This window comes from Arachis hypogaea, chromosome 9, assembly GCF_003086295.3.
Source record: "Arachis hypogaea cultivar Tifrunner chromosome 9, arahy.Tifrunner.gnm2.J5K5, whole genome shotgun sequence".
Lineage (NCBI taxonomy): Eukaryota > Viridiplantae > Streptophyta > Magnoliopsida > Fabales > Fabaceae > Arachis > Arachis hypogaea.
In genome coordinates this window covers 5,984,800-6,128,978 of record NC_092044.1, presented here as the reverse complement: position 1 = coordinate 6,128,978, position 144,179 = coordinate 5,984,800, and the positions used below count along the sequence as shown (strand labels likewise).

The 144,179-nt window shown below is 30.5% G+C and overlaps 7 protein-coding genes, 1 long non-coding RNA gene and 1 pseudogene across 27 annotated transcripts in view; 5 read left to right on the top strand and 4 right to left on the bottom strand.

The window, feature by feature from the left end:
• The window catches only part of LOC112710130 (TMV resistance protein N-like), a 15,037-nt gene extending 2,554 nt beyond the window's left edge, over positions 1–12,483 (top strand). The window contains exons 2-6 of one of the 2 annotated variants that reach the window (XM_072202369.1): positions 8,506–9,601; positions 9,753–10,061; positions 10,179–11,797; positions 11,929–12,051; positions 12,346–12,483. In XM_072202369.1, the coding sequence (XP_072058470.1) occupies positions 8,506–9,601; positions 9,753–10,061; positions 10,179–11,797; positions 11,929–12,010 (3,106 nt within the window). In that variant the 3' untranslated portion in view covers positions 12,011–12,051; positions 12,346–12,483. Of the gene's footprint in view, positions 1–8,505; positions 9,602–9,752; positions 10,062–10,178; positions 11,798–11,928; positions 12,308–12,345 lie in introns of those variants that run through there. The other variant, XM_025762242.3, reaches the window with a different exon arrangement.
• A 22,462-nt stretch (positions 12,484–34,945) lies between these two features.
• LOC112708783 (TMV resistance protein N-like) lies at positions 34,946–40,312 on the top strand. Its single transcript, XM_025760713.1, has 4 exons — positions 34,946–35,451; positions 37,053–38,148; positions 38,253–38,561; positions 38,636–40,312. The coding sequence occupies exons 1-4, from the start codon at positions 34,946–34,948 to the stop codon at positions 40,310–40,312; spliced, it is 3,588 nt and encodes a 1,195-aa protein (XP_025616498.1).
• Positions 40,313–57,678: 17,366 nt separating this feature from the next.
• LOC112710123 (disease resistance protein RUN1) lies at positions 57,679–69,762 on the top strand. Of its 17 annotated transcripts, none has more exons than XM_072202364.1 (10): positions 57,689–58,313; positions 60,852–61,603; positions 61,763–61,959; positions 62,076–62,378; positions 64,648–66,059; positions 66,734–66,793; positions 68,120–68,197; positions 68,278–68,382; positions 69,127–69,231; positions 69,431–69,762. In XM_072202364.1, exons 1-5 carry the CDS (start codon positions 57,823–57,825, stop codon positions 64,750–64,752), a joined length of 1,848 nt encoding a protein of 615 aa, XP_072058465.1. In that variant the 5' UTR covers positions 57,689–57,822; the 3' UTR covers positions 64,753–66,059; positions 66,734–66,793; positions 68,120–68,197; positions 68,278–68,382; positions 69,127–69,231; positions 69,431–69,762. The 17 variants fall into 17 exon arrangements, with proteins under 17 accessions (XP_072058461.1, XP_072058467.1, XP_072058465.1 ...); XM_072202356.1 differs by having other exon boundaries at positions 64,578–66,059; XM_072202362.1 differs by having other exon boundaries at positions 66,740–66,793; positions 68,120–68,382; positions 69,127–69,322.
• A 342-nt stretch (positions 69,763–70,104) lies between these two features.
• Positions 70,105–70,789, bottom strand: LOC114924420 (receptor-like protein EIX2). The gene is made up of 2 exons (XM_029288969.1): positions 70,375–70,789; positions 70,105–70,181 (listed from the first exon to the last, which is right to left on the bottom strand). The coding sequence occupies exons 1-2, from the start codon at positions 70,787–70,789 to the stop codon at positions 70,105–70,107; spliced, it is 492 nt and encodes a 163-aa protein (XP_029144802.1).
• Positions 70,790–104,472: 33,683 nt separating this feature from the next.
• On the top strand, positions 104,473–117,942 carry LOC112710125 (disease resistance protein RPV1). 3 transcript variants are annotated; one of them, XM_025762241.3, is made up of 2 exons: positions 104,473–105,094; positions 117,651–117,942. In XM_025762241.3, exons 1-2 carry the CDS (start codon positions 104,592–104,594, stop codon positions 117,925–117,927), a joined length of 780 nt encoding a protein of 259 aa, XP_025618026.1. In that variant the 5' UTR covers positions 104,473–104,591; the 3' UTR covers positions 117,928–117,942. The 3 variants fall into 3 exon arrangements, with proteins under 3 accessions (XP_025618026.1, XP_072058468.1, XP_072058469.1); XM_072202367.1 differs by lacking the exon at positions 117,651–117,942 and adding an exon at positions 116,362–116,681 and having other exon boundaries at positions 104,479–105,094; XM_072202368.1 differs by lacking the exon at positions 117,651–117,942 and adding an exon at positions 114,054–114,190 and having other exon boundaries at positions 104,480–105,094.
• Positions 117,943–118,048: 106 nt separating this feature from the next.
• Positions 118,049–120,004, bottom strand: LOC140175264 (uncharacterized). Its single transcript, XR_011865296.1, has 2 exons — positions 119,867–120,004; positions 118,049–118,334 (listed from the first exon to the last, which is right to left on the bottom strand). It is a non-coding gene; the product is annotated as an uncharacterized lncRNA (long non-coding RNA).
• Positions 120,005–120,134: 130 nt separating this feature from the next.
• Positions 120,135–121,234, bottom strand: LOC112710126 (uncharacterized). The gene is made up of 2 exons (XM_072201929.1): positions 120,772–121,234; positions 120,135–120,145 (listed from the first exon to the last, which is right to left on the bottom strand). Exons 1-2 carry the CDS (start codon positions 121,232–121,234, stop codon positions 120,135–120,137), a joined length of 474 nt encoding a protein of 157 aa, XP_072058030.1.
• A 939-nt stretch (positions 121,235–122,173) lies between these two features.
• LOC112708782 (uncharacterized) lies at positions 122,174–125,185 on the bottom strand (annotated as a pseudogene).
• Positions 125,186–131,926: 6,741 nt separating this feature from the next.
• Positions 131,927–142,612, top strand: LOC112708781 (disease resistance protein RPV1-like). The gene is made up of 5 exons (XM_025760711.1): positions 131,927–131,937; positions 139,518–139,759; positions 139,844–140,619; positions 140,744–141,040; positions 141,278–142,612. Exons 1-5 carry the CDS (start codon positions 131,927–131,929, stop codon positions 142,610–142,612), a joined length of 2,661 nt encoding a protein of 886 aa, XP_025616496.1.
• Positions 142,613–144,179: the final 1,567 nt, after the last annotated feature.

Genomic DNA, 144,179 nt, shown 5'->3' with positions numbered 1-144,179 from the left:
CCAATTTTAAAACCATAATTCCTCTCAAATCCAATCACCATTTTCAATCAATTAGGTTAGGATTTTGAACTTGTTCATATACTTTCAATCTCCCATTTCAACGAGCACATCTATTAATTTTTCAGCTCTCTCCTTTCTAAGATTTTTTTTCTAGTATTTTTCTTAAAATTCAGTCGGATCAACAATGATACTCCTTTTCAGATAACCAACCCTCATACCCTTGTATAACTATATAACAAACACAAATCAAAATATTAGTTTGTCATAAAAACAATGAGTAAATAATTACCATTTTAAGATTTTTATTATCTGAATAATGATTGAAAATAATTTAAGAGTAATTAAAGAAAAAAATAAAAAATAAAATATTTTGGTGTCTTCTTTCACGCACCAATTACCATCATTTTTAACTAATATATCATAAAATTTTATCAGTTTTTTAGCTCTTTTGTTTTTAGGATTTTCTAGCGATCGTATTAGAGATAGCAATTAGATTTGACGATCTTATTCGAACTTTGAAACTCTAGTGGAAAGATAATTTATCAGTAATCACTGTATATGTCACAAAAGGTAATTTACCCTTTATTTTAGAGAGGATATGATAAAATTCACCTAAAAATTAACTATTAAATTAGTTTTATGTATTTCTGAATATATTTATACACATATTTTATATAACTTTTTATTAGAGTAATCAACCATTAGATACACCTTGGAGGAAATTGAAAACAATTTAAAGATTTGTAAGGATTTTTAATTTATTTAAAAATCTTATAACAGATTTAAAATATAACTACTGAATTGTTGTGGAAACCAACAAATACAAATAAAATTTCCATAAATGAGTAAAAAATAAATAATGGAGTATAGATAAAACAGAGTAAAAATAAACGTGGTTAAAGGTAGAAATTTTGAGAGTTTATTTGATTGTTGAAAATTTAAAGGACTGATTTGAGTAATGGGTAAAATTTGAGGGATTATTTAGCTATTTTGATACCGATTTGTACTAAGAATTAGAGAGAAATTAAAAATAATCAGAAAAATAGAAGAGAAATTTTTAGAATTAGAGTCAAAAGAAGAAAAATATAATTTCTCGTTAGATTATGGATATCTTATATTATTACATCATACTTCTATTTATAATATAGTTTTTTAATTGAGTTAGTTAATACTAATTCTATCATTACCCTATCTTTCAAAACAACTTTATCCTCAAGGTTGCAAAAAAAAAAAAAAAATAAATCCTAATGAAAATTGTAAAAACTAATTACAAATAATAAAAAAAATCAGCAATCCTAAAATAATATTGTCTATGTTACTGCTAAAAAAAATTTTAACCATCAAGATTCCATTAAAAAAATTTTTGCCCAAAACTAATAAAATATAATTACTGCAACAATCTGAAAATGAACCAAAAAACTGAAATCCTTAAAATTGAGTTTGAAGTCATTGTACCATTCATCACTTTCTGATTTTGGGTTTCAGAAGTTAAAATAGGAATTGATTGCGCTCATTTTTATCTAATTTATTTTTTATAATAAATTTTAAATATTTAAAAATAAATTATTTTTATTTTTAATTAAATATTAATTTTTAATTTTTTTTATAAATTAGGTATTATTTTTAGTTATTAAAACAATCAATTTGTTATATACTTTTTTTTATTTTTATTTTTCTATTTTTTGTTTTATTATTTCTTCTTTTTTCCCTTAATTTTTCTAGTCTTAAAATAATTTAAGGCTATTATAATATTTTAGTTATCTGAATTAAAATAATCTAACTAAAAAAAGTCCAATTCTAAAAAGAAAAATGAAGTAGAACTAGTCTAAAATATTGGCTTAAATTATAAATTATAGTTCATTTTATTATTTGTACAAAAATCAGTTTATTACTAGTATTTTTATCCGCAATATTATTACGAAAATATAAATCTTTTAAAATTATGTAGGTCCTGGTATTATAGATTATGACACAAAAAATTTATAGCATTAAACTACTTTTATAAAATACTCGTAAGGGACAAAAGTCTTCGTCGGCTAAAAAGACCAAAATCTTAAACAAAATTAAATAATAAATTTTTTATTAGTTATTACTTTCAAATGAAAGAGTTTAATTTTTTTACTTAATTTTAACATTCGTTATCTAAAATTTAAAAGAATTTAACATGTATATTTTTATATTTGATTAGGTATTAAATTTGTTGGACAAATAGAAATAGTTAATTTTTATGCTTGCTATTTAAAAATAATATTTTTTATATATATATAAAAATATAATTAGATATTAACATAAAAAAATTTATATTGATAGTTATAAAATTAACTCATTTTTTTTAAAACAATTGAATCTTGATTCTAACTTTTAATCACAATATTAGTAATTTTTTTAAATTATATGTAATAAATATTTAAAAAAAAGTAAAAATATATTTTAAAAAGATAAGCAGTAAAAATTTAAAATTAAATAAAAAATGTATATAATAATATTTTTTATTTAAATTATATTATGTTATTAATTTTATTTTTTGTAAAACATAAAGGTAGAGAAAAATAGAGAATAAGAGAAAAGAGAGAGAAAGATAAAGAAGAAGAATGAGTGAGAAAATTTGTTAATTTTGGAAGCTAAGAAAATTTTTTATTTTAAATATAATGAAAATATCTGGTGACACATTTTGATTTGTCAAATTACTAATATAAAATATGAATTATAAATTATATATAGAGTAGAAAAGATAGAGAGAAATAGAAAAAAAAGAGAGAGGTAGATAAGAAAATATAAGAAGAATGTTTACTAATTTTAGAGAAAAATATTTGGGTTAAGTTCGATTTTGGTCCCCAACGTAGGGGTCGAAAATTGGAATCGTCCCTAACTTTTTTTTGCTACAAAATGGTCCCCAAGGTTTCAATTTGTTTTAAAATCGTCCTTCGAACGAAAATACCCCTCCCTCCTCCCTCCCTCCCTCCCCTCTTCTTCCCCTTCTTCCCCAAAATTATGTAGAAGCACCAGCAGAAGCACAAGCAGAAACAGAACCAAAAGCAACAACAACAATTAATCAAATAGAAGCAGCAGCAAGACGACAACAACAACAACAATAAATCACCAATGAATCAACAATGGAATCAAGTAGAAATAGAAGAAGAAGGAGCAGAAATAGAACAACAACAACAACAATAACAATGAAACAATATAATCAATCAGAATCAACCAGAAACAACAATAATAAAAAATTAACAAATATAATAGAAGCAGAATGAAAGAAGAAGAAGAAGAATGATGGAAGCAGAAGCAGAATCCGGGAAGCCACCCGAACGACGACAAGCAACGACCATCGAGCAAAAAAGAGCAGCGGTGGCGGCGGCGAAGAACGGCAGCGGCGACGGCGAAGACCCTTCCCCCTCTTCTTCCCGAATCCCCTCCCCCCTTCTCCCTTCACATAACCCCTTCCTCCTTTTCCCTTTACTCTACGCATAAAACCCCTCCCCTCTTCTTCCTCAACACCCCTCCCTCCCCCTTCTTCCCTTTCCTCCCCCCTCCCCCGTTTCTCTTCGCATAACCCCCCATTCTTTCTCTCCCCTGATCCAACAATATTCCAAATTCAAGCCAAATTCAGTAACAACAATATTTCACAAAAAATTCAGAAATTCTACAAAAAAATTCAATTCACAGAAGAAGAAGAAGAAGCAGCAGGCGGTGAGGGCGAGGAGAAAGAACAGTGGAGAAGAAGAAGAAGAAGAAGAAGCGGCCGGTAAGGGTGAGGAGGAGGAGCAGTGGCAGATCACAGGCAGCAAGGCGGCGGTGCAGTGGTCCGGCGGTATGGCGGTGCGGCTTCCCTTCCCTCCCCCCTCCTCTCTCCCCTTTCTCGAGCCCCAACTCCCCCTTTCTTTCTCTGTATCCCTTTCTTTGCTTTTTTTTATTTTTTTATATTTATTTTATTTTATAATTTTTTTAATAATGGGTAATTTGGTAATAAAAAAATAAAATTGGTAAAAATGATGATTTTAAAACAAACTGAAACTTTGAGGACCATTTTGTAGCAAAAAAAAGTTAGGGACGATTCCAATTTTCGACCCCTATGTTGGGGACCAAAATCGAACTTAACCCAAAATATTTTCTCTAAATTTTAATAAGAGAGTGCTATGTGACACATTTTAGTTATTAAATTAGTTAGTAATATATAAATATAATATATAATATAGCTATATTTCAATTTTAGTATTTTAATTTTAATTTAATTTAAATACAATAAGAGAATGTTATGTTGTATATTTTGATTGTCAAATTTATAATTAGTCATTGATAATGATATATAAAAGAGATAGAGTGAGTGAAGGAATGAGAGAGATAGAGAAAGTAAGAGAGAAGAGGGGAGAGTTTTTTAATTTTGGAGAGAAAGATTTGATTTCAATTGCAATGAGGGAGTGACATGTGGCACATTTTGGTCTTAAAATTAGTAATATATAATAGATAGTAGACAATGACTTTTATGAATAATGTGAACAATTAATAGTCTCTAGAATTGACTCAATAAAGTAAAAAAAATACTCAACTCTAAATTACCTCATAAACCTTAACATTAGGATAACCATCGCACACCTAATAAATTGAACATTCAGTTATTGGTAACTGTGCATAAATAAACCGAATCAATAGAAATAACCACCATCCAACTAAGAATCAATATAATCATCTGCATACCTATTGAATTGAACATCTAATATATTCATTATTCTCATTTTTTAGTAGGTGATCACTCAGATAAAGCCGCCTATTTCATCTTTTGCTAAAGATGTTTTTACATTGTGTTTTAATTGGTTTCTGTATAATTTATTCAGTGTTCCTCATCACATATTATTGAATTCCTGAAAAGATTTTCTTTCCAAAAATAAAAAAATATTTAATTTGAAATAAAACTAAAAAGGTAATATATTAACTATTAGATTTTTTTTTAAATTATTTATATAAAAAAATATATCATATTTATCAAAAAACAAATATATATATATATATATATATATATATATATATATATATATATATATATATATATATATATATATATAACAAGCTCAAGCCTCTTAAAATTTTTACAAATAAAAAAATAATTAATTTATATTCGTACAATATATAAAACAATTACTATATTATTACTATATTATATTATAGGTTAAAGTTTACTAATTTAATTTTTTTTCATTTTTAATATAAGCATTAGAAATAAATAAAATTTTTATAATTAAATGTAGTGTAACAAAATATATATAATATTAATTAGTTCTTAAAAAATTTTAAAAAATTAGTTTCTTTCATTTTAGTAAAATAACTATTTATTAAAGTAGACAAATTAATTATTTTCTTCTTATATACAATTTTTTTAAGACATAAAAGTAATTAATTAGAATATTGGTTAAGATAATTAAAGTCACTATTTCATTAAATTTTTAATTTAAAAAGAAATCCTAGTTAATTTTGGTATAGAAATTTTGAATTTGAAAACATTGATAAAAATTATGTTAAATTTTGATTTATTTGATTCTCATTTAAATTAATTACTACATAAGTCAAAGTTTTATTTTGAAGTTATATTCGAGCTTTAATATGATTTTTAAAGTTTCAATTTACTTAGTTTAATTTTTTAACTTAGGTATCCGTGACTCATATTAGAGTTTTAAGTGTTTAGTTGAAAAAAAATTAAAGTAAAAAAAAGTTCCATTGTCACATCATATAGTCGCTAGAACGTATAATGTAGCAGTCGTTAGTCCATCTCAGCATGTCGTTAACGATTTTGTGAGACAGTGACAAAAATAAGATCAGGAACAAATATGAGTCATAACTATTAAGTTGGGAGACTAGATTGAGTAAATCGAAATTTTTGAAATTGGATTGAAATACGAACATAATTTCAGAGACTAATAAGTATTATCTCTTTGTTGACAATTAAGTTGTTTTAATGGTAATTAAGATCTAATAATGGTTTATAATAAAAAAGCATTCTTTTGCAACAATGAACCTATAGTAGTAGTTAGGGGTGTTCATAGATTAGATTATATCCATAAATCTACAGTATTTATCCGTATTTTATCTGTAAGATGATCAAATTGGATTGAATCGGATACACACTCTAATGAGATAGAAGTAAATATGTTTAAAAAAGTAAACAAAAAAATTATTGACTTTTTTTTATAAAAATTAAATTTTTTTAATATTTTTTATTTTATGGATATATTTGATATCTAATCCAAACATAAAAAATGTGAATATCGAATTTGATCTAATGAGTTTAGTGCGGATTGGATCCAAATTTCAGCCATATCCAATCTGTGAACACCCCTAACAATAATAACTAAAAAATTATAATGATTATATTCTTAACTAAGAGGAAGTGCAAAAAAAAAGTACTAAATACAAAAATATTTAATCAAATATTAAAAGAAAATTTTACTTTAAAATAGTTGAACTTTTTTTGCTTATATATATAATGTAATAATAATAATATGATAATTGTTTTATATATCACACAAATATAAACGTTTTTTATGTGAGCCTAAGAAAGGTTTCGTAATAAGTCCTTAACTTTGTTATCGATTTTTGTAGTGTTAGCCCTCGTATTATCAATTTGATTCATATATAATTCGGATGATAAATTATTTGGTGACGTGCTTCCTTTTTTACTGTGACATACTTGTTTATTATTATTATTATTATTATTATTATTATTATTATTATTATTATTATTATTATTATGTACATTAAAAAATAAAGACCAAATTATTGCCATAACATAATAGAAATATGAAAGTTTATCATTCTTCTCTAATGGAGGAAACAAAATTCTTTTCAATAGTTTATTTAACGTTTAGTAGAATAAAAATATTTTTTATTAGAATAAATTTTAGTACGAGTTTAATATTTTTATTCATCATAAAATATTTATAGAATTACTTGTAGATAAATTTTAGAAAAAAGAAAAAAAGCATGATTTTTAATTTATTTTTAAATAAACTTTATTTTTAATTTTAAAATAAATTTTAATTTTATTTTTTAATAATATTAATTTTTTACCATATATAATTATTCAATTATTTTTTAATTATATATAAATAAATTACTCTTAATAAAACTTTTTTGTGTTATTCAATTATCTTTTTTAAAAAATAATTAATTATTAAAATAATTAAACTTTTCACAACAAAAATAATAAAAAAATTATGAACGAAAAAAATTAACCATTATGATAATTTTTTGTATTTTTATTCATATTTTAATTATAAACATAAATATAATTTGATTATATTATTTATGAAATGTGGCTATAGATATAGCTAAAATTTAGTTATATTACTTAAATATAATTTTATTATATTGTATTGCTTATAAAGTTAGATTATAATTATGACAATAGAATTATTCTAGTATTTTTATATGTGTGACTAATTGGTGGTGTTAAAACATTACTCTTAATTATAAATAAGATTTATAATTTAAAAAAATCAAAGACTCAATTAAAAAGATAAAAAAAGATGATGTTAAAATATTCTAACTCTTTAAAATAAAAATATTCGAAATTCAATTAAAATTATTTAAAATTTAAACTCAATAAAAATTTATATTCAATGTGTTTTGTATTAAATATATTTAATAACCTATTATATCATATTGGTTGAAATTAGCTTTTATAATGTTAATTTTCTAATAACACTTTATTAGAAAAAACCATTTTTTCAGAATTTTTTAAAAACTAATTAATATTATATATATTTTGTTACACTGTATCTTGTTATAAAAAATTTATTTATTTCTAATGCTTATATTAAAAATGAAAACAAAATTTAAATTAGTGAATTTTAATCTATAATATAATAATAATATAATAATTGTTTATATATTGTACGAATATAAATTAATTATTTTTTTATTTGTAAAAATTTTAAGAGCTTGTTTTATATATATATATTTTTTGATGAATGTGATATATTTTTTGTATAAATAATTTTTTTAAAATAATCTAATAGTTAATTTATTACTTTTTTGGTTTTAGTCCAAATTAAATATTTTTTATTGTTTTTGGAAAGAAATTTTTTTGAGGATTTTAATAATATGTGATGAAGAACACCGAATAAATTATATAAAAACTAATTAAAATACAACATAAAAATATCTTTAGCAAAAAATAAAATAGACATCTTTATCTAAGTAATCACCTTTTTAATATTCTTATTGTACACCTATATTTTTCCTATATATATATATATATATATATATATTATATATGCATTGATATTGGTTCAATTAATTTATTTAACCCAAATAAATAGGATACGTGTTACCTTGTTAAGCCTCGTCCTCACAAGAAGATACTTTTACCGAACCTTAATTATACATTTATACTATTAGTCTATTACGCTTTCCTATCTTTATTAATTAATTGGTTTTATTGCCATTTGTTCAATCTCCTCTTTTTTGGTGTGTATACATTTTAACTTTTTTGGGTTAAATTACACATGCTAGGACTGAATCTGACCTCATTGAAGGCATAGTCCAAATGATTGTCCGGAAATTGGATCAGAAATACACAAATGAACTCAGGAGCCCTTTTATATATGATCAAAATTATGCATGCATTGAATCTGTATTGTCCCACTCAAAGGAAGTTCGAACCATTGGAATCTGGGGCATGGGCGGCATAGGAAAAACAACTATTGCAGCTGCTATTTTTCAAGAGTTCTCTCCCAAGTATGAAGGTAGTTGTTTCTTGGCCAATGTAAGAGAAGAATCTTCAAGGCATGGCCTCAACTACATTTTCAATAGACTTCTTTCTGAGTTGCTGCATGAACATGTTCATATTACCACTCCAAAGATTGTGTCTTCTGCTATAATCCGCAGATTGAGGCGTAAGAAAGTTTTCATAGTGCTAGATGATGTGAATACTTCTGAGCTTTTAGAAAATTTGCTTGGAGTGGGACAAGATTATCTTGGGCTTGGTAGCAAAGTTATTGTTACCACTAGAGATAAGCATGTTCTTCTGAGTAGATCAGTTGATCACATCCATGAAGTCATGGAAATGAATGAGGAGAACTCTCTCAAACTGTTTAGCTTGAATGCCTTCAACAGAAACCATCCTCCTGAGAACGGGTACTGGGATCTATCAAAAAGGGCACTTGCTTATGCCAGAGGAAATCCTTTAGCATTGAAAGTTTTGGGATCATTTCTTCATTCCAAAACTGAAAAGGAATGGGACAATGCATTGACAAAACTAAAGAGGATTCCTAATGCAGATATTCAGAAGGTGTTGAGGTTGAGCTTCAATGAATTAGATGATACAGAGAAGGATATATTTCTAGATATTGCATGCTTTTTTAAAGGAGAAGAGAAAGAAAAAGTGATAAGAATATTGAATGAGTGTGGCTTCTTTGCAGATATTGGAATAAGAAACCTTTTAGACAAGGCTCTTATATCAATAGCTACCAATAAAAGCATACAAATGCATGACTTGTTACAGGAAATGGGTCACAAAATTGTATGCGAAGAATCTCTCAAGAACCCTGGAAAGCGTAGCAGAGTGTGGCACCCAGATGAAATTTGCGACATATTAAAAAATGATCAAGTAAGTAAATGACATTTTAATAGAACATGTTTTTGAAAAATTAGTTACACTAACATTGATTATTATTATTATTATTATTATTATTATTATTATTATTATTATTATTATTATTATTATTATTATTATTATTATTATTATTATTATTTGTCAGGGGTCTGCTACAATTGAAACCATATATTTGGATATGACTGAGCGGACAGAAATATGTATAAGCTCCGATGCACTTAGAAAGATGCCAAAGCTAAGGTTACTTGCTTTTGCTAACCACAATGGCTATGGACAAAAGAGAGTTGATTATACATTGAGTCTTCCAACAAATCTGGAGTTGCCGAATGACTTGAGATATATCCAATGGGATGGATGTCCATTAAAATCTCTGTCAACCACTTCTTGGCCTAGCAAGCTTGTTGAACTCTCCATGCCATATAGTGATCTTGAAAAGCTTTGGGATGAGCCCCTGGTATTTTCTTTTTCCTTAAGAAAGAGAATAATTAAAACTTATGTGATTATACAAGAATAATTCTATCTATTCAGAGTTTCCTAATTAACTTACTTGATCCATTATATGCTATTGCAGAATTTTCCAAGTTTGGAGCTAATTTATCTGGCTAGCTCAAAACAAATGATAGAGTGTCCAGATTTGTCCGGTGCCCCAAATCTAAAAGAAGTGTGGGTGAATGGTTGTGACAAATTAACTCATCTTCACCCTTCTATTTTATCTCTTCCAAAGCTTTCAGGGTTATGTGTGTTTGGATGCACAGAACTTAAGAGCCTTTCTTGCACCACTTGTTCACCATCTCTTAGAGATGTCGTTGCGTATAATTGCCCAAATCTGCAAGAATTCTCTATCCCAATTTCAAAAGATAATTCTCATATTAATCTGCATTTGAGGTCAACTGCCTTAAAACAACTACCTTCATCAATTGCGCATCTTCAAAATCTTGATAACTTCTCATTTCCAATCAATGATCTCCTCATGGATCTTCCAGAAAAGTTCACCAATCAAATCATTCTTTCAGACCCTGATAATCATGAATGTGACACAGTGGCCACCTTAAGCACAATCCTACCTAGCCCTATGTTCCATTATCTAAAAGAACTGAAATTTGATAGATGTCCAAGTTTAACTGAACTCCCAGACAACATCTCTTTGTTATCATCATTGTTGTTGATAACCATTCATGACACTAATATCATGACCTTTCCAGAAAGCATTAAGAATTTTCCGCGGCTCAAACTTCTTTTTATTTGTCATTGTGAAAGGTTACAACTTGTGCCAGAGCTTCCACCTTCCCTTCAAGCTTTTAAGGCCTGGGACTGCAAATCTTTGAGGACAGTATCAAGTTCGAGAGAACAATTAAAAAGACAGCAGGGTACTACTTTTGCATTCCTGAACTGTGTGAAGTTGGAGGAAGAGTCATGCTTTACCATTTTGAAGGATTCCATTGTTAGGGCTGAAGCACAACAACTATCACCAAGATTAGAAGAAAACAGAAATGAAGAATTCATTGATGATTACGGTGATAGTTTTCTTAGTGAGCATGACGTCAGTGTTGGCAAGGTTTGTTATTTTCTGCCAATTAGAGGAAGTAAACTTGATGACTTGTTCCATCATTGCTCTTCACAAAATTCCATCAGCATTCAATTGCCATTGAGTTCCAATTTCTCTGGTTTCATTTTCTACTTGGTTGTTCCTCCGATACAACCATGTGATAAGGGTGACATTGAAATGAGTTTTGGCTTTGAATGTTACTTGGAAACAAGTTGGGGTCAGAGGATCCATAAAGCAAGTTCGTGCTCACTGAGGTGGAGAAATTGTGTTTACATTGGATTCCAGATGAATCTTTTGTCGGATCATGTGCTATTGTGGTATGATTCGCAATGCTGTAAGCAGATAATGGAAATAATCAGAGGAAGAAAGGCCATTGATGATGATGACCAGAATTCAAATCTGGAAGTTAAGTTCTTTGCTCGGCTACCAAACAAGGAGGAAGTGGTGATAAAAGAATGTGGCATCCGTTGGATATACACAAACATGGAGAAGGATTCAAGAGGGTGCAGGTTCAAGAGAAGCAGGCAAGTTTTCGAGCTAGAAGAAAAGGGCTTGGAATCTGATGATGCAGGGGAAGAACTAGTTCCTCCAGCTAAGAAATTTAAGCATAGCTTAATGGAAGTTGAATCAGTAGAAAACTTGAGGTAATCTTTTCTTTAATTAATTAATTGGTTACTATATATAACTGAGTTGTAAACAAATAAGTTTAATTTATGCATGCTTTAGCTAAGATATGCTAATAATATTTTCCTCTTTAAAACAAAAAAATGAACAGGAAAAAACTTGAACAACTTTTGCACATTCAATTTGATGGAGGCTTTCTTAGCGCGGAGATCAAATTGGGGTACAATGTGTAGTCCATTTACTATTAATTTTTATGAGCAATTTCAGTTTAAAGGTACATATTGTGATTACATTCCTTTTATTAATAACCTACGACTGGATATTCTAGCTAATATTGTATTATGTTAGTATCTTTTTTTTTTCTTTTTTTTTGGGTGTCAGTCCTTCTCAGTTATATTCCTAAAGATACTATTCTCTCTTTCTATTTTACTCCCAATTATACTTCTAAAGATAGTAGCTAGTTTGGATGGATCCTATTAGGGTTTAAATTGCAGCTGCATTTATAAATGTGATCATGGTTATGATTGTCGTAATTGCGGATACTTCACTTTCGTCATATTCATCACAGACTATTCCATACACGCTGCTGCAAAACCGAAAAAAACGCTGCCCTATCTATATGAATAACAATGAAAGAAACAAAAGCTTGAGCTTGCTGTTAATAGCCAGAGGTAGAAGACGCCATGCTGACTAGAGCGGATCGTGAATTGCTATTAGTCCATTTCAATTTGATAGACTAGTGTAGACTCAAAAACAAATATTTCATAGATTAGTGTGCTCCATTATCTTGTTACTTTTGATTTTGACCCCTTTTTTTTCACTTTAACTTTTGGTTATAATTTTATAACCTCTCTATTTTAGAACCAAATATTAATTATTAAAAAAAAGAGAAATGAAAAAGAAAAAGGACAGGAGCTATGCATGCATGGCAAATATTAATTAATTGGCAACTTCTTTGGTATAGATGAAGGGGACAAATGTAGATTTGTGTTGGAAGAGCGTTTAATGGACAAGTGTCCTTTGAAGGAGTCAAGCTATATGACTATTAGATGATAGCTGTATTAGTAGGAGTAGGTGTTAGGTGGAAGCTTTTGCAACTTCTGTGCTTACCAAATACAATACTCGCACGCCAGCAGCCTCAACTTTTTTGTGTCGTTATAAAATTGCTGTTTCTAAATATATTGGACTTCTTTTTTATTTTTCTATAATAAAATGACTTCTTTTTATTTTTTATTTTTATTTTAGTGAAGTCCATCGATTCATTGAACTCTATTGTCACAAATTTAATTAATATTATTAATTCTTGAAAGTTTAAAAGCACTTTTTAGGTCACTAAATTGGTTAAATATTAGATAATTTGACTGAAAAATAATTTTAAGATAATTTATTTACTCAAAATGTATGAGAAAAAATTATTTTAAATGGTATAATTATAAAATAGATGTGGGTGATTATTTATATTATTATTTAATATTTTATGATTAAAATTAAATTGATAAAATTATTATAATAAAAAAATTATATTTTTTATCTCTGAAATCTACTAAAAATTTTTAAAATACCCCACTATTTTAATTTATTTTAATTTTGTTCCAAAAAATTTTTATCTGTATCAAATATATTTTTTACAGTTAAATTTTTAAAAAATTCAGGACTAATCTAACAATAATGCATGATATATAATTATGACTGATTTGTTTGTATTGAAGGTTATTTTTGTAAAATTGTTATTGAATTGGTCTTAATTTTTTTAAAAAATTAGTCATTAGAGATATATTTGATACAAATTAAAAATTTTTAGAATAAAATTAAAATAAAATAAAATTTATGAGTTTTTTTTAAACTTTTAACAAACTTCATAAACAAAAAATTTACATAAAAAATATTTACTTAAAATCATAATAATTAAAATATTATTTTAGCTTATAAGCTTATTTTTAGTTTAAAATTATCAATTTTGATTATAAAATTTTATTTAACAAAAAAAAGTTTTAATTTTGTACTAACTTAAAATACATAGAATTTTCGACATCAAAAATAGGACATGACCACTACTTGACCAGAAAAAAGATCAAAAATAGGAGAAATATTTTTTATTTGTTTCCATTTGATCCAATAATTTACTAGTTTAAAAGGAAACAAATAAATTAAAGAATATTTTTTCTACTTTTCATTTTTTTTCCGGTTCTGCACTATTTTTGATGTTGAAAATTCTATGTATGTTTAAGTTTGTATAAAATTGAGGCTTTTTTTTGTTAAATAAAATTTTATAATCAAAATTGATAATTTTAAGCTATTATGATTGTAAGTAAATGTTCTTTTATGTACATTTTTTTGTCTATGAAGTTTGTTAAAAATTTTAAAAATACTCATAAATTTTATTTTGTTTTAATTTTATTCTAAAAATTTTTAATTTTTCAAAAAAATTAAGACAAATTCAGTAACAATTTTTATAAGAACAACCTTTAATACAAACAAATTAGTTATAATTATATTATACATTATTGTTAGATTAGTCCTAAACTTTTTAAAAAATTTCAAAGAAATAAGGAAAAAGAGAATCCCAAAGAAGAAAAATTTCAAAATATAATCAACATAACAGATTTAAAAGTAAAACCACCATTGAAATTATGAATATTGAAGAAAAATTAGAAGAAGTTACAATGCTTTTTAAACAATTAAAAATGGCTCAAGAAAATAATATTATGGAACATGGATTTCAAATAGAAGAAGAATTAGTAAATTCTGAAAATATAGAAAATGAAGAACACATTCTAGATTATTCAAGTGACGAAGAACCAGAAATTCCAATACAAGTAAAAAATGAAGCTGGAACATCTAAGGATAATCAATTTCAATTTAAATGGGAAACAATTTTTGATAATTATGCTTTTAAAAAAGGGTTTATAAATAAAGATTCAAAATATACAAAAATACCATCAAAATACGTTCCTAAAATCCAGAAAATGGAAGGAGAAAGAATGCTTGACTTAGACTGTAAAAAAAATGAAAAAGAAATTTTCGAAAATTGGTTGAATTCCTTTTTATTAGAAGCCTTTACTAATCTAAAACTTAGTGAATTGTCTGGAAGAGATATTTGGAATTACATAGGGTTTCATACTAAAGGAACTATAAGAGATTATATGACATCAATAGAAAACCAAATAATAGAAGAATTAGCAACAAAAACAATAGCTTATGATAAGATATTATATATAATGATGATTCTATATAAAGAATTTTTTGGAAAAAATATTATAGATCACAGACAAGAAGTCTATAATAAAGAATATCAAGAAGCAAAAAATTATTTAGCTAATATTCAGATATATGATCTATGTAATGTGGAGTCTTATATATGTGAATATAGAATACATTATTACAAATTAAAAGAAGAAGATAAAAATCATTATCTTAGTATATATATAACAAAACTTCCATATCCTGCTAATAAATTTATAATGGGAAGATTTATAAGAGAAATAAACAGAGGGACAACTGAAAATAATTTTGGTGGAGCGACATCTGCAATAAGAGAGGAAATAAAAGAACGTTGTATGCAAGAAGCGACTCAAAAAAGATTTGCAAATATAATTAGAATTTGCTGTCAGGATAATGAAGAAATACCCCAAAAATATGGTCTTAATAAAAATTTTCAAAGAAAAATAAAATATCAATTTAGAAAAAGAAAATACTATCCAAACTGGAGAAAAAAGAGGTATTTTAGAAAAAGAGATAACAATAAAAACAAAAGACGAAAAAATGACTATTGCCCGAATAAAAAAGAAAATTGTAAGTGTTGGTATTGCCAAGAAGAAGGACACTATGCAAATGAATGTCCGAAAAAAAAGGATAAAAAGGATCTTACTAAACAAATAGAAATTGCTAAGTCTTGTTTCACGGAACCATTAGAGGAATCTAATGATAACTTAGACTATATTTTTGAATATGTCTCAGAAACAGACTCAGAGACTGAGTAATAATGTCACATTTATTACTATAAAAATAACAGAAAAGTTTATAAATGCTTTCATAGATTCTGGAGCAACACAATGCTTTGCTAGTTCAAATATAAAACTTGATTGGAAAAAATTAAAGAAACCATTAAGAGTTAGAATAGCTGACAAATCAATACATAAAATTGACCAAAAAGCAGAGATGGCTGAAATTTTTATTCAAAATTATAGGTTCATTGTTCCATCTATATATATGTTAGATTCTGGAATGGATTTTATCATAGAAAATAACTTTTTAAAGCTATATCATCCATTCATTCAAGAATTAACATATATAGTTTTAAAAGCTCCACACGATTCTTCAATAAATCAAAAATCAAAACGTATAAAAATACCAACTACTACTATAGATAAGATCTTAAAATTTAAAATATTTTCTATATTAGAGACATGTTATTTAAATTTATACTTTCAGATAAATATTCCAAAAAATAATCTTGAAATAAAGATAGAAGAACTTTTGGATGAAATTTGTGCTGAAAATCCTTTAGATATTAAAAATACAAATAATGAATTGGTAAGCATTAAATTAAAAGATCCTACAAAAGAGATAAATGTTCCAAATAAAATTCCTTATTCCGCAAGAGATAGAGAAGAGTTCTCATTAGAATGTAAAGATCTTTTGGAAAAAGGAATTATAAGATTAAGTAAAAGTCCTCATGCGGCTCCAGCCTTTTATGTCGAAAACAATAATGAAATTAAAAGGGGAAAGCGAAGAATGGTTATTAACTATAAGAAGATGAATGAAGCAACTATTGGTGATGCTCATAAACTTTCAAGAAAATATTCTATTTTAGAAAAAATCAAAGGAGCAACTTGGTTTTCATCTCTTGATGCAAAATCAGGATATTGGCAACTTCGTTTATACAAAGAAACAAAGAAATTAACTGCTGAATCAACAAGTGTGTTGCTCTATGAATGGAATGTATTACCATTCGAATTAAAACAAGCCCCAGGTATTTATCAAAGATTTATGGAAAAAAATCTAAAAGAGTTAAATGAATTTGTTTTAGTGTACATTGATGATATACTAATTTTTACAAAACAGGATAAAGATGATCATCTTCAAAAATTATTAATAGTTTTAGAAAGATGTAAAGAAAAAGGATTAGTTCTTAGCAAAAAGAAAGCAAGAATAGCAAAACAAGAAATAGAGTTTCTTGGATTAATTCTATCCACTCAACGAAAGCTAAAACTTCAACCAAATATTCTAGAAAAGATAAATTTATTTCCTAATAAAATAGAAGATAGAAAACAATTACAAAGATTTTTAGGGTGTATAAATTATATTTCTGATCAAGAACTTTTAAAGAATATAACAGAATACACTAAAAGCTTATTTCCAAAAATAAGTACTAAAAAAGAATGGAAATGGGATGAAAAAGATAGTATGCAAATTCAAAGAATTAAAGAATTATGTGAAAAACTTCCAGAACTTTATATTCCAGAAGAAAATGACTACTTAATAGTAGAAACAGATGCTTCAGACATAACCTGGTCAGGATGTCTAAAAGCTAAGAAAGCTATAAAAAGTTTGGAACAAGAAAAAGAATCACTAGATTCTAAATATCCCCCAAAGGAATTACTTTGCAGGTATATTTCAGGGACTTTTACTCCAACAGAACAGAGATATACCACTCATGAAAAGGAAACTCTAGCAGCAATAAAATCTCTTAAGAAATGGAAAATTGATTTACTACCCAGAGAATTTACATTAAGGACAGATTCAAGTTACCTAACAGGTTTCATACGATATAATTTAAAAGTTGATTATAATCATGGACGATTGGTAAGATGGCAATTATTTTTGTTACAATATCTAATAAAAATTGAATATATTAAGGGTGACAAAAATGTTATTGTAGATACATTAACGAGAGAATGGAGTTTGTCTACAATGCATTAGATCAAGAAATTCAGAAATATGAGCAAGAACTCGAAAAATGCAAGCATTGTCAGCAAATAAGGATACAGATCCAATCCCTCAAGAAGGCCATTGAAGCAATGAAATCAACACAACAAGCAAAACCATCAGAGTTCAGCCAGCTAAGCATGGTGGACAAATCAGGTGAAGAAAAAATTTCAGAAAATAAAACAATTGCTGAAATCATTAAAAAATTCACCCAAGATAAAAAATATTATGTAATTTATAATGGCCCCATGAAAGGAGTATATGATGCCTGGGAAAAAGCAGCACCATTCACACATCAATCAAGGATAATTCATAAAGGAGGGTTTCTAACACTGGAAGAGGCAAAGGAATCCTTCAGGAAATATGAAGCTCTCCATCCAGAGCAAACCCTAAAAAGAGCAGATAAAGCTCCAATTCAAATCCAGAGAATAGGGATAATAAGAAACATTCCTACAAGGGCTAAAATCAAGGAAAAGAAAAGGGTCTGTAGATCAAATCTCAAAGAAATCCTTAACATAGTCCTGAATTGGACTGAAGAAAAAAGGTCAATTTTGGGATATTATCCTATTGCCAAAGAACAGCTAACAAAGCTGGTTATATTTCCAGATGCTTCCCCATCAGACACCTATCAGTTTTTTCAGTATGGATTAATTGATACAATTTTAATTTTTAATGATCTAAAAATTATTAGTGAGTTTCCTGCAGGATTCGTTGATACAGTAAAGAGATTTAAAAATATGATTGACAATGTAAATGCGAGGGATATATCCCTAAAATTTACAAACAGTCAACCTATTTTTAATAAAGAAGAAGAATGCCTGGTCCCAACACACCAAGTAATATTCATGTCCATCTTCCCAAAAAATTTTCAACCAATTGATCAGATTCAAGACTTAACAATTTACAGTCATGAAGGAAGGCTAGCCAGCACATTAGTAAGCGTCTTTGAAAGAACTCAAAAAATAACGAAGAAATCTCACACAAGGATTAATTATAAAAGTAGAAATACTCTACTTGTGTCCAGTAAAAGAAATGAAATTGAGGAAAGAGAGATGAGACTCTTGGTGGAATTTGAATCAGCATTCTATAACTTATCCGGACTTTTAGAAAAGCTCCCTGAAGGGATAAAGAGGAATCTCTGCTATTTGATAAAAGACAGAGAAGACCACAAGTGCCTGCTATGTGCCTCAGAGTTATCTGAAGAAAGCAATAATGAAACGGAATCAACTCACATGATGAAAGAAGAAGACAATGCATCTGTGGGTCACATAATAAAAGAGGAGGACAGTGCATCTGAAGCATCTCTTAACATTATTGCATAGTGACGTAAGCGCTTAGGTCATAAGGCACCAACAATGTAGCTGGTGCAAGATAATAAACAATGACGTAAGCAATGACGTCATAAGAAGAGTAAGGATGGGAATTGTCCATCAGACCCAACCATTATAAATAGATTGCTTAGGCAATTGTAAGAGACATCAGAAAATGGAAAGCAGGAGGCTAAGAGTACTCATATGCTAGGAGAGCAAGGAGGAAGTTGTCGAGGCGATTCCATAGTCTGAGGAAGAATCCCCTTAGGGAAAAATAATTCTAAACTCCCCTCTGGAGTTAGTATCTACAATCTCCCCTCTGGAGATAAAAATACCTTATGTAAAATATACTTAATAAAAGAAGTTTTTCTCCAGAAAGGTACATCTTCATCCTAGTCTTTCAATTATGAATTATTTAGAAAGTTTAGAATTAACAGAAGAATCTGATTATTATAGATTAACTGCTTTATTAGATAATGAAAAATAGGCTGTTCTAAAAATAGAATTAAATCTCAAATCAAATGAAAATTTTAATAAACAAAATCTTTTAAAAGAAGTTTTTAATAGAAAAAATATAATATACTATGGAAAAATTCAACTTGAAGCCCCTATAAAGATAAAATCCACGAATGGAGAACTTGAAATAGCTTTAATAAATGATGAAGAATTGAGTAAACAGATTGAGAAAATTAAGGATCAACAAAAAAGATCTAAAATTGGATGGATTCATATTAGTACTATACAAGTCTTAATCAAATCTACATATATGAAAGGAATTAATTCACCGGAATTAATTCACCAATAAGCTTAGTAATCTGTGACAAAAGAATTACTGATGACCCAATAGATCAAATAATTGGAATTGTTCATGGAAATTTGGCAAACATAAATGTTAAATTCAATGCCCATCTTGGATATGCTATTACCTTTATCAACTGAAAATCTTGGAAGATCTATAAGTCTGGCTTATAAATTTCACAGAAAAAATCTAATGGAACAAGACGATGAACCATTTTCAATTACATATGCAATAAATTATGCTTTAACAAATAGTCATCATAGTATAATATTTAAAAACAGAGAAAGAATTTATGTTGATGAATTGTTTCAGAAAATTGTAAAAACAGAAATACCAAAATATAAAGCTATTGAAAACCCAGTTCTATTATTAAAAGAACCATCAGGAAAATTAGTTTCATCGAATTTTCAAATAAGAAAATCTAAAATTAATAGCCCTTTAAGTTTATCTAAGTTAAAGATTAAAGAAGAAAATTCTGAAATAAAAGAATTAACAAAAAAGGTCGAAAAATTAAATGAAACCCTAAACACTAATTATGACAATAAATAAAGAAAAAATATATGTAACTTATCAAGACAAGAAACAAGAACTCTTTGAAAGAGAAAATCGGTTGAATTATTTACAGTTTTCTAAAATAAATCAAAGAGCATTTGAAACTCTAAAAATAATTTATGACAAGTTGAAAAAAGAAGTTGAAGAGTTAGAAAGAACGATAGAATCTCTAGAAAATAGTGATGAATCGATGATAGAACTTACAGAAATTCTAAAATAAATAATGAAGCATACAAAGATTGAAAAATCAGAAAATAAAATAAAAAGAAAAAGGGCGAAAAAATTAAAAAGTAAAATAAAAGAGAATATAAGGGAATTAAATAATCTTCAGATTGAAATTAATGACCTTGTAATAAAAAGGATAGAAATAAAAATAAATATAAACAAGTTGGAGCTAAACTTAAAAAATTTATAAATGCCTGAAAAACCATATTATGACTTAAAAGAATTAAAGCTGTTGAAAGAAAAAATGGAGAATGAAGTTGAAAAATTAAAAAGATATTTAGAAACAACAGAAAGTGTAGAAATAAAAGAAGTTTTTGAGGACTTGAGAAATTATATTAAAGAAAAAGACAAACAGATAAAAGATTTTATATACAATAATCTATACAAAAAAGAATATTATAAACTAAATCAAGATTGAAAAACTATAAAAATGAAATCAGAATTATAAATACTAGTAATAGTCAATATTTTTTATTATGAATAAAGCACTACCAATCAAATCTATACAAATTATAAACTTATTCAAAGTAAAATATGAAGAGTTAATAGAAATTTCGAAAAAGAAATTAAAAGAAAAGTCAACAATAAAAAATTGGTATCAGAGTCAAGTTAACGATTAAGGGTAACACTTTTTCTTTAAGCAACACTTTTAGTGACACGCTTTTAAATCAATAAAACAAAAATCTGTAAATCTGTACAGAAATGCATCTTTACAGTAGATAGACCCTATTACTATATATCACTTCTCATATTGATACCAACAGCTTATTTATATCTTAAAATTTAGAAAAAGTCTAGGGGACCAGCATGTAATCAGCAGAGAAAGGTGAGTCATTAGATGAAATCTCACACCAATCTCACACCATTAAATCATCATTGATAACTATTTGATGACTACCAATCACAAAAGTTGCTGGCCCCTAGCATTGCTTTAAAATTTATATATTTTGGTGAGTAAACAATAATTTATTACTTTTATTCTGTAATCCAACTCACACACAATACAACTGCATGTTATTATGTTAACAATCTCGTTACATGACCAATAAGAATTCTACTAACTTTTGTCAATTTTTACTTATAGCTGTATTTAATAGAAGTATTTTTGTAAATGTATCTAATAAAAATATCTTTTTTATGACGGTATCTAATGAAAATATCTTTATAGATGTGTCTCCTGAATATATCTCCTTATATATGTATCTTCTAAAAAAAGTATTTTTAATATTAATTATTATTGACAATAAATTAACAGATAATATATTAGTATTCTATATTTTTTCTTATCTATCTATTCTATTATATAAAAATCGAATTTCTGCACTTAATGATGGAGCTGACGTGGCATGCTTCTGAGAGTATTTTCCGATTTATTACTTTTAACTCATTAAATACAAGTTATTACGATAAACTAACTATATCAACTAATTGATTTGATTAGATATTTAAATATCATATAGTTTATTATAATTTATATCAATTTAATTTAGTAGTATTTTCTAATTTATTTATCTTAATATTCTGTTAGTATTTTTTAATTTATTTCTTTTAATTTATTAAACCAAATTTATTATGTGTACTAATTAATTAATTTGATTAATTTATTAGTCATTAAAATAATAATCCTGTGAATAAAATAGGCAACTCTGATATTTTTAACTAATAATCAAATCAAATCAAATCAAATCATATATATTGAGCTAATTAAATTCAAATCATGTGTATTACGGACTAAATTAAAATAAGATAATTTCTTACTTATTCAAGTTGGGTGTAATAAATACAAATTAATTTTGTTAAATAATCATAGTTGTCTGATCTACTATATATAGAATATAGATGACCACACAAAATTATAAGAATCGTGATTTTTATCGCTCTTGCTATTTCAACTCTTCTTTTCTTCTATTTTTTTATTTATGTATAATTTCTTTTATATATAAATGTATCCAAAATGAGAAAGTACGGATGAGTGTTTTATTGATTGTTTATTTGATGAATATATCTCAATTTAGGCATTCTACTAATATGGATAGAAGTTGACCCATAGCAATTCAAAGTGGCCAATGTATTTTTTATAGTATTAGATAGAATAATATTTATTAAAATGAATATACTCATTGTAATGATTTTTTTTTCAATTGTTATATTTTTATGTCAGTCGTGTAAATTTTTTAAAGACACAAGATAATAAAATAGGTTGACTTTAATATCATTAGAAGCTAAATTTAATGGTTCAAATAAGCACAACTAATTATATTAAAAAAGTAATTTTGTAATAATAATGTGATTTACATATTAATTTTTTTTGTGTAAATTTATTTCAAAATATAAAAATTAGACTCAATTATGCTAAAATAATATAGAATTTGACAATAAAATTAACATTCATTAAGGAAATAAATTTTTTATGGCTATTTTCTAATTATAAATAATAACAAGACTTATGACAAAATATTAATGTCATTATTTTTATTAATTAAATCATAATATTAGGTAGTTGATAGTTTCATAGGTAGAAATTATTAAGTAATTACGTAAAAAAATTAGCAACGAACAAGCAATAAGAATTCAGAAAAAATCTATTATTATGTTACATATTATATTCTCATATATTCTATTTATTATCTATTCTATTATATAAAAATCAGGTTTCTGCACTTAATAATGGAATTGACGTGACATGTTTATAAGAGTATTTAGCAATTTGTTTCTTTTAACTCATTAAATACAATTTATTATGATAAATTAATTATATCAACTAATTAATTTGATTAGATATTTAAATATCACATAATTTATTATAATTTATATCAATTTAATTTGGTAGTATTTTTTAATTTATTTTTTTTAATGTTCTATTAGTATTTTTTAATTTATTTTTTTAATTTATTAAATCAAATTAATTATACTAATTATGTGTATTAATTAATTAGATTAGATTAATTAATTAATTATTAAAATAATAAATCTATGAATAAAATAGGTTCTCGAGATATTTTTCACTAATAATTAAATCAAATCAAATCATATTTATTGAACTAAATTTAAATCATGTGAATTAAGGACTAAACTAAAATAAGATGATTTTTTTAATTATTCAAATTGAATGAAATAGATAAAATTAATTTTGTTAGATAATCATGGTTTTCTGGTCTTCTATATATAGATAACTACACAAAATTATAAAAATCATCATTTTTATCGCTTTTGGTATTTCAACTTTTTTTTATGTATAAATGTACTCAAAATGAGAAGGTATGAATGAGTGTTTTATTAATTGTTTATTTGATAAATAATATAGTCTAAAAATGTCTCAATTTAGGCATTCTACCACTGTCGATGGAAGTTGAACCTCAAATAATTCAAGGTGACCATGATATTTTTTTATAGTATTACATAGAAAAATATTTTTTAAAATGAATATACCCATTCCAATTAATTTTCTTTGTCAATCTGTTATCTTTTACCTAACAAACAATATTCATGTTGTATTATTTTCATCAGCAGTCATACATAATTGATTGATAATTCTTTATATAAAAATACTCATATAGTAACTAAATACTATATTGTTATTTCGCTAAAGTTAATTCTCTTATGATTATGCGAATGTGTAGCACTATCATATGAAAATTGATTGGATTACATTTATTTCCAACGAGGTAGGTGATCTTTTAGGCCTAATCACGGTTAGAGTTGAGGAAGGTTTGAAAAACACTACCAATACAAATATTTTTTATTTTTAATACCCAATAATAAATATATAAATTAAAACTAATATTGTTTCATACAAAATCATAAAATGTATACACAATACTATTAACTGTCATTGTTTATCAATTACGTTATGACAAATCTGGTTATTAAAAAAGATTAAAATTAACCTAAATATACACAATACTATTTCATGCTTTTTATTTTTATTTTATTATCATAAAAAGTCATACATATTATAAGAAAACCTCATCTTTTTACCAACAGTTCTTCCATTCAATGGTTTCTATAAAGAAAAAAGATATAATAATATATTATATTTGACATGAATATATAGGATTTTAAAAGATTGAAGTATAGATTTAGTTTTTAACATATTCGTAGATAAAGTATAGAATAGATAAAAAGACAGCTAATAAAAGAATAAATGGTTAAAATTTCCTCAACACTAACAATCGTAGTGTATGATAGGTGTTCTATAATTTTTTGGATTTGATTATTTTTTTATTATTATATGTTGTTCTGTTTAATTTATGCTAAAAAGGCTTATGATAATCATGTTATCATGGTAGTGTAAAAGTTGTAGGTATTATATTTACTTTGTATGCTCTTAAATCTCATGTTCTTGATGGATATTTGTGACTAAGTAATTATTAAAAGAAATTGGTTTAATATCTATTTTATATTCTATTTAAATTACAATAGTTAATAAATATTTTTTTCAAAATAAATAATGTGATTTTTTCATAAAAACAATGTTTAAATAATTGTGAAATTAGATTATACCACGGATGATGATAAATATTTTGGTATTAGATTTGCTATAAAATAAATTTTTAGGAATAGAATGTTGTATTATATAAGTTAGTTATATTTTTCTTATCTTCAATCTATATTATTTAAATTGGTATATTTTTAAAAAGGGTTATTATTCATTTTTTTAAAATTATTAAATTAAATCAATTACAAACTAATTAATTAGGTTGATTAAATATCTAAATATTTTATAATTTAATATAATTTAATTTAAATAGATACAACATAACTTTTACAGTTTTATTATTTATTACAATAAATTCTAAAAATAATTTTTGCAAGTTATAATTTATTTTTTTAGCTGTATATTCAACTTTTAAGAATAATTTTTTTAATTTTATATTTATAAATAAATTGTTTTATACTTTAATATATAAATTTTTTTATTGCACCATTCACTTTAACAAAAATAAATTAATTTATGAAAATTTAATCTTAAACGCTTGCTAGGGTTAAACTCAAACTTTAATTTATTTTATCATATTATTATATAAATATTCAATTCTTTGATTAAACACTTATTTAATTACGAAATGATATTATATGTTACTTTTATATTGTCAATTAAATTTCAGTTACTATACAAATATTATATTTTAGGTAATTGTATATATTTTTTGTTATTTTAAAATTTATTATATAATTTTAAGATCATTTAATTATGTTTAAATAAGTATTGTCGTTATTTGAGAATAACTAATGTTTGTAATAGTCTAAAATTGAGACATAAAAATACAAAATATTAATATACTGAGTTTTCGAAGTATAAATCTTGAAGTAAATATGTAACAGCCCAGACCACCCGCTAACACAATATTGTCCGCTTTGGCACACAAGGCCTCACGGTTTTGCCTTTGACAATAGGGATGATAGCCGAACCCCCCCACACTCACTCGTCAAAACGCGTCATGCTAGGGAAAGGTATTCACACCCTTATAAGGCATGCTTCGTTCCCCTCTCCAACCGATGTGGGACCTTACAATCCACCCCCTAAAGGAGTCCAACGCCCTCGCTGGCACATCGATCCGAGTTCCGGCTCTGATACCATCTGTAACAGCCCAGACCACCTGCTAGCACGATATTGTCCGCTTTGGCACACAAGGCCTCACGGTTTTGCCTTTGACGATATGGATGATAGCCGAAGCCCCCTCACACTCACGCGTCAAAATGCGTCATGCTAGGGAGAGGTATCCACACCCTTATAAGACATGCTTCGTTCCCCTCCCCAACCGATGTGGGACCTTACAATCCACCCCCCTAAGGGAGTCCAGCGCCCTCGCTGGCACATCGATTTGGGTTCCGGCTCTGATACCATCTGTAACAGCCCATACCACCCGCTAGCACGATATTGTCCGCTTTGACACACAATGCCTCACGGTTTTGCCTTTGACGATAGGGATGATAGCCGAAACCCCCCACATTCACTCGTCAAAACGCATCATGCTAGGGAGAGGTATCCACACCCTTATAAGGCATGCTTCGTTCTCCTCCCCAACTGATGTGGGACCTTACAAAATATATGTGATTATAATTGATGATCATAATTAAAAGTCTTTATTTTATTTCAATTTGTTTCGGACATATTTTTCTTAAATTTTATTTCTTTATTAATTAATATTGTTTTGTACATTTAATTATCATTAATTTATATAAAATAAAATGTATAACTTAAAAAAATAGATACATGTCTAAAAAATAAAAAGTATATTTTTTTTGTTAGTGAAAAATTTATATCACTTTAGCTTTTTTTTTGGCATCATATCTTACATTTTTATTATAATTAAAAATTAAAGGTAAATTATTAAATATAAATTAGTAAAAAACTATAATACTTAATGAATTATTATAATCACATTTAAAAGTATTTAAATTATTTTCATATAATAAAAATGATATGCTTCAAAAAATATTTGTATATAATTTATTAACAAATATATGAGATATTTATCATAATTTTTATTTTTAATAAAAATATCATTGTATTAAAGTGATGCATTTTAAAAATGTATAAATAAGATTTTTATTAAAAAAAATTTACAAGATAGCAAATGTAATTTTATTTTAATTTTGTTCTTAACATTTAGTTTTAATTTTACCTTTAGAGTTTTAATATGTTTCAATTATACCATTAGAGTAAACAACATTAATGATAACTAATCAATTATATTATCTGATTTGACCAAAATTAAATAAATATTAAATTATTTAATAAATAATAAATAAAAAATAAAATAAATGAATTTAATTTGAATTATTCTCTTATTATTTTTTATATGTACTTTTATGTATTTTGATTAATAGTTCTTAAAGGAGTTACTATTTTATTTATTAACATTTTAAATTTTTTTTATAATATTTTCATAAAACTTGATTAATTAATAGGTTCTTTTTCACAATATTTTTCTTGAATTTTTTAACAAAAATATATCTTAATTTTTGTCTTTTATCTTTTATATTCATTGATTATACTATTTTTTTTACAGTGTATTTTTTATCAACTGCATACATTATTTTTCTATCTTTTTTACTTTTTTTAATTATTTTATTATCTTATTTTTAATTATTTATTTTACTTTCACTCCTCATATGTTTATTGTATTTCACTTCATCTTAGTTTCAATTTCATAATTAACTTTCAATTACATAAAATTTAATAATTTTTTTCAAAACATGCTTAAATATATTATCTATTATATACAATCATTAGGATAAACAAACAAATATAAATTAAATATATAATTTAATTTTAATTTAAACTAAAATCTAAATAAATTGTTAGAAAAATAGCAACTAATAATGTTTTCAATTTCTCTATAATTTATTTAAAGGTAAAAATCTCTTTTTAACCACTAATATCGCCGATAACAAAATTATATGTATCATTTTCTTTATTTCCATTCTCTTTTCTTTTATTTTCCATCTTATATCCAAACAATAGCTTAGTATTTATCCATTTATCTTCTATTAATATTGTTATAACAAGGATACATGTGACTTTATAAAAATAATATAACCTAAACTTTGATTATCTCAGAATTTATTGAGTGGATAGAATAGCTCCATGTCGCGAACCAATGAATGCTTGCAATAGGAATGATCACAAAAACAGCGAAAACGAGTATTTGCAGGGATTACTCGAGTTTTGGGGCTAGATGGGGACTCGTGAAATCCTCACGACCTGCCACACAAAAATAGATGGGGATTAAGGGTGGTAAACGAGTCGAAACCCATCAGGCTAGCCCGCATAACCGCCAAAAAGCGGGTTGGACTGGAAATTTTAGACTGCCAAACTTAAAAAGTTTGCCTACCCCGCACCGCCTAATCCATGGGCTTTGGCGGGCTTCGGCGGAGGGGGGGCCAGGTGGGACAAGCTTTTCCGCTGGGCCAAGCTTTTATTTTGTCAGGACCATTTTTTACAAATTTCTATGATGTTATTGATATACAAGAGAATGAAGATGATAATTGAAGATGTTCTAAGTTATATTTTGGATTATATTTTATATTTTGATTGATTATAAACTTAAAGATGTTTAATTATATATTTTGGACAATATTTATTTTACTTTGAACAATGTTGGTGTTATTATTTTGTTTCAATAAATTTGGTTTATAATTATGTTTATTATATATTTATAATTATAAAGATTTTAATGTGTGTGAATTTAAAAATTATATTTTTTTATGTTTTTAAAAATTATAAATTTATTGAAATTGTTGTGAAATTATATATATTGTTTAATATTTAATAGTTTATGAAAAAAAAAAAGAGAACCCACCAACCCGCCAGCGTACCATTAGGCAGGACGGGGGAGAAATTCAGGACCGCCTTACTAAGCGGAGCGGGGCGAGCCTGCCCACCAGATGGCGAGCTTTTGGCAAGATAGGGTAGGCTTTCCCGTTTGTCACCCCTAATGGGGACATGGACATAATTACCCGCCCCATAGAACCTATTAAATATACGCGAATATAAAATTATTAATTTATCCTAATTTATATATACATAAATCCATTTCTTAAATTTAGTAACCCTAATTTCTGCCTTCAATTTAAATTCTTCCTTTTTCTTCTAGACTCATTCTCATCCTCGATCCTCTCTCTTTCTAACTCACTTTCTCTGCCTCTCAAATCTGTCACTATGTTGCTCAGTATCGTCCCAAAAAATTATGTTATGTTATTATGTTGGAATATGTTTTTTATGTTTTCTCCTTTTGAAATGTTATTTTTTATAACGAATATGTTATAAATTGTGTTAAATTATATTGAATTAATTATTTTATAATTATTATATTATGTCTTTTGTGTTAATTTTTTTTCAAAAATTTTAAAGAATATTCGTAGATACCCAAGGAGATCTGCGCTCCCTAAGGGATAATTAAACAGGAACTTGTAATGACAGAGAAGGAACAGGAGTATTTTTTTTTAAATAGGAGTGAGGGATGGGGAAGGAGCTTCTCACACTCCCTTGAGTACTCATTACCATATCTGACTAGCAACGGGATCCAATCCGAGCTGACTTAAGAGGAAACGCGTGGACTTCATCTGCATTGGGCATTTAAGGTAATGAACCTAAGTCGGATTTGGGACCCTAACAATGGATTTTAGTTGATCTTGCTTGCATTGCGGTCTTACTAGACTCAAATATATCTTGAATTAATATTTTGAGTCATTGTTATAGCAAATACTATACTATTTAATATTATAACACTTAATATATGTAAAAGTTGGATATATTTACAAGATATTTTTTAATTCAAATTAAAAAAATTAATTATCTCTTTTTTAGTTTTAAATATTATTTTCTAATGTCACGAAAAAGTGAAAATAACAATAATCACTCACATAATTAAAATAGATAATCTTAATATATACATGACACTATATATATCAAGGATTATTATATATGATACATAATTTTTTTTCTGTAATGACTATTTATATAATTTATTAAATATTTTTTATCTTAATATTTAATAAATTAAACATACAAAAATAAGTAACTTAAGTCATTATCTAGGACAATAAGTATAATAGTGCAAATACTTATTTATTTATTAGTAGTAAAAAAATATGTAAATAGTATAAATTGATATTTTTTAGTATAAAAGCAATAATAAAGGTTATTAATTAAGTTAATTACATAGTTAAAAAATTCTAAAGAATTTCTTAAATAATAATAAAAAATAAGATCATTATTTTCACATGTTACAAAATTTATGAAAAAAATTTGTGTAATAAATCAATTCTCAATAGATTATATATTAATTCTGTAAAAAAAATAATTAATACATTGGATATTATTATTTATGTACTAATATAATATATATATATAATTGATTATTAAGTTTATAATTAATTTTTAATCCAATTTTTGATAATTAAAATTTTATTATTGAAATTATTAAATGCCGAATATTTTGTATCTAACCAATTTATTTTTTTATTGAAATTAAAAACAATAAGTTGTTAATCAATTCTAAATTTAAACTTAAATTTGAGTAAGAAAAAAATATTTTAAATTTTATCTCACTAACCAGAATTAATTTTAAGATAAGAAATTATTTTGTACATCATATATATTATAAAATAGTATGGTCATTTGTTATTTTTTAATGGTAAATATTGTTAAATAAAATAGTGTAAGAAATTATAAGAAAATGTATTTACAAGTTTAGAAAATATTAATTTATTTTTCAATAGAATAAATTATATATTGAATAATAAAAGTTGTTATTGGTTTCTCTTCACACTAACTAATACTCAACAATGCCAATGAGTTATAGCTTAAATGGCATAGTCTCCCTATACTCATCTAAGAGGTTGCGGGTTCGAGTCTCCTATCTTTGGTAAAAAAAAAAAAAACTAATACTCAACAATGGTGTTTCGGTACACTATGTTACCAAGAAATATTAATCGATCTAATAACTTTTGTAATGACATAAGTTTATGAATTTGAAAATTTAGAAATTATTTCATAAAATGTGAAGTTTTAACAAGTAATAATGTTGATCATATTGTTTTCACTTCAAGAATGAATATGATACCAACAAATAAAATTGTCCCTAGTAAATTTCAACAAAGACAAAAGTCCATAAGTATTGCTATTAATGAAAAATTAATCTATTTTAAAGACAAATACAATTTTTTTTATGGATTTCCTAACTCGGCAAGTCGATGACTAATCCACCACATATTGATGCTCTATTTATTAAGGGTCTGTCGCTAACTAATGGATTGTTATACACATAAGGCGAGATTCAAATTCCAAATACTTGCTTAAATAGACAAATAAAATGACCATTCAACAAATCCAAATTAATTAAAATAAATATTAATTAATTTTAATATTTTTAAGTTATAAAATATTTATAATAAAAATTACTATAGATATTTCTTATTTAAATTTTAATAAAAAAATTTTATATAATTTTATGTATTATCCCGTGCAAGACACGGGAACATATACTAGTGTTAATTAATATAAAATATTTTGAAAGTGAGCTGGCTATCGAGGGATAAAAATTAAGCTCAGTTACTTCAATTTTAACTAAAAATTAACAGAATTCTATTAAAATTGGAGTGAGCCCCTTTATTTGCACCTGGTTCTATCAGTCTAATTTAAAAAAATATTTTATCCCTAACAGTCTAACACCATATATATATATGTAGAGGGAGATAAAAGGGCTTATATATATATATATATATATATATATATATATATATATATATATATATATATATATATAATTAAGATTTGATTAATTTTTTATACGTTTTAAACAATTTTTATCTCATGAATTGGTTCTTAAAATTAAATTATGCCCACTTAATTTCTATATGATATTGGAACTAATATTATACACAAATTCAAGCCATCAAAACTCAAGTTTCAAATTCTTGTTAGTTCTAAGAATAAATAAGTTAGGAATTGAACACTTTCTTATACGTCGTAATCCAAATTATTTCAGTTTTATTTGAAAATAATCAAATTATAAATAACTGTATTATAAAACACACGCATACATATGTTTTTGTTCTTAACTTTTTGATACATGATAGTCTTATGGTTTTTTGAATACTTTATTTATTTATTCATTTTATGCGTTACCGTTTTATAATTGTTTAACGGATTGGTCTTTTCCTTTTTTTTTGTTCCCTTCTTCTTTATCATCTGTTAATTGAACTATTTTTATCATAGGGTTAATGTCAAATTTACATTATGTGAACAAGGACCTAAAAAGTAACTTTCCGGAAAACAATTAATAAGCATTTTAACCAGAACGATAGTGACCGGGAAACTGCGAGTAAAGAGCATGAAATGGAAACACAAAAGTGAACAAAAATTGGTGTTTCTAGTTAAACTGGGCCCTTAACTTTACATCTGATTCTGCTGATTGTGAACAAAGAATTATAAAAGATTATTTACCATTTGGACGGGAGAATATTTTGAATGATCGTTATATATATATATATATATATATATATATATATATATATATAATTATTTTGAATCTAATTCCGCTGAAGATGCTAACCTATATATAATTATTTTGTATTAGAGAAAGTATAAAAAAACAACACATATAGTATATAATGCGAATAACAGATTAGAAAAAACGTAAAATTAATTTTAAAATTAAAAAATTCGTCAAACAAAAAAAGTACTACACCAACTAATCCTAATTTTATTTTAGAAAACCTTCTTTTTCTCTTCTCATCTCTCACTAGCTATTGCCGAGTATCTTCCGTAGCGCTGGACGGATTTCTCATTGCATCGCCCCAGGGACGGATCCACTCATGTGGGTGTAGGGACAAGCGTCCCCACTACAATTTGAAATTTTATTAAGTAGTATATAATATAATAATATTTATTTGCCTTCACTAAATTATTAAATTTGACTCCACAATAATTTTTTATTCAACTTTCGATACTTGATAGCCAATTTGAAAACTTTATATTAGATGTCCATTATAATGATCAATTTTCAAATTTAAATAAGATTGGTGTTCTTTCTTAGAGATCGATTCGAAAGAATATTATCTATCCATTTGTGTTTCTTTTTTTAAAATTAGCTTTAGTTTTTTCATAATAAAATGAACTTTTTCAACTATGAATATCATCAAGAGCTAATTTGTATGAAAGTTGAGTTTTAAATGATTATTTAACGACATATACAAAAAAAAAGACATTTTAATTATATTGTCAAGGTTTCAAAATATGAAATATAAAAAATTAAATTTTAAATTATATGTTATTATTTAAATTATTATTTTAGTATTTTAATTTGTAATTAGATATTTTGAAACCTACTCATATTTTACAATAACTAAATATAATTATAACAACAATTATATTACGTATACAAAAAATAATCATTTGTACAGAATAAATCTTAAAATATAAATTTTGAAATACAAAATACATATTAAAAATAAATTAAGTGATATATATATTTATACACAAATTTATAATAAATAATTTGATAACTAATCTTTTACGTAAATATAATATTTTTATTATAAAAATTATTATAATATTATATATATTTTGCCCCCATTATCAAAATTTTCTGGATCTATTACTGCATCGCCCCCACCCCGCCCCGTCGTGCCATCACAACTTTTCTCCTGCGCACTGCAGCAACTATCGACACCATGCAAGCACAGCTGCCATTTATCCTCTTTTCTCCTGCGTTCTTAAATTGTTATTCATTTTGTTAGGTATGTAGATAATTATTTTTATTTTAAAATAGATATTTATTTAATTTAGATTAAATTTAAATAAAAGTACAATAAATTTTAAGTATGTGGAATGATTATTTATATATATATATATATATATATATATATATATATATATATATATATATATATATAAAATAGCCAAACAATAGACACTTAATTAACGGGACTTTCCAAATTAACGTAACAAGTACTAAGCAAGAAACTAACATTAAATGAAAAAAAAAATATATATATATATATATACACAGACATCCCTGAGCCACAAGTATAAATCCTATAGCTAGAAGGCCAAAAAAGAAGAGAGAATCCCAGTTTTATTAATTTATTACCAAGTAAAACGAGATGGGTTTGGTAGATATTGTTTATTTAAATTAAACGTTGGAATATATCTTTTAACAATCGAGGAATGATCATCTTGAATAATATGAACAATCACCAATCAAATAAAAATACACTATATTCTAATTTAATGCTATTAATTAAATTTAAGATTAATTTACTCTTTTAACTTTATTAATTCATATTATTCAAAAATGTTGTTGGTTACTTCTATTTTTCCTTAACAATAATGTCCTTTAATTTGTAAGATAACATCATCCGGTGACGTCATCATAATAAGATCAGGCTAACCGCGGTTCAAATATAAAGGTGTTGTCTCCATTTGCACTCATGAACCCTAATGTGCAACAACAGGATCGGAGAATAATTCTGAATTGATTATTATTGACCAATATTGGGACCTGTAGAAAATTAGCAAACGTGTAAATTAAACCTCTAATTTGATAACGATTTCTCACTAAAAAGCTTTAATTTCGACATGAATAAGTGAATCAATTCAAAATTTAGTTCATAAAATAAAGTATTATAAAATATTACACATAAATAATGCTCCACTTCATTGATTCCCACGGAGAAGAACAGGTTCTTTTTCTTTCATATATATATATATATATATGAACCAGCAGGATCAAAACATATATGATACAAACTATAACAAGCAAGAAACTAAACAAACCTAAAATCGAGCAAAATAGACTTTGAGAGAAACCTAACTTTAATTTACCAAGAACAAACTAAAGATGGTTTTTGTGGATCCTTATTATTCATCCTCGTCTCTAATTTCTGATGATCTCAAGAAATACGATGTGTTCATCAGTTTTAGAGGCGAGGACACCCGCGAAAACTTCACAAGCCATCTCCATGCAGCTTTGCGCCGAAACCAAATCGAAACCTACATAGACAACAGGCTTGAGAAAGGAGAAGAGGTTTGGACATCGCTTGTCCAGGCCATCAAAGACTCCATTGTTCTCCTTATTATCTTCTCAGAAAACTATGCTGCTTCGACGTGGTGCTTGAATGAGATCGTTGAGATCATGGAGTGCAACAACAAGAATGGAGGACAACATGTTATTCCTGTGTTCTATAGAGTGGATCCTTCGCATGTTCGGCGGCAGAAGGGAAGCTATCATGCAGCGTTTGCCATGCACGAGAAGAGTTCTAAGCACTCTCATGAGATGTTGGAAAAGTGGAAGCATGCTCTCTTTCAAGCAGCAAATTTATCTGGCTTTGATTCAAGCACTTACAGGTACGTACTTAGTTTATAATATCAAACTAACCTACTACTTAATGAGTTTTAAATCATAGTGATATTTTTCTTTGGTTTTTGCTAGGGATTTTTTTTTAACTAATAATTAGTAAACAAAATAATGAACAAAGATTAGGTTTTTGTTATGATGAGAAAAAAGAAAATTAAAATAAAAAGAAAAATATTCACAAATTATTAGCTGAAAAAAAAAAAAACAAAGTTAGTTTCTAACTAGCTAACATTTTCTTGAGGACAGATACTGAGAGGAGTTTGATCTATAAATTTTATTTAAATATTTCTTATCTTGACTAACATCATATATTATTATTATTATTATTATTATTATTATTATTATTATTATTATTATTATTATTATTATTATTAAAAATATAGATAAATATGTACATTACTACTTATTAATCTACCATATAAAATATTTTTCCAAAGATAATAATTATTCCTTTAGAAAATTAAACCACAAAAAATTTATCCATCCCAAAAAATTTAGCTACGATAAAATTACTGTTGAAAGATCAAAACAATAAAAAGAATCTTAAAAATATTTTATAAAATAACAAAAATAATTAAATATATATTCTTTGAAAGAATTTTAAAATTAAACTTTAATGTATTTTTTGCAAGCATAATTCAAAAATAATACATTTTATTCATTTTTAGTATTTTAAATTTGGTGATTTTACGATCTTATAATTATAAATGATTAAAAATTTGAAAATATAAAAATCTAAAGATTAAATTGTGTTCTAATTTTTTTTATGTATATTTTAAATAATTATTTAAATATTTTCATGAAAATTTCGATCAAATGCACAGTTATAACTGTGCTAAATATGAAATCTATTTGTCAATTATAAAGAAGTTTTTTTTAATACTGTTTTTAACCCTTTTTAATCATTTTTTTCTTTTCATAGTAAAAAGCATTTTTAATTATCAGCTTTATCTATGGTTATAACAAATAAACAAAATAAAAATGTTTACGTTTTTTATAGGAAAAAAGTATTTTTAATTGGGAGTTGTTCGAATAAAGATACTTAAAACGTCTTTTTTTTAGATATTTTTTAATAATTAAAATTTAATATATATATATAATCGATTAAACTATATTATTTTTATCAAAATTAAAAAAAAGAGAAGGGTTAGGATTTAGAATTTTTAATATATAATAGGAATATTGTAGTTATTTTTTATAAAAAATATTAATTTAGACTGGTTCAAAATTTGGTTTATCGATTTTTTAGTTAAATCGATTTGTCCGGCTTAATTTTAACAAAAATACTATGATTTAATTGATTATATATGTTAAATTTTAATGATTAAAAAATATCTTTAAAAAAAGATGTTTTAAGTATTTTTACGTAAATGACTTCTTTTTTTAATTATCTTCCGGTCTTGGATTTGTATTCATTTAAGAAGAGTGCTAGGAGACAGTAAGTTTTGTAATTTGTAGCCATTAATTAGTCATCGCTAGTGTTTTTAATAGTGTGAGATTTTATTCAATAGTATAAAATTACTCACTTTTCTTTTGATGGTTAAGTGCTAACCAAATTTTAATAATTTTGGGTTACATTTACACATGTTAGGACTGAATCTGATCTTATTGAAGACATAATCCAAATGATTGTCCTGAAATTGGACCACAAATATACAAGTGAACTCAGAAGCCCTTTCATATATGACCAAAACTATGCATGCATTGAATCTGTACTGACTCACTCAAGGGGTATTAAAACCATTGGGATTTGGGGCATGGGCGGCATTGGAAAAACCACTATTGCGGCTGCCATTTTTCAAGAGTTCTCTCCCAAGTACCAAGGTAGTTGTTTCTTGGCCAATGTAAGAGAAGAATCTTCAAGGCATGGCCTCAACTACATTTTCAATAGACTTCTTTCTGAGTTGCTGCAGGAACATGTTCATATTACCACTCCAAAGATTGTGTCTTCTGCTATACTCCGCAGATTGAGGCGTAAGAAAGTTTTCATTGTACTAGATGATGTGAATACTTCTGAGCTTCTAGAAAATTTGCTTGGAGTGGGACAAGATTATCTTGGACTTGGTAGCAAAGTTATTGTTACCACCAGAGACAAGCATGTTCTTCTGAGTAGATCAGTTGATCATATCCATGAAGTCACAGAAATGAATGATGGGAACTCTCTCAAACTCTTTAGCTTGAATGCCTTCAATAGAATCCATCCTCCTGAAAATGAATACTGGGAGCTATCAAAAAGGGCACTTGCTTATGCCAGAGGAAATCCTTTAGCTTTGAAAGTTTTGGGGTCATTTCTTCATTCCAAAAGTGAAAAGGAATGGGACAATGCATTGACAAAACTAAAGAGGATTCCTAATGCAGATATTCAGAAAGTGTTGAGGTTGAGCTTCAATGAATTGGACGATACAGAGAAAGATATATTCCTAGATATTGCATGCTTTTTCAAAGGGCAAGAGAAAGAAAAAGTGGCAATGATATTAAACGAGTGTGGTTTCTACGCAGATATTGGAATAAGAAACCTTTTAGACAAGGCTCTTATATCAATAGCTACGAATCAAAGTATACAAATGCATGACTTGATACAGGAAATGGGTCACAAAATTGTGTGCGAAGAATCTCTCAAGAACCCTGGAAAGCGGAGCAGAGTGTGGCAACCAGATGAAGTTTGTGACATATTAAAAAATGATAAAGTAAGAGAATAACACTTTAACAAAACACATCTTTTTTTATTTAAAATATAGTTTATATAATAAAAATTTACTCTAGTTTTAATTATATTATATTTATTTTTCAGGGATCCACTACTATTGAAACTATATACTTGGATTTGACTCAGCAGACAGAAATATGTATAAGCTCCAATGCATTTAGAAAGATGCCGAACCTAAGGTTACTAGCTTTTGCTAGCAGCAATGGTTATGGACAAAAGAGAGTTGATTATACGTTGAGTCTTCCAACAAATTTGGAGTTGCCTAATAACTTGAGATATATCCAATGGGATGGATGTCCATTAAAATCTCTGTCAACCACTTCTTGGCCTAGCAAGCTTGTTGAACTCTCCATGCCATACAGTGATGTTGAAAAGCTTTGGGATGGGCCACAGGTAATTTTTTTTCCCTTCTAAGTTAAGAAAGGAAATGAATATTAACTTGCTTGATTCATTGTATGTCACTGCAGAATTTTCCAAGTTTGGAGAAAATATATCTGAATGGCTCGAAACAAATGATAGAATGTCCAGATTTCTCAGGTGCCCCAAATCTAAATTCAATATGGCTGAGTGCATGTGAAAGCTTGATTCAAGTTCATCCTTCTATTTTCTCCCTTCCAAAACTTGACTATTTAGCTGTGCACGGATGCAAAAAACTTAAGAGCCTTTCAAGCAACAATTGTTCATCGTCTCTTCGGGCAGTGGTTGCCTACGATTGCCCAAATCTGGAAGAATTCTCAATCCCAATTTCAAAAAATCAGTCCAATATTCATGTCCATTTGAGGTCAACTTCCTTGAAACAACTACCATCATCAATTGTGCATCTTCAAGATCTTACAAACTTCTCTTTTCCAATTAGTGATCTCCTGATGGATCTTCCTGAAAAGTACACCAATCAAATCATGCTTTCAGACCCTATTAGTCATAAATCTGACCCAGTGGCCACCTTACGTACAATCCTACCTAGCCCTAGCTTCCGTTATCTAAAACAACTGAAATTTGATGGATGCCAAAGTTTAACTGAACTCCCAGATAGCATTTCTTTGTTATCATCATTGTTATTCATAATCCTGCATAACACTAACATCATGACCTTTCCAGAAAGCATTAAAACTCTTCCACGGCTCAAAATTGTTGTAATCTGTCATTGTGAAAGGTTACAACTTTTGCCAGCGCTTCCACCTTCCGTTCATGACTTCAAGGCCTGGGACTGCAAATCTTTGAGGACAGTGTCAAGTTCCACAGAACAACTACAGAGACAGCACGGTACTACTTTTATGTTTCTAAACTGCGTGAAGTTGGATGAAGAGTCATACTTTACCATTTTGAAAGATGCCATTATTAGGATAGAAATTAGGGCTAAAGCACAACAACTATCACCAAGATTAGAAGAAAACAGAAATGAAGAATGCACTATTGTTGATGATGGTGATGGTTATATCAGTGAGCATAATCCTAATGTTGGCAAGGTTTGTTATTTCTTGCCAGTTAGCGGCAGGAAACTTGATGACTTGTTCCATCATTGCTCTTCACAAAATTCCATTAGCATTCAACTGCCACTAAATTCCAAGTTCTTTGGTTTCATATTTTACTTGGTTGTTCCTCCAATACAACCATGTAGCATGGGTGAAGTATTTGAAATTAGGTTTGGATTTGAATGTTACTTGGAAACAAGTTGGGGTCAAAGGACCCATATAGCAAGTTCGTCATCAATAGAATGGCACTGTGATTTTAGGCCTGGACTTGAGATGAATGTGTTGTCAGATCATGTGTTACTGTGGTATGATTCACAATGCTGTAAGCAGATAATGGAAATAATAGGAGGAAGAAATGTCATTGATGATGACAAGAATGCAAATCTGGCAGTTACGTTCTTTGCTTGCCTACCAAACAAGGAGGAAGTGGCTATAAAAGCGTGTGGCATCCGTTGGATATACACAAATATGGAGAAGGAATCAAGAGGCTGTAGATTCAAGAGAAGTAGGGAAGTTTTTGAGTCAGAAGCCATTGCATCTCCAAATGAAGGAAATGGCGTGGAATTCAATGATGAAGGGATAGAACTAGTTCTTCCAGCAAAGAAATTTAAGCAGAACGTTTTGGAAGCTTCCTCAATCCTTGAAGTTGAATCAATAGAAAACTTGAGGTAATCTTTCAATCAATAAACTGTTTATTATAATTGAGTATTGAGCAATAATTAAGTTTAATTTATGCATGGTCTAGCCAGATTTGTTAATAATAATAATAATTTTCCTCTTTAAACAACAAAATGAACAGGAAAAAACTCGAACAATTTTTGCACATTCAACTTGATGAAGACTCATGTAATGCGGAGATAAATGAATGATTCAATGGTCTCTCTATCGGTCTATCCTTTTTTCTTTTTACCATGCTGGTGAAATCTAAACCAACGGTTAGATGCAAGAAAATTGTATGTGTTCACTTGCTATACATATTATTATGTGAAAGTAAGTTAAAAAATTATTTTATAAATACAAAAGAGCTACCAAATCAGTTATACTCACCATATATTTAATTTGCTTACATTTATACATGTTGCTTTTTATAATTTTTTTCAACAAAATAATTAAACTTGTATATTGTTACCAAAATAATTAATTTTTTTATGAACACAAAATATGTATTTTTATACTGTGAGGATATGTCTGCTGCTTTTTATATCTATTTGGTATGGGTGATTTTTGTTCTATATCATTTTTTTTAAATTTTAATGGATTTTTTAAGATGTATTACTTTTGATTGGTTTGTGTTGATAATATAGCAAGTAATGAAAATAGATAACTGTTAGTTACAAATTAGTTATAAATAATTTGCATACCCGATCCTTTTCCATTCTCAGTCTCAATTGTATATAAATACCTCTATTATTCTGTAATACACAGCAATGCATGAGTAATAATACAATCACAACTTTACTTTCACTCTCTCTACACAATTTTCTTTTGTTCTCTGTCTTTCTTGCAACACAAGATTCTGAGTTCTCTCTAGTCTCAGACCTCAGAACAACTTCTCTTTCCTTCAATCAAGTTCACAGTTTGTATTGTTAAAATTAATAGGCATTGCCATAGTTAAATCCAATACTGTCTAAGAGAAAGATCCATAATCAAAAGTGTATGTAGTTTCTACATTAAAATCTATTTTGAAGTTGCTTGGAAAGTAGTAGTTGGAAAAGTAAGAATAAATAATGAAATTAGAAAACGCGTATTAGTCCGACTTTGTAATTATTGACCAATTAATTTGCTAATTATCCATGAAATACGATTTGTTGATTCGTCGGAAGTTGTATTAGTGACAGTGGCAACCGCGTTAGTTTTGGATTAACTATAATAAATGGACTAAATGAAAAGTTAGTCGTAATTGCTAATTGTTAAACGGACAAAATCATGTGTCAGATGATTAAGATCAATATTATTAACATAGGTTATGTTAAGTAACTAATGATTTTCTTGAACAACATGAATAATCATCAATCAAATAAAAATATATTACACCTTCAAATTATCCACCTAAATCTTTATATTAAAATAATCATATGTATACCTAGTAAAATAAACATTCCATATATCTATTATTCATATTGTTTAGTATTTTCATTGTCTATCTATACTTTTTCTATTAACATTACCTTGGATTAAAAACAAGAGATAAAACTGGAGAAATGATTTGTCTATTATTGAGTGTGTTCAAGTTGTTTATTAAAGTTGTCTAGAATGATACAATATAAAATGGTATTTATAGGTACTAAGAGAATCGTAATAATGAAGACGTAATTTCCTATAATAAATATTCAGATATGCTAAATAATACTAATTGATACTAATTGATCCTAATTATATTCTAACATCCCCCTCAAACTCAAGTGACAACTTGAGTTTGAAACTTATTTAAAAATTAATACAACGAAATAAAAAAAATGCATAAACAAATAAAATGGGTGTAGATGGAACTGCCAGAAGGAAGCGCAAATGGAACCGCCGCTTGTCTGAAGGAAGCGCAGACGGAACTGCCGCTTGTCGGAAGGAAGCGCAGACGGAACTGCTGCTTGTCGGAAGGAAGCGCAGACGGAACTGCCGCTTGTCGGAAGAAAGTGCAGATGGAACTGCCGCGGGTGCAGACGGAACTGCCGAAAGGAAGCGCAGATGGAACTGCCACTGTTTGAAGGAACTAGGAAGCTAGACGGAACTGCCGCTTGTCGGAAGGAAGCGCAGATGGAACTGCTGCTTGTCGGAAGGAAGCGCAGACGGAACTGCCACTTGTCTGAAAGAAGCGCAGACGGAACTGCCAGAAAAAAACACAGACGGAACTGCCACAAAGAAACACAGACGAAACGCAGACGGAACTATCACGAGAAAACGCAGACAGAACTGCCATGAGAGAACACAAACGGAACTGTTACGAGAGAACGCAGACAAAACTGCCACGAGAGAACGTAGACGAAACTGCCACGAGAGAACACAGACGAAACGCAGACGGAACTGCCACAAGAGAACACAAACGGAACTGTCATGAGAGAACGCGGACGGAACTGCCACAAGAGAACACAGACAGAACTACCGAGAGAGAGCGAAAACTATATGATTTCTTTATGAAAATAGGTAAGCAGCGGTTGACATTGGTGTTTGATCATTCGACTCGAAAAAACACAAGACAGAGTGATGGTTTTCAGTGGCTAAGAGAAGGGGGGTTGAATCTTAACCCCTTTTTTTATTACACTTTCTGGTCTTTGAGGAGACTTTTTGTTTTTGTCTCATCCCTAGCCACGAGACTTTTATTTTTGTCTCGTCACTTGGCACGAGATATTTTTGGTTTTAGCTCCTGTGCTGCAGAAACAGAAATGGAGTAGAAGAGAGAGAAAATTACACCCATATATATCCTGGTTTAGCTGTTAAGTGCAGTGCAGCCTACATCAAGTCTCCATCACAACAATGATGGAATTTCACTATAATCTTCCTGATTACAAACTGTAAAGTGCTAACCCAACTTACAAGGGGATTCCCACAGAATTATGAAACACAACATAGATGAACAAAGGAACTCTATGGACATCTATAGCTTTTTCTTTTAATTTTGCACTCTCTGCCTTTTTTCGCTCTATGGCTTTTTCATAAAAACCTCACTATTTGCCTTTTTTCCATGAGACTCAAGACATGACAAAATTAAACAGAAAAATACAAAATATAATATATTGAAGGAGAAGAAAATCTGTAAGCTTAGGTAGCTCTGAGAATCCTATGCCTTGCACTCTCACTGCTTACTTCTAACTCCTTGTTTCAAACCGTGGCTGTTCATCCTTTTTATATAAGGGAAAAGCCTCCACAGTTGAAACCGACACCCAAGCTTAACTTCTTCTTCTTTCAAAATAAAACCGGTTTGGCCAGAGAGAGAAGAGGTAACCCATGCAAAATCCAACATGCAAATACCTCTAGTTCTTCCTTGGTCATCACTCTTCATCAATTCGAGCACTCCATCCTTTGCTTGCTCTCCAAGATGGATTTCTGGCCCTTGATACTTCATGATGATGATGGCTTCATCTGCTCCAATCTCTGTCTCCTCCATTACTTCGCCACTCTAGCTACTTCCTATGGTGGTTGAGCAGAATCAGAGACAAGCAATCCCTCCAAGAATCTCCTCCATGCTGGCCGAATCTCCTTCTACCATTTTTGGTATGAAGAAGCCAAGATCTTATCACCATATCTTACCATTCATGGTTGAAGATCTTAGCCACTACATTTTTTATGTTTTCTTGTTATCATTGAGATGGTCTTGTAGCTTGCCTTCTCTTCTTTTTGATAGCTTAAAGTCTCCATTGTTTGTTGTGTAAGGACCGAAAAGAGAAGCAAATAGAGAGAGAAGAGAGAAATTTGAAAAGCATTGAATTAGGAAAGAGAATGAGATTAAATGAAATGATTTTTTCCTTACTGAGTAGCGTGTAGCAATAAGTGCTACAATCAAATCAAGTGTCTTTTTCTCTCTCATAGTTTCCATGCAATAAATGACAATTTAATGAAATTTGAAATCCATCACATGGTGAAATGCTTGGATCCGTTGGAAGCAATTTTGCTTTCTTTTCTTTTCATTGGTTTCGGATCATGCATGAGGAACTTTCATCAAATTTAAAATTGGACTTAGTTGCAACAACATTTAATCTGGCCCAATAAATGAATTATTTCATCCATCATTCATATGGCAAATAATAACATTTGCTTTCCTGATGAGTTATTTTTCGGATCATGCATTGGGCAAATAGCAAAGTATGTTTAACTTGGGCTTGCAACCATAATGGATCAATTTGGCCCAAGTAACATAATAATCAATTCAGCCATACTCATCATATATTCTTGCATCAAACCAAAGCTGAATATAATTGAGCTTGCATCAGAATTTTATTTTCGGCCTAATTAAAAACCCGCATCACAAAATTATTAATTAACATATGTTTGATGAAAATCAAATTAATAATTTTGTAATTAATTATTTCAATAATGTTTGTTCATCATCAAAATTAAATTAGAGTTTTCCAAACTCATCAATCTCCCCCTTGATGACAAACATTATTAAAATTGAAATGGAAAGAAATTTAAAGATTGAGTAAAGAATACTCCCTTTGAATTTGAATTTCTCCCCCTTTTTAATTGTCACATAGCTCCCCCTTAATATATGCTGTTTTTACCAAGGGAAGCATTAACCTGTAACAATTTTAAAATCAAGCTTGAAGTAACAATATTATTCAACATATTAATTTTGGAATGTTGAATGCTTGATTTATGAGCAGAGTTAGATGATAATCAAAACTCATTTGTTATCAATAATTTGATTTTCTGCTCAAACAAAGATCAACCAAAAATCTTTTGAAAATAAATTGCTGTTTTAAAAATATTTTTCATTCAAATCAGAACAACATACTTATGGTAAGAAAATATTTTCAATCAAGGCATGATCACAGAAACTTTCAACAATTATTTTCATACCTAATGCTTAAAGGAACTGCCAAAAAACAGAGTATTATCAAGTCTATTTACCAAGATAAAGCAAAACATTCCTATTCCACTAATGACAAGCATATTCATCAAGATAAATCACAAGAAAACAATCAGGCAGCCATATATTCAAATGCATCACATATATAATTAATCAAGCATCAAGTTTATTATTCTAACAAGGGTGATCATGAATTTAAGAGAGAATTTCATCCCCTGTTTTCCAGTTTCAATTTTCAGCACTTTCTCCCCCTTTTGTCATCAGAGGGGCACCTGCAAACAGATGTTGTCATAGGAAACAAAATATGCAAAATATGAGCAAATAAAACAGAGTATCACAGGGTATCTCAGAGTTATAACAGTAACAAAAAAAATTGAGCCTACTTAAGCCAATATCCTAAACTAAACAGAATATTAATCATTAAATAAATGAAGATCGGATTCCTCAGCCTCATCCTCTCTTGCATCTCCTAGATCCTCTTTGAGACTTTCTAACATCAAACTGACCTTGCCCTTGCATCTCATCCAAGCTCTTTCATTTTCATATGCAAGTTTGCGTGCAGTCTTATGAGATTGTACCATGATTTCTGTCATATTTAAAAATTCTGTAAGAATTTCTTTGATGGACTCGGTTGCCTTGGAGGTCTCAGGTCTGCTCTCATACTCACTCTCCGAAGCCATGAATTTCTTGCTCTTGGTTCCTTTACCGACTCCACCTCCTTTGACCATTGACACTTTGTTCTCTACTGCCTCATTCAAAAGGTCAATTTTGAAAAATTTAAAGATACTGGTCAAGAACATACCATAGGGCAGATTTGCCTTTTTGGTGCTCTTGACCGAGTCCCACATATGACAGATCATAACATAACCAAAAGAGATAAGAGTAGATGTAATAAGTGCAAAAAGGATGAGAGAATCAGAGTATGTTACTCTATTGTGAGAACCGCTTTAAGGAGTTAAAATGTGGGTGATAATCCTGTGTAGTAGAGAGTTGATGGAACCGAGAGCTTTATGGGTAGGAGTAGTGTCATGCAAACTAGAGAGATTTTCACAAATGTACTGAAGAACAACATTATAGGTAATGCCGACTTGTGAGTCCCACTTTTCGGCCATGTAAGCTCTTGGCCCTTTGTCTTTGTAACCCAAGGCCGTCCCAATGGTGGCAGTGTCAAGAGTGATGTGAACTCTCTTCACATAAGAGTGGATGGTGCCATCAATCAATCGCATATTGGAGTAGAACTCACGGACTAAGCCTGGGTAAACTGGCTTTTGGATGTGAAGTAGAGGAGTCCATTGAAGCAGTTCAAAGAGAGGAGAGACATTTATTCCCTTGTTGGCGAGAGTGTCAAGGTTGACAAGATAGGTCAGACAGAGATGACGCTTTTCCATGACCTCTTTGTGGAATTCATAAGAAGTGCAAGAGTTGAATCTGGCAGGGTCATAGTGGGAGGGTGTTTTGGCAAATTTATTCTTGAATTCTAAGGATTCCAGGTTTGCCGGTTCTATGGTGTTGTGTAGAACGAATCCTTTTGATTTCTGACCACTCTTTCCAGGTGTGGCTTTCTTCGGTGATGGTGGTGGAGAGGGGATGGGTGAAGTGTGAGATGATTCTTCTTTAACACTTGGCTCCTTGTTTTTGCCTTTGCCTGAGCTTTTGTGGGAAATGACCTTCTTTCTCATGGTGGCCGTGCGTTTGGAGGGTGGTGAGGGAGAGGATGAAGATGTAGAATGGATATGGATATGAGTGTGGATTTGTGGAGTGGGAGTCTTTTGAGAAAGGAGAATGCGTTCACTTTTCCTAGGAGCAGTTTTCTTTTTCATGATGAAGAGAAGAAATGGGGGTGGAAGAAGAAGAGATGGCCGAAGAGTGTGGTGAGTGGAGGGAGGTTAAAGGTGCATTAAATGTTGATTGGAAAGAGATAGTGGTGGGAAGTTAATGACCATCATGGCGCAATTATTAACCAAGGTGGTTTCTAAAATTTGAAAAGGTGGTTTCCTTGAATCAAGGGATTAGTTGAAAAAGAAAGATTTGATTTGACACTATGCTTCTTCCAACAAGATTTGATGAGACAACAAAGAGATTTTGATTTTTCAAAAAATGAGAAACTAACATAACGGTCAGAGTGGGGTCAAGGGAATTTAGTGGGGCCCATGAGAATTAATTTTTGGCTCTGTCTCCCCCTTGATCACAGCCCTTCCATCATGCCTTTATTTTTATCTTGTCCATTCCTACGAGATAAAACTGAACAGAATCAGGATTTCACAAATTTTCAACAGAACTTAAATCAATCATGCCCAAGCTTTTTCTTAATAAACAGAATCTGTCTTCACAGAGGGGTTTTGTAAAAATATCAGCAAGTTGGTCCTCAGATTTTACAAATTAGATATCAATAGTACCCTTTTGCACATGTTCTCTAATGAAATGATATTTTATCTCAATGTGCTTAGTTCTTGAGTGCAAAACAGGATTTTTTGAGATATTTATAGTACTCATGTTATCACAAAATAAGGGTATACTATTGATCTTTAATTTGTAATCTTCCAACTGCGTTTTTAACCAAATTAATTGTGAACAACATGCAGATGCAGAAATATATTCAGCTTCAGCTGTGGATAGAGCCACTGTGGCTTATTTTCTGCTTGACCACATGTTAAGTGAGCTTCCAAAGAAGCAACACATGCCGGAGGTGCTCCTTCTATCCACTCTATCTCCCGCATAATCTACATCATAAAATTCTACTGCACAAAAGTCATCAGATTTAGGATACCATAAGCCATACTCACTAGTTCCTTTAATGTATCTAATGATGCGTTTAACGGCTAAAAGATGGGATTTTTTTGGATGAGATTGAAACCTTGAGCATACACCCACACTTTGAACAATATCCGATCTAGAGGATGTAAGATACAATTAGTGAACCAATTATTCCTCTATACCGTGTTTCATCCACATCTTTGCCATTATCATCTTTTTCAAGTTTAGTGTTTGGATGCATTGGAGTTCTCATTGGTTTGAAATTTTCTAGGCCAAATTTCTTGATTAATTCTTTAGCATACTTTCCTTGGTGAATAAAAGTACCACTAGGAGTTTTTTTAATTTGGAGGCCCAAAAAGAAAGTTAGCTCTCCCACTAAACTCATCTCAAACTCACTAGTCATGAGTTTTCCAAACTCTTCACACAAGGACTCATTGGCCGATCCAAATACAATATCATCCACATAAACTTGAACTAGAAGCATATCATTATTAGATGCTTTAATAAATAAAGTTGTGTCCGTGATACCCTTTTGAAATTAATTTTCTAATAGAAAGGCACTAAGCCTTTCATACCAAGTTCTTGGAGCTTGTCTAAGACCATAAAGAGCCTTAGTTAGTTTGAAAACATGATTTGAAAAATCTTTATGTTCAAAATCGGGGAGTTGTGCCACATATACTTCTCTATCAATAAAGACATTAAGAAAAGCACATTTAACATCCATTTGAAACATTTTGAAACCCTTATGGGCAGCATAGGCAAGAAGCAACCTAATTGCTTCCATTCTATCCACCGGAGCAAAAGACTCATCAAAATCTATACCCTCTTCTTGATCGTAACCTTGGGCCACTAATCTAGCCTTGTTACGAACAACTTGTCCATCCTCACGAAATTTATTTTTAAACACCCACTTAGTACCCGTAACTTTCTTACCATCCGGATGAGGTACTAGTATCCAAACCTCATTCTTGTCGAATTGAGCAAGCTCCTCTTGCATGGCTTTCACCCATGATGGATCTTCAAGAGCTTGTTTGACATTGTTGGACTCCATTTGTGACAAGAGTACAAAGTTGCTTGGTTCGGATTGTCTTTTGGTTGAGGATCTTGTTGTCACTCCTTGGGAGGGATCACCAATGATGAAGTCATGAGGATAACCCCTTATAGACTTCCATTCTATAGGCTTCCTTTGTGGTGTTGAGCTTTGATGAGCTTCTGTTGGTCTCACTGTTTCAGTTTCTCGTGCTGGCTGAGAAGACAAAATGGAAATGTCTCCTCCAATTTGACGAGACAAAACTGGACTGGTAGATTCTTAAATTTGGGCAGACTTGGGATTCTCTTTGCTTGTTCCAGCTCCTTCACAATCTGAATCATTATTTATCACAGTACTGGGAATTAAATTAGAATCACAAAAAGTAACATGTATGGATTCCTCTATGGTCCTCTGTTCTTTAAGGTAAATCCTATAGGCCTTGCTAGTGGTGGAGTATCCAACAAACATTCCTTCATAAGATTTTGGATCAAACTTACCAAGTTTTTCTTTGTTGTTAAGCACAAAACATTTGCATCCAAAAACATGAAAATACTTAAGATTTGGAGGGGTTCCTTTCCATAGTTCATAAGGAGTTCTTTTCAACCCTTTTCTAATTATTGTCCTATTCAAAATATAACATATTGTATTTACAGCTTCAGCCCATAGAAATTTAAGAACACCATTCTCACATAACATAGCCCTAGTAATCTCTTGAAGGTTTCTATTCCTTCTTTCAACAACCCCATTTTGTTGAGGTGTTCTAGGGCATGAAAAATTATGAGTAATTCCAAAGTCATCACAGAATTTTTCAAAGTCTTGGTTTTCAAATTCCTTTCCGTGATCACTTCTCAAATGGGCCACTTTTAAATCTTTTTCATTTTGAATTTTCTTGCAAAGGGTTGAGAAAGCATGAAAAGCATCATTTTTATGAGCAAGAAAAAGTACACAACTAAATCTAGAGTAATCATCCACTACCACTAAACCATAGTGTTTACCTCCTAAACTTTGAGTTCTTGTTGGACTAAAAAGATCAATGTGTAACATCTCTAATGGCATTTTGGTTGAAATTCCATCTTTTGGCTTAAAAGAGGATTTAACTTATTTGCCTAATTGACAAGCATCACAAGTAAGATCTTTATCAAATTTGATTTTGGAAATTCCTCTAACCAAATTTTTCTTTACTAACTTAGAAATTTAGTACATGCTAGCATGACCCAACTTTCTATGCCATAGCCATTTTTCATATTCAAGAGAAGTAAAACATGTTACATTTTGTTCTTTCAAGTCCTCAAGAGTTAATCCATACACATTGTTGCATCTTTTAACTTCAAACAAAATATCCCCAGTTTTTTCACAAACAACCAAACACACAAATTTTCTAAAAATAACTTCAAAACCTAAATCACACAGTTGGCTTACACTAAGTAAATTATGTTTCAAACCATTTACAAGAAGAACATCATTTATACAAGAAGAAAAGCTTTTACCAACTTTACCAACAGCCACTATCTTTCCTTTACCATCATCACCAAAAGGGACAAGTCCTCTATCATACTCATCAAGCTTTATGAAGAAGGTTGTCTTTCCAGTCATGTGCCTAGAACATCTGCTATCCATGTACCACATATTTTCCTTCTTCTTGGATGTTAGACATACCTACAAAATAAGCTTAAGTGACCTTAGGTATCCAAATCTTCTTGGATCCTTTCACGTTAAACCATCTCCTATGTCCCAAACCATTATATTCAAAAATAATTTTGTAAACTTTATCACCAATCATTCTTTCACCAAAAAAACATTGAATGGGAAAATGACCGTTTCGGTTGCATAGCCTACAAAATCTTGGAGTTGTTGTTTTGTTAAAGTAGGTGGGATCTTGAAACCTTGTGTCATTAGAAGATGAAGCTCTATTTTCAAAGGAAGGTTTCTCATCAGATTTGTAAAACCCCAAACCAGCTTTATCAAAGAGTGGTTTTTGACTAGCCAATATTTGATTTAAATTTTCAAAACTTTGAGTGAACTTGGCTAAGTCATTTTCAAGGCTTCTAACCTTTTTTAGCAACTCTTCATTTTCCTTAAAACAGTGTACATATGCAACTACCAAATGATCACTTTCACAACTTCTAAGTTGAGCTTTCAATTGCTTATTTTCTTCTACAATATCACAAGCAGTTTTGGCCTCCCTTACTTTATCTTTAAGAAAACTATTTTCAGCTTTAAGAATGATAATTTGTTGTTCAAGATCTTGGTTATCAAGCAGAAAACATCTTATTTTTTCAGAAAGGTGGTCTATCATAAGATGAAGATCTTCAGTGTTAGGGTTATGAAAGACTACCTGATCTATGTGATCTGCCATGAGACATGGTTGTGACTTGGTTACGGATTTCTCATCATCATCATCTGAGTCATTTTCCAAATCTTCCCATGAAGCCATCAGCCCCTTCTTCTTACCTCTTTTTGGCTTCTCCTCCTTCTTTAACTTGGGACAATCAGATTTGACATGTCCCATTTCCTTGCAATTGTAACAAGTTACTTTGCTAAGGTCTTTCTTTATTTTCCTTGAGCTGCCGCCTTTGCCTTTGAATTTCACCATTTTCCTAAATTTTTTGGCAAACAACATGATGATTGGATTTTTGACGGTTTAGAATTTCTCAAATAAAATCTCGTCGAAGTATAGTTTCTAAACCAAGCAATAATCCTTTCATACAAAAAGTTGTTTGTCACTAAAACAAACCCCTAAATTTATAAACCAAAGTATTCAAACCTCGGGTTGTTCTCCCTAGGAATTACAATAAAGTGCTTTGTTATTGGTTTGAGTTATTTTGGGGTTTTGGATAAGAAGCATGAAAAGTAAATGGCAATGAAAATAAACTAACAACTATAAAAGGCTCTTGGCAAGGTATGAAAATTAGAAGTCCTATCCTAGTTATCCTTCTCAATTGTGATGAGAATTGTTCATTGCTACCACTTAGTTAACCCTTACTAAATAAAGGAAAGTCAAGTGGATGAATTGACTTGAGCCACAAGTCCTAGCCAACTCCCAAGGAAAGACTAGCTTTAGTGCACTCCAAACCAATTAGCAATCTCTCCAATTACCAATCAACAAAGGAATTAGATAACTCAAGTGTCACTAATTACTCTACCTAGGCCAAGAGGAACAAAATCTACACTAAAACTAAAAGAGACATTTCAACAAACACATAAAGTGCAATAGAAGTAAACATTATTAAATGCAAGAATTAAAGGAATCTATAACTACAAAAACAAGAGATCAACAATAGAAAAGCAAAGAAGACACAATTATTATGAATTACCTCTTATTGAATTGGAAGAATGTAGAAGGAACAATACTAGATCTACAACAAAATGTAAGAAACAACATAAAGGAAATTACAACAAAAGAATAGAAGAAGATGAATCTAACAACAAGGAATTGAAAGGTAGAAGTAGAAGAAAGCAAAGATTAAAACCTAGATCTAAGAACTAATCATAATCCTAATCCTAATCCTAATTCTAGAGAGAAGTGAGAGCTTCTCTCTCTAGAAACTACTTCTAAACTAATCCTAATGAGTGTGAATGATTGGAATCCCCCTTTCTCTTCAATCCTTGGCTTTAAATAGCATCTTTGGCGCCAAAGTTGGTTGCAATTGGGTCCCACAACCCTTCAGAATTCGTTGGTTGTGAATTCATTAAAAAATCATATATCAGCACCGACGCGTACGCGCACAGCACGCGTACGCGTCCATGGGGTAATTCGCAGGTGCGCGCAAGCGCCAGGTGCGCGCGCGCGTCCATGGGCGAGTTCAACTTCTTTGACTTTTCATGATTTCTCCACTTTGCATGCTTTCCCTCTTCACTCCTTTGATCCATTCCTAGCCTTTTCAATCTGAAATCACTAACAAACATATCAAGGCATCTAATAGAATCAAGGAGAATTAGATTTAGCTATTTTAAGTCCTAAAAAGCATGTTTTCACATCTAAGCACAAATAAGGAGACAATCACAAAACTATGCTAATTCAATGGATAAATGAGGGTAAAAGGTATTAAAAGCTCTTAAAATCAATGCAAGATAAACCGTCAAAATGGGGTTTATCACAACACAAACTCATTTTCAGAGGAGTTATCACTGGATTCATCATCCAGAGGGTTAGTCACAGATGAAAAAGCAATTCCTTTCCTTTTTGAATCATTTTTTAAATGAGTGTTTTTCAAAAGCAAAAAGATTTCCTCTCAAATTATCACATGTCATGGAATCAAGACTACTGCTCTCAGAAATAATTAAAACTTTTGTTTCTCACTCTTTTGTGAGACATCTCAACACTCTTCTCACTAGCACAAAATCAGGATATGTTATTCCCAGAGCATCTAAGCCAACAATGATGATGTTGAATCTTTCAAACAGTTCATCAATAGACTCTCCTTCCTTCATTGCAAACATTTCATACTCTCTGTTCAACATATTTGTCCGAGTCTTCTTTACAATGGTGGTTCCTTCATGAGTGATTTGCAGTTTGTCCCAGATTTCCTTTGTCGTTGTACATTGTGATACCCGTTGGTACTCCTCGAAGCTGATAGCACAATTAAGAAGATTTACAGCCTTGGCATTTAGCTCCACCTTCTTTCTATCTTCCTCGGTCTAGCTTGCTTCTGGTTTAAGAGTAACTACTCCTTCAGCACTTGTGTTAGTTGGAAATTGAGGACCCTCCAGGATGATCTTCCGAAGTCTGTAGTCTACTGCTTGCACAAAGATCTTCATTCTCTCCTTCCAATAGGTGTAATTTTTCCCATTGAAAAGAGGCGGTTTGTTGCTTGACTGTCCTTCTGTAAGGTTGTAGGACACCAGATTAGAGCCATTGCTTTCTGTCATTTGGATCTTTTCTCCAAGCTGCAAAGCTTGATCTCTTTGAGACCAAGCTCTAATACCAATTGATGGTTTTCAGTGGCTAAGAGAAGGGGGGTTGAATCTTAGCCCCTTTTTTTATTACACTTTCTGGTCTTTGAGGAGACTTTTTGTTTTTGTCTCGTCCCTAGCCACGAGACTTTTATTTTTGTCTCGTCACTTGGCACGAGATATTTTTGGTTTTAGCTCCTGTGCAGCAGAAACAGAAATGGAGTAGAAGAGAGAGAAAATTACACCCAGATATATCCTGGTTCAGCTGCTAAGTGCAGTGCAGCCTACATCCAGTCTCCATCACAACAATGATGGAATTTCACTATAATATTCCTGATTACAAACTGTAAAGTGCTAACCCAACTTACAAGGAGATTCCCACAGAATCATGAAACACAACATAGATGAACAAAGGAACTCTATGGACATCTATGGCTTTTTCTTTTAATTTTGCACTCTCTGTCTTTTTTCGCTCTATGACTTTTTCATACAAACCTCACTGTTTGCCTTTTTTCATGAGACTCAAGACATGACAAAATTAAATAGAAAAATACAAAACAGAATACATTGAAGGAGAAGAAAATCTGTAAGCTTAGGTAGCTCTGAGAATCATGTGCCTTGCACTCTCACTGGTTACTTCTAACTCCTTGCTTTAAACTGTGGCTGTTCACCCTTTTTATAGAAGGGAGAAGCCTCCATAGTTGAAACCAACACCCAAGCTTAACTTCTTCTTCTTTCAAATTAAAACCGCTTCGGCCAGAGAGAGAGAAGAGGTAACCCATGCAAAATCCAACATGCAAATACCTCTAGTTCTTCCTTGGTCATCACTCTTCATCAATCCGAGTGCTCCATCCTTGGCTTGCTCTCCAAGATGGATTTATGTCCCTTGATGCTTCATGATGATGATGGCTTCATCTGCTCCAATTTCTGCCTCCTCCATCACTTCGCCACTCTAGCTACTTCCTGTGGTGGTTGAGCAGAATCAGAGACAAGCAATCCCTCCAAGAATCTCCTCCATGCTGGCCGAATCTCCTTCTACCATTTTTGGTATGAAGAAGCCAAGATCTTATCACCATATCTTACCATTCATGGTTGAAGATCTTAGCCATTACATTTTTTATGTTTTCTTGCCATCATTGAAATGGCCTTGTAGCTTGCCTTATCTTGTTTTTGATAGCTCAAAGTCTCCATTGTTTACTGTGTAATGACCGAAGAAGAGAAGCAAATAGAGAGAGAAGAGAGAAATTTGAAAAGCATTGAATTAGGAAAGAGAATGAGATTAAATGAAATGATTCTTTCCTTGCTGAGTAACGTGTAGCAATAAGTGCTACAATCAAATCAAGTGCCTTTTTCTCTCTCATAGTTTCCATGCAATAAATGACAATTTAATGAAATTTGGAATCTATCACATGGTGAAATGTTTGGATCCGTTGGAAGCAATTTTGCTTTCTTTTCTTTTCATTGGTTTCGGATCATGCATGAGGAACTTTCATCAAATTTAAAATTGGGCTTAGTTGCAACAACATTTAATTTGGCCCAATAAATGAATTATTTCATCCATCATTCATATGGCAAATAATAACATTTGCTTTCTTGATGAGTTATTTTTCGGATCATGCATTGGGCAAATAGCAAAGTATGTTTAACTTGGGCTTGTAACCATAATGGATCAATTTGGCCCAAGTAACATAATAATCAATTCAGCCATACTCATCATATATTCTTGCATCAAACCAAAGCTGAATATAATTGGGCTTGCATCAGAATTTTATTTTCGGCCCAATTAAAAACCTGCATCACAAAATTATTAATTAACATATGTTTGATGAAAATCAAATTAATAATTTTGTAATTAATTATTTAAATAATATTTGTTCATCATCAAAATTAAATTAGAGTTTTCCAAACTCATCACAGAGAAAATAGACTAGTCGGTGAGGTGAAAAAGCATCAAAGGAGTGACAAAAGAGAAAGAAGAATGACATAAAAAAAATACAAAAACTACGGTGATTTCACTGCAAGGAAAACAACCTATTCTCTTCAAGGAGGATATCATGACTCTGATACCATGTTAGAAACAAGAGACTAAATTGGAGAAAAGATTTGTTATTATTGAATGTGTTCAAGTTGTCTATTCAAGTTATCTAGAATAATATAATATAAAAAGATATTTATAAGTACTAAGAAAATCGTAATAATAAAAACGTAATTTCTTATAATAAATATTTAAATATATTAATTAATACTAATTAATTCTAATTATATTCTAACATCTACGAATTAGATTCCACTAAATTAAGCTCAATTTTACTAGGCCAAGTTTGAGCTCAGATTGGCTTATATAGAGCTCAACTAACTCATTATCAATTAACCCTGTTGTTAGGAAAGAAGTAATAGCGACAAAACGAGAATAAATAACTGATTTAGAAGACGTGTATTAGTTGATAATGATGTAAGCAATGCCCAACTAATTTGCATATTATTCATGAAAAAAACAATTTGTTGATTTGTCCCTAGTGTTATAGTCACACGACCGTGTTAGTTTTGGATCAAATATAATAACTGATATCTGAGAACAAATTATGGGATTGAAATGTACAAATACAAGAGTAGGTTAGTTGTAGGGGGTGGAAAAAGGTAACACGGTTTTATAGGAGTTTGTACTTTGGTTTGTATTTAGTTTGGTCTATTATAAAATAGATATAGATTCAAATTTTTATAAAAGTTTTATTATATTAATAAACTAAATTCAGACTCATTAATTAATTTTATTAATCTGTTGTCTGAGTTTATTAATAGATAATTACATATATAAATATTTTTTTTATTATTAATAAAATTATAAAATATTTTAAATTTATTATATTTAATTATAAATAATTTTATATATTTTAAATATTTTAAAATTTAAAAATTTTTATAAATATTAAATATAATATATTATATATATAAATATATTTATTGAAAAATAGTTTTTTAAATAATATTTTTATTTTTATAAATTTTTTTTAAGTCTTTTAACATGTTTAAGTCAAACCAAATTTATTAGTACTTAAAAAAAATCTATAATAGACTGCATGCTAAATTAATTAAATATATAACAAGTCAAATCTATTAAAAATAAAGTCTAGTCTGATTTACTCTGTTTTCACCCCTAGTTAACTTAATGATAACTAATAATTAAAAGGACAAAATCTGCTTTAGATAATTAAAATCAATACTATATATTAATATTCTGTTGATAAAACTCATTTAGATTATTCTAATAGTTAATTCATTAGGTTATTTAAATAAATATTAAAAATTCGAATTTTATCTTCTAAATATAATAATTTATTTGTCCACAATAAATTTTTATACAAAATTCTGATTCATGACTAATTAATTGTTAATCTATTAAAACAACAAAAAAAATGCCTTAATGCTTGTGGTATGTAGCAAATAAACTACAAACTATAATTATCTATATATAGCGTCCATTTATAATTGGTTTGGCAAAATATTTATTTTTAAAATTAATATATCAAAATCAAATTTTAAAAGATAATATTTTAAATATGGTAATATTTATATTTAATAAATAAAATTAAAAATAATTTTTAATAAATATAAGTAATAATAATTATATTTAATAAAATAATTTTAAAATTTAAATAAATTATAATAAATATAAATATATTGATAAAGATTAAATTTAAATATTTATTAATATATAAAATTATATTAAATTTTAAAATTTTGATAAGTATATATTAGCTCTTATTTTAAATATTTTTAAAAATACTTTTTTATAATCTTTTTAATTTATTATAAAGAGCTTTACAGGCAAGACTTGATGAAGAGCTTAGACCAAGAGAGGGAAGCCACTGGGTAACTACTTGATGATGATGAGTGTTTCAAGTATAATTATATATACCTGAATAGAGGACCATTTCTTTCTCTAATTAACTCACTACTTAAATCCCAATTAACTGTGCTGAACATATGGCACTTCCCCTTGCTTCTTCTTCTTCTTTCTCACCTCTTACTACTCGATATGATGTTTTTATCAGTTTCAGAGGCGAGGACACGCGTAACAGTTTTACCAGCCATCTTCATTCTGCTCTTCTCAGAAATCAGATTGAGACCTTCATAGATTATAGAATCCCGAAAGGAGGTGTCGTCTGGAACGAACTTGTTGAAGCCTTCAGAGACTCAAAGTTGTTTGTTATTATCTTCTCTGAAAACTATGCTTCCTCTAGCTGGTGCTTGAGAGAGCTGGTTGAGATCATGGAGTGCAAGAAAAAGAATGAACAAGTTATTGTGATTCCAGTGTTCTATAAGATAGAGCCCACACACGTTCGCAAGCAGAGTGGAAGTTACCGCAGAGCATTTGATGAGCATGAGAGATCCTCCAACCGTAAACATGTGCACCAATGGAGGACGGCACTCACTGAAGCTTCGAATCTCTCTGGCTTCACTTGCGATCACCACAGGTGAAGGGCCTTAACCTTCTTAAGTTTTAAAAATCAATAATATACTGGTGTATGTTATGATGAAAAGGAAATGAAAATTTACTCTTAGATATCTATCTACAAAAATATGTTATTTTTATTGAGAAATATTATTTATACACTAAAATCAGTCATTAAAGTCAGATATTAATGTATTTGTGTATAAATATATGTGTGGTTTAATTTATTTTTATAATATATTTATATTTCAACATATATTTTATATTAGTAGCTGATTTTAGTAGCTAATTTTGATGTACACGTAGTATAATTCTATTTTATTTTTATTAATATTTTAAAATAAATTTATACACTTTTTCTTTCTCTTCTGAAAAAACTATTTCATCAAAAGATTATCTTAATATATTTGGGTTTAATTTAACAAAAATAAAAATATTTAATAACAAAATAAATTAATTAAATATAATAAAAAATTATCCTATTTAATATTTATTAATTATTATAAATTCTAATTATTTTTTGTGTGTTTATCCAATATTACTGTAACAAAAATTTAGAGTAGTCAAATGCTGAATAACATTCTGATAAACCGACATACAATTAATATCATTGATTAATTATAAGGAAAAGTATATGAAACAAAATGATTTATACCCTTTAGACAATTAATTAATTATAGTGATTATTGATTAATTATTATCCATTTGTCTCCCTTCTAACAATATCCAATTTATAATGAATAAGTATTAATTATAATTACTATTCTTGACTATAAATACAATATTATTTAATTATTTTTTCATTTTAATATATTTTATAAATTATATATACAATATTATTTAATTATTCATTTATAAAAAAATTAAGGTGTAAGACTTTCGGTCAAAGTTAAAGTTTTAGGGTTTAAGGCATTTATTTAGTACTTAAATTTGTTTTATTATATTTAACAAATATTGCTTCAATATACCTTAAACAATATAATCTTTTGTAATTATATTCATAATTTTATAGAATCTATCACTTACTTATTAACGATTAACTCATGGCGTGTGTGTGTGTCTATATATATATATATATATATATATATATATATATATATATATATATATATATATATATATTCAGCAACTAACTTTATAGTCTAAATTTACAAATTAATATTAATTTTAATATTTTCGTATATAATATTACTATAAATTTAATTGTTTTATCAGGTAAGTTATTATTATTATTATTATTATTATTATTATTATTATTATTATTATTATTACTTAAAAAATAATTAATATGTTATCACATAAAGCCTAATTTTCACATACGACAGTAACTATTAAGATAGGTTTGTGTGTCATGAATTGATTTGTTGTCAAGTAACTCTTTTTATTAATACAAATATATTAAATATTGTTTTTATCACTTATTTTAATAAATTATTAAAATAGTATCAAAAAGTTTATCACGTACAAAAATAACTATTAAAAATACAAACGACAAATAAATAAGTTATTAAATAATTTAAAAATACGATAAAAATAAATATCAATACATATATATTTTATAAGTATAGCAAAAAAATTTATAATTAACAAATAAATTATTCATTTGATCTGAATTTTTGTGAAAACATTTGAATAATTATTTAAAAAGTGTATATAAAAAAATTTGATCTCTAATTTCTTTTTTCAAAAGAACTTGCTCATTCACAATAAAATGATTTTTAAAAAATTTGCTTGAGATAAATTTAACAAATTTTAAATATGAAAATATTTTATTTTTTTAATATATAATATTACAAAAAATTATTTTAAAATTTGATCTCTAATTTTTTTTAAAAGTGTATTTAAAAACTAGTTATTTTTGTTGATTTTTTTAATTTTTTGAGAGTTTATTTGTCATTCTTATCTTTTGGGATTACTTTTGTCAGCAATAGAAAATTTTCAACTATTATTTTAGTAGTTTATCGAGCTTAATTATATTTGTATTTTATTTTCTACTAAAATTACTTTATAAAAGTTTTAGGATATAATTTATATTAGTCAATAACACTCTAAAATTGTAATATTCGTGAATAATATTAATTACGCAAATTCATTGCTTAAGGAAATTTTTTTCTTCTTACACAATTTTAAGCATTATCAAATTTTATTTGTTATTTTTAATATGGTTGTTTTTATTTTAAAATGAAAAGATTAGTTTTCACAAAAAGAAGCAAATTATTAAATAAATAAAATAATAAATAAATAAATACTAATAAATATCTTCAAATTATTAATTCCAAAATAATTTATAAATATCTTTAATATTATACCCCAGGAAAAGAAAAATCTAGTGAGATTTTGGTCATCTAGAATTTGGTCTAACGTAACAATTCCAACACATAGGCTTGATATCTTGCCTTCTAACCAACATATAATGATTGATTAATTTTGCATTGAAATCAATTATCATTCAAGATACATTTGAGATGCTAATAAGGAAATATATGTACCCATTTTCACCTTTTATCTGGTTATGTGTTTATTGTTTTATTGCTAATGTAATTTTTACTTGTCATGCTAGGCAAGAAGCAAAGTTGATTGATGAAATTGTGGAAGCAATTTTTCCAAATCTGAATAACAATGGTTTTAGAGATGACCTCAAAAGCCCTTTTATTTGTAACAGAAATTATACTTCTGTTAAATCCTTATTGAAATTTAAGTCAGAGAATGTTCTTGTGATTGGAATTTGGGGTATGGCTGGTATTGGCAAGACAACCATTACTACTACTCTTTTTCATGAGTGTTTTTCAGAATACGAAGGTCAATGCTTTTTAACCTTTTCAAAAAAATTAGAAGGAAAAGGTCTTAATCACATCTGTGCTAAACTTCTTTCTCAATTGTTAAATCAAGATCTTCGTATCGATAATATTCGAGTAATACACTCTAGTATTATCCGTAAAATCAAGCATAGAAAGGTCTTTGTTGTACTAGATGATGTGACTAATTCACAAATTGCAGTTGATTTAATTCAACTGTTTTGTAATTGTCTGAGTTCTGATAGTAGAATCATTTTGACAACAAGAGATAGAAATGTGCTTACAAGTGGAGGAGTCGAAGAAATCCATGAAGTGACGGAAATGAATTTTGAGGACTCTCTTAAAGTTTTTAGCCATAATGCCTTTAGTGGTTCTCATCCTAAAGAGGATTGTTATGAGCTATCAACAAGAGTCGTAGCAGATTATGCCAAAGGAACACCATTAGCATTAAAAATTTTGGGATCATTTCTTCGGACCAAAGAAAAAAGTGAATGGGATAGTGCATTGAGAAAATTACGTAAGTATCCCAATCCAGATATTCAGCAAATGTTGAAATTGAGTTATGATGCATTAGATGATGATGAAAAAAACATCCTGTTAGATATTGCGTGCTTTTTTCACGAGCATGAAATGGAGATGGTAACAAGAATATTAAATTCTTGTGGTTTCTTTGCAGACATAGGGATAAAAGGCTTATCGGACAAGTCTCTTGTAAGTATTTATTCAAATGGTGGTTGTAAATACATAAAAATGCATAGCTTAATACAGGAAATGTGTTGGAAAATCATTCATAAAGAATATAGCAAAAATGGTGGTCAACAAATAAGACTGTGGAATACGGAAGAAGTCTGCAATATATTCCAAGATGAAAGGGTAAGGGAATCTTGCTTTAATGGCTTGGTCTTCAAGAAGAATGTATGTATATATCAAAATATTGCTTACAGCAACATAGTACTAACGTTGTATTGCAATGCTGATCAATTTTGCAGGATGTTCATGGAGTTGAAAGCATGATTGTGGATATGAATGAAATTACAATAGATCCACGTATAATCATCATTGCATTAAGAAAGATGCCAAAATTAAGGTTACTTGCTTTAAGAGGAAATATCAACATAGATCTTGAACGGAACAGAGTGCTTCTAGAGGATTTTCAACTTTCTAATGAGTTAAGGTATATTGAGTGGAATAAATGTCCACTTAATTTTGTGCCATCTATTTGTTGGCCTCAAAAACTTGTTCAGCTTTCCATGCAAGGTAGCAATATTGAAGAACTTTGGGATACAGCACAGGTATAGGATCATATTTATATTTCTCTTTATGCTTTTTTGATACTTTTGTTAGATACTAAAATAAAGATTGATATATTACATTATAGAAATTAGTTAGTATAAAAAGCGAAATTTTAAAAGAATAAAGAATATAGTAGTTTTGATATAAGTAATATTAACTATGGCGCGTTTATTTCAAGATTTTATAATTTATAAACTTACTCTATTATGTAAAATTAATTTATTTTTATATATTATAAAATATTCTTGCATGCTAATTATTTCTTAAAAAGTCATATTTTCATCATTTACTCAAGAGAATTTGTTTCTATATAAACTTTTGTGAAAATAAAATATCACATTAAAATATTTTAGAACATTGAGAATAAATTTTTATTACAAAAAAAATAACTATAATATCATAGAATAATTAAATAAGTTTTGATGAGAGAACAAAGAGTATTTTATGAGAAGGAAATAATAATGAAGTACATAACTTACATTCAAATGACATATATATAAAAGAGATAAATATTAGACTACACTCAATAATTATTTATATATATAGCCATTATAATTTTTTAAATTAAAACAAGAACATAATTGGTCCTCAATAGACAATAATTTCTTCACTTTCTTGCCATTTAACATTTTTCTTGTTTTGCGACATCATATTAATTTACTATATGTCATGATGCAATGCTTTCTTCGTCAAAAAGAGAGAATAAAAGTAATAATCAACCACATCAAAGGGTTTTCACCTTCGAAAATTTTTTGCCCCAAACGGATTTTTCACTCTTTATGATTGTATATATAGATGATGTTTAATTTGAATTAACCAACAATATATATACTAAATACTAATCAAATCAAGTTTCATATTCTAACTTTCGAATAGATTATCTATTATTCTAAGGGTACGTCTAAAATGACCATAATAGTTATGTGTTTATTGGATGTGTCACATTTATATAGACCATTAGATTTTATTAGATAAAAATTAAAGACTAATATAAAAAAAGAGTATTGATGGACTCTAATAAATACAGAATATTTTAGTACATAAATAAATACTTTAAATAATAATATTTTAATATACAATACTTTAAATGTCCACAAAATTTTTTATTCTTAAATAATTAAATATAAAATATATAAATATAAAATATATGAGTATTTTTTAATCATTAAGTTAATTATTATGCAAAAATTTTTTATAATATTAAAAAATATAAAATAATTAAAATTTTATTTTATATTACTTGATAAATAATTAAATTATTATATTCAATATTTATTAACTAACTACTGTTGTTAATGATATTATTATATAACATAATTTTTCATTCAAAATAATTTAAAAATATAATTTATTTAAAATATTATATATAATATATGAAAATATTATTTTTTTAATTTTTAATATATTTAAAAAAATAAAATAAATAATATAATACTACATACATGCATATCACATTATATATTTACTTATATTAGTAAAATTTAAACTAATCAAACTTACGTAATTAAAATTTTGAATATAATAATTTAATTATTTGTCAAATAATATAAGATAAAATTTTAATTATTTTATATTTTTATGTTCTTTAAAATATTATTTTAATATAATTTTTTAAGATTATAAAAATTTCTTGTATAATAGTTAATCTTAATGAAAAAAGAATACTCATCATATTTTTTGTATTTATATATTTTATATTTAATTATTTAAGAATAAAAGATTCTATTGTTATTTAAATTATTGTATATTAAAATATTATTATTTAAAATATTTATTTATGTACTAAGATATTTTGTATTTATTAAAATCTATTAATGTTCTTTTTTTTATATTAATCTTTAATTTTCATCTAATAAAATTTAATAATCTATATAAATATGACACATCTAATAAATACATAATTATTGTGCTCATTTTAGATATACTCTAAAAATACTTAATTGTATTGATTAGCTGGAAACACTTTTTTATACAGGTGTAAGAATAAGATCAGAGAAGAAAAAAATTTATTAAAAAATATAGTCAATTATTCTGAAAATATGAAAAACTTAATTGTCATTTAATATTTGATATTAGATGTATAATAATTTATAAAATTAAAATAAGTGAGAGGGTAACACATTAAACAATAAAACAACACTTTTTTCCTCCACTAGTCATGTTCATGTGTTAACATGCATGTTTGTTGGGGTTGACAGAATCTACCAAATTTGAAGATTATTGACCTCTATGGCTGCAAAGGCTTGATAAAATGTCCAAATTTAGCAGGTGCCACGAATCTCAAAGAAATATCACTCTGGGGTTGTGAAAGTTTACAAGATAATGTTGATCCATCTATTTTCTCTCTCCCCAAGATTGAAGAAGTATATGTGAGCTGTTGCACATCGCTAAAGAGGCTTTGCCGTGACTATTGTTCTCTCTCTCTCCGTCGCTTGTGGGCCACTGGTTGCTCCAATTTGGAAGAGTTCTCAATCCCCATTATGAGAGATCATTCCAAAATCAACTTACATTTATCATTAACGGCTTTGAATGAAGTGCCATCGACTATTATGCATCTCAAAAATCTTCAGTGCTTTGCTTTTAACATCAGTTACTCTCTTCAGAAACTTCCTCTAAACCTTGCCCGCTAAATTCTACTCATGGATCCAATAAAACACGAAGACGACACATGCATCGTGTTAAGTAGAATATTGCTCACCCCTGCCTTCTTGTCTCTCAAGGTATTAACTTTCTACAAATGTAAGAGGTTGTCTAAATTCCCAGACAACATTCATGTCTTGCAATCATTACAACTATTAGAACTGCAAAGTTGTCATGTCATTACAAGTTTGCCAAAAAGCATTAAGAATCTTCAACAGCTCAGAAATATTTTCATCATTGATTGTAAAATGCTTCAAGATGTACCTCCACTTCCCCCATCTATTATATGCGTTAAAGCAACAAACTGCAAATCCTTGAAGGAAGTCTCAAGTTTAACAAGTGAACCACCCAAAAAACACCGTGCATGGTTTGGATTCCATAACTGCACAAAGTTGGATGATGATGCATATGAAGCAGTTTTGAAAGATTTGAAATCCAGGATAGAACTTGTGGCAAATAATGATGGATATCCGCATAATGAAGCAAGACTCTTCCACTACTATTTACCAAGTAAAGAGAGCATAATTAATGAGTGGTTCCCTGACTACTGCTCTAGAGAAGCTTCGATCATTGTTGAAGTTGCTCCAGATCACAAGATTTCTTCTTGTCTTATTGGCTGCATCTTGATTTCTCAATACCAATCTTGCAACCTTGCCAAGAAAAAAGCGATATTTGGATGGAAATGCTACTTGGGAAAGGGTTGCAACGAGTGGGAATGGATCACAACTTCTGCCACTAGAACACGCTTCACCGGTTCTTATCCCATCAATCAGATTCCATTGGAAATGGTATCAGATCATAAGATAGTATGGTATGATGGAGAGGGTTCCAACAAGATAACGGAAGCAATCAAAGAGAGAAGAAGAAAAGGCACCACTTGTAATCCTATCCTTAAATTTGAGTTCTATGCAAATACAAAAGATAATGAGGAAGTAGTGATGAAGGGGTGTGGGATCCGTTGGATGCATGTCCATGTCCATCATGATGGAGAGATTAGTCCAGATGCCACTCATGAGGACTATGAATCTCATGACGTTGAGGTAATGCTTCTAAATTCTAATACTAATGTCAGTAGTTTTCACACATTATTGTTGTATTCTCAATTGTTTAGTCTAGAGATCCACAACGAAAACTAAATCATTCTAAATTGATTTTGGAATATATATATATAGAAAATGGTAGTGAACGAAAACACAGAGTTGATTAATTATCTACGTGTTTGAATTTTCTTTTTATTTCTTCTGCACAATCTGGCTAAAATTTTTTATTGTTTCTCTTACACAAAGCTTCTTTACTTCAATTTTATAGATATATATCATGCAAAAGTCACTATAAGATATGCTCTTTACTAATTATAAATGGACATCTTATCATTTGTTGTTGCGCAGCAAGTGTTTCACTTTCTCAATAAATTTAAATCACACAAATGATAATAATGATTTATTACTAACATAAAAAACTCTTTAGACCTCGAAAATATCAAAGCTACCAAACTAATACATCACTTTGCAAAAGTTATGCTATTTATGAATAGACAAAATTTTGATATAAAAAATTTTCGCATATTGATGTTTTTGATCATGATGTGTTGTCAATTTTGTACCACAGTATGTTGTTTGATATCGTCCTTGCATTGTTTGTATGGTTAATTATCCTATCGTACTAATAATGTATCAAATGTGGGGGATCATAAGAAATTATATTCTTGTCGTAGAGTCAGAGAAAAGAGAACCAAAGAAAGAGTGGATTTACGTCGTGGTTCCGAAGATTACTGGTAAGTTGTCCAATTATGTTAGCTAAGCTTTTGATTATACTTGACAAAATTACTATTTCTTGAGCAGCTTACTTTTCGTATTATAATTTAGTTTGTTTTTAGGAGGCCACTTACATAAAGACACAAAAAACGTCTTTTTTTAAAGACGTTTATACGTGTCATAGTATTATTGGACATCTCTATTAAACCGGTTAATAAGCTATTTTTTAATAATTCAGAATAAAATCGGTTTATTAAAAAAAGATAATAAACCTAATTGTCCGTATTATAATTATTAGATTCGGTTTGTTCCGATCAATTTACACAATATAAACCGAATTATATTTGAATTTTTTATAAAAAGACAAATATATCCTTAATTTTTTATTTTACAGACATTTATCTCTAATAATTTAAAAACACAATTAAATCCCTATAAAAAAATAATTCTAACCCTAACCCCTCATCTGTCCAAGCCCAAATTCAAGCTTAACAGTGAAATGGTGAAATAATTTGCTGCGAGTTAAACCCTGTGACCCTGAGAAGCCACGCCCGTCCAACCTTCTTTCTTTCTTCTCTTCTTCTCTGAAACCCAGCCCAGCCCGCAGACCTCCACACCAACCTTCCGTCCGTCCGTCCGTTCCCATCGCCGGCGACCACCGTCGCTAACCCTCCCTCCTCCCTTCTTCCTTTTCTTTCTTCCCTATTTCTCCATTTCTTTCCTCCTGTACGCAACACCCCTGTTCGTGGCGCCACCTCTGTCTGCACCTTCCAGTTCCGGTGAAAACCACCAGCGGCGGCGAAACTCTGTGCCGCTACGACACTACCTCCGCTCCTTACGCTATCTTCTTTTTTCACTCAACGCAGGTTCCATTCCATCCTCTGTGTCTGTTTCTTTTTTTTCTAATTATTTTTTTTTATTTCAGTGCCTTTTGATTCTGCTTTTACTGATCTTGTTAGACTTAGGATAGTTGATTATTTGTGTTTCTGGACTGAATGTGTATTGGCTGGTTGAAATTTTTGGGTTGATTGATGCTTACATTAAACTGAAATTGCTGTTTATGAATCTGGCATACAACCTGTTCGATAAATTGCCTGAAAGTTAAATCTTATGTCTGATCATCATAGGCTTCAAATTTTGTTTTCATTAGGCATTGTAACTCATATTGTGCAGTTTTCTATAAGTTTTTATGATGATTGAGATTGAATTTTGGTTATGCACTTGGTGAATGTTCTTGCTTAACACCAAATTGAACTGAAATTTTAGAATTCATTCCTTGTTTGGTGTTATATGTTAAGTGCATACAGAGTTAGCAAGTGAATTGATGATATTGCGTATCCATGTAGTTGTTGAACATAAATGATCATATACTCTTCCGACACCCTTGAACCGAAGCACAAGCAGTCACCAAGAAACGTGGAATGGTAAGTATTGTATTCCATTCATTACGATTAATCACATGAAACCTTACCAGTTACCAATTATGAACGCGAGTGTGATTCAGAAGAGAGACAAGAGGATGTTTCGGTTGAGTAAGAACAAGGCTTCTTCGAAATCTGCAGCTGATACAAGATTTGAGTTCTGATTCTCTCATTTTAAGGCTCTTCAGGTAATTTAATTTAATTTTTATTTTTCCCTTATTCTTCCATTTACGTTGATAAATGCTAATGCAATAGTTTGTGAAAATTTGTTGTGTTTTTTTTTCACGTTAGCTTAATACGCTTCGTATGTTCGCAATTGTTGATCCGCGGTGATGAACTGATTATGCATTTGGTGCGGAATTTGCAATGCAAGTCTCAGAATCTTAGATCCTATTTCTAATTTAGAAACAGCGAAAACTAGTGCTTTATTTGTTGAATTTTATCAAAGAAGATGAAATTTATTATGTGAAGAAGTTTAGTATTTTGGAAATGGATGATAATTAATTAAGGTGAACTAAAGTGAAGTTGTTCTGTTGAGGTATAATATAGAATCCTTGAGACTTGAATGTTTTATCAAATGCAAGTAGCAGATCGGGTTGTTGGTTTGATATGAATAACAAGTGTTCATACATATTTTTGTTCACATTATTAATAACTTAATACTAAGCAGTGGGACAAATCATAATATTGAATGACTGGAGTGACATGTTAAAAGTAAGCAAAGATGACTTATCTTTAAGTTCTAAAGTAGTTGTAATCAAGGGGGAAAATGTTTAAATCACCAAAATTATACTCTTTTTATCCAAATTTTAATGCTGAAAAAGTTGTATGTTGATTTTAGAATTGTTTTCAATAGTAATTCAGTGTGCAGGGAAATAAAGGAAATAGATGGTTCTGTTAATAATAACAAATACTGATTCTCTTGTTTGTAGGTACCCAAGGGATGGGAAGCTGCTTGTTTCTGTTGTTTCGGTAGAAAGTGGTAAAGCTATTGCAAAGTCAAGCAAGGTGCTGGTGCAAAATGGGAGTTGTCAGTGGTCAGATTCTTTTTCAGAATTTGTATTGTTTCCATGAGATAATTCTTCCAAGGAGATTGATGAATGTCTCCTCAAACTTATTGTTGCCATGGTGCTGATACTATTGCTGTTTGCTGTTCCTATTGTGTATACTCTACTTTTAGTTAAGATGTTTCTTTATCAGTTAGAAGTTTGTTTGAATTATGATGTGGCTTAACAGGGACCATGAAGGTCTAGTATCCTTGGAGAGGTCACTGTTAATATGGCAAGTTATGTGAGTTCAAATGCTGAATCTCCACTTTCACTCAAGCTGGGTAAGTGGCAACCATGGGACAGTTTTACATGTCAGATATACAAATAAAGTTGTCTTATTTTTATTGAGTGCAGAAACCTGGATGGTTGTGTTACTGTGGTTGGTTACGCTCGGATTTAATTGTAGTCAAGTTTGGGAGAAAAGTAACATTGGAAATCTGGAATATATTGCTGAGTATTGAATGTATCTTATTAATTCCAATTACTCTTGTTAATCGACAACTTGTTTTCTTTGGGTAATCTCTGTTCATTCAAGCGGTATTCACTGTGATTTTACTCTCTGATATACAGTGTTGCATAGGATCATATGGAATTATATTTCTGCCCAAAGTTTTATGACTTGTATTCACTTGAAGTCTTAGCCACCAGATTGCCAACAGTTATTGCTGGTTCATACAGTTACATAATACCAATCATTTCAATAGTTCAAGCTAAAAGATATGATTTATATACAGATCCTTATGAGTTTAATGTCATTTTTCTTTCTTTAGATGCTACCCATTGTGCTGATTTTGGTTTAAATGGTTGAGTTCTCTTTTTTACTCTTAAAAAAAACTAAAATATTTTCTATAACTCAGATATTCACTCAGACAAAGAGGGATTCAAAGTGCCTTGATCGTAAGTGCATCTTTCCAGATGGTACTTGGATTTTTCCAAATCTGACTCGCATTAAGTGTTATTATTATAGGGACAACAATACTAACTGGATTACATTTAAACAAGCTAAGCAGGACAAGTGCATATTATTTTTATTTCCACTATTACAAAAAAAGGAATGAAAAGAAAACATTACAAACTCCATGCACACAAAGGAAAAACCAAGCACCAGAAAAACATCATAAAGTCACATACATGATTGAAGTTTGTACCACACATCGTCAAGGAAATGGTAATAGGCATACATCCATGATTTGAATATGAACAGTGGACCCACAAATCCCCAAAATCCCACTATAAATCGAAAAGCCACACTCACAAACAGCCACTTCACTCCATGATTCTTTCTCTCTTTTTCATTGTCATTAGCATCATCATCAAGAACTTCCCCGTCCATGGTACAGTTGAGCAGCAATGGTGGACCACATAGATTGTTGCCGACGAAATCGGATGCTTCAAAGCTTTGCAACTGAGTGCCCGTTGGGATTTTGCCCTCCAAGTGATTGTAGGACAAGTCTAGCTTGTTCAGGAAGTTCAAGTTTGTGATGCTTTGAGGGATCTCCCCTGTGAGTTGGTTGCCAGAGAAATCAATGGATTCCAATGACTCCATATTGCCAATACTTTGTGACCACTTAACTCATTCTTGGACAAGTTCAAATAAATCAGAGCAGATAGGTTTGTGATTTCCATTAGTATTTCCCCCAACAATTTATTAGATGAAAGATCAATGTTTTTTACTAAGCCGAGAATGTTGTTGTACTCAGCATCTTTTCCTTTCACCCATAGGGTCATGCTTATAATATCACTTCCATACATCATGTCTTTTTGGATGGATGAACTTGCACTAGTTTTATCTATCATGGCACTCAAATGGTTCAAACAATTTGGTATAATAGACACATACAATAGGAATAATAGACACATCACTAACGTCGAAACTTAGTTGGGTAATACTGTTTCTTCCATTTTTGTACTTCAACACTTTATTTTTTACCCAATCGCAAATTTTCATATTGCACATTTGCACCTAAACCGATCCTATATGCATCATCAACACACAAATGTTATTTATACAATTCAATTAAACAGAGAATTTGACTCAAGAGTTACCTTCCTCTTTTTCCAAAAGTTATAGCCGTCTGTAGATCTTCCAAGCTTAGTCGAACTTCATTAATAAAACAAAATTTTATCAAGTGTTACTAGCAATATATAGTGGACAATTTTATACGCGATAAATAAAAAAGGGATATAATTATGGCCTCTTTAGTAAAATAAGACCAATACATGAGTAATTCCTAATGATTCAACTCACCAAGTAAAAAATAAACATATGAATGAAATAAACAACATAGTTTAACAAAACAAAAAAGTTAAATAAATCTATCTCTTACTTTTATAAAATTCAATAATTTTGATGTAATTAAATATTTTTGAAACAAAATCATTCTAAACCAAATTTATTAAGAACTTATTTAATTATATACTTTATCTATTAGAACATGTTATTCATTGGAACCTATATAAATTTTGAAATACCATCCTTCTTTTCCAGAACAAAATATAAAACATACTCAAAGTTGTAATATATTTTCATTTTTTTAGTAGATAACATTCTCTCGGTGAAGATTCTTTACTTGCAGAAAACAACAAATTAAATGCACACAAATTGAGGATTCACCCAAAATTCAAGAATCATGAACATAGAAATCCTATAGGTGTTGACAAAACAAAACAAAATCAATGTGGTAATGAATTGTAAGTTGAACAAGCATCAAAATATAGCCAAAAGTGCCTCATCCAAGAACAGTGTGCCTAACATTTTCGCAATTTAATCTTTATAGTAGATACAACACATAAATAAAATGCAAAACATTACATAGGCATTCAACCAAGCATGTGGTGTGCAATGCAGAAATTCAGCATAATCAAGCAGACTTCAGCAGAATTCAATCCATAATGGCCATAATCCAACACTTGCAACTTAACAAAGATCTACTAAACTAATCCTAACCTATCTTAACCGCTTAAATCCACTAACAACATGCAAATTCTAAGTAACTAACTAATTAAAGAAAATAGACTAGAAAGCAGAGCAAAGAGAGAACCTGAGGTGATGACTAGGGTTCTTGAAGCAGAGAAACGGGAAAAGAAAGCAGTGGTACTATGTTATTGCCACCGCTGCAGGTGCGGTGACAATAACGCCAAAGAGGAGGAGCTGGGCGAAAATCAACAAGGCCACATTAACCCAGTCACAGTCACAGTTTCACATTAACCCAGTCACAGTTTCACATTCAAAAATCAACAACAGGACATAAAAGGAAGAGAAGAACCGAAGAAGTGAAGGCAGTGCCGCTAACCTTCGACGGCGACATGGACGGCCCCTGGCGAGACGACAGCGAGTGGTGACACAGCGGCGAGCTGCTCCAAGTTCGAGAGAATCCAGAGAGGACGGCGACAGGGGGAAGGAGGACGCCGAACTACGATAGAGGAAGCAGAGGCGCCGACAACACGGACGGCGGCGGCACCGCGGCAGACCCGTTGCAGGGAGAACTTAAGGTTTTGGTAGGGTGAGTTAGGAAGGTGCTATGGGTTCAGACTTCAGGTGATAGTGATATATGATTCACGTATTGGGGGTGGGGTGGGTGCTAGGGGAAATGGGTGGGTGTAAGGGGGAAGGGGTGGGTTTGGAAAGTGAATTTGACCATTTTTTAAGTCGGTTTTTGATTGAACCGATTAGACCGGTCGGTCTGACCGGATTTTAATATATTGAAATTGGTTTTATTTTGGTTAATTAAAAAATTTATAAAAAATTGGTTCACTAAAAACATCCAATTATATGACGACACGTAGGTGTCTTTATAAAAAAACGTTTTTTCTAACTTTGTGGGAGCATTCCCCTTGTTTTTAATATGGTCTCCTATTATAATTGTAATTGTAGTCACAACAATTAATCAATGTTTTAGTTTTTTTTAATTCTATTTTTTATTTATTTTTTCCTTTTTTTTTAAACTTTATTGATTGATTAATAGTTGGAAGAAAGTTAGTTTTCTAACAAAACCTAATGTTATTGTTAATTTGGTGATTATCATATTGAAACCGTGCTATGTTACTGACAGGCAGCGTTTGGTTTAAGAGACATAGACACTGAGACATAGACACAGTGGTACACGGTGACACATATCTGCTGTTTAGTTTGGTGAGACACAGATTTTCGAAGGACACGGGAGGACACGGATGAACACGGAGACATTAAATTTGTGTACTTCCAATTTGGTGAGACACTAAGACACAATTTGTAAGACACTAATTTTTTACTCTTTTACCCTTATTGAAATTTTAAAATTTGTCCTCTTATCTCCCCAAACCTTTCTTTTTTCTCTTCCTCTTTTAGATTCTATAACTAAATTTATCTTTCTATTTTCTTCCAAAAAAAATTGTACATTTAATTTTTTATTAATTTAAATTTTGATTAATCTTTAATAAATTCTGAGTTTTAGTTTTTTATTTTTTTTCAAAAAAAATATATATATTTAATATTTGAATGATAATTTAAGATGATATTAGAAGAAATAAAAAATATTAAAAGAAATAAAAATTCAATGGTGATGACATGTAATGTTTGGGATAATAGATGTACAGTAATAATAGTAAAACTTGTGGTAGAATGAAGGGTAATTCAGTCTTTTTAAAATATGTGTATCTTGTTCTTTATTTTTACCAAACACAATACATAGACACAAATATTTTATATCCATGTCTTTAATGTCTATGTCTTTGTGTCTATGTCTCATCATATATATCAACCAAACGGAGCCGTATGTAATGGTATATGTACCATATCACTTTATTGGAAATCTGCTATTCCATTATTTGTGGGCGTTCAGATCTATATTAAAATATTGTAATGGACATGATTGATTGTTAGAAATCTGCAATATACTCTGTAAAAAGGGAGTGCAAGAAAAACCTTCAACCTGTGATACCTTTATCCAAAAACACCATGTTGTCAATTACGGAATTACCCTTGTGTTTTCCTAAATGCATCAAACCATTGTCGATAGTGGGAAGTTGGTTGCCTAACTGCCTGGGGAGCCGATTGAAAAATATTGGGTTAAAGATTTTTTTTAATGGTTTCATGGACCTTAGATATGAAAACAAAATACTCTGTAAATTATTGTAATTTGCAACAGTGATGAATGTATTACAATAAAATATTAATATTTTGTTAGATTTATTTTAAATATTCAAATTTAGTCTAACTTAATATAAAAACAACAATTTATATTAGGTCAATTTAATATATATAATTTTGTAAATTTTATATAATAAATTTTTAAAATTTTACTTTTAAAGATTATATTTAATAATTATATAATATTTATATGAAAATTATTTTGAAATAAAAGTAATATTATATATTATAAAAATATCAATTACAATATAAAATTATAATATTTTTTTTTAATTTCACTTTAAAATGAATATTTTATTTATAAATTATGTCTTCATACCAAGTTAAATCTACACTAAGCATGACTCAAATCCAATTCAAAAAGTATATTAGACCATAAATTTATAAAAAAATAATTATATAAACATTTAAGATATCAAAGCATTTGTACAAGAAATAATAAATATAAACACACAAAAAAATAATCTTGAGTCTCAACTAAAATATTGGACTAATATTTTTATTATTTAAATTTTTTAGTTATTAATTTATATTATTTTTAATTATACACTACTCATAAATTGATAAAAATTATTATACTAATCCGTCGTTATAGTACATTAACAAAAAATTTCATAAGTAGACACTACATACTAACACACACTTACATATTAACATATAATTAAACTAATATTACTAACTACTAAAAACTTTTTAAAACTTTTGGGAGTCTATTGCCCACCTTAGGTCCCCAATTCCCGAGTTTTTTAGTACTGAAGTCTATTAAAACGAGTGTGCATCTCTTTTTATTTTTGTCATATCTAAATTGAAATATTTTTTATTTTATTAGAAGTTGAATAAAAGATGAACTAAGTAAAACGTAATAAATTTAATTAATGTTTTGCTATAAAATTTTATAGTCATCTTTTTATGTAAAATTTAATATAAAAATAAATTATAATTGATAGATAAATAATATATATAAGTTATAATTTATTTATATATAAAATTATTGATTATATTTATATTATTATTTAAATCAATTCGCGAGTTTAAGTTCAGATTGTGAATTTAATGACCTGAACTTGAATTTTGGGATTAGTTTGCCTTAACTTATTCTCATCTCTAACCTCAAATGATATATGTAAAGATTGTATAAATGATTGTAAGTGGTTGATTCGGTAAAAATAATTGTATATACTTATTTTTCTACATAAATATACTAAATAATGAGAATCTACTGCATACTATGGTTTAGTAGCTATGTCACTCCTTACTAAATTTTGGTGATTGTTTAGTGTAATTTGTGTTATTAAATTTTAGTACTGTTATGGATCTTTATGATAAATTTAGTACCCAGTTTCTTATCACAATTTATCTATAAAAAAGTTTTGAATAGGATGGATCTAAAGTTTTAATAGAAAAAAAAATAAAAAATTAAAATTTTTTACAATCAAATATAATATTATATATTTAATAATACATATAATCATGATTAGTTTTTTTAATTAAAAAATATTAATAAATTCTTGTCAAATAAAGAAGTTATCTTTATTCTTATAAGATATAAAAATATCTATTTTTTATTTTTTGTTAATTAATTTATTTTATTAAGTATTGGATAAAATATGTAAAATATACTTGTTTAATGAACTTATTTAATATCTAATAAATAATAATTTTAACATCATAAAAATTTTTTAAAGTAGAATATAAAATCATCCAATTATAATATTTATATATTAAAAATATAAAAAATAAAAATTATATAAATCACTACAAGAGAAAAAGCGTTTTTTTTTACGCAAAAAATTGACGGCTATTTCTGCCGTCGATAATTTTCGACGGCTTGCTGTCGATAATACTAAAAAACATTAAAAATAAAATATTAAAATCGACAGCCTAGTCGTCGATATTTTTATAATGCATTAATTTTTTTCTATTATCGTCATATTAATAAAAATGTTTGTTCACAACACAAAATATGAATAGAAATTAAATAAATTTGTGGGTGTGGATAAAGAAATGGTTATGACATTATAATTTACATTTTATTGAATTAATTATCTTTTTTAGTTTTTGCATTTATTCTGCAGAAGCAATTTACATTTACCTGTTTAATACTATACTTCGAAAAGGAATATCGGCTCTAATAATTCTGTCTCCATCTATCAAAACCAAGGTTACGAAAATCGGACCGGTAATTGAACCGGTCAAGTAACTGGTTCAACGGTTCAATGGTTAATCGGGATCGAACCGTAGTTGAACCGGTTTAATTAAAGGGCCAGAAATTTGGTTTCAGAAGACTGATCTTAGCAATAGAGAGTTCAGCGCATACTAGTTGTCTCTCAAATGTTGATACAGAACATCATCAAAACAAGAACAAGTCTTAAGACACAAAATGCAAAAAAAAAAATGTTCTTCTTCTTTCCAAACTTACCTAGGGATGCCCTTGACCTCTAACATTTCCTCCAAAAGCAACCAAATCCAAAATTCAACACTGCAGACTTCAAGAACCACCACAAACACTCATATACAATTTGAATTGCTCTGAAATTACAAAAAACGCATGCTTCTAACGCTTCTTCCAGATCAAGATTCCACAAAAACTCATGCTAACTCAACTCCAAATCATAGGGATTCTAATTTCCACAACAGCAAGAAAGAAAAGATTTCTCAAAATTCAAAAATTGAACTGCATTAAGAAAAAATAAACAGATCTCAGATTGATAGAGTAGTGGGTGAACGAGAAGGAGAGGTAGATCTCAAATCTGGCCGCTGTGATACCGCTGGATCTCAGATCAGGGGAGCTGCAAACTTGCTGGCTACTGCTAGTAGTTAGAAACTCAAATCAGGGAAGAACGACCAGGTTAGAGTCGAAGATTTTATCACCGACGACATTGAAGAAGCATGCAGCGACACTCGAACGCCGCCGACCGCCTCCACTGTTTCTTCCTCTTTTATTCCCCTTTCTTCCTTCTCTTCCTCTCCCTCTCACTGTTTCTTCTCCCAACGTCCGACCCGAACGCCGCCGCGACCACCTCCACTGCCGCCGGCAAACACACCATAACCACCATCAGCTTCCTTCCTCCTCTTTCTTCCTCGCCTCCACAAGATGAGCGACGTGCGACGGTAAAGTGAGCGGCGCAAGCGACGGCGATGTTCCACGATGAGGAGAAGAGGGTGAGAAGCAGCTGTTGGTGGGGGTTGCTCTTGTCTGAGTTCTCTGATAAGGTTTAGGTTGTGTGAATTATGAAAGTGAAGGGAGAGGGAGCCTTCTGTACTGCCCGTATTGTTACGCCGCGTTTAGCCTTTTCTTTTTTTTTTCTCAAGAGACAAAACGACGCCGTTTAACACTTTTACTTTCAAACCAAAAACCGCTAAAAAAGGGGACGGTTCTCCCGGTTCACCGGTTAACTTCCGGTTCGACCGATTTTTTTATCAGTCTTTTGCCAGACAGTTTCTGACCTTACCCGGACCGGTTCCTGGTTATTCTGGTTGAACCGACCGGTCCGGTTTAATTTTCAGAACCATGATCAAAACAACTGAAAATGTCCCAAAAAAATTAAAGTAAGCATACATCTTACAAAAAGTTTACGCTCTTCTTTTTCTCTAAAGCTAGGATGTCCTAACCAACCGACGGCTATTCCATCTCCATTATCCAATGGATGTGAATGAGTCGAATTACTTATCTCTCGGTCTATTAGTGAACTATCTCTCCAGCAATTATGAAAGATGTTCCACTAAAAATATTCTTGTTATTGTTTTAACTCATATTCCCCAAAAAGTGGATCCCACTCTAATAACTCAAAATAAATTAAATACATGTATTAAGATACGAAGACTTCTTATTCTACAACAACGAAAGCACTTTTTCACTCTTTCATATACTAGGAGATTTCACTTGAAAAGGAGAATGTTCCATATTAATGGACTCGGATACATAACCATAATTATGGATTCTAATGTACGAGATCTTGTAGCAATTACCAATGAGACCCTATCGATTAGTATTATACAAAAGTAATCCATTATAGACACTAATATAATTAGATCTGTTCTTCATAGACAAACTTAAAATTTGCAATCCCAGGTAAGATCAGTTCAAGATCATGAGATCCTTTTTTATCAGATAGGAAGAGATATTTCAAAAAATGTATTTCTAAGTAATTGCTCTAACTAAAAAGACCAAATAATTTTTTATTATCTCGATTGAAGTAATGAGCCCCAATATTGGTATATTAAGAGCTCATTACTTCAACTAGCTAGTCTCTGTATTTTTCGAATGGATCTCTTAGTTGTTGAGAGGGTTGCCCAAAAGTAATATATAAAGCATACCTAGTAAAACTTACAAGTAAATCAAATATAAAGAATTACCTTTTTTTATTTTAAGACATTAGTGTAATATTAAAGTGCATTTGAATTGTTTATGTGAATTATCCTAAATATATAAATTTTATTATTTTATTTGTGTAGTATTATTTTAAAAATTTTGCTAATTTGTGTCTTAAGAACATAAATTAAGCATACCATAAAAATTAAAAAAATATATATTTTATAAAAATTATTACAAAAATAATTTATTTTTATATTTTCAATGCATTAAATACATTAAAAGTATTAAAAAAATCTATTGTTATTTTTTTTAAAATGTGTCCTTATTTTTATAACATAAGTTAATTAAATCCTTATTTTAATTATTCCGGATGGTAAAAAGTACTGTATTAATAAATGTGTATTGAATTTTGAAAATTGTTAGAGTGTTAGAGGATAATTGAAAAAGTTTAGGAGGCTAGTACTTTTATTAAAATTTGGTTAGTACTTAACTAACAAAAGAAAAATAAGTAATTCCATACTATTAGATGTAAATTCACATCATTAAAAATATTAATGATAACTAATTAATGATTATAGATCACAAAATCTATTGACTCCCTAACACTCCTAATTAAAATTTATTATTTTTTTATCGTTATTTTGACTATTGATCTAATTATTTTAGTTTAATAATTCAACAATATATTTTATTTTATTAATTAATAATAAAAATAATAAATTTTAATATTTTTTAGTATTTCTTTTAAATTTTATTTGAAGGATAATTATATTGTAAAAAAATTATGATTGGACACAAGTGAGAAAAAAAGGTGAAATTATGGCCAAATAATTTACAATAATTTTTGCAGGATTTGTCCAGCTTAACTTCAAGCCATTAGAATAATAATTTGGCTCAATTCGCTGCGGTCTCAATTCAACGTGGCATGAAAGCTGCTTATTAGATTAGCTTTTTTTTTTGTCATTTTAGGGATTTTTTGGTAATTTCCATGTATAGTAAAAAACAAATGATTAACTTGAAAACGGACCGTACATGAAATAGCAGATTTCCACTAAAGTGGTGTGGTATATGTGAAAGCTTTTCCTATATCATAACTTAAGACATACTATAACAAATAGAGTTGCAATAGGTTACAAATACATTCAAAGAAGAGTGTTAAGGCCATCAACTTTTGTGATTTGTAGCCATTAATTAGTTACTAATGATATTTTTAATGGTGTGAGATTTTATTCAATGGTATGAAATTACTCACTTTTCTTTTGTTGGTTACATATTAGTCAAAATTTAATAAAGTTGCTGGCCCTAAACTTTTCTATATATTCAAATTCAAATTGCAAGAAAAAGAAAATTATACGACATAAACCACAATGCGTATTATTGTAAAAGCTACAATATCTAGAATCACCACAATTAATTTTATGTAATCGAATTTATAACAGTGTTGTACAAGAAGAGATGGCAAAGAAATATCACTCCAAAATAGAATAATATCTTTCTGTCAAATTAAGGTACAGTAACTCTCATTTTTTTTGCAGACTAAGTGTTATGCAATATTTTTCCTTTTTTATGTGTAATTTGTTCCTTTTTTTTCTCTTCAATTGAGTTGGTTTGTGATTATAGAAAATAAAGAAGAGAAAAGAAATTAAAGAAAGTATAGCAGTGGATGCTGGCTCAACTAGTCAACTCATATATATGTGTTACTTTCTTTAACTTATTTTTTCTGCCTTCTACAGAGAAGAACATATCATATGAGAACTCCATCCAACAACGAAAGCTTCTGTGGAGAACATCTGTACTTCCTTCAGTTCATTATTGTTGTAATAGTGGTCTATTTGGTCACTTTATAGCCCACTTTCTCTGAGAACACACCATTACTTATTTTTGCTCATTTCATTGTTGTTTAATTTTCCTGTCAACTCGGCAGTGCAGTTTAATTTGCATATTGTTTTTGCCACTTTCACGCTTTGTTTTATATTCATATTGTTTTATCTATTATTAGAAGACGGGTTTTGATGATAATTGAGTGATGAAGGGAGGCCATATAAAGAAATGTTATATCATTCAAGATGTCGTCATTATTTCAATACAATACTTAGCTTGTTTGGACGTAGGTGTGGTCACCATTATGCATCTCAAAAGTCTTGAATGATTCGGTTTTAACATCAGTTACTCTCTTGAGAAGCTTCCTCAAAACTTTGGCAACACAATTGTACTCAGGGAGCCAATAAAACATGAACACGACATATACACCCCTGCCTTCTTGTCTGCCAAGGAATTAACTTTATTGTAATCTGTGGAGACAGTCTCAAGTTTAACCAGTAAACCACCCAGAAAACACAAGGCATTCATTAGTTTCCATAACTGCCCAAAGTTGGATGATCATGCATATGAAATCATTTTAAAAGACTTGAAATCCAGGATAGAAATTGTTGCAAATAATGATGGATATCCGAATAATGAAGAAAAGAATGATAATATATCCTTCTACCATTTGCCAAGTAAAGAGAGCATACTTAACGATTGATTCCCTCACTATTACTCTACAGAAGCTTCGATCGTTGTTGCAGTTCCTTCAAATCACAAGCTTTCTTCTTGCCTTAGCTTGTTGTCTGCATGCTACTTTCACAATACCAATATAGCAAACTTTGGAATAAGCATATGATATTTGGATGTGAATGCTACATGGAAAAGGGTTGCAACGATAATCCCTTACTAATATCTCGTTATTTTCTTTTTATTTTTTCCTCTTTTTTTTTCCTGCACAACTTTCACATACTTTCCTTTTCCTAAATAGTTCTTCATAGTTTCTTACTCTGTAAAAGTTAACCAAGCTTCTTTTTTTCACTTTTATAGATGTGTCTTGCAAAAGTGTGGCACTTTGTAATATTCATCCTTTTTAATATCAAAATAAGTTAAAGGATTTAATTTTAATGTTATATGATATTAAAGTTCTCCATATTCTTGTCTAATTATATATAAATGAACGTGATGAGTTTGGAAAACTCTAAATTAATATTTGTGATAACTAAACATTATTAATATGATTAATTGTAAAATTAATTTTGGATTTAATGTTGATTAAAATAATTTTGGTGCAGGTTTGATTTTGGGCCGAAAAATAAAAAAACTGGAGCAGGCCCAAATCAAAACATACAATCAGACTTTGCTATATGTTTTCTACATAATGTGGCTGAATTGTTGTAATTAATTGGGCCAGAACTCAAACATTATCATAAGCCCAATTAGTTGGAATGAATCAAAATTTTATTGGGTCAAGTTAAGCTTTATTGCTACAAAGCCCAAACTTCAATTTTGATGAATGATTCCATGCATGATCCGAACCCAAAATACATCAGGAAAGCAAATGTTGCGATTTGCCTAATGCTTCCAACGGATCACTTCTCTCTTCAAGGAAGGAAATTCAAAACTTATTAAGAAGAGTTGATACTTGCATTGGAAACATGAGAGAGATTATACAATTGATTTGATGGCTCATCAATGCTACACGCCACCAAGAAAGAAAGGGGAGTAGGAATTAATTCACCTAGTTTCACTTTATTCAAAACTACTACATGCTTTTTAATTCCACTTTATCTTCTCTCTCATCTCTTTCCTTCTCTCTTCGGTTATTACACAGGAATCAATGGCTGCCATGAAAGCAAAGTGGAGCTACCGAAGTAAAGGAAGAACAAGCTACAAGTCCATCACAATGATGGCAAGAAAACATAAAAAATAAAAAATGAGCTGTGGCTGAGATTTTCACCAAGAATGGTAAGATTTGGTGAGGTAATCTCGAGTTCTTCATGCTCAAAAAGGGAAGAAGAAGATTCGGCCAGCAAGGTGAGATTCTTGGAGGCATGGTTTGTCTTTGATTCTGCTCAACCACCACAGGAAGTAGCTAGAGTGGCGAAGTGATGGAAGAGGCGGAGATTGAAGCAGATGAAGCCATCATCATCATGAAGCATCAAGGGCCAGAAATCCATCTTGGAGATCAAGCCAAGGATGGAGAGCTCGAATTGATGAAGAGTGATGATCAAGAAAGGACTAGAGGTAATTGCATGTTGGGTTTTGCATGGTTATCTCCTCTCTTTCTATGTGGCCGAACCGGTTATGTTTCTTGGAGAAGAAGTTAAGCTTGGTTTAATTTTTTGGTTTCAACTATGGAGGCTTCACTCCTCTATAAAAGGTGTGAACAACCATGGTATGAAGCAAGGAGTTAGAAGTAAGCATTGAGAGTGCAAGGCACAGAAGTCTCAGAGCTACCTAAGCTTACAGATTTTCTTCTCCTTCAATGTATTCTGTTTAGTATTTTTCTGTTTAATTTTGTCATGTCTTGAGTCTCATGGAAAAAGGCAAACAGTGAGGTTTGTATGAAAAAGCCATAGAGCGGAAAAAGGCAGAGAGTACAAAATTAAAAGAAAAAGCCATAGATGTCTTAGAGTTCCTTTGTACGTCTATGTTGTGTTTCATGATTCTGTGGGAATCCCCTTGTAAGTTGGGTTAGCACTTTACAATTTGTAATCTGGGAGATTATAGTAAAATTTCAACATTGTTGTGATGGAGACTGGATGTAGGCTGCACTGCACTTAGCAGCTGAACCAGGATATATCTGGGTGTAATTTTCTTTCTCTCCTACTCCATTTCTGTTTTCTACTGTACAGGAGCAAAAACTAAAAATGTCTCGTGTCAAGTGACGAGATAAAATGAAAAAGTCTCATGGCTAGGGACAAGCTAAAAACAGAAAAGTCTCCTCTAAGTCCAGCAAGTATAATCAAGCAAAAAAGGGGGCTAAGATTCAACCCCCCCTTTTCTTAGCCACTGAAACCATCAATTGGTATCAGAGCTTGGTCTCAAAGAGATCAAGCTTTGCAGCTTGGAGAAAAGATCCAGATGGCAGAGAATAGTGGCACAAACCTGGTCTCCTACAACCTTACAGAAGGTCAGTCAAGCAACAGACCACCTCTCTTCAATGGGAAAAATTATACCTATTAGAAGGAGAGAATGAAGATCTTTATGCAAGCAGTTGACTACAGACTATGGAAAATCATCCTAGAAGGCCCTCAATTTCCAACTGACACAAGTGCAAATGGAGTACTCACTCTGAAACCAGAAGCAAGATGGACTGAAGAAGATAGAAAGAAAGTGGAGTTAAATGCCAAAGCTTTCAATTTTCTCAACTGTGCTATCAGCTTCGAGGAATACCGACGGGTATCACGTTGCACAACAGCAAAGGAAATCTGGGACAAACTGCAAATCACCCATGAAGGAACCACCATTGTAAAGAAGACTCGAACAGACATGTTGAACAGAGAATACGAAATGTTTGCAATGAGGGGAGGAGAATCCATTAATAAGTTGTTTGAAAGATTCAACATCATTGTTGTTGGCTTAGATGCTCTGGGAATAATATATTCTGATTCTGTGCTAGTGAGAAGAGTGTTGAGATGTCTTACAAAAGAGTGGGAAACAAAAGCACTAATTATTTCTGAGAGCAGCAACCTTGATTCCATGACACTTGATGATTTGAGAGGAAACCTTCTTGCTTTTGAAAATACTTATTTGAAAAGAGAGTCAAAAAAGAAAGGAATTGCTTTTTCTTCTGTGACTAACCCTCTGGATGATGAATCCAGTGATAATTCATCTGAAAATGAGTTTGTTTTGTTTGCCAAAAAATTCAGGAAAATGATGAAGTTCAAAGGCAAAGGCAGCAGTTCAAGAAAAATGAAGAAGGACCTCAGCAAAGTAACTTGCTACAATTGCAAAGAGGTTGGCCATTTCAAATCTGATTGTCCCAAGCTAAAGAAGGAGGAAAAATCAAAGAAAATAAAGAAGAAAGGTCTGATGGCATCATGGGAAGATCTAGAAAATAATTCTGATGATGATGATGAGGAAACCGAGACCAAATCACAACCATGTCTCATGGCAGATCACATAGATCAGGTAACCTTTCATAACTCTAACACTGAGGATCTTCATCTTATGATAGATCACCTTTCTGAAAAAGTAAGATGTTTCCTGCTTGAAAATCAAGAACTTGAACAACAAATCATCATTCTTAAAGCTGAAAATAGTTTTCTTAAAGATAAAGTAAGGGAGGCCGAAACTGCTTGTGATCTTGTAGAAGAAAATAAGCAGTTGCGAGCTCAACTTAGAAGTTGTGAAAATGATCATTCGGTAATTGCATATGTACAATGTTTTAAGGATAATGAAGAGTTGCTAAAAAAAGTTAGAAGTCTTGAAAATGACTTAGCCAAGTTCACTCAAAGTTCTGAAAATTTGAATCAAATATTGGCTAGTCAAAAACCACTTTTTGATAAAGCAGGATTGGGATTTTATAAATCTGGTGAGAAATCTTTTGAAAATAAAGCTTCATCTTCCAATGACACAAGGTTTCAAGATCCCACCTATTTTGACAAAAAGGCAACTCCAAGGTTCTGTAGGTTATGCAACCGAAAAGGTCATTTTCCTATTCAATGTTTCTTTGGTGAAAGAATGATTGGTGATAAAGTTTACAAAGTTATTTTTGATTACAATGATTTGGGACATAGGAGATGGTTTAACGTGAAAGGATCCAAAAAGATTTGGGTACCTAAGGTTACTTAAGCTCATGTTTGTAGGTATGCCTAGCATCCAAGAGGAAGGAAAATATGTGGTACATGGACAGCGGATGCTCTAGGCACATGACCGGAAAGACAACCTTCTTCATAAAGCTTGATGAATATGATGGAGGATTTGTCACTTTTGGAGATGATGATAAAGGAAAGATAGTGGCTGTTGGTAAAGTTGGTAAAAGTTTCTCTTCTTGTATAAATGATGTGCTTCTTGTAAATGGTTTAAAATATAATTTACTTAGTGTTAGTCAATTATGTGATTTAGGTTTTGAAGTCATTTTTAGAAAATTTGTATGTTTAGTTGTGTGTGAGAAAACTGGAGAAATTTTGTTTGAAGCCAAGAGATGCAATAATGTGTATGGATTAACTCTTGAGGACTTAAAGGAACAAAATGTAACATGCTTTACTTCTTTTGAATCTGAAAAATGGCTATGGCATAGAAAGTTGGGTCATGCTAGCATGTACCAAATTTCTAAGCTAGTAAAGAAAAACTTGGTTAGAGGAATTCCCAAGATCAAATTTGACAGGGACCTTACTTGTGATGCTTGTCAATTAGGCAAACAAGTCAAGTCCTCTTTTAAACCAAAAGATGGAATCTCAACCAAAAGGCCATTGAAAATGTTACATATTGATCTTTTTGGACCAACAAGAACTCAAAGTTTAGGAGGTAAACACTATGGTTTAGTGGTGGTGGATGATTACTCTAGATTTGGTTGGGTACTTTTTCTTGCTCACAAAAATGATGCTTTTCATGCCTTCTCAACTCTTTGTAAGAAAATTCAAAATGAAAAGGATTTAAAAGTTGCTCATTTGAGAAGTGATCACGGAAAAGAATTTAAAACAAAGATTTTGAAAAATTCTATGATGATTTTAGAATTACTCATAATTTTTCATGTCCTAGAACACCTCAACAAAATGGGGTTGTTGAAAGAAGGAATAGAAGCCTTCAAGAAATGACTAGAGCTATGTTATGTGAGAATGAGGTTCCTAAATTTTTATGGGCTGAGGCTGTAAATACAGCATGCTACATTTTGAATAGAACAATAATTAGAAAATGGTTGAAAAGAACACCTTATGAACTATGGAAAGGAACCCCTCCAAATCTTAAGTACTTTCATGTTTTTGGATGCAAATGTTTTGTACTTAATAACAAAGAAAATCTTGGCAAGTTTGATCCAAAATCTTATGAAGGAATGTTTGTTGGATATTCCACCATTAGTAAGGCCTATAGGATTTATCTCAAAGAACATAGGACAATAGAGGAATCCATACATGTTACCTTTTGTGACTCTAATTTAATTCCCAGTACTGTGATAGAAAATGATTCAGATTGTGAAGAAGCTGGACCAAGCAAAGAAAATCCCAAGTCTGCCCAAGTTGAAGAATCTGCCAGTCAGGATTTGTCTCGTCAAATTGGAGGAGACAATTCCATTTTATCTCCTGAGACAGAACGAGAAACTGAAATAGTGAGACCAACAGAAGCTCATCAAAGCTCAACATCACAAAGAAAGCCCAGAGAATGGAAGTCTATGAGGGGTTATCCTCGTGACTTCATCATTGGTGATCCCTCACAAGGAGTGACAACTAGATCCTCAAACAAAAGACAATCCGAACCAAGCAACCTTGCACTCCTGTCACAATTGGAGCCCAACAATGTCAAACAAGCCCTTGAAGATCCATCATGGGTCAAAGCCATGCAAGAGGAGCTTGCCCAATTTGACAAGAATGAGGTTTGGACCTTAGTACCTCATCCGGATGGTAAGAAAGTTACGGGTACTAAGTGGGTGTTTAAAAATAAACTTGGTGAGGATGGACAAGTTGTTCGTAACAAGGCTAGATTAGTGGCCCAAGGTTACGATCAAGAAGAGGGAATTGATTTTGATGAGTCTTTTGCTCCGGTAGCTAGAATGGAAGCAATTAGGTTGCTTCTTGTCTATGCCGCCCATAAAGGTTTCAAAATGTTTCAAATGGATGTAAAATGTGCTTTCCTTAATGACTTTATTGATAGAGAAGTGTATGTGGCTCAACCCCCGGTTTTGAACATAAAGATTTTCCTAATCATGTTTTTAAGCTTTCAAAGGCTCTTTATGGCCTTAGACAAGCTCCAAGAGCTTGGTATGAAAGGCTTAGTGCCTTCCTTTTAGAAAATCATTTTCAAAGGGGAACCACCGACACTACTTTGTTTATTAAAGTTTCTAATGATGACATCCTTCTTGTTCAAGTTTATGTGGATGATATTGTGTTTGGATCGGCCAATGAGTCCTTGTGTGAAGAGTTTGGAAAACTCATGACTAGTGAGTTTGAAATGAGTTTAATGGGAGAGCTAACTTTCTTTCTTGGCCTCCAAATTAAACAAACTCCTAGTGGCACTTTTATTCACCAAGGCAAGTATGCAAAAGAATTAATAAAGAAATTTGGCTTAGAAAATTCCAAACCAATGGGAACACCAATACATCCAAACACTAAACTTGAAAAGGATGATGATGGCCAAGATGTGGATGAAACACGGTATAGAGGAATGATCGGTTCACTAATGTATCTTACTTCCTCTAGACCAGATATTGTTCAAAGTGTGGGTGTATGTTCACATTTTCAATCTCACCCAAAGGAATCCCATCTCACGGCTGTTAAACGCATCATTAGATATATTAAGGGAACAAGTGAGTATGGCTTATGATATCCTAAAACTGATGACTTTTGTGCAGTTGGGTTTTGTGATGCAGATTATGCGGGTGATAGAGTGGATAGACGAAGTACTTCCGGCATGTGTTGCTTCCTTGGAAGCTCACTCAACATGTGGTCAAGCAAGAACAAGCCACATTGGCTCTATCCACAGCTGAAGCTGAATATATATCCGCATCTGCTTGTTGTTCACAATTAATTTGGTTAAAAACACAATTGGAAGATTACAAATTAAAAATCAATAGTATACCCTTGTTTTGTGATAACATGAGTGCCATAAATATTTCAAAAAATCCTATTTTGCACTCAAGAACTAAGCACATTGAAATTAAATATCATTTCATAAGAGAACATGTGCAAAAGGGTACTATTGATATTCAATTTGTGAAATCTGAAGAACAACTTGCTGATATTTTTATAAAACTCCTCTGTGAAGACAGATTCTGTTTGTTAAGAAAAAGCTTGGGAATGGTTGATTTAAGCTCTGTTGAAAATTTTTGAAATTCTGATTCTGTTCAATTTTATCTCGTAGGTTTGGACGAGATAAAAATGCATGCATGATGGAGGAGCTATGCTTAAGGGGGAGGCAACGCAGAATTAAATTTTTATGGGCTCCACCTAACACTTTCTGAACCCATCATTACCGTTTAGTTGGTTTCTCTTTCCTTGAAAAATAAAATCACAAAATCTCTTACTTGTCTTTTCAAATCTTGTTGGAAGAAGCACATTGTCAAATCAAATCTTTCCTTCCAACTAATCCCTTGATTCAAGGAAACTTCTTTCTGAAACCTCCTTTGGTTAATAACCGCGCCATAATGGTCATTAACTTCCCCATCATCTCTCTTCAATCAACATTTAATGCCTTGTAACCTCCCTCCACTTACCATGTCTTCGGCCACCCCCTTCATATTCCAACTCCATACATTCTCTTCACCATGAAAAAGAAAACCGCTCCCAGAAAAAGTGAACGCATTCTTCTTTCTCAAAAGTCTCCTACTCCACAGACCCACACTCATATCCACAGTCATTCAACCTCATCATCTTCTCTTTCACCACCGTCCAAACAAACAACCACCATGAGAAAGAAAGTGATTACCCACAAAAGTTCAGGCCGAGGCAAGAACAAGCAACCCATTGTTGAAGAAGATGAAGAGGAATCCCATACTTCACCACCTCCATCACCACCAAAAAGATCTACTCCACATGCAAAAAGTTCTCAGAAAAAGCAGAAAATCTTTGTGTTGCAAGATACTAGAGAACCGGCAAATTTGGAGTCACTGGAATTCAAAAACAAGTTTCACAAAACTCACTCCAATTTTGATCCCTCTCGGTTCTACAATTGTGCTTTCTATGAGTTTCACAAAGATGTTTTGTTGAAACGTCATCTCTGCCACTCATACTTGGTGAATCTTGGAAATTTGGCCAACAAAGGAATCAACCTCTCTCCTATATTTGAAGCGCTGAAATGGACCCCATTGGTTCATATTCAGAAACTTGTTTACTCGGGGTTGGTCCGGGAATTCTATGCAAACATGCGCTTGATTGATGGCTCAATCCATTCTTACGTCAAGCGAGTTTACATGACTCTCACTCCTCAAACCATAAGTGCTGCTCTAGGATACGAAGATGAAGGACCAAAAGTGTACATGACTGACAAATGGGATGATCAAGTTGGAGTCTCACAACAAACTGTTTTGCAACAAATCTGTGCAAACCCTTCTGGATTAGATGGATTAATCCCAACCCATCGAGCACTCGGTCCCGAGAACTCAGTTTTACACCGTATTATCACCCACATTCTCACTCCACAAAGTGGTTCTCATCATAGAGTAATAGTTTCTGACTCTATTATTCTATTTGCTCTTATTACTTCTTCTCCAATCTCATTTGCTTATATTATGATACGTCATATGTGGGAAGCAGATAAAAGTACTAAAAAGGCTAATCTTCCTTATGGAATGTTTCTTACATGTATCTTTGAGTATTTTAAGGTTGATTTGTCTAATGAAATGGTTGAGAAAAAGGTATCAATGATTAAAGGGGGAGGAGGAGCTTCGAGTAAGAAAGGGAAGCGCACCATGCCTTCTGACCCATCACTCAGCGATCTTGAAAGTCGCCCCCTGAACCATCCAATGTGACCGCATCAATTAGGGAAGTTCTCAATGAATTTCGCAACATGTCACAGTTGATGTTCAAATCCCACAAGGCTGCCCGGAAATTGGCATATGAAAATGAGAAGGCCTGGAAGAAATGCCACAAAAGGGTTGGTTTCATGATTCAAAGCTTCGAGGATGAAATGGGGGCAGGGGACAATGAAGATGATTCCGGTTCAGAGTTCAATCTTTCTGATGATTGATGACTGTTTCTTTTACTGTTATTTGATATTGGCTCCATTAGGCTCAATCTGTTTTTTGTAGAAGCATGACTTGATACTCACTGCTTTCTGATATTTTGATACACTCTTGCTACTTTATTATGAATATTTTGTTATGTAGTAAATATTTTGTGCAGGTGTCCCTTGATGACAAAAGGGGGAGAAAAATAAAATTGAAACAAAAACAGGGGGAGAAATTTAAAACAGGGACAAGGGATGAAATTTTCAAATGAAAATTCATTATCACCCTTGTTGAAAAGATGCATGTTGATATTGCATTTATTTACTGCTGCTGGAAATGCATTTGGCATTTGATTATGATGTGTGATTGACAATGCATTTGATAATGCATTTGATAATATGAATGTTTGGTTGTTGAAATGCATGTTCTGAACTATCTTGATTAAATGCTGAAATTATTCTTGGCAGTTTCTTAAACTGTGATATTTAACAACTGCCATATTTTGATCATGTGTGACTCAAAAATATTTTCCTTACTTGAATAATATGGTTCTGATATTTTGACTGGAAAATATTTTGAAATTTTTTGAACAACATTGTTTTGTGATCTGTTGATGTGTGAAATGTTTGAGCAGAAAATCAATTATGATAACAAATAAGTTTTGATTATCACCAAATTCTGCTCATAAATCAAGCATTCAACATTTTTTTAAATAAATATGTTGAATAACATTGTTACTTGAAACTTGATTAAATTGTTACAGGTTAGTGCTTCCCTTGATGAAAATGGCATATATTAAGGAGGAGCCTTGTGACAATTTAAAAAGGGAAGAAATTCAAAATCAAAGGGAGTATACTTACTCAATACTTTAAATTTCTTTCCATTTCAATTTTAATGATGTTTGTCATCAAGGGGGAGATTGATGAGTTTGGAAAACTCTAAATTAATATTTGTGATGACTAAACATTATTAATATGATTAATTACAAAATTAATTTTGGATTTAATGTTGATTAAAATAATTTTGCTGCAGGTTTGATTTTGGGCCGAAAAAAAAACTGGAGCAGGCCCAAATCAAAACATACAATCAGACTTTGCTATATGTTTTCTACATAATGTGGCTGAAATATTGTAATTAATTGGGCCAGAACTCAAATATTATCATAAGCCCAATTAGTTGGAATGAATCAAAATTTTATTGGGTCAAGTTAAGCTTTATTGCTACAAAGCCCAAACTTCAATTTTGATGAATGATTCTATGCATGATCCGAACCCAAAATACATCAGGAAAGCAAATGTTGCAATTTGCCTAATGCTTCCAACGGATCACTTCTCTCTTCAAGGAATGGAATTCAAAACTTATTAAGAAGAGTTGATACTTGCATTGGAAACATGAGAGAGATTATACAATTGATTTGATGGCTCATCAATGCTACACGCCACCAAGAAAGAAAGGGGAGTAGGAATTAATTCAGCTAGTTTCACTTTATTCAAAACTACTACATGCTTTTTAATTTCACTTTATCTTCTCTCTCATCTCTTTCCTTCTCTCTTCGGTTATTACACAGGAATCAATGGCTGCCATGAAAGCAAAGTGGAGTTACCGAAGTGAAGGAAGAACAAGCTACAAGTCCATCACAATGATGGCAAGAAAACATAAAAAATAAAAAATGAGCTGTGGCTGAGATTTTCACCAAGAATGGTAAGATTTGGTGAGGTAATCTCGAGTTCTTCATGCTCAAAAAGGGAAGAAGAAGATTCGGCCAGCAAGGTGAGATTCTTGGAGGCATGGCTTGTCTTTGATTTTGCTCAACCACCACAGGAAGTAGCTAGAGTGGCGAAGTGATGGAAGAGGCAGAGATTGAAGCAGATGAAGCCATCATCATCATGAAGCATCAAGGGTCAGAAATCCATCTTGGAGATCAAGCCAAGGATGGAGAGCTCGGATTGATGAAGAGTGATGATCAAGAAAGGACTAGAGGTAATTGCATGTTGGGTTTTGCATGGTTATCTCCTCTCTCTCTCTATGTGGCCGAACCGGTTATGTTTCTTGGAGAAGAAGTTAAGCTTGGTTTAATTTTTTGGTTTCAACTATGGAGACTTCACTCCTCTATAAAAGGTGTGAACAGCCATGGTCTGAAGCAAAGAGTTAGAAGTAAGCATTGAGAGTGCAAGGCACAGAAGTCTCAGAGCTACCTAAGCTTACAGATTTTCTTCTCTTTCAATGTATTCTGTTTAGTATTTTTCTGTTTAATTTTGTCATGTCTTGAGTCTCATGGAAAAAGGCAAACAGTGAGGTTTGTATGAAAAAGCCATAGAGCGGAAAAAGGCAGAGAGTGCAAAATTAAAAGAAAAAGACATAGATGTCTTAGAGTTCCTTTGTACGTCTATGTTGTGTTTCATGATTTTGTGGGAATCCCCTTGTAAGTTGGGTTAGCACTTTACAATTTGTAATCTGGGAGATTATAGTGAAATTCCATCATTGTTGTGATGGAGACTGGATGTAGGCTGCACTGCACTTAGCAGTTGAACCATGATATATTTGGGTGTAATTTTCTTTCTCTCCTACTCCATTTCTATTTTCTACTGCACAGGAGCAAAAACTAAAAATGTCTCGTGCCAAGTGACGAGACAAAATGAAAAAGTCTCGTGGCTAGGGACGAGCTAAAAACAGAAAAGTCTCCTCTAAGTCCAGCAAGTATAATCAAACAAAAAAGGGGGTTAAGATTCAACCCCCTTCTCTTAGCCACTGAAACCATCAGAACATATTAACATTTGTTATTGTATCGAAAGTATTTTCAGTTTAACAATAAATATAAATAACAGAGATTATTATAGATGACTAAAAATTTCTTAAGACCAATTAAGAGTATCAGTTTAATTTTATAATGCAGTCCTATAGTTGACATCGTTTGTTTGTGTGGTTAATTATTTTATCATAGTAAAAATGTATCAAATGTGTAAGGAAGTTGGATAATGAAAAAATTATGTTATTGTCGTAGAGAACTAGAGAAAGAGTGGATGCATATTGTCGGGGTTTGGATATTGTCAAATGGCTCCGAAGATGTTTGATATATTGTTTTGCTTTCTATATTGTCAAATGTCTCCAAAGATTATTGGTAAGTTGCCTCATTATGTAAACTAAGCTTTTACTTATATTTGATGCATTACTGTTTTTCTTGAAGAGTTTAATTTTCATATTATAATTAAGTTGGTTTTAAAACATGCTATAATATGTTGCAGTATATATTCAAATTCAAATTACAAGAAAAACATTATATTATAACAACCACAATGCCTAATTGCCTAGCAACGATATCTATCATCGACCACAATTAATTTATTGTCAATTTTATAACAGTGGTGGAGAACAGACACTGAAGAAGAGATATAAAGAAAGCTCACTCCAAAATCAGAGTAATATTTTCCTGTTAAATTAATGTGTATGTGGAATGTGGTGGTTCGTTTTTAGCTTGTTGCAACATATTTGTGTTGATTTTCAAACTGACAGGAACAATTTTATGCAGTGCTAATGGAAAACTTAAATGCTGCTCATTTTAGGGGGTTTATTTCTTGTCATCTAACAATTGTGTTGTTGTGATGTGTGGATATGGGGCTGGCATAAAATGCTATATATTGATATGTTTTTTGGTTTGTCTTTCTTTTACCCCACCTTTAATGTTAAGAAACTTTTGTTCTATGGGAGCTTTGTTAAAAAACTAAATTAAAGTACTGGTGATTATATGTTGATAATTATTTGCAACAAGTATATTCAGAGGGAAAAAATAAAAAACTAATTTTGGATCCATTTATTACGGTGAAAATGATGAAATTATGTTCATACTACCAATTATTACCCGTAGTGAACTAGGATTTTTTTGGTATGCCATGATCAGAAAATTACTGCATTTTTAAGAGTATATATATTTTTTATCTACAAGACATCATATTCATCACATTGAATATATTTCAAAAGTGTTGAGCCTAGTTTGATTTTGGGTTGATTAATGATGACAAACATTTAATTGTGTTGAAAAGCCCAATATGATTTAATGTGTGTTTTAGTGTGGCAGACCTAAATGCCCAAGCTCATGTTGACTCAGTCCAAGACTAGCAAGCTTCAGTCATGTAAAGAACCAACACTCCTCATAGCAACGTTCAGAAATTAAATGGCTATGTGTTTGCAAAAGAAAAAAGGCAGCTGTCTACATCATAAACAAAACAAGATAGCTGGAAGAAATTGGAGTAAACAACACACCAAGGACAACTAGGACACTCTCACCTCTCCAAGAACAACCAGTAAAGCAAATTTTAGTAAAGGGAGAGCAAAACACAAACTTGCCAAGCAGCAAAGGTAGTGGATGAAGCTCCTCGTATGGCAGAGATCATGGAGCAGGATGCAAAAGAAGAGCATGCCAAGGAAGAAAGAAACTTCAAGGACAGCAGAGGTAGTGGACGAGCTCCTCGGACAACAAAGGTAGTAGAGCAAAGACTGCATGCTAGCTGAGATAGCTCCAACATGCAGCGGTACAAGGAAATAGAAGAGGCAACAATGAAGCAAATCTGAAGATATAAATAACAAGCTTCATTCCATCATCAAGCAGTAAAAGAAAGAGAGCACCACACTCAGAGCACCATCTCTCACACAGAGCTGGAATCTCTTTCTTCTACTCAAGCTTAATTATGATCTTTGTGTTATGGCTGTCTTGCGTTATTTTCTGTTTTGAGAAAAGGCAAATATGTGAGGTTCAAAAGCAAAGAGAGAAAAGACAAGAATAATGTAAAATAGCCACTATTTTTTTTATGTAATTTGGGAAAATGAACTAGGATTAGTTCCCCTTGCCTAGTTGGGTTAGCACTGGGTGAAGTCTGAATCTGTTTGATTTCCCTTCCAAGTTGGGACAGCACTTTGGGTTGCTAAGGTTTAGTGAAGAAAGCTTAGGAGTAGATACTAGTTGAATTAGGGAGTAATTCATTAGTATTGGTGTATGTAACCTGAGAATTATAGTGAAAATTCTATCATGGTTTGTGGTGGAGACTGGATGTAGGATTCATGGCACTGAGAATTCGAACCAGGATACATGCTGGCCTCTTTTCTCTTCTTCTCTGCTCTTTTAATATTCTGCGTATGAGATAATTTCAAATAATCTCCTGCAACTTAAGCTTCCACGGCAACAGAGTTTGAAACTCAAAGTTTTAAGCTAACTTGATTCAACCCCTTCTCAAGTTCATATAAAACCATCAAAAAGCACGTAATAATTAGTCACAAAACATACCTATTAGTAATCTCTCAATAGGACCAACATTCCAACAACATTTTATTTATAAGCCGCTATCTTACTAATAATATGAGATTAACCACACTGATATCTATTATCTATCTCTATTCAAAATTCTCTAAACTTGTTTGACAAGTTTCTTTCATTTTTATTTATTTATTTTATCAAAATATAGTTGAATAGGACAAGAGATGAAATCAAAGAATATCTATTGTCATAAAAACGTATGTATATATATTCTACATTGATGAAAAACGGAAATACAGAAGGATGAATTGCTAGTTCTGCAAGTGAATATATACTTGGGGTTCAAGTTTAATCATTTCTTCACTTTACTTTTCTTTATTTTATACTCATTAGTTATTGCTGAAATAAATGAGTAATTTTAAATATAATAACCATATAAATATAAATATTATATATATAAAATTATAAATATTAAATTAAATAAATAAATTTTAGGATATTGTCTCTCTAATATTATTATTCTTGTTATTTATATTTTAGCTGCTTCAGAGTTACGTGTATTATTTTTCTTGCACATATTAAATACAAGATGCAATTCTTTTTTGAGTTTGTTGTTGTTAGTTGTTTAATGATTATTATTATTATTGCTCCGTTTTTATCAAGTTGTATGCTTGTTTGCAAGTTTGCTAATATTACCGTAAATTTTGTGTGCAACTCAAAGAAAGAAAACTGTATCAGTAGTGCTACGTTACCAACTTTTTATCTGCCAAAATCTGCCAACTTGAGTTGGGCTGGACATGAAGCCCATCTACTAAATAAAGCCACATCTAAGTTAATCATGGTTTAATCCTAATTTATCACGTGTTAGTAATAATTGGCAGACTCTCTCTTGGTAACGTATACTTTTCCAAACTGTATTTATTTGCTCTCTAAATTAAAATTTTGATATAAATAATATTTGTTTTTATTGAATAAAATACAAATAAAAAAGAGTATCATGGAATCTGAATGTCACAAGTCATCAAAGAATGATCTTGCTTCATAGATGTGGGACAGACATAAAAATTCCATTTCTGACTAATTAGGGTTCGTTTGGAAACTCTAAAAGTTTTTTTTTTTAGTTTTTGACTTATAAAAAGTTATATTAATAGTATTTGGTACATTTTTTAGATAAATTTTTAATTTTTTAAAAAGTTATTTAAGAACTTTTGAAGAAGTAAAAAAATGTGACTTCTTCTATTTTCAAAAGTTATTATATCACTCCTATTTAATGCACAACTTTAAAATAAGAATTTCTATAATAACTTTTCAAATATAAAATAACTTATTTAAAAGTTGTTATTAATAAAAATCCTTATATTTTAAGTTCATTCTTCAAAAAAAAAAACTTATTTAAAAAATTTAGTCAAACTGGCCCTAAAACCTTTTATCTCAACCTTGTGCTCTTCAATATTGTGTTAATTGACTCCATTTTTCTTTGCTCCAATTTTAAGGGTTGTCTATTTAAAATTATCCATTAGAAATGATACCATAAAAATCAGATCATACCTGGTAACTATTATTTAATTTATCCATGACTTAGTAAAAAATAAACAGGTACCTTTTGATAACAAAAACAATACAACTCTTGTTCATCTTTTTCACCATCTTCATTCTCCCTGCCAAGTCCGCAATTACACTACAAGAAAAAAGGCCTATGGCCACGCTTTTTTTTTGCCACGCTTTAAAAGCGTGGCCAAAAGTGGTCAATGGCCACGCTTTTGTGAGGGTGGCGATTGAATAGAGATTTGGCCACGTTTTTTCTCGCCACGCTTCAAAAACGTGGCGAAAAGGGTCTACGGCCACGCTTTTTGAAGGGTGGCAATTGATTAGAGAAAGGGCCACGTTTTTTTCTGCCACGCTTCAAAAGCGTGGCCATAGAGAGAAAAAAGGGACGTTTTAAAAGCGTGGCGATAGGGTTTCATTACGGCCACGATTACAAAACGTGGCCATATCCTAGTACTCTTTTGGCACGCTTTAAAAGCGTGGCCAAAAGGTTTTTAAAAGAAAACCCTAATAACCCGGCCCCCAACCCAGTAACTCCTGAATCCTCCTAATCACCCTCAAACTTGGCCAAAAGCTTCGATTGGGACCCTCCCACTCTCAACTCTCACCATCACTCTCATCAATAGCAACCCTGGAAGAGCTCAGATCTCCGCCGTCACCAGCACTGCCCTCGCTGCGCCGTTAGCCTCCCCTCCGCCTTGTCTCTTGTCGCCTCTGCCCTAGCATCCAACAGCGTCAGCGTCATTAGCCTCTCCCTATCTCGTCGTCGTCTCCTTGTTGTTTACGCGCCAGCGTCGTCGTTTCGCCACTCTCCTGCCATCTTCCTGCTCTGGCCACCATTGCCTTCCTTGTCATTTGTGTTTGGACAGAATGAAAACGGTAATGGAAGAAAGCTAAGAGAAGGACGGTGCTACAGTGTGTGTGTGTGGCGGTAGCTCCTCACTCTTCAACCTTGTTTCTCTTTTCAATTTCTCTCAGGTAACGCTGCTTCTTCTTCCTCTTCGCCGTGTTTTCATGTGAATTCTCATCTTTAATTGTAACTGCAATCCCTCACAGTCTCTCATATCATACTTGTAATAGCTTAGCTGGTTTCCGCATCTTTCTAGGGTTTTCAGAAACGATTCCCGATCTGAATGTTTTCCATTATTAATATTAAAAAAGGACAATTTTGTGTGCTCTCTCAGCAATGGTAGCTGCAAGTAAGTGTCTTTACTTATGAGCTTCGAGATTGAACCTATTATCTAAATTTATCGGTTGAAAAGTTCTTTAATGATTTATCTCAATTTTGCATTTCATAGTTGCAGTTACTGTCACTTTCAATAATCTCACAATCAGAGTTCCGATACCTTATATCAATTTACCATACTATTTTGATGGTTTCTTGTTCTAGTTTTCTTGGAGTAGGGGAATGCTTGACAATAGCCATAGTTGCTTCTTAAGCATGATTAGCTTATATTTCACTTTTACTTAACTGAGAAATCAAATATAAGTCGACGTATTTCTATGTGCTCATGCAGATTGTTTGAGCTGTATGGTAATGAAACAAAAATGATGCTGTTGGCCAAAGAACTGGCCCCTCTGCAGAATATCGGTTCTCAAAACTGCATTACTTTTAGTGTTGATGGATCTAAATTTGCCACCGGTGGTTCAGTAAGTATCACTTTGAAATCCATTCGATTCAATTGTGTTTCTTTGTTGTGTGGCATTTCTAGCATTTGTTTCTAGAGTTTGATCTTGTATGTTTGAATTCTGTCTGGAACAAGTACAGGACGGGCATTTCAGAATTATGGAGTGGCCTAGCATGAACAACATTTTAGATGAACCAAGAGCACACAAATCTGTGCGGGATATGGATTTCAGGTAGATATACTCAACGAGTTAAATGGATGCATTAACCCTTGCAACCAGTAGAATAGCAATTAAAGCTTAATTAGTAGCTAGTGAAATCTTATTTGGAGTTCATCCCATGTAGTTCATTTTTTGTGCATGTTCATCCTTACCATTGATAATTTGATTATGTAGAGATATTTTTTTAACAAGTCTTATATAGTTTCATAATAAATATCTTATTCCCAATACTGATAGTAAAGCCAATTACTGACACTAATTACAAGATATATTTCCCAGTTTAATTTGCACTTTAATACATTACTTTCAGCATTGGAAAAATGTTTTGAGATTTACGAAACTATTATTCATTTGTGCGTGGAATATTCGTGGATGAGTCCAATATTTACGCTCTCATTTGAATGACTCTGCCATGTGGTTGAGAAAAGTTCTGACCAATTATTTGGTTCATATGTATATATGTTCATTCGGCGAAGGAATAAGACTCATAAAACAAAGAATGGACTTGACTTCAAGGGCCATTTCCATGGCTAACCCAACCAGTAAGCAACCCCCAATAATGAACAGCTGCAAGTTTTAAACTTCTGGAAAACTTGGTTGCTCCTAAATTGTCATTCTGTTTGTTCAATGTGTTTTTCTTCCCCATTTGTTCTTTTTTCTTTTTTTCCTTCTATTATTGTCCTTCTTAAATGGCTTTTGGTAGCTTATACTATGAGCATATTTTTCTGATTGATTCTACCTTTTTCACTGTTGGAATTGGATTATTTTGACAATGGTTTCTTCATATTACGGCTTTTGTTTATGTTGATCTGATGATTCCTCTTCGTAGAGCTATTTTTCTATTGCGGCAGAAGGCCTTTACACTGCAAAGTTTATTGGGTATTTGATTTTTTTAATTGTTATTGTTTTTAATTGAGCAATGATCCTTGACCATTTAGTTTATGAATGGATCATTGGACCTACCAACTTTCTTCAACTCTGGGAATTCCGAGTGTTGACTCAATGATTAAATATTTGGTTATTCTGTGATGATAGATACAACTTTTGTTCTTGGTTTAGGGAATGATTCTGGAATTATTAGGGATCTATCTTATCAGGTTTCACTTTCTCATGAAAATTGAGTCTTCTTCTATTACTCATCATCTCATTATCATAATCATCATGTTCTTCACCTCTTCAAACAATAACCCTTTCTCTTTCACCATCATAATGGTAGTTTTTCTCCCTTTATTGTTTTAGCTTCTTCTTCTTCTTCGGTGGCTGCTTCTCCCACAGAAGAGAAAATGGACCGTCTTCCGGCAGAGTTGAACGTCATCGAAACACAAGAACCCAATTCCAGAGTATGCACTCTTCTTCATCCATTTTTTTTCTGTCAATGCTTTGATTTGAATAGCTCATTTACATAATTATATCGATGCTCGAAGTTTGGTTTGCTTAGATTCAGCTCAATAGAGTAGCTTCTGCAATCTATGTTAGTAAGGTGTTTGCACAGTTAGGACTATTTTTATTTCAACATATTATCTGATTTCATTGCAGGTTAGACTTCAAGTGGAGGTGCCACCAGTTGTCTGTGAGGATTGTTACGAAAGGGTCATATCTGAGTTTACAAAGCAAGCAAGTGGACACCTAAAAACTGTTGCTTCTCTATTGAATGTGGTATGTTTTCCTTTTTATCCAATTTTCCCATTTCTAAGTATTTGTTTTTACTTTCGATTTTGTCAAATTTATCATGGTTTTAGTCAATGAATCTTTCTCTAAGTGTTGTTTATGTATGTTCAACTTTAATTTGTGGGAATTGGGAATTGTTTCTTTCATTAACTGTTCTGTTTCTTTGTTTATCAGTGCCTTGTATTAACTCCATCTTGTGAAGGCAGAGAAAGCTAGAAGATACATTCCAAGAGAATTCAAATTGGCTGAAGCTTTTGGGTAGGTCCAATATTGTAATTTCTCTCTTTAGATTATAAATGCAGCAATTCTTTTATGAGTTTGAGTCTTTAGGAAATTTGTAAATATTGAATCCAAGAAATGTCGTCAGTTTAGAAGACTAACTGTTCCTGACGTGAACTCAGGGATATTTTTGTTTGGTTAATTTTCAAGACTGGTAAAATCATTCTAAAATCTTTCTGAGCATACAAATTTTCTCGTATTTTTTGGTTGATTTAAGCTTTCCATCCATTATTGTGTTTTTTTGTGCTTTTCTTTTTATGGTAATCACTCTGTCGATTGTGATATCTTTTATCGATCATTCAGTTCCATTTGATTCCCCCCTTCGCTCCTCCTCTCTTTTTCAGTATGTGAATAGCCAGAAAATATTAACTGGGTGGAATTGTCCATTCTCTCAAACTCTCCTTATTTTCTTGAACTGAGCCTGTCATAGTAGCCAATTTTCTCATGGCAATGAATTTGAGTAGTATCTTGATAAAGTATGTAATCAGGGGGAAAACAATGGAATTTATTCTTTTATGCTCCACCCCACCTCACTCCATCAATATAGTATCTTATATTTAGATGGATAACAAGCTGTTTGTGGTTCTGATGTGGTGTTGTAACAAGTAAAGACATTTCTTAATACATCTTTCGTTTGTTTCTTGTTAGACTTCCATGATACATGGGCCTTCTTGGATGCTGGAATGAAAGATGCTTTTGATCTAAAGAAAACCATTCAAGAGGTAATTCTGATTCTATCCGTCAAGTTTTGGAACCTTCTCGTATTAACATGACGAGTATACCTAATTTCTGCTTAAATTGTTTCCTGAAATTTGATCTCTACCTACTTGCATTGCATCCTGCATTGCCAATTGGTTATATTCCTTTCTCCCTTTTGCATGGTAATTCAATGATTTCTTTTGCCTTTTTTTTTTGTTTCTTTTTTGCAAAAGAAAAAAAAGCACTGAGCTTGCTTGCCAATGGGGTTATTCCTTGTTTCTTCATTGTTATGTCTTTGGTAGGTGATTGTCAGCATTTTCATTATTATGTTCTATGAAAAGTAAATGAAATCATTTTGTTGATGTTGGTGTTATTTCTTTCAGCTCCACCAAACATTGCTGGGAATCATTCTGATAGGGGGATATTGAGCTCGGTTATGTACTTGTTGGGCACAAGGTTGTAAGAAAAATATAAAATACAGAAAATGAGGTACCCTGACGATGATCTTGAGACCCCAGACCTGCTATTAATTTTCCATTGCTTAGTTAGTGAATTTCGGCTGGATAGGAGGTTAAGGGTTTTTTGTTATTGAAAAAACCTGGAAAGTTTTGTATAAGGATTAATGTATAAAACAATTATACCAAAAATTGTCACTAATTACTGTTTAATTTATCTTGTAATAAAAATTGCATACTATATTTATAGGTTTGGTAATACAAAAAGATTGAAAATAAAAAAAATATTTTTTTTTTTAAATTTGACAAGGCTATCGCCACGCTTTTAAAGCGTTGCTGTTTCTCTCTATCGCCACGCTTTTAAAGCGTGGCCGTATCTCTCGCTATCGCCACGCTTTAAAAGCGTGGCCGTATCTCCTGCTATCGTCACGCTTTAAAAGCGTGGCCGTATCTCCCGCTATCGTCACGCTTTAAAAGCGTGGCCGTATCTTTCTATGGCCACGCTTTAAAAGCGTGGCCGTATCTCTTGCATTTGGCCACGCTTTATAAGCGGGGCAATCTGCAAAGGCGTGGCAAAAAATAAAGCGTGGCAATAGGTCACCAAAAGCGTGGCAATAGAGCAACCGCCACCCTTTGATAGGCCACCCTTTCAAAAGCGTGGCGGTAGCTCAAAAAGCGTGGCGAAAAGCTATCGCCACGCTTTTTTCAGCTTTTCGCCACGCTTTAAAAGCGTGGCAATAGAGCTGTTTTCTTGTAGTGTTACGATTACAAAGACATCATTAACAATTGGAAAAAAAAATCACCTAATACTAGTAGACAAAGTGACACACATCATTTAATTTCACTATACTTGTGTAACGAGACGTAGCTTCATGATCATAACTCTTCATTATTTTGTTTTGTTTGGACCCACGCGGAAAATTGAAGGTAGCGAAGTAGATACACCCAAATTGAAAGGATCGGTTCCTTTGTCTTTTTCGATCGCTGCACAAACATTTGCTCTCTGATCTTTTATACGGACCGATAGCAACTCACATAGTCACATGCTAACAGTAACTTTTTCGATGACGTAGACTAATTAAAAATGTTATTTTTTTTTTAAATATAAACTCTTGTACTCATGCCAATCAATGTACTAATATAGTAATATGCCAGCAATGGTGCCGTAGTTTGCATATGTGTTCATTAAAATTTGTACATATGTATTTGTACATATGAATTAATACTAAAGATAATTTGATATTTGTGTTTATCAAAATTGGTAAAATATACTAGCCTAGGATTTTCTGTAAACTAAAAGAATAAGAAAAATATTCTTAAGAGAATTTTAAGATCTAAATAAATTAATTTCACGAGTACATTTGAATTTTTTTAAAAAAAGTATAGGTAAACAATGAAAATACTAAACAATATGAATAATAGATATATCGGATGTTTATTTTATTAGGTATATAGATGATTATTCTAATATTAAAATTTAAGTGAATAATTTAAAAATATAGTGTATTTTTATTTAATTAGTGATTATTTTTGTTATTCAAAAAAATTCTTAGTTACCTAATATTACCCTTTTAAATATATATTGGTTGGAGAAAACGATGACAGCTAAATGTTCTTCCTTATTTAATTTTTTGAAAATGTTTACAATCATTTCTATGACGCGTGTTATATATATGTTGAAAAAGAAGAGAGATACATCATAAACCAATATATATGGCTTTATTTTTTTCACTAAAATATTTTAAAATATATTTTCAAATTATAATTATTTATTCAGATATCTCCATTTTTATCAGAATTAAAGTTATATATTATTAACTAAAAGAGTTCTTAGGAATGCAATTTCAATTTGAAGATACTGTTATCTTGGTGAGAGATAGTACCCCAAACCATTTATACTATCCTCTTTTGTAAGTAGCAATGCAATTTCAAGGCTCATTCTTTGTATATTGTTTTGGACCCACACGATAAAGTAACAAGGTAAAGGTCCTTTTCCTCAACCTTGTGCTCTTGAGTCTTGACTATTGTAGTATTGTGTGCAGGGTAAGCAGTAGTATTAGTTGACTGAAAATTCTAAAATGTCAATATTTTTAATGGAAAAAATAAGAAATTAATTAACATTAATTAAATATTTTAATTTTGAAAAGCAATACATACAATCCTCTATTCACCGATAATCATTTTAATCATCTTTATTCTCCCCGCTAAGTCCCCAATTACGGTTGTTACAATAAAGATAGTAATCTTTTTTTGGACCCACGCGGAAATTGAAAGGATGGATTCCTCTGACATTGTCGACAACTGCACTGCAATTGCTTTCTGATCTTTGTAAAGCCACTCACATGGTAATTTCTTCGTTGACGTAGACCAGGTCTTCATCGCATATATAGTCCACAGATTAATACAAGATATCATTATTATTATTTGCATTTGGTGAATATGTGTAGACAATATAGCATATGTGAGATGAGATAGATAGAACAAAGTATTTCCTTTCTTATTAACTACTGCTGATTCATTCCCCACATCATAGAGGCATGGCACTTTCAGTTGTTGCTTCTTCTTCTTCTTCTTATTCTCAAATATCTGTCACTCGTCAATACGATGTCTTTATCAGCTTCAGAGGCGAGGACACGCGTAACAGCTTCACCAGCCATCTTCATTCGGCTCTCCGCAGAAACCAGATTGAGACGTTCATAGATTACAGAATCCAGAAAGGAGGAGCCATCTGGAACGAACTTGTTGAGGCCATCAGAGACTCAAACTTGTTTCTTGTTATCTTCTCTGAGAATTATGCTTCCTCAAAGTGGTGCTTGAGAGAGCTGGTGGAGATCATGGAATGCAAGAAGAAGAATGAAAATGTGATTGTGATTCCAGTTTTCTACAGAATAGAACCCACACATGTTCGCAAGCAGACTGGAAGTTACCAGAAAGTATTCGCTGAACACCAGAGATCCACCGACCGTAAAGAAGTGCAGCAATGGAGGACTGCACTCACTGAAGCTGCCAATCTTTCTGGCTTCCATTGCGATTACCACAGGTAAACCACTCCAACATTCTTAAATTTCAACAACAATATATTAGGATTTAAAAAAATATAGAGATAAATGCTTGAATAAGATTTTGATAAATGGATAATATCCTTGATGAGATTTTACCAAAATTTAGTTGAAGAATTAAAATTTTTTTGAAAAAGTATAAGGAGTCAATGAAAATTTTGTACAATGTGTATAATTGAGGTTTATTTAGTATTTGAAATATACTATTAGTGTTACCTTTTCATGTCAAATTAACTTTTTGGAATGAGTGGTTTCATGACATGGTATAAGAACTCTAAATCCGAAAGGTCAAGAGTTTCATATTTGGTAAACCCAAAATCAGCTTAAAACAAGTGTAATTACCCGTGTCATGTACGTGATAAGATTGAAACTATAATTTTAAATTATTTTTTTAAAATTAATTTGAATTATAATAATTTGATTAATAAAAAAGTAACATGTTATGCATTATTTTTTTATTCTAATGTTAATTGGATTAATTCTAAAATGGTTATTAATCGGTTTTAATAATCTACTTTTTTCAATAAATCAGACGTATATACTGAATGTGATCATAAATAATATAGTAATAGTTAAATCTACTAACAAATATATTGGTTATTATCACACTATAAATCAAATTAAATATAAAGGCTATTAGCACTTATAAATCTATAAAATCGCACTATCTTTAATTCGTGCAAGGGTTTACTTATCAAATAAACTTAAAATATGAACAAAAAATATTTATAAAATGGACCTAGTATCACTTGAAAGAATCATTGAAAATAATCAATTTACCTTATTATCCATGAGAACCATTTCTATGTAAGTCATCTTGTTCTTGTCAAATTTGGATGGGACATCCCATAACCTTATATATTAATTTTGTTATATATATATATATATATATATATATATATATATATATATATATATATATATATTTATTGTTAAACTCTATGTTATCGGTTATTAAAAACATTTAAATCACATATACTAATTATATTTTGTTATAATTATTTTGTTTTATATATATAATTATTTTTTATTCTACAATCGTGTAATAATTTTTTATTTTTTATATCCATATATATTCTTCAATCCCAACTCCATTTATACGCATATTAATAGTTTTTTTTTAATAGTGATGTTTAATTTTTAATTTTTCTTTTTTTCATGTATTTTTTTAAATAGTGATGTTTTAATATATTTTTTTAAATACGTTTTTCTTAATAATTACATTATTAATTTAAAATATAAAATGAAAAAAAAAGTGATACATATTTCCAAGAAAGAAAATAAACTTAAAAATCAGAAAAAAAGAACTTTTATATTAAAAAATATAAAAATAATATATTCAAAAAAATAGTCGTAATATATAAATTGAGTCAACAATTTAAATTTCTCTAAAACTAATTTAATCAAATACCAATATTAGAAATAAATTACTTAAATATATTTAATCTATTCTAGTCCTTAGACACGTATTAATTAGAGTCATTCTCGTAACAACATTTAGAATTCGTGCAAATTCAAACCATTCCCTTGTTCTTTGAAAACCTCCTGTATGTTGAATCGCAATTCCTTTTATGGAAAAAGAGTTATGGATGTAGTTTTGATGTGTTGGAGACCAAAATTCGGATGTCACTATTTATATTTAAATGTGACACCCATTAAACCCTAAAAGCCAAATAAAATAGTATCTATAATTTTATTCTCATTTAATTCTAAATCAAAAGTAATAATGACTTATTTAATTTAACATTTATGATAATAAATGAGATGAACATTATATAAGTTATTTAATGTAAAATAGTTTAATTTACGATTATAATTAATATATGTATTATCCATAAATAGATTAGAAAATAATAATTGCGTAACAAAATAATCATTCAATTTGAATTACAATTAATTGATTGATGGAAATTATAATAAATTGTATGATGTTTAAATAATTAACCAAATCAATTAGTTGATATAATTAATTTATTATAATAAATTGAATTTAATGAGTTAAAAAAAATAAATCGAAAAACATCAAACATGTCAATGATGCCATGACAATTTTATCATTAAGTGCATAAATTTAATTTTTATATAATAGAATAGATATTTATATATTATTATATTAAACACAGACTAAAAAAACATACTAAACAAAATAAAAGCATCAATGGTAAAATATAATCTAAAAAATCACTTAAATTCAAAAAGAACCTGTCATAAATTATAATAAATTTATATATGAGAAGTAAAAGTAAAATAAATAATTAAAAATAAAATAAAAAGAACAATTAAAAAAATAAAAGAAGATAAAAAAAGATAATGTGTGGAGTAGATAAAAAATGTATTGTAATAGAATGTTAATATAATTAATTAATTCAAAGGACAAAAGAGAAAAATTAAAATATGATCTTATTAAAAAAATTTCAAAAAAAATATTTTAAAAAATAACCTATTAATCAACTTTTATAAAAATATTACAAAAAAATTAAATTACCTTTAAATAAAATAATAATACTCTTAAGAATTATTAATCAAAATTAATAGAAAAGAATTAATATAAAATAAAATCATAAAAAATTAAGATAAAAAAACAAAAATTATAAATTATAAATTACGTGAAGTATAGAATAGAGAAAAAAAAAGAAATATATAAAATAATAAGATAATAAATTAAATTAATTGATTTCATTTATTTTTTTGCTTTATATATTATTTATTAAATAATTTAATATCTATCTCGATTAAATTAAATAATAAATTAGTTATAATTAATTTGGTTTAATGAATCAAACAAAATTTAAAATAATTTGATATTTACTCTAATTAAATTAAATATTTGAAGTTATGATTAATGTAATTTAATGAATCAAATAAAATATTAAATAATGAAATATTTATCCTAATCAAATCAAATTACATAATTTATTAGTTATAATTAATACAATTGAATGAATCAAACACATTAAATTGAAAAATAATTTAGTTAATTTGTGTCTTAAGGACATATTTTAAAAATATTTATTTTTCAACAATTTTTATAAAATATTTTTTTATAATATTTTTAATCTATGGTCTAAAGGCACAGTTATAATAACCCATTAAAAAAATACTTAATTAGTTAATATAAATAATTAGTATAATTGATTTAGTTTAATAAATCAAAAGAACTAAATGTAAAAGGAAGAGATAAAGGAAAAGTGAAATTATAAAAACGTGTAGCCATTAAAAAGCAATAAAAAGTCCATTTTAGTTTTTTATTTATTAATTATTAATTTATTATAATTAATTTCACAATATTTATTATATGTTATTCATCTTACAAATGAATACAATCAATTAATTGGTATCAATTATCGATAATTAATTATAATTGATATAACTCATTTCGCTATATTTTCTAAATAAATAATTAAAAATGCACGTCTCAATTTTTTATTAAAGTAGAATAAAATAAAATACATAAATTAAGTAGATATAAATCTGAAAATTATAAAATTTTATTAACAACTCAAATAAATTAGTACTAAAAACTAAATTTATTGTCTATTTTAAAAATAATTATTGACCTTTTATTCTTTTAATTATTAATAATTTAAATAAAGTAATACCCTATAACTTATTTTGTTATCTATTTTAAGTAATTACTAACATCATATTTTTCTAATCATTTGCTTGTCTTATTTATCATTTATACTTTCAATCAATTATATTAATAAACAAATAAACTAAATTAACTCCGGTTATACTTGAACTATTCAATAATTTAAAATAATCTTTTTAATTTGGGATTAACTACTAATGATAGAAAATAAAAAAAATTTAGAATAATTAAATATTATGAACATTAATTATTATTGTGAAATAACCTAAAATTATAATACAATTTATTTTTAAAGAAATAATTAAGTATTATTGTTAATTATGAAATAACCTAAAATTATAATGCATTTTATTTTAAAAAAATCATCCATTAATATCTATAAATAAAAACTATCGTTAAAATGCTTTGATTAAAAATATGAGAGGTTAATTACTATTCATTATTAATAATATATCGATTATATCAAAAAGTAAAAATATAATTATCTGCATTTACATCATTAGAAGAATTACCATCATGAGTAAAATTTTGTCAAAAAAAAAGAAGAATAAAATTACATACATAATGAATTTAAAAAATAAATATCGTTAAGTAATTATGTTTTTTTTAATAAATAGAAAAAAAATTAAATATCATAAATTATATTATTTCAAAAATAATCCTTTTAAATTGTTATGTTTGGTATGGTTTATTTGTATATCATTTAAATTGATATTATTTTTAATTATAGTAATAATTTATCCTTAATAATTATTGTTATAATTTAATAATTTTTTATACCTTACAATAATTATCTATAAATAAATAAATAAATATATATATATATATATCCTGAAAAAATTATTAAATAAATTTATTCTTTTTGTTTTATTTTCACATTAAAATTTTTTTCTGTCTTTTCTAATTGTTATTATGTTATTAGAATTGTTAAATAATATTAAAAAATTCTTTAAAAATAGAAATAGCGATGACACCTTGAATAATTAATTCAATAGAATTAAATTTAAACGAATAAGATGATTCAATCAGTTATACAAATAATAGCATATATTTATAAATATTAATAATGAAAATAGTCTCGCTAATGGAAATGATCAATACAATAATTATATGAAAAAATAACTAATTACATAATTGCATAATTTTCAAAATTCTATATAGTTGAATCTAGTGGACAAATAAAAAATATCTATATGATAATGTCCTAATATTTTAGCATACTATAAATCATATTATAAATTTATATATCATATTATAATTTTAAGTCAACTCTTTAAATACATTATAACATAAACCATCTAAAAAAATACACTAAATTAACGAATATCACATGAGTCACAACATACACTCTAAATTGTTATGATATTTCAAATAAAAAGAGCATCAATACAGAGAAATCAATAAATATAATTAAAATAAATAGCAACAAAGAGACACACAAAATAATAATAATAAAGATAATCAATAAAAACATTAACATATAAACCACATACACAAACAATGTATATATTAATTGTGAATCACAAAAAGGACTATATATATATATATATATATATATATATATATATATATATATATATATATATATATATAATAAGCAATTAAAATAAACAAAAAGATTTAAAAAAATATAAAAAAATGTATAAATAAAGAAAAAAAATAAAAATTACAAAAATTACAAAAATTGTATCCTAAACACGAGAGGGAGGGAGGGAGGGAGGGAGGAAGAGAGAGAGAGAGAGAAAAGAGAGCGAATGAGTACAAAAATTTGATCTTGTATAAACAGATGGTGTTAAAAAAATAAACTAATTAAATTAATTCATATATTTCGTTATTATATTTATTATTTATCAAATAATTTGATATTTACTCTAATCAAATCAAATAATTAATATAATTAACCAAATTAATTAATTGATATAATTAATTATAATTAATCAATTTATATAAATTATAATAAATCGTTATATTTGAATGTCTAATCAAATTAAGTAATTGATATAATTAATTAATTATAATTGATTTGCTTTAATGAATTAAATGAAATAAATTAGGAAACACCCTAAGAACATGCCACATCAGCTCCATCATTAAGTACAAAAATCCGATTTTTATATAATAGAATAGATAGATAGATATAATAGATATAATAGATAGATAAATAATAAAAATATTTTCTTAAATTAGTATAATTATACATTATTCATTAAATATTAATTGTAATATTGTATTATAATTATAATAAAAATATTTTTCTAAAATAAAATTTATTTAGAGAAATATAAATTAGTTATTAATAACCGGTACCATTATCATATAATTATTATTATTATTATTATTATTATTATTATTAAAATGATTAAAAATATTTTTGATTAATAATTGATAAGTAGTTTAATAATGCATTAAATATTAATTTTATATAACTATAATAAAGATACTTTTCTAAATTAGTATAATTATGTATTATTACTTAAATGCTAATTATAGTATAATTATAATAAAGATATTTTTATAAAATAAACTTAGAAGAGAAAATAGTGCATTTATTTTGGCAGAAAAATAGATTCATGAGGAATCGACACCTCACTTTCATTAGTTGGGAGAAAACCCAATTTTAATATATTAAGTAAATTTTGGGATGAGTCATTTTATGACATGAGATGTTTATTATTCCTGCTACCTGGATGGTTATTTCGATAGTATGGGTGATGTTCATATTAGCCCATTGTACATATTGTACATATTGTACATTTACACCATTAGCTCTATAGCAATACTCAACTTTTTTATATTACTATTACAATTTTTATTTTAGGTTGCGTTTGAAAGGAATTCTGAGATTGAAAGATTAAAATTGAGATTGAGTTAAAATTGAATTTTTATATTATATTTGATATAAAATATTGATACATCGTATTATTTAAATTTATATATTTGACTCTTTAGATATATTTTAAAAGTAAGAGTTTTACATGTATGAATGTAAGTTTTAATAATCTTCATATATATATATATATATATATATCATAAAATATTTGTAAAAAAATTGATATTTCAAAATAATTGTTTTTCTAATTGGATTGACTTTTAGAAAATTTTTTTTATCTATTTTAAAACGATCTTTTTTTAATAGAAAAATGTTTTTTTTTATGTTTATTAGATAGATTGTTAAAAAAGAATTTTTAAATATTAAAAATATTTTTTAAAATTTTTTTATTTTTTTAAACAAAATATTATTAACTTTTAGAATAAACAAATAATTTATTTTTAAAAAAATACCCTTGTTATTTTTTTAACAAAGGTACTTTTCTTAAAATACGTAGTATCCAAATAGTTTTAAAATTAAATAAAAATACTTTATTTTAAAACAATACCTTTTCACTTAAAAAATCAACCTAAATGAACACTTAGTTTTATCAATAACACTCTTAATTTAGTTGTGCTAAGAAATTAAATTATGAAAATTTATTATCTAAGGATAATTTTGTCTACTTATACCATTTTAAGCATTATCAAATTTTTATTTATTATTTTTTGTCTACTCATTAAAAATTTTGTCAAGAAAAACCCAATGGAAAAAACCCTGACCAAGGAAAAAAGAGTACAGTCTCCCCCTCTTGTCGACATTATTTTATATCTTGAAATCGGCGCATCCCAATCTGATGTACCAATCATTCAAAGAAGATTTGGGGAGTGACTTTGTGAATAAATCTGCCAGATTATCACTTGAGCGGATCTATTGGATATCAATTGTCCCTTGATTTTGAAGATCATGAGTGAAGAAGAATTTGGGAGAAATATGCTTTGTTTTATCACCTTTAATATATCCGCCTTTAAGTTGAGCAATACATGCTGTATTATCTTCAAACATGACAGTTGGAGCTATTTTCTGATCAATCAGTCCACATGATGACAGAATATATTGGATCACACCCCTCAGCCAAAAACACTCGCGACTAGCTTCATGTATCACTAGTATTTCAGCATGATTAGAGGATGTTGCTGCAATCGTCTGTTTCGTGGACCTCCATGGGATAGCTGTACTACCATATGTGAACAGGTATCCTGTTTGAGATCTCCCTTTGTGTGGATCAGACAAGCTGTATAGCCAACTAGTTGTGAATTGGATCCATAGGGATAAAGCAATCCCATATCAACCGTCCCATAAAGATATCGAAAGATTTGCTTGATTCCACTCCAATGTCTTCTGGTTGGAGAGGAACTATACCTTGCTAGTAAATTCACCGCGAATGATATGTCAGGTCGCGTATTATTAGCAAGATACATTAACGCTCCAATGGTACTAAGATATGGTACTTCAGGACCAAGGATATCTTCATTCTTTTCTTTAGGACGGAATTGATCCTTTTTCACATCCAAAAATCTTACGATTATTGGGGTACTCAAGGGATGTGACTTATCCATATAAAATCTTTTCAAGATCTTCTCTGTGTATGTTGTTTGATGAATAAAGATCTGCAGGCTGAGACAAAATTTAGTCCTTCCAAGATCTTTCATCTCAAACTCTTCTTTTAGAGTTTTTATAATTGTTGGAATCTCTTCAGGAGTTCCAATGATATTTAAATCATCAACGTACACAGCAATTATAATGAATCCAGATGCAGTTTTCTTTATGAAAACACATGGACAGATATCATCATTCTTGAATCCATTTTTGGTCAGATACTCAGTAAGACGATTATACCACATTCGTCCAGATTGCTTCAGACCATATAAAGATCTTTGCAATTTGACTGAGTATAACCCTTGCGAATATTCATTGGATGGTTTAGATATCTTTAATCTTTCAGGGACTTTCATATAGATATCACGATCTAATGAGCCGTACAAATAGGCTGTTACCACATCCATTAAATGCATATGCAGTTTATGATATGCAGATAAACTGACCAAATAACGCAATGTTATCTCATCCACTACAGGGGAATATTTTTCTTCATAATCTATACCGGGCCTTTGTGAAAAACCTTGTGCCACAAGTCGAACTTTGTAGCGCAGAACTTCATTTTTCTCATTTCATTTTCTCACAAATACCCACCGGTATCCAACATGTTTTACATCTTTTGGTGTACGGACTACAGGTCCAAAAACTTCACGTTTTGCAAGTGAGTCTAACTCAACCTTCATGGCTTCTTTCTATTTTGGCCAATCAATCCTTTGTCGACATTCTTCGACTGATCTTGGCTCAAGATCCTTACTTTCATGCATGATATTTAATGCCACATTATATGCAAATATTTCATTGACAATTGTCTTATTTCGGTCCCATTTCTTTCCTGTAAAGACATAATTTATCGAGATCTCGTCATTTTCACAATTTTCAGGTACCTGAACGTCTTCTGACGTTAAAATCATATCAGAATTTTGGACAACTGCAGGTGTCTCTACTATGTCTTTTTCAACAGGAATCGTATTTACCTATTTTCTTTTTTGAAGATTTTTGTCTTTAGAACCGACAGGCCTGCCATGCTTCTGGCGTGAATTTGCTTCAGTGGCTACTTGTCCTACTGGGACATCAATTCTAATTGGGGCATTTTCTGCTGATATATAAGATTTGGTTATCCTCTTTGTATCAGAAAATGCATCAGGCAATTCATTTGCTATTCTTTGCAAATGTATAATCTTTTGAACTTCTAGTTCACATTGCCCTGATCGAGGATCTAAATGCATCAACGATGATGCATTCCAATTAAGTTCCTTTTCAGGAAGCTTATTCTCTCCCCTAATATTGGAAATTTTGATTCATCAAAATGACAATCCACAAATCGGGCTTTAAATACATCTCCCGTTCGTATCTCAAGATACCTCACTATAGAGGGAGAATCATATCTAACATATATCCCCAATTTTCTTTGGGGTCCCATTTTGGTGCGATTAGGTGGTGTAATGGGAACATATATCGCACACCCAAATATTCTTAAATGGGAAACATTTGGCTGCTGGCCAAAAGCTAATTGCATAGGAAAGAACTTATGGTAACTCGTTGGCCTCAAACAAATAAGTGATGCGGCATGTAAAATAGCATGCCCCCAAACCAAAGTTGGGAGATTTGTTCTCATAAATAAGGGTCTAGCAATTAATTGGAGGCGCTTAATAAGTGATTCTACTAATCCATTTTGTGTGTGAATATAAGATACTGGATATTCAACACTTATTCCATTAGCCATATAATAAGCGTCAAATTCTTGGGAAGTAAATTCACCAGCATTATCAAGACGAATTACTTTGATTGGATTTTCTGGAAATTGTGCTTTTAATTGAATAATTTGAGCTAGTAATCTCGCAAACGCCAAGTTGTGAGAAGATAATAAGCACACACGTGACCATCTCGAAGATGCGCCTATCAGGACTATAAAATATCTAAAAGATCCAAATGGTGGATGATTAGGTCCACATGTATCACCTTGAATCCTTTCTAGAAATTCAAGGGACTCAAATCCAATCTTTACTGGTGATGGCCTTAAAATTAACTTTCCATAAGAATCTTCTGGTTCTTTAGTGAATGTCCATGGGAGTTTTCAATAATTTTTCGCATCATGGTTGTTCCCGGATGACCCAATTGGTCGTGCCAAGTTATGAATTCATTTGGGCTAGTAAACTTTTGGTTTACAGAGGCATGTGATTCAATTGCACTAATCTTGGTATAATATAACCCAAATGAAAGTGAGTGCAACTTTTCTAATATAACCTTTTTATTTAAATCATGAGTTGTAATACATAAATACTCATGATTTTCCTAATTCATTGTCTCAATATGATATCCATTTCGACGAATATCTTTAAAACTCAACAAGTTTCTTAGAGACTTCGTAAACAATAGTGCATTATTTATTACAAATTTTGTTTCTCCAGGAAACAAAATTATAGCTCTTGCGGAGCCTTCTATCTTATTGCCTGAGCCAATAATAATATTAACATACTCTTCTTTTGGCACAAGATGGGTAAGATATATATCACTTTTAAGAATAGTGTGCGAACTTACACTATCCGCAAGGCAAATATCTTTAGAATATGTCCTTGCCATTTTTCTTCAAAGACAAATGATAATAATAATAAAATGAGTAGAAGTACATGCACAGCAAAATTATTCACATGAATACTTAACAAACACATAGACATATCAAACTATTCCATCATTGATCAAATAGCCAATATTTCCTTCATAATCCTTAAAGAAATTAGATACATCATAATGAGCGGTGAAATTTTCATCATTTGAAACAAAAATTGTTTCCTTTTCTTTGTCATCCCTTTTCAAGGATGCTTGATAAAGATCAACTAGGTGCCTTGGAGTACGACAGGTACGTGACCAATGGCCCTTTCCACTACAACGGAAGCATTTATCTTCAATTGATTTATTTTGCCCATTATTTCTTTTTTTATTCAACTTCTGGTGAGATCCTTTGTGAACATAATTTCTTTTCCTTCCATAATTTTTCTCGCTACTAAAACCTTGTCATTTACCTCTTATGGTGTAATGATTTGCCACATTTACTTCAGGAAATGGGGCGGCGCCAACTTGGCGCGCTTCATGATTCTTTAAGAGTAACTCATTGTTGCGTTCAGCAACAAGAAAGCAGGAAATTAACTCAGAATATTTTTAAATTCTGTTTCTCGATACTGCTGCTGCAGGAGCACATTCAATACATGGAAGGTCGAGAAAATTTTCTCTAACATATCGGGTTTGAGGAAGTATCACCGTCTTTTGATGATTGTACCTTTCTTCAAGGTCTTTCCACAGATCTGCAGGATCTTTTAATGTGGGATATTCATTTTTCAATCATACTTCAAGATGACGACGAAAGAAAATCATGGATTTGACTTTATCCTTCTTGGATGTATTATTTTCAACCTTAATAGTATCTTCAAGATCCATTGAATCAAGATGGATTTTAGCATCTATATCCATGATAAATAATTATTTCGAAATATATCAAGAGTATTAAATTTAAGGTGAGAGAGCTTCAACATAATGAAAATTTGTTACCTGTAGTCTTCCAAAATTTTCGTTAGAGCTTCGTGCTGATAACGTGTTGTAAAATAACTAAATAAATAAACAAGGAAGAGGTAACAAATGAAAAATAAAGAAATATAAAGAGAGAAAAGAATATGGTATAAGAGAGAGAGAATTTTTATTGCTGTGTATAGTTCCTCATATTGCTTCTCTATTTATAGGCGTGTGAAGCTTACAATTTCAATTTCATTAATTTATGTTTATCGTTAAAAATTGAACCATTCAGCATTGAAATCAAACACCATTAATTAATGATGGTCATCCACCTCATCTTTTATCCTTATCCTATCAGCACCTTGTTTTTTCCTCTATTCTTGTTCTTGTTCTTAACATTGGCAGTGGCACTTACGAGAGGAATGGGGCAAAATCAGCAGGAATAATTTAGTTTTAATTGCAATCACAGAATATTACTTGGTGGTTCAATTGGTTAAATATATAAATATATAACAAATATTATTTTTAAACTGAAAAAGTTAGTATCCTTTTAAACAATTTTTTTTTGTTACTAACTCTAAAGTACTTTGGGTAATATAGTAATATATGTAATTTACTATTTACTTCTTTTTTTTTTAAATAATTAAATGTGTAATAAACTCTAATTTTTTAAACAAAAATATCATTCGTCACCACACGAATATATAGCTTCAATGTCATACACTTATATTATACCTCACCAAAAGAAAAATCTAATAAGATCTTTGGTTATCTAGAATTTGGTTTAACCATAACAATCCCAACAAATAAAGGCTTCATCTTGCCTTGTAATAAATAACATATAATGATTTTTCATTGAAATCAGTTATCATTCAAGTCCATATACTAATTAGGAATTATATGTATTCATTTTCACCTTTATCTGGTTAGGCATCTATTGTTTATTTCTAATGTAATCTTTATTTCCTGCTAGGCAAGAAGCAGAGTTGATCGATGAAATTGTGAAAGCAATTTTTTCAAATCTGAATAACAATTGCTATAGAGATGAACTCAAAAGCCCCTTTATTTGTAACAGAAATTATACTTCTGTTAAATCCTTATTGAAATTCAAGTCAGAGAATGTTCTTGTGATTGGAATTTGGGGTATGGCTGGTATTGGCAAGACAACCATTGCTACTACTCTTTTTCATGAGTGTTTTTCAGAATACGAAGGTCATTGCTTCTTAATACTGAAAAAAATAATATACTAGGAGCCTTGAAACAAAGTGGGTAAACAAGAATCGCAAAATAAAAAACGCAACGCTCAAGGAATAGGATTACTTGCGTGCCAAGAAAACTAATAGGAATATGATAGAACAATAAACGAAGGGATAAAGAAAAGCCAAGGAACAGCATAACTAGCCTCTGACTCAGTCTGCGAAGCTAAGGCTGGCCAGAGGATACATATATACATATAAACATACATAAGTGTCCCCAAAATATACCAAAGTAAACTCCTATCTCTCCCTCGACCTCTAAGAGGAGCAGCATACATAAGTTATTTGGAGAGTAAGCTACACATATATATACATATATACAAATAGAAACCAAAATACACCCAAGAACTACTTCGCTTTCCAGAATCCAGACGCCTAGCGAGGAGCCTCTCGACCTGCATCTGAAAAACAACAGTACAATATGGAATGAGAACCGGAGGTTCTCAGCATGGTAAAAGTGCCACGCGCATAAGAAATACGGTCCTGAGAATGCCATAGGCAATCCTAGAACTCCGTTATTCAATTATCCAACTTAAGCACTAAAATAGAAGCCATAAACAGGGGTAGGTATTCTAAATCTGCCTAACTTACTCAAGTTCAAACTTAGCCTAACAACAACCACTGAACCGAAAATCATACATGCATAGAACCGAAATTACAATAGCCACCGAACCGAAATACGTTCATGTGGTTAATCCGAACCGAAATCACAATAGCCGCCGAACCGAAATCACAATAGCCACCGAACCGAAATACGTTCATGTGGTTAATCCTTCATTTTCAATTTTCAATCAACAAGAACAAGCAACCAAACAACTTCATGCACAGGTAATGATCAAATAGTACAAATAGCAGGTATAACAAATAGCATGTAATATATATCAATTAGGCATACCCAGGAACTGCATAGCAATCAAAACAAACAAATGCATATGATGCATGCCTGTCCTATGGCTGATGGGGCCCATCTGTCGGTTATCCAGCCAACCCGACAAGTCCGAAAACCTTAGACTGTCCCCCGTCGCGCATCCCCAAGAGTCTATGCATAGAGTTCACATTCAATTATCATATCATCGCTCAATGGGGGCTATCCATACCCGGGAATTTATACGTGCCCGGTCACCCTTACGACGTAGGGTCAACAGAGTATCGAGATTCAACCTGGAACACGTGGTGGCGAGCCACGGTTCTTACCCAGGGAAACTCGTGTCTCAGATATCATTATTCATAAGCCATGGCAATTATCATCAATACATCATCAAGTATCAAACCTTAACATTAAACTTCATTAACATCCTTATTTTCTTCATAAGAGTCACTATTTACAACTTTCTTCACCTTCAAAGTTCACTCAAAATCATTTTTACAAAAGCACTTTCAAAACCTCATTTTCACCACATTCACAATTCCTTACCTATAACACATACGTTTGCTAACACTTCCATTTCTATCTCATCAACAGCCATTTCAAGCTATTTTTAACCAATCCAATAAGCCATAATCATAGATTACGTTTAGCATAAAACATATGTGAATATATATGAACAACCCTTCACAATTACCATTCCACTTATGCAATATCAACCTTTCACACACAATATTCCATCAACCTATCACCAATCCATTAATGCCATCATCAACTCTCATACATGCATTAAACCATCAATTCACATAACAATTCTTCAAGAACAAACATCAACCATAATCATCAATCTATACCAACACCAACACAATCCTTCATAAGCAAGTCCAAGGGCATAAAATTAATAACCTCAAGGCCTCCTATTCCCAATATATGATTACCAAAAATTATACTAACAACAATACCAAGCTACTCATTAAATGCCATTAACAATTCAACTTATCCTATGGTTCTTCTAACCTAAGTTTTCACAATACCGTAAATATTAAACGTGCGAAACTTAAACCATACCTTGGCCGATCACTTAGTTCACCCAAGGCAGCCTCACAACTCAAAATTACAGCCCCTCCAAACTCAATCAAACAGCCCCAAACCAAGCTTGATCACCAACAAGCCTCCAACAAGCATCAACATTCACATACACATTACCTAAACCACAATTAACATATCCAACATAACAACTCAATACCCAAATGCCTAAATTCAGAAGTTTTATTAGGGTTTGAGATCTCTTACCTTTACCCACTGATCCTTGGGCAATACCCACAAGAAATCAAGTCTAGTGAACCCCTAAAACATAAAAATCATAAAGGATTTGAGTTTCTCAAACCTTAAACTCGAAATTCATATACCAGCAGAAATGAAGCTAGGAAAAACCGATTCACTTACTGTTTTGTTTGGATAAAATTGAAGAGCTCGACGAGCCCGACGCGTGGCCGCAAACGGTGCGGCGATCGGAGCCCGGATGAGAAAGTTATGGTAGATGGAAGGAATGGTGAGGGTTTGTGAATCTCCTCTCCCTCCCTTGCTGTAATGGCATCACAGCAGCTTGTGAGGAAGAAAAGAGCTGCTGCCTCATTTAAGTGTTTGGGTCCGGTTGGACCCACGGGCCCGGTTTGGGCCCCGGTTCAACCGGTTTGGCCCTTTCGGTCCGTTTTTGGACCAAATTTTCGAAATTGGTATCAAAATTTTCGTCTCAACGAGCCCTATCCTATTTTGATATTAGTTTTGCATTTTTAGCATTCCTAACTAAAATTCAATTTATTAACTAATAAATTACCGATTTTAGCGGGGTTTACATCCTACCCACCTAATTAGGAATTTTGTCCTCAAAATTCAGAGGGAATTACCTGAAAAGAGGTGTGGGTAGTCCTTTCGCATCTCTGATTCAAGCTCCCAGGTATGTTCTTCAATACCAGCCCGACTCCAAGCTACTTTCACCAAATAAACTTCCTTTCCGCGGAGATGTTTGGTGCTGGTATCATCAATCCTAACCGGAGTTACTGGAAGCGTCAGGTCTTCTCTCACTTGGACTGATTCCGGCTCTAGGACATGACTAGGATCAAAAGTGTATTTACGAAGCTGCGATACGTGGAACACGTCATGCAGGTTCGAAAGATGTGGTGGTAACGCGATCTTATATGCCACTGGTCCAATTCTCTTCAGGATTTCGAATGGCCCAATGTAGCGGGGATTTAACTTCTTGGTTTTGATGGACCTCCCTATTCCAGTGGTCGGAGTAACTTTCAAGAAAACGTGTTCTCCTTCCTCGAATTCTAAGGGCTTTCGTCTTCGGTCAGCATAGCTCTTCTGACGGTTTTGAGCTTCAAGCATTCGACTCCGAATTCTCTTTATTTGTTCAGTGGTTTCACTTACCATTTCCGGTCCTATCAAGCTCTTTTCTCCTGCTTCGTACCAACATAATGGAGATTGGCATTTTCTTCCATACAAAGCCTCATATGGAGCCATTCCAATACTCGCATGATAGCTATTGTTATAAGCAAATTCTACTAGAGGCATATACCGATCCCAGCTCATCGGTTGATCCAAAACACAAGCTCTTAACATGTCTTCCAAGGTTTGTATTGTTCTTTCTGATTGGCCATCCGTCTGAGGATGATAGGCAGTGCTTAGGCTTAATTGGGTGCCAAAAGCTCGCTGAAAAGCACTCCAGAACCGTGATGTAAAGCGAGGATCTCTATCCGATACAATGGTGGAAGGTACGCCATGTAACCTCACAATCTCCTTTATATATAAGCGTGCTAACTCCTCCATAGAACAACTTATCCGAATAGGTAGAAAATGAGCTGACTTGGTCAGTCGGTCTATAATCACCCAAATAGCATCACAACCGGTCCGAGTTCTTGGTAAGCCCAATACAAAATCCATAGCAATGCTCTCCCATTTCCACTGTGGAATCTCCAAAGGTTGAAGGGTTCCTGCTGGCTTTTGGTGTTCAATCTTAACTTTCTGACAAGTTAGGCATTTAGAAACATGTAACGCCACATCATTTTTCATTCCTGGCCACCAGAACATCGTTTTTAAGTCTTGGTACATCTTAGTGCTTCCAGGATGAATGGAGAACCCGCTCTTATGTGCTTCCTCCAAAATGTTCTGTCGCAAATCCTCGACATCTGGCACAATTATTCGGCCCTTGAACCTCCACAACCCATCTCTATCTTCTGACACTCTCCATTGCTTGCCTTTCTCAATCGCCGGCAAAATCTTATACAATTCTTGGTTATTCTGATGAGCCTTTATCAGTTCAGCCTTGAAGTCACTTGAGATCTGTAACTGGCTTAGGCATAAAGTCCCAAACTACTCTCTGATTCCCAGTTTCAATCCTTGGAAGGCTCTCAACAACTCTTCCTCTCTTAGCATCATCCAAGCAGCACATAGGGATTTCCTACTCAAGGCATCCGCCACTACATTCGCCTTTCCCGGATGATAGTTTAGCTCGAAGTCATAATCCTTTAGAAGTTCCATCCACCTCCTCTGACGCATATTCAATTCTTTTTGCTCAAACAGGTACTTTAGACTCTTATGGTCAGAGAAGACTTGAAATTTCACTCCATAGAGATAATGCCTCCAAATCTTCAAGGCAAAGACAATGGCCGCAAGTTCCAGATCATGAGTTGGATAGTTTCTTTCATGAGGTCTTAATTGACGTGAGGCATAAGCTACAACCTTATGATGTTGCATCAACATGCATCCTAAACCTTTCAAGGACGCATCACAGAACACCTCGAATGGTTCTCTCGGGTCAGGCAACACTAATACAGGGGCGGTAGTCAATCTCTGCTTTAAGGCAAGGAAACTCTCCTCGCACTTAGGAGTCCACACAAAAGGAACATCCTTCCTGGTTAGCTTAGTCAAGGGTAAAGCGAGCTGTGAAAACCCTTTAATGAACCTCCGATATTAACCCGCCAAACCTAAGAAACTCCTGATTTCCGTCACTGAAGTTGGTCGCTCCCAATTCATCACCGCCTCAACCTTAGCAGGATCTACTGCTATTCCATGCTTACTCACCACATGACCAAGGAACTTCACCTCAGACTTCCAGAACTCACACTTGGATAGCTTGGCATACAACTTCCTATCCTTCAGAATTTGTAGCACTGTTCGCAAGTGTTCTGCATGCTCATCCTCGGTCTTAGAATAGATAAGAATGTCGTCAATAAACACAACAACAAACTTATCCAGATATGGATGGAAAATTCTGTTCATATAATCCATGAATATCGCCGGAGCGTTAGTTAGTCCGAAAGACATAACGGTATATTCATAGTGACCATAGCGCGTTCTGAAGGCAGTTTTGGGAATGTCCTCATCTCTGACCCTTATCCGGTGGTATCCGGATCGTAGATCAATTTTAGAGAACACACCGGCTCCCTGTAATTGGTCCATCAAGTCATCAATTCTTGGCAACGGATATTTATTCTTCACTGTAACTTTATTTAGCTGCCTATAGTCAACACATAAGCGCATGCTTCCATCTTTCTTTTTCACCAGTAATACTGGCGCACCCCACGGAGATACACTTGGTCGGATAAAATTTTTACCCAACAGATCCTCCAGTTGAGATTTTAATTCGGCCATCTCCAGAGGCGACATCCTGTAAGGAGCACTCGAGATTGGTCCGGCCCCAGGTACTAAATCAATAGCAAACTCAACTTCCCGTTTCGGTGGAAATTCATCAATATCATCAGGGAACACCTCCGGAAACTCACACACAACTGGGATTTGTTCTAAGTCTTGATCATCACCCGAAACACCTGCAGCTAGAAACAATATCCCCTGACATTCAGCCCCAGAACAGTTCACCATCATGGAATTCAAGTAGTAGTTATTCACTATAACCGGCCCTTCAATGTCTTCAGGCATAAAATACACTGTTTTCGCCGAGCAATCTAATAGAACGCGGTTCTTGGATAACCAGTCCAATCCCAGAATGAGATCAAGACCAGTCATCGGCAAACAAATTAAGTTATGCACGAAATCACGCCCTTGTACTCGAAAAGGAACTTGGGGGCACCCTAATCTAGTCACCATAGCCTCGTGGGTAGCATTATATACCTTTAAATCATACCCCAGTATTACTATTTTCAGTCCTAGCTCATCAGCCTTCTCAAATGCAATAAAAGTATGTGAAGCTCCAGAATCAAACAAAGCATTCAAAGTTTTACCCGCCATCTCACATTTACCTCGGATCAATGCCTCTGACCCCTCAGCGCCTATAGAAGAAGTAGTGTATACCCTTCCTGGTTGCTGCACCCTGCCTATCTCATACCCCTTCTTCTCGGGGCAACTACTAGCCAAGTGTCCCGGCTGCCCACAAGAGTAACAGACTCCAGTCCCAAACCTGCATGGTCCTGAGTGATACTTCCCACATCTGTGGCAACTCATATCCTGCTGTGGTTGTTTTCCCTGTCTCCTTCCCTGATTAGCACTGGTATTAGACCTCCTGGAGCTGCCTTGCCCCTGATTGTTCTGAGGAACAAAGCCACCACGCTTGAACTGTCTGCCTCTGGGTGCAAAGTTTCTCCCTGTGGTCCTCTGGAATGGCGTCCTCAGACTCCCTCTTTCTGCTGCAACTCTTCTGACACATTCCTCCGCCACCCTGCTCCTATTCACCAGCTCAGAAAACACCCGAATCTGCATAGGCGCCACAAAGCTCTGAATGTCACTCCTAAGGCCTCCTTCATACTTTATACATTTCCACTCAGCAAAGTCCTCAGGAGCTCCCTGACAGATACGTGAGAAGCGGCACAATTCCTCAAATTTACTGGTATATTCAGTGATAGTCATCTGCCCCTGTTTAAGCTGAAGCAGTTCAAGTTCTCTGGCATTTCTAACTGAAGTGGGGAAATATTTTTTATAGAATTCATCTCGGAACAACTCCCAAGATATCACAACCCCATCAGGTTTCAGAATGCGCCTCATGCCCTGCCACCAGTGCTGAGCTTCACCATGCAACTGGTAGGTCCCAAACTCAACCCATTGCTCATCCGGAACCTGTTGAGCCTGTAATGCTCGCTCAATGGCCTGTATCCAATTATCAGCATCGGTCGGATTCGAGGTCCCTCTGAAAGTTGGAGGGTGAACCTTCAGGAAGGAATGCAGTGACATTGGACCATTCTCGTCATTGTTACCATTGTTTCCATTATTAATTTGGTTTCCCAGGGCTTCAGCTGTCGCTTGCATTGCTGCTGCCATATTGCCTAATGCGGCCATGAAGTCTATAGGATTAGGAGTGTTTCCTGATGCCTCAGGCATGGCATTGCCTATTCGGCCTCTACCTCGCCCGCGTCCACGTCCGCGAGTAGACATCTGGTCCCTATACACACCAAACAAGTGATATCAAGTTGATCAGTCTCAATATCTCAAGTTCAGTGCTTTAAGTCCCAAATGCATGCTCATGAACCTTTATGCCACATATATCAATTAGATATCCTAATAGCACATAAACACATACACAGAGAATGCACAAAAGCACAATCAGTCTGTCCTCAGGCTCTATAGGAACGAACTGCTCTGATACCATAATGTAACACCCTACTACACAATGATTTACGCTTAAGTCATAGAACAGAGGTAGTGTGGTATTACAGACCTCTAATAGTAAGGATATACATATAATACTGAAAAAAATAATATACTAGGAGCCTTGAAACAAAGTGGGTAAACAAGAATCGCAAAATAAAAAACGCAACGCTCAAGGAATAGGATTACTTGCGTGCCAAGAAAACTAATAGGAATATGATAGAACAATAAACGAAGGGATAAAGAAAAGCCAAGGAACAGCATAACTAGCCTCTGACTCAGTCTGCGAAGCTAAGGCTGGCCGGAGGATACATATATACATATAAACATACATAAGTGTCCCCAAAATATACCAAAGTAAACTCCTATCTCTCCCTCGACCTCTAAGAGGAGCAGCATACATAAGTTATTTGGAGAGTAAGCTACACATATATATACATATATACAAATAGAAACCAAAATACACCCAAGAACTACTTCGCTTTCCAGAATCCAGACGCCTAGCGAGGAGCCTCTCGACCTGCATCTGAAAAACAACAGTACAATATGGAATGAGAACCGGAGGTTCTCAGCATGGTAAAAGTGCCACGCGCATAAGAAATACGGTCCTGAGAATGCCATAGGCAATCCTAGAACTCCGTTATTCAATTATCCAACTTAAGCACTAAAATAGAAGCCATAAACAGGGGTAGGTATTCTAAATCTGCCTAACTTACTCAAGTTCAAACTTAGCCTAACAACAACCACTGAACCGAAAATCATACATGCATAGAACCGAAATTACAATAGCCACCGAACCGAAATACGTTCATGTGGTTAATCCGAACCGAAATCACAATAGCCGCCGAACCGAAATCACAATAGCCACCGAACCGAAATACGTTCATGTGGTTAATCCTTCATTTTCAATTTTCAATCAACAAGAACAAGCAACCAAACAACTTCATGCACAGGTAATGATCAAATAGTACAAATAGCAGGTATAACAAATAGCATGTAATATATATCAATTAGGCATACCCAGGAACTGCATAGCAATCAAAACAAACAAATGCATATGATGCATGCCTGTCCTATGGCTGATGGGGCCCATCTGTCGGTTATCCAGCCAACCCGACAAGTCCGAAAACCTTAGACTGTCCCCCGTCGCGCATCCCCAAGAGTCTATGCATAGAGTTCACATTCAATTATCATATCATCGCTCAATGGGGGCTATCCATACCCGGGAATTTATACGTGCCCGGTCACCCTTACGACGTAGGGTCAACAGAGTATCGAGATTCAACCTGGAACACGTGGTGGCGAGCCACGGTTCTTACCCAGGGAAACTCGTGTCTCAGATATCATTATTCATAAGCCATGGCAATTATCATCAATACATCATCAAGTATCAAACCTTAACATTAAACTTCATTAACATCCTTATTTTCTTCATAAGAGTCACTATTTACAACTTTCTTCACCTTCAAAGTTCACTCAAAATCATTTTTACAAAAGCACTTTCAAAACCTCATTTTCACCACATTCACAATTCCTTACCTATAACACATACGTTTGCTAACACTTCCATTTCTATCTCATCAACAGCCATTTCAAGCTATTTTTAACCAATCCAATAAGCCATAATCATAGATTACGTTTAGCATAAAACATATGTGAATATATATGAACAACCCTTCACAATTACCATTCCACTTATGCAATATCAACCTTTCACACACAATATTCCATCAACCTATCACCAATCCATTAATGCCATCATCAACTCTCATACATGCATTAAACCATCAATTCACATAACAATTCTTCAAGAACAAACATCAACCATAATCATCAATCTATACCAACACCAACACAATCCTTCATAAGCAAGTCCAAGGGCATAAAATTAATAACCTCAAGGCCTCCTATTCCCAATATATGATTACCAAAAATTATACTAACAACAATACCAAGCTACTCATTAAATGCCATTAACAATTCAACTTATCCTATGGTTCTTCTAACCTAAGTTTTCACAATACCGTAAATATTAAACGTGCGAAACTTAAACCATACCTTGGCCGATCACTTAGTTCACCCAAGGCAGCCTCACAACTCAAAATTACAGCCCCTCCAAACTCAATCAAACAGCCCCAAACCAAGCTTGATCACCAACAAGCCTCCAACAAGCATCAACATTCACATACACATTACCTAAACCACAATTAACATATCCAACATAACAACTCAATACCCAAATGCCTAAATTCAGAAGTTTTATTAGGGTTTGAGATCTCTTACCTTTACCCACTGATCCTTGGGCAATACCCACAAGAAATCAAGTCTAGTGAACCCCTAAAACATAAAAATCATAAAGGATTTGAGTTTCTCAAACCTTAAACTCGAAATTCATATACCAGCAGAAATGAAGCTAGGAAAAACCGATTCACTTACTGTTTTGTTTGGATAAAATTGAAGAGCTCGATGAGAAAGTTATGGTAGATGGAAGGAATGGTGAGGGTTTGTGAATCTCCTCTCCCTCCCTTGCTGTAATGGCGTCACAGCAGCTTGTGAGGAAGAAAAGAGCTGCTGCCTCATTTAAGTGTTTGGGTCCGGTTGGACCCACGGGCCCGGTTTGGGCCCCGGTTCAACCGGTTTGGCCCTTTCGGTCCGTTTTTGGACCAAATTTTCGAAATTGGTATCAAAATTTTCGTCTCAACGAGCCCTATCCTATTTTGATATTAGTTTTGCATTTTTAGCATTCCTAACTAAAATTCAATTTATTAACTAATAAATTACCGATTTTAGCGGGGTTTACATAAACCATACATTTTAAAGCCACACTTTTCACTACAAAACACTTAAAACCATAGCATTTTATAAGAAAAGCGTCATCTAATGGAAAAAAGTAAATTAGAAGATTTAAGAGAAGAAATAATTAAATTATCAAAATTAATGATTTTAACTAATGTTAATTGTAATGACACCGAATTCTTAGAATCAATACAAAATGATTTTTCTTAAAATCTTTATTTTACTATAAGTTTTATTGAAGGACTTCAAAAACCTGAAAAACTTATATTTCACACGGAATTTCTAAAAAAAGTTATCATGGAAATGATTCCCCACATCTTTATCATACTTTTAACCCACAATTAAATTCTATAGTAGATATGCTTGAAGAAATATTAGTATCCATGAAATTTTAAAGAAATAAAAAAAAAAAGAGGAACCTAATATAAACGAAGTTAAACAGATATTAAATAAATATTTTCAGAAAGATAATCCCAAAAAAAAAATTTAAAATATAGCCAACATAACAGAATTAAAAGTAAAACCACCATTGAAATTATGAATATTGAAGAAAAATTAGAAGAAGTTACAATGCTTTTTAAACAATTAAAAATGGCTCAAGAAAATAATATTATGGAACAAAAATTTCAAATAGAAGAAGAACAAGTAAATCCTGAAAATATAGAAAATGAAGAACACATCCTAGACTATTCAAGTGATGAAGAACTAGCAATTTCAATACAAGTAAAAAATGAAGCTGGAACATCTAAGGATAATCAATCTCAATTTAAATGGAAAACAGGTTTTGAAAATTATTCTTTTAAAAAGGGATTTATGAATAAAAATTCAAAGTATACAAAAATACCATCAAAATACGTTCCTAAAATCCAGGAATTGGAAGGAGAAAGAATGCTCGATTTAGACTGTAAAAAGAATGAAAAAGAAATTTTCGAAAACTGGTTGAATTCCTTCTTATTAAAAGCCTTTACTAATCCAAAACTTAGTGAATTGTCTGGAGGAGATATATGGAATTATATAAGGTTTCATACTAAAGGAACTGTAAGAGATTATATGATATCAATAGAAAATCAAATAATAGAAGAATTAGCAACAAAAACAACAGTTTATGATAAGATATTACATATACTGATGATTCTGTATAAAGAATTTTTTGGAAAAAATATTATAGATCATAGATAAGAAGTTTATAATAAAGAATACCAAGAAGCAAAAACCATTTAGCTAATATTCAAATATATGATTTATGTAATGTAGAATCTTATATATGTGAATATATAATACATTATTATAAATTAAAAGAAGAAGATAAAGACCATTATCTTAGTATGTGTATCACAAAACTTCCATACCCTGTTAATGAATTTATAATGGGAAGATTTATAAGAAAAAATAAATAGAGGAACAATTGAAAATCATTTTGGCAGAGCAACTTCTGCAATAAGAGAGGAAATAAAAGAATGTTGTATGCAAGAAGCGACTCAAAAAAGATTTGAAAATATAATTAGAATTTACTGTCAAGATAATGAAGAAATTCCTCAAAAATATGGTATTAATAAAAAATTTCAAAGAAAAAGAAAATATCAATTTAGAAAAAGAAAATACTATCCAAACTGGAGAAAAAAGAGATATTTTAGAAAAAGAAATAACAATAAAAACAAAAGACAAAAAAATAACTATTGCCCAAATAAAAAAGAAAATTGTAAGTGTTGGTATTGCCAAGAAGAAGGACACTATGCAAATGAATGTCCAAAAAAGAAGGATAAAAAGGACCTTACCAAACAATTAGAAATTACTAAGTCTTGTTTCATGGAACCATTAAAAGAATCAGATGATAACTTAGACTATATTTTTGAATATGTCTCAGAAACAGACTCAGAGACTGAGCAATAATGCTACATTTATTACTATAAAAATAACAGAAAAGTTTATAAATGCTTTCATAGATACTGGAGCAACACAATGCTTTGCTAGTACAAATATAAAACTTGATTGGAAAAAATTAAAGAAACCATTAAGAGTTAGAATAGCTGACAAATCAATACATAAAATTGACCAAAAAGCAGAAATGACTGAAATATTTATTCAAAATTATAGGTTCATTGTTCCATCCATATATATGTTAGATTCTGGAATGGATTTTATCATAGGAAATAATTTCTTAAAGCTATATCATCCATTCATTCAAGAATTAACATATATAGTTTTAAAAACTCCACATGATTCTTCAATAAATCAAAAATCAAAACGTATAAAAATACCAACTACTACTATAGATAAAATTTTAAAATTTAAAATATTTTCTATATTAGAAACATGTTATTTAAATTTATATTTTCAGATAAATATCCTAAAAAATAATCTTGAAATAAAAATAGAAGAACTTTTGGGTGAAATTTGCGCTGATAATCCTTTAGATATTAAAAATATAAATAAATAATTAGTAAGCATTAAATTAAAAGATCCTACAAAGGAAATAAATGTTCCAAATAAAATTTCTTATTCCGTAAGAGATGAAAAAGAGTTCTCATTAGAATGTAAAGATCTTTTGGAAAAAGGAATTATAAGATTAAGTAAAAGTCCTCATGCGAATCCAGCCTTTTATGTCGAAAATAATAATAAAATTAAAAGGGAAAAACGAAGAATGATAATTAATTATAAGAAAATGAATGAAGCAACTGTTAGTGATTTGGTGATGCTCATAAACTTTCAAGAAAAGATTCTATTTTAGAAAAAATCAAAGGAGCAACTTGGTTTTCATCTCTCGATGCAAAATCAGGATATTGGCAACTTCGTTTAGACGAAGAAACAAAGAAATTAATTGCTTTTACTTGCCCAACAAAAGAATCAACAAGTGTGTTGCTCTATGAATGGAATGTTTTTCCATTCGGATTAAAACAAGCCCTAGGTATCTATCAAAGATTTATGGAAGAAAATCTAAAAGAGTTAAATGAATTTGTTTTAGTTTACATTGATGATATATTAATTTTTACAAAACAGGATAAAGAAGATCATCTTCAAAAATTATTAATAGTATTAGAAAGATGTAAGGAAAAAGGATTAATTCTTAGCAAAAAGAAAGTAAGAATAGCAAAATAAGAAATAGAATTTCTTGGATTAATTCTATCCACTCAAGGAAAGTTAAAACTTCAACCAAATATTTTAGAAAAGGTAAATTTATTTCCTAATAAAATAGAAGATAAAAAACAATTACAAAGATTTTTAGAGTGTATAAATTATATTTCTGATAAAAAATTTTTAAAGAATATAACAGAATACACTAAAAACTTATTTCCAAAAATAAGTACTAAAAAAGAATGAAAATGGAAAGAAAAAGCTAAGATAGTATGCAAATTCAAAGAGTCAAAGAATTATGTAAAAAACTTCCAGAATTTTATATTCCAAAAGAAAACAACTACTTAATAGTAAAAACAGATGCTTCAGACATAACCTAGTCAGGATGTCTAAAAGCTAAGAAAGCTATAAAAATTTTGGAACACGAAAAAGAATCACTAGATTCTAAATATTCCCCAAAGGAATTACTTTGCAGGTATATTTTAGGGACATTTACACCAACAGAACAGAGATATACTACTCATAAAAAGAAAACTCTAGCAGCAATTAAAACTCTTAAAAAATGGAAAATTAATTTACTACCCAAAGAATTTACATTAAGGACAGATTTAAGTTACCTAACAGGTTTCATAAGATATAATTTAAAAGTTGATTATAATCATGGACGACTGGTAAGATGGCAACTATTTTTGTTACAATATCCAATAAAAATTGAATATATTAAGGTGACAAAAATATTATTGCAGATACATTAACAAGAGAATGGAGTTCGTTTACAACACATTAGTTCAAAAAATTCAAAAATATGAGCAAGAACTCGAAAAATGCAAGCATTGTCAGCAAATAAGGACACAGATCCAATCCCTCAAGAAGGCCATTGAAACAATGAAATCAATACAACAAGCAAAACCATCAGAATTCAGCCAGCTAAGCATGGTGGACAAACTAGGAGAAGAATAAATTTTAGAAAATAAAACAATTGCTGAAATTATTAAAAAATTCACCCAAGATAAAAAATATTATGTAATTTATAATGGTTCCATGAAAGGAGTATATGATGCCTGAAAAAAAGCAGCACCATTCACACACCAATCAAAGATAATTCATAAAGGAGGATTTTTAACGCTGGAAGAGGAAAATGAATCCTTCAGGGAATATGAAGCTCTTCATCTAGAGCAAACCCTAAGAAGAGCAGACAAAGTTCCAATTCAAGCCCAGAGAACAGGGATAATGAGAAACATTCCTACAAGGGCTGAAATCAAGGAAAAGAAAAGGGTCTGTAGATCAAATCTCAGAGAAACCCTTAATATAGTCATGAATTGGACTGAAGAAAAAAGGGCAATTTTGGGATATTATCCTATTGCCAAAGAACAGCTAACAAAGCTGGTTATTTTTCCAAATGCTTCCCCGTCTGACACTTATCAGTTTTTTCAGTATGGATTAATTGATACAATTTTAATTTTTAATGATCTAAAAATTATTAGTGAATTTCCTGCAGGATTCGTTGATGTAGTAAAGAGATTTAAAAATATGATTGACAATGTAAATCCAAGGGATGTATCCCTAAAATTTACGAATAGTCAACCTATTTTTAATGAAGAAGAAGAATGCTTGGTTCCAGAACACCAAGTAATATTCTTGTCTGTTTTTTCAGGAAAATTTCAACCAATTGATCAAATTCAAGATCTAACAATTTACAGTCATGAAGGAAGACTAGCCAGCACATTAGCAAGGGTCTTTGAAAGAACTCAAAAAATAACGAAGGAATCTCACACAATAATTAATTATAAAAGTAGAAATACTCTGCTTGTGTTCAGTAAAAGAAATGAAATTGAAGAAAGAGAGATGAGACTCTTGGTGGAATTTGAATCAGCATTCTACAATTTATCTGGACTTTTAGATAAGCTCCCTAAAGGGATAAGAAGGAATCTCTGCTATTTGATAAAAGACAGAAAAGACCACAAGTGCCAGCTATGCACCTCAAAAATATCTGAAGAAAGTAATAATGAAATGGAATCCACCCACATGATAAAAGAAGAGGACAGTGCATCTGAAGCATCCCTCAACATTATTGCATAATGACGTAAGCGCTTAGGTCATAAAGCACCAATAATGTAGCTGGTGCAAGATAATAAACAATGACGTAAGCAATGACGTCATAAGAAGGGTAAGGATGAGAATTGTCCATCAGACCCAACCATTATAAATAGATTGCTTAGACAATTGTAGAAGGCATCAGAAAAGAGAAAGCAGAAGGCTAAGAGTACTCATATGCTAGGAGAGAGCAAGGAAGAAGCTGCCGAGGTGATTCTGTAGTCTGACAAAGAATTCCCTTAGGGAAAAATAGTTTTAAACTCCCCTCTGGAGTTAATATCTACAATCTCCCCTTTGGAGATAAAAACACCTTATGTAAAATATACTAAATAAAGGAAGTTTTTCTCCAGAAAGGTACGTCTTTATTCTAGTCTCTTAGTTATGAATTATTAGAAAGTTTAGAATTAACAAAAGAATCTGATTATTATAGATTAACTGCTTTATTAGATAATGAAAAACAGGCTGTTCTAAAAACAGAACTAAATCTCAAATCAAATGAAAATTTTAATAAACAAAGTCTTTTAAAAGAAGATTTTAATAAAAAAAATATAATATACTATGGAAAAATTCAACTTGAAGCCCCTGTAAAAATAAAATCTGATAATGGAGAACTTGAAATAGCTTTGATAAATGATGAAGAATTGAGTAAACAGATTGAAAAAATTAAGGATCAACAAAAAAGATCTAAAATTGGATGGATTCATATTAGTACCATACAAGTCTTAATCAAATCTACATATATGAAAGGAATTAATTCACCTATAAGTCTAACAATCTGTGACAAAAGAATTACTGATGACCCAATAGATCAAATAATTAGAATTGTTCATGAAAATTTGGCAAATGTAAATGTTAAATTTAATGCCCATCTTGGATATGCTATACCTTTATCAACTTGGAAGATCTATAAGTTTAGCTTATAAATTTCATAGAAAAAGTTTAATGAAACAAGATGATGAACCATTTTCAATTACATATGCAATAAATTATGCTTTAACAAATAGCCATCATAGTATAATATTTAAAAATAAAGAAAGAATTTATGTCGATGAATTATTTCAGAAAATTATAAAAACAGAAATACCAAAATATAAAGCTATAAAAACTCAGTTCTATTATTAAAAGAACCATCAAGAAGATCGTTTTCATCAAATTTTCAAATAAGAGAATCTAAAATCAATAGTCCTTTAAGTTTATCTAAATTAAAGATTAAAGAAAAAAACTCTGAAATAAAAGAATTAACAAAAAAGGTCAAAAAATTAAATGAAACCCTAAATATTAAATTATGATAATAGATAAGGAAGAAATATATGTAACTTATCAAGATAAGAAACAAGAGCTCTTTGAAAGAGAGAATCGTTTGAATTATTTGCAATTTTCTGAAATAAATCAAAGAGCATTTGAAACTCTAAAAATAATCTATAACAAGCTGAAAAAAGAAGTTGAAGAGCTAGAAAAATTAATAGAATCTCTAGAAAATGGTCATGAATCGATGATAGAGTTTGCAGAAATTCTAAAATAAATAATGCTAAACAAAACTATTTTTAGAATTATAATAAGATTACCTAATTTATGAAGCAAAAAAAGATTGAGAAACCAGAAAATAAAATAAAAAGGAAAAGAGAAAAAAAATTAAAAAATAAAATAGAGGAGTATAAAAAAAATTAAATAATCTTCAGGTCGAAATTGATAATCTTATAATAAAAAATATAGAAATAAGAATAAATATAAACAAGTTGGAATTAAATTTAGGAAATTTATAAATGCCTGGAAAACCATATTACGATTTAAAAGAATTAAAGCTGTTGAAAGAAAAGATGGAGAATGAAATTGAAAAATTAGAAAGATACTTAGAAACAAGAGAAAGTTTAGAAATAAAAGAAGTTTTTGAGGATTTAAGAAATTATATTAAAAAAAGACAAACAGATAAAAGATTTTATATATAATAATCCCTGTAAAAAAGAATATTATAATTATGATATAAATTAGAACAGAATTAAAAATTTATAAATATGAAATCAGAATTATAAATATAAATCAAGGACTAGTAATAAATAATCATATAACAAATACAAGAGAAATTGTAGAAATGATTAATACTTTAGATTATGAAGTTACAAATTATTTTTATCAAAATCCTTTGAATAGAGCACTATCAATACAAATTATAAATTTATTCGAAACAAAATATGAAGAGTTAGTAGAATTTTCGAAAGAAGAATTAAAAGAAAGGTCGAATTTGAAAAATTGGTATCAGAGCCAAGTTAATGATTAAGGGTAACACTTTCTCTTTAAACAACACTTTTAGTGATACGTTTTTAAATCAATAACAACCACAAAATAAAAAACGTCTTTACAAAAAGATAAAAATGACAACTTTATCGTTGTAGCCACCTTATTCGTTACATATTTTTTGACGAAATATACACTGAAATTGTCGTCTAATAAATTTTAAATTAAATATTTTAATTCTTAATAATTATAAATTTTTATAATTTAAAAGTTTTTAAAAATTATTTTTATCAAAAAAATTTAATCTCTTTATTACTTATAATATTATTGAACAAATAAATTATCAACAAATTTTATTATAAAATAATTAAATCTTTAACAAATATTATTATAAGATAAATTAATATTCGAGTAAAATATCGTTTTTGTCAAATATTTAGAGTAAGTTCTAAAGTTGTTTTAATGTTTAAATTTTTTTATTTAAGTTCTTAACATTTTAAAATTGTCTTAAAGTTGTCCTGTCCCCGTTAGGGATCTGTTAGTAAAATTGACGTCGAGACAAAATTAAGATAATTTTAAAACGTTAAGGACTTAAATAGGACGAAAAGGTTAGAGACAAAAATGATATATTACTCTTAGAAGAATTACTAAATTAGGTAAAATAGTATAAATTATACCTTTTATCTCTAATATATCAAACTTCTTTAATGTTTAATTTAAATAAACTTTACTTTTAACTTAAAAATAAATTTTAATTTTATCTTTTAATAGTATCAATTTTTTACGTACGTAATTATGTAATTATTTTTTTAATTACATCTAAATACATTACACTTAATCACATTACTTTTATTCTAATTTTTTTTAATTTTACTCTTAAAGATTTTTACTCATCATGAAATATTTGTAGAATGCCTAGTACATAAATTTGCAAAAAAGAGAAAAAGAACATAGCACATATACAATAAAATATAAATATATATACATTTTGTCTCTAATTTACAGAAATTATTTAATATTTAATTTAGTTAAACTTTGTTTTTAACTTTGAAATAAATTTTAATTTTATCCTTCAATAATATTAATTTTTTATGGTAAATAATTATTCAATTATTTTTTTAATTGCATCTAAGTAAATTACTCTTAATTACATTACTTTCATTCTAAATCATTTTTTTAATTTTACTCTTAATTATATTACTTTCGATGGTTTCAGTGGCTAAGAGAAGGGGGGTTGAATCTTAGCCCCCTTTTTTTTATTGCGCTTTTCTGGTCTTTGAGGAGACTTTTCTGTTTTTGTCTCGTCCCTAGCCACGAGACTTTTTATTTTTGTCTCGTCACTTGGGACGAGATATTTTTTGTTTTAGCTCCTGTGCAGTAGAAACAGAAATAGAGTAGTAGAGAAAGAAGATTACACCCAGATATATCCTGGTTCAGCTGCTAAGTGCAATACAGCCTACATCTAGTCTCCATCACAACTATGATGGAATTTCACTATAATCATCCTGATTACAAACTGTAAAGTGCTAACCCAACTTACAAGGAGATTCCCACAGAATCATAAAACACAACATAGATGAACAAAGGAACTCTAAGACATTTATGGCTTTTTCTTTTAATTTTGCACTCTCTGCCTTTTTCTGCTCTATGACTTTTTCATACAAACCTCACTGTTTGCCTTTTTCCATGAGACTCAAGACATGACAAAATTAAACAGAAAAATACTAAACAAAATACTTTGAAGGAGAAGAAAATCTGTAAGCTTAGGTAGCTATAACACTTCTGTGCCTTGCACTCTCAAACTTTCTCCTTGAATCAAACCGTGACTGTTCACCCCTTTTATAAAGAGGAGAAGCCTTCACAGTTGAAACCAAAACCAAGCTTAACTTCTTTTCCTTCACAACAAAACCGATTCGGCCACAGAGAGAGAAGAGGAAACTCATGCAAAACCCAACATGCAAATACCTCTAGTTCTTCCTTGGTCATCACTCTTCATCAATCCGAGCGCTCCATCACTGGCTTGCTCTCCAAGATGAATTTCTGGCCTTTGATGCTTCATGATGATGATGACTTCATCTGCTCCAATCTCTACCTCTTCCATCACTTTGCCACTCTAGCTACTTCCTGTGGTGGTTGAGCAGAATCAGAGACAAGCCATGCCTCCAAGAATCTCCTCCTTGCTGGCCGAATCTCCTTCTTTCTTTTTGAGTATGAAGAGCTCGAGATTACCTCACCAAATCTTACCATATTTGGTAAAAATCTTAGCACAACATACTTTTATTTTGTTATGTTTTCTTGCCATCATCATGATGGTCTTGAGACGTGCTCCATCTTCTTTTCGGTGAGTAGGTGTAGCTTCCATGACTTCCTGGACAATGACCGAAAGAGAAGAGGAAAAGAGATGAGAGAGAATAAACAACTTGGAAGAAAAGCAATTGAATGAATTAATCAATATAATTACAAAGTTGCTTTTACTTCCCTTAGAGTGGCGTGCAGCACAAAGCAAATCAATTGATTTTGCATCATGCATTGGATCTTAGCATAGATCTTGGGCTTGTAATCATAAAATCAATTTGGCCCATTATAACTAGCTTCAGCCACAAATTAATTTGAACATTCAAGGTTGAGCAAATAGTAAAATACTTGGGTTCAACAATTTTGTTTCGGCCCAAAATCAATTCAGCCATACTCATCAATGTATTCTTGTATTAAATCAAGGTTGAGTATAATTGGGCTTGTACCAGAATTTTATTTTCGACCCAAATAAAATCTGCATCACAAAATTATTAAATAACATATGTTAAATAAAAATTAAATTAATAATTTTGTAATTAATTATTTCAATAATGTTTGTTCATCATCAAAATTAAATTAGAGTTTTCCAAACTCATCAATTTTTATTTGAAGTAATTTTATTTTTTATTAAGAGCAAAATTAAAAAATAAATTAAATGATTATATGTCGTAAAAGAGTTGAAATTATTGAAGAAAAAATTAAAATTTATTAAGGAGTTAAAAATAAAATTTATTAAATTAAACATTAAAAAAGTTCGGTGTATTATTAGAAACAAAAAGATATAATTTATACTTTATTGTATGTATATTTGCATGCTCTTTTTTTTTCTTTCCCAAAAATTTATATACTAATCTTTCTATGAATATGAGTAAAAATTTTGAATTCATAATATAATTTATTTTGTTAAAATTTATTATTATTTTACTTGATTTGGTAATTTTTCTAAGACTAATGTATTATTTTTTGTTTCCAATGTTTTTGTCCTATTTAAGCCCCCAACGTTTTAAAATCGTTTCAATTTTGTCCAACCGTCAATTCTGTTAACAGTTCAGATCACTAATGTTAGAACAATATTAAAACGATTTTAAAACATTAGAGACTTAAATAAAACGATTTAAACATTAAGGACACTTTACTTATTAATTTTTTTATAAAAGGATTAATCTATTTTAAAGATTTTTAAAATAATAAAATTTATTAAGAATGAAATTATCCGATTTAACATTTTTTTATTATTAAAGAACGATATTAATGTGATGTGATTTATTTATTTTCATCTTAAAAAAAAATACTTAAATAGGTAACAATTTTTAAATAAAACTATCAAAGGTCACCGCACCAATATAGATTAAAAGGCTTGATCCTGCCTTATACGTGTTAGGTATATATTAAAATTAGTCATTAAAATATAATTAGATATTAATATAAAATATATATTAAAAATAAATTAAAAAATATATATTTATATATAAAATTTTAATAGTTAATTTTGAGATACAAATAGTATTTTTTTTTTATTAATTTTGCATTCGAGATACCAAGGAATTATATTTATCCTTATCGTCAATGTCACCTTTATTTGATTATGCACTTATTATTTATTTCTAATGTAATATTTACTTGCTGTTAGGCAAGAAGCACAGTTGATCGATGAAATTGTGGAAGCAATCTGTCCAGATCTGCATAACAATTGCTATAAAGATGAATTAAAAAGCCCTTTTCTTTGTAACAGAAACTATTTCTCTATTAAATCCTTACTATTAAAGTTCAAGTTGGAGAAAGTTCTTGTTATTGGAATATGGGGTATGGGCGGCATTGGTAAAACAACCATTGCTACTGTTCTTTTTCACGAGTACTCTTTACAATACGAAGGTTGTTGTTTTTTAACCTTTTCAAAAAAATTAGAAAGACAAGGTCTTAACCATATATGTACTAGACTTCTTTCTCAATTACTAGATCAAGATTTTCATATTGATAATATTCGAGTAATACACTCTAGTATTATCCGTAAACTCAAGCATATGAGGGTTTTTATTGTACTAGATGATGTGACTAATTCACAAATTGCAACTGCTTTGGTTGAATTCCTTTGTAATTGTCTAAGTTCTGGTAGTAGAATCATTTTGACAACAAGAGACAGAAATGTGCTTACAAGTGGAGGAGTTAAAGAAATCCATGAAGTGAAGGAAATGAATTATGAGGACTCCCTTAAACTTTTTAGTCATAATGCCTTCAATGATTCTCATCCGAAAGAGGGTTATTATGAGCTATCAACAAGAGTTGTAACAGATTATGCCAAAGGGATACCATTAGCGTTAAAAGTTTTGGGATCATTTTTTCATACCAAAGGAGAAAGTGAATGGGATAGTGCATTAAGAAAACTAAGAAAGTATCCCAATGCAGACATTCAACAAGTATTGAGGTTGAGTTATGATGCATTAGATAATGACGAAAAAACCATTCTTTTAAATGTTGCATGTTTTTTTCACGGGCATAAAATGGAGAGCGTAACAAGAATATTAAATTCTTGTGGTTTCTTCACGGACATAGGAATAAGAACCCTACTAGACAAGGCTCTTATAAGTGTTGCTTCAGATGATTGCATAAAAATGCATAGCTTGATACAGCAAATGTGTTGGAAAATCATTCATGAAGAATCTAGCAAAAGTGATGGACAACAAACTAGACTATGGAATACCAAAGAAGTCTGCAATATATTGCAAGATGAAAGAGTAAGGGAATCATTCTTTAATAATGGTTATATTCAAGATGAGTAGTGTATTTATATATCAAAATACTGCTTACAACAACAAAGTACTAACATTATACTGCAATAATGCTTATCAATTTTGTCAGGATGTTTATGGAGTTGAAAGCATGATTGTAGATATGAATCAAATTACAATAGATCCGCATGTAGTCATCATTGCATTAAGGAAGATGCCAAAGTTAAAGTTACTCGCTTTAAAAGGAGATATCAATATGGATATTGAATGGAAACTTCCGGAGGACTTTCAACTTCCTAATGACTTACGGTATATTAAGTGGAAAAAATGTCCACTTAAGTTTGTGCCGTCCATTTGTTGGCCTCAAAAACTTGTTCAGCTTTCCATGCCAGGTAGCAGTGTTCAAAAACTTTGGGATACAATACAGGTACAAAGGATGATATTTCCACTTCACCTCTTTTTTTTGACACTTTTGTTGATATTACATGAATAGTTTAGTATAAAAGATGAATAAATGAGAGTGTATAAACAATAATACTATAAAAATTAAAATAAATGAGTGTAACACATTAAACAATAAACTAACCTCTTTTTTTTGTACACCCACTGCACATACATGTACATTTGTTAACATGATTTTTTGGTATTGTCATCAATGTTATAGAATATACCACGTTTGGAGACAATTGACCTCTCCGGCTGCAAAAACTTGATAGAGTGTCCAAATTTAGAAGGTGCTGTAAATCTCAAATCCATAATGCTTTATGAATGTGGAAGCTTACTAGATGTTCATCCATCTATTTTCTCTCTCCCCAAAATAAAAAAACTAGATGTGAGCTATTGCAAGGCGTTGAAGAGGCTTTGTAGTGAATATTGTTCACCCTCTCTCCGTTGCTTGTGGGCCTCTGATTGCTCAAAATTACAAGAGTTCTCAGTTTCATTGGTGAGTAATCTTGACTGGTTTGGTTTTAACATCAGTTACTCTCTTGAAAAACTTTCTCAAAACTTTGCTCACAAAATTGTACTCATGGATCCAATAAAACACGAAGATGACACATGCATCATCTTAAGCAAGATATTGGCTTCCCCTGCCTTCTTGTTTGTCAAGAGATTATACTTTTACAAATGTAAGAGCTTGTCTAAACTACCAGACAACATCCATGTCTTACAAACACTACAAGTATTAGCAGTTGAAATTTGTAATGTCATTACAAGTTTGCCAGAAAGCATTAAGAATCTTCAACAGCTCATTCATCTTTACATCACTGATTGTGAAATGCTTCAATATGTACCTCCATTTCCCCCATCTATTATATACTTTTGTGTAATAAACTGTAAATATTTAGAGACAGTCTCAAGTTTAACCAGTGAACCACCCATGAAACACAAGGCATTATTTGGACTTCATAACTGCACAAAGTTGGATGATCATGCATATGCAGCTGTTTTGAAAGACTTGAAATCTAGGATAGAACTTGTGGCAAGCGATGGATATCGGAATAATGGAGCAAATAATGGTAATATATCCTTCTACTATTTACCAAGTAAAGAGAGCATACTTAATGACTGGTTTCCTCACTACTACTCTACAGAAGCTTCGATCATTGTTGAAGTTCCTTCGGATCACAATATTTCTTCTTGTCTTGTTGTTTGTATGTTGATTTCTCAATACCAATCTTGCAACATTGGCAAGAAAGAAGTGATATTTGGATGCGAATGCTACTTGGAAAAGGGTTGCAACAAATGGGAATGGATAGCAACTTCTCACAGTAGAGCAAGCTTATCTATTTGTTTTGATCCTTTTATTAGATTGGAAATGGTATCAGATCATAAGGCAGTATGGTATGATGCAGAGTATTCCAACAAGATAATGGAAGCAATCAAAGAGAGAAAGAAAGACACCACTTGCAATCCTATTCTTAAATTTGAGCTCTCTGCAGAAACAGTAGATAATGAGGAAGTAGTGATAAATGGGTGTGGATCCGTTGGATGCATGTAAATGTCAATGATGAAGGAGAGATTAATCCTGATGCCATCGATGACTTGGAGTTGGAGGAGCTTGAGGTAATGCTTCTAATAATAATCTCAGCAGTTTTCAAACATTGTCATTGTGAATTTTTGGGTCTATGATCCAAGCTAAAATTAATTAAATCATTGAAAATTGATTTTGGTATATATAATGGTGAAACACAGAGTTAATGAGTTATAAATTTGCTTGATCCTCAAAATGAGCTATTATATATATATTTTGACCTTTTTATAATTGCATAACACTGACTTTGAAAGCTCTAATTTAAGAGGATATGAGAGAGAAGCAAGAGTTGGTTAGTTAGTTTGTTATGAATAGGAGTCTGTTATGTTAGTTATTCAGTTATGAGCACTGGCTCTGCTTTTTTTAGGCTTCCTTGTGTATATATATTATATAGTCATAGCTAATAGATGCAGTGAACAATTTGATACAATACTCAAAGCTCCAATATTCAGATATCACATTTCTTCTTATTCTGTTTGTCATGCTTGCCTTGCATACCAAGCCAACGATAATCCCTTCACTAATATCTCGTTATTTTCTTTTTGTTTTTTTTCCTCTTTTTTCAGCACAACTTACACATACTTTCCTTTTCCTAAATAGTTCTTCATAGTTTCTTACTCTGTAAAGGTTAACCAAGCTTCTCTGCTTCACTTTTCTAGATATATCTTGCAAAAGTGTGGCACTTTGTAATATTCATCCTTTTTAATATCAAAATAAGTTAAAGGATTTTATTTTAATGTTGTATGATATTAAAGTTCTCCGTACTCTTATCTAATTATATATAAATGAACATATTAACATTTGTAATTGTATTGAAAGTATTTTCACTTTAACAATAAATATAAATCACAGAGATTATTATATGGGTAGTTCTTTGGTGGCCAAGGTTATAGTGGCTAAGAATGGCTAAATTTTGACTGACCAATAAACACATGACATGTGTAGAGTTGGGTGAAAGTTGTTAGTTAGAGTGATAGGCCTTATTGTTAGTGAGTAGTAGGGCAAAAGAGTAAATAGAAAGACTATCACGTGGGCCTTTGTTTTAAAGAAAAGAATCTGTTAGTATTTTTTAAGTGGATAATTCCAAAATTTTAATGGTTGGGCTTTAGTGTGAAAATCTATTATAATGTTAGATCAATAAAAGGTCATCATGAACTATTAATAGTGAGAGTAATTTAAAAAAAAAAAACAAGAACTAAATCATGCAATATTTATGTGAGCTCTTACTATTAATGTATTTGTGGCATGAATTATATGAGAGTATAAATTATAAAGTGTTAAAATTTTATAAAAAAATATTTTTATTTTGAATAAAAATAACTATTAAACAGTATTATTGATATTATTATAGTTATTATTATTTTTCTTCTTCTTCTTCTTCTTATTATTATTATTATTATTATTATTATTATTATTATTATTATTATTAAAAGAGAAACTTTTGGAAATTGGTAATTTTTAGTAGTTTTGTTTATTTTTTGGTGAATATAAATACTAAATTATTTTTAATAGATAAATTTTATTAATTTATATG

Bases quoted from the DNA above. Each gene is read 5' to 3' on its own strand.
- LOC112710123 (XM_072202353.1), top strand. From the start codon at position 57,823: ATGGCACTTCCCCTTGCTTCTTCTTCTTCTTTCTCACCTCTTACTACT. The intron at 58,314-60,851 runs GTGAAGGGCCTT...TTGTCATGCTAG, and splicing joins TTCACTTGCGATCACCACAG to GCAAGAAGCAAAGTTGATTG. The intron at 61,960-62,075 runs GTAAGGGAATCT...TCAATTTTGCAG, and splicing joins ATATATTCCAAGATGAAAGG to GATGTTCATGGAGTTGAAAG.
- LOC112708783 (XM_025760713.1), top strand. From the start codon at position 34,946: ATGGTTTTTGTGGATCCTTATTATTCATCCTCGTCTCTAATTTCTGAT. The intron at 38,149-38,252 runs GTAAGAGAATAA...TTTATTTTTCAG, and splicing joins ACATATTAAAAAATGATAAA to GGATCCACTACTATTGAAAC. The intron at 38,562-38,635 runs GTAATTTTTTTT...ATGTCACTGCAG, and splicing joins AGCTTTGGGATGGGCCACAG to AATTTTCCAAGTTTGGAGAA.
- LOC112708781 (XM_025760711.1), top strand. The intron at 139,760-139,843 runs GTTGTTGTTTTT...CTCAATTACTAG, and splicing joins GTACTCTTTACAATACGAAG to ATCAAGATTTTCATATTGAT. The intron at 141,041-141,277 runs GTACAAAGGATG...TCAATGTTATAG, and splicing joins AACTTTGGGATACAATACAG to AATATACCACGTTTGGAGAC.
- LOC114924420 (XM_029288969.1), bottom strand. From the start codon at position 70,789: ATGGAGTCATTGGAATCCATTGATTTCTCTGGCAACCAACTCACAGGG. The intron at 70,182-70,374 runs GTATGTGACTTT...AATGCGAGTCAG, and splicing joins GTGGTACAAACTTCAATCAT to ATTTGGAAAAATCCAAGTAC.
- LOC112710126 (XM_072201929.1), bottom strand. From the start codon at position 121,234: ATGGTAAGTGAAACCACTGAACAAATAAAGAGAATTCGGAGTCGAATG.
- LOC112710125 (XM_025762241.3), top strand. From the start codon at position 104,592: ATGGCACTTTCAGTTGTTGCTTCTTCTTCTTCTTCTTATTCTCAAATA. The intron at 105,095-117,650 runs GTAAACCACTCC...ATTTCCTGCTAG, and splicing joins TTCCATTGCGATTACCACAG to GCAAGAAGCAGAGTTGATCG.